Genomic DNA, 144,179 nt, shown 5'->3' with positions numbered 1-144,179 from the left:
GAATCCTTTATATGCCTTTGTCCCCAGATAGCTTGAAGGCCTGAAGAAACAGTAGCTGGTGAGTGCCATATCAAAAGTATAGGCCAAAATGTGGTCTATCCATAGGATGGAATATGATTCAGCCTTAAAAAGGCAAGAAATTCTGACCCACACTACTACATGGATTCACCTTAAGGACATTATGCTCAGTCAAATAAGTCAGGCACAAAAGGACAAATACTGTATGATTCCACCAATACGAAGTACCCAGAGTAGTCAAATTCAGACAAAGGGAAATAGATTGCAGGTTGCCAGGGGTGGGGGAGCAAGCAGGAGGAGTAAACAGGGAGTTAATATTGAATGGGTATTGGGTTTCAGTTTGGGAAGATGAAAAAGGTCCTGGTGGATGGATGGTAGTGATAGTTGCACAACAGTATGATGTATTTAATGCCACTGAACTGTATGCCTAAAATGGTTTATGTTATGTATATTTTACCAAATTTTTTAAACTTAAAAATAAAGTATAGGCCAAATGCTATGGGAGCTCAGAGGAAACTTCTGAGAGGATTCTGATGCCAGCTACTGAGATAACATACATTTTTAATCTAGTATAGTGTATTAACTGAGATCATATGGGAGGGAGGGGTCGTTTTCATGAATTTAATAACACAATTGGTAAAACTAACAAGAGAAGAAAAATGCATTTCTCAAAGTGTTTCTCCTGTATAAAGGCGTTTGGAAGCTCTTCCTCAGCAGGCTTGGGCACTGATATGATTTGGTTGTGTCCCCACCCAAATCTCATCTTGAATTCCCACTTGTTGTGGAAGGGACCCAGTAGGAGGTGACTGAATTATGGAGGCAAGTCTTTCCTGTGCTGTTCTCGTGATAGCAAATAAGTCTCATGAGATCTGATGGTTTTATACAGAGGAGTTTCCCCGCACAAGCTCTCTCTTTGCCTGTTGCTGTGCATGCAAGACATGACTTGCTCCTCCTTGCCTTTCACCATGTTTGTGAGACCTCCTCAGCCATGTGGAACTGTAAGTGCATTAAACCTGTTTCTTATGTAAATTGCCCAGTCTCGGGTATGTCTTTATCAGCAGTGTGAAAATGGACTTATACAGGCACAGTCTCTGAACAGCAGTCTCAAATTCTGACCTTGATTTTGAATCCCCGTGACTGCATGGACCACAGTTTCCATGTCAACCTGAGCACGACACCTACTATATATCCTGTGACTGTTCACTTCTAAAGAGATTTGCCAGGCAGAACAGAGCCACTCAAATTACATTTGCTGCTTCTGAATCACAGTATTTTCCCATTTTAAAAAAGTCAATTTCACATTATATTGTCAATTCCAATATGTGCTTAACCATGTGATGAGCTCAAGCATCCCAAGTGCTCCAGGAGGATGGAAAACATTCACCCTGCACATATGGATGTGGCCATGAGCCAAAAGGAAAACACCGAGCCAGCGGTGCTCAAAGGAAGGTGGAGGTTCCCTTTCATGAGAACCGTGCTTTGGTAGCGGGGGCGGTTGTTGTTATTTAAAATTATGTCCTTGGAGCTGGATAAATAATAAATGATTCTTTTGTAGTTCATAAGCATGATGATTGGGTTTTCACACGCATTTGTGAGATGTACCTCCCTCCAATCTTGTTACCACATTGGCAAATTACCCATCTGATGTGAAAATATATATTATTGTTACAAATGTTGCTCTTACCCATTGCCTCTTTTTGCCTGCCACATTCTGGTCTACTCTTTCACCCTGGCACCTGAACTGGTTATTCCCCCCAAATGAGCGCAGTACAATGGACCATGGGACTCAAAGTGCCCCGAATAAAGGAGCTCCCCGAACAGTGTGTGCGGTCAGAATAAAGGAGCTCCCCGAACAGTGTGTGCCGTCAGACGGCTGTGTGCCACAGCCCATCCTGGAATGAGTCTCGCAATGAGGGAGCAAAACACCGTGCGAGCTGACTTGTTCCATCTGGTTACATCGTGTTCCAATGGTGGAGTTCCATTTTAGCTCCTTTTATGTTAAATGGTCATAAAATGCAACAAAAACTTCTCCTCTGAGACAGTCTTTTTGAAAAACACAAAAGAAACCGTGGATTTACAACCTGATAATTCAATTTCTCTAGGCATGAAATCAATGTTATCATCTTTGCTGAACTGGAAGCTCATTTATTTTCTACCTTGATTTTAATATCTCTAGGATGAAATCCGAGTATTTACTGTGTCTCCACGACCACCTTTCACATTGGAAAAATCTTTTATCAAACTAAAAATGTTTGAAGGTTTGTCTCCCCGCAGGTGAAATTCAACTGTCTTTCTGTTGCGTTTTGTTTGGGTCACATGCATGTTTTTGGGGCAGCAACAATGAAGCACTGAGCTGAGGGAGATGGGAAGACAGCATGCTTCAAAGGGCCCAAGCTCCTGAGGCTTTGCACTCACTTGCCCGCTCTTAAATGATGCCCAAAGACTAGCTGATCTCTCAGTATTTCAAAAATTGCCAACGATCATATTTTTTTAAAGAGATGAGGTCTCATTGTGTTGCCCTAAGCTGGTCTCGAATTCCTGGCCTCAAGCCATCCTCCTGCCTCAGTTTCCTGAGTAGCTGGGATTACAGGCACAAGCCACCATGCCCAGATTACATTCATGTTTGATTTAATGACTGCTTTATCAGCCACATTTGTTACACCTCTCTTGATGGGACAGCAGACTCTCCTGGAGATTTCTTGAAAATGTGTTTTTAAAGTAGGTGATCCTGTTTCAAAGGACAGATAAATGGATAAACAAAGTGTGGTATATCCATATAATATAATATTATTCAGCCTTAAAAAAGAAGACAGATATGGATGAATCTTAAAGGCATTATGCTAAGAGAAATAACTCAGACAAAAAGGGACAAACGTAAGTCCCTAAAATAGTCAAATTCATAGCAACAGCATGTAGAATGGGGATTGTCCAGGCTGGGGGCATGAGGGAATGGGGAGTTATTGTTCAACAGGTACAGAGTTTCAGTTTAAGATACTGAAAAAGTTTGGAAGATAGATGGTGGTGATGGTTGCACAATAATGTCAACGTATACTCAATGCCAGTGAATTGTACACTTTTAAATTGTTAAAATGGTAAATGTTATGTATATTTTCCATGATTAAAAAAATGTATTTTTTTAAAAGAGCCTACTGGGACTGTGTTGCAATTGCATTGTATCTATGGTTCACCTACAGATAACTTATAACTTAACAATATCAAGGTCTAATTCGTGAACATGGTATATCTTTTATTTATTTAGGTCTTCCTTAATTTCTCTCAGCAAAATTTGTAGTTTTCAGTGTACAGGTATTACACATATTTTGTTAAATTTATCTCTAGGTGATTTATGCTTTTGTATGCTATTTCTTTTTCTTTTCTTTTCTTTTCTTTTCTTTGAAATGGAGTCTCACTCTGTCACCCATGCTGGAGTGCAGTGGCGTGATCTCGGCTCACTGTAAGCTCTACCTCCCGGGTTCACACCATTCTCCTGCCTCAGCCTCCCAAGTAGCTGGGACTACAGGTGCCCGCCACCATGCCTGGCTAATTTTTGTGTTTTTAGTAGAGACGGGGTTTCACCGTGTTAGCCAGGATGGTCTCAATCTCCTGAACTTGTTATCCGCCCACCTCCGCCTCCCAAAGTGCTGGGATTACAGGTGTGAGCCACCGCACCCAGCCTTGTATGCTATTTCTAATATTCATTCATAGCATATAAAAACATGATAGATTTTAAAATAATGACCACATATCTTATGGCCTCAATAAATTCATTTGTTAGTTCTACTCATTTTCTATTTCTTATAAATTCCTTAGGATTTTCTACATAGATCTGCCATCTGTGAATAAAGACATTATTTCATCCTTTCCAATCTGCATGTATTTTATTTCTTTTTATTGCATTATTTCCCCGACTAGGACCTCCAGCACAACATTGAATGCAAGTAGTACAAGCAGACATACTTCCTTTGCTCCCATTATAGGAGGAAATTCTTGTCTTTCATCATTAAGGACAATGTTAGCTCTAGGTTTTTTGTGGCTGCCCTTTATTGGGATGAGGTTTCCTTCAATTTCTAGTTTGTTGTAGGTCTGTTTATCGTTTTCTATTTTTTAAACAAAAATTTAAAATTTAAACAAAATTAAAAATTTTCGATTTCTGTTGAATTCATATTCAACACATGAATGTGTGTTGAATTTTATCATATGCTTTTTCTGCATCTATGGATGATCATATGATTTTTCTTCTTTAATCGGCTAATATGAGGAATTACATTGATTGAGTTTCAACATTATACCAAACTTGCATTCCTGGAGTAAAACTCACGTGATTATAATGTATTTTTCTAAAAACTATATTGCTGTATTCATTTGTTCACAAAATATTTGCCAAATTTTTATTACAGTATCTATGTTCATGAAAGATATTGGTTTTGTAGTTACTTAAAATGTCTTCGTCTGGTTTTAGATTCAGGATAACGCTGGCTGGGAAACTTTCCCTCTACTTCCATTATCTAGAAAGGATTGAGAATTGATACCATTCTTCTTAAATGTCTAGTAGTATTGACCAGTGAAGCCATCTGGGACTGGAGTTTTCTTTGTGGGGAAGTTTATAACTATGAATTCAATGCATTTAATACATATAGAACTATTTCAAGTTATCTGTTTCATCTTGAGTAAGTTTAGGTAATTTGTGTCTTTCAAGGAATTTATTTTATCTAAGTTGTTGAATATATTAGTATAATGTCATTCATAATATTTTTAATCATTTTAAAGTCCATAGAATATATAACAATGTTCCCATGTTCATCCTTGATATCAGTAATTTTTGTCTCCTTTTTTTTTTTTTTTTTTTTTCTTTTTTCTGGCTATGGTCTGGCTAGATCCATCTTAGAGGCTTATCCATTTTATTGATCTTTTCAAAAAACCAATTTTTGGTTTCACTTATTTTCTCTGTTTCTCAGTTTTTGATTTCACTTATTTCTGTTCCTTTTGTTATTGTTCCTTTCATTTTATTATTGTTTCTTTTGTTATTTGTTATTGTTTCTTTCTGTGATGGTTAATTTTATGTGTCAACTTGACTGGGCATTGGGGCGTCCAGATATTTGGTCAATCACTATTCTGGCTGAGTCTGTGAGGGTATTTTTGGATAAAATTAACATTTGAATCCACAGACTGAGTAAAGCAGATTGCCCTCTCTAATGTGGGTGGGCCCCTCCAATCAGTTGAAGGTCTGAATAGAACAAAAATGCTGACCACTCTCCGAAGTAAGAGAATGATTTCTCCCTGATGGCCTTCGAACTAGGGTGTCAGCTTTTTCTTGCCTTTGGACACCAACTGAAACATCGGCTCTTCCTGGGTCTTGAGCCTGCCAGCCTTTGGACTGCAGCTACCCCATGAGCTCTCCAGGGGCTCAGGCCGTCTGACTCAGACTGGAACTATGCTATTAGCCCTTCTGGGTCTCCAGCTTGGCAATTTGTCCTGCAGATCTTGGGAGTTGCCAGCTTCCATAATTGCATGACCCTATCCTATTGGTTCTGTTTCTCTGGAGACTTCTAATAAGACTTCCCTCTACTTGATTTGGTCTTAATTCAGTCTTCTTTTTCTAATGTCTTAGAGTGGAAATTTAAATTATTAATTTGAGAACTTTCTAACAAAAAGCATTTCATGCCATAAATTTCTCTCTAAGCACTGCTTTAGCTGTATCCCACCAATTTTTGATGTTTTCCATAAAAATATTTCCCGCTTGACCATATGATTTATTTTTGACCCATGCGTTATTTAGATGCATACTGTTTAATTTCCAAACATTTGAAGACTTTCAGTTTACTTTTGTTATGGTCAGAGTATATACTTTGTATGATTTCAGTCTTCTCAATATATGTGTGGATAATTCTCCCACCTTTTGTGCTTCCAGTTCTCAAAAGTACCTGTGGAATGTGCCAGAAATGCAACATCCTAAGATAAGATGGGGATGGCCAGAACAGCCCAGGCTCTGTTCCACTGCCCTCCCTAGAAACAGGACGTCCTTCAACACTTTAGCCCAGCATGATAAGTGATGCCTGGGGTATAAAGTCCTGAGTAGGCTGCTTTCCAGGGTCCCTCAGCTGAAGTGCAAAAGGGGTATGCACAGACAAGTGCATTTAGAAAAAATGTATTCTGCTAGTTATTGGGTGAAGTATTCATAAATGCCAGTGAGGTCAACCTGGTTGATAGTGTTGTTCAAGGCCTCTATTTATTTACTGGTTTCCCTACTTATGCTATGAATGACTGAGGGAAGAGTGTTGAAATCTTCACCTATAACTGTACATTTGCTTATTTTTCCCTTCAGTCTTACCAATATTTGTTTCATATATTTTGAATCGCTCTTCTTAGGTGCATAAAAATTTAGAATTTTGTCTTCTTGATGAATTATTTGTCATTTCAAAATGTTCCTCTTTATCCCTGATAATATTCATTGTTCTGAAGTCTACTTTGTCTGATAGTAATATAGCTTTCTTTCAATTAGTATTAGCATAGTATACCTTTTCCTATCCTTTTACTTTTAACCTATTTGTGTCCTTATACTTAAAGTGGGTTCCTTGTAGACATCATATAACTGGGTCTGCCTTTACTTTGGAGTGTTTAGAATATCTGTATTTAACATTCAATGTGGTTAAGATGGGTGGGTTTAAATCTATCTTGCCATTTGTTTTCTATTTGTCTTATCTGTTCTTCTGTTCCCCTTTTCCTTCTTTCCTGTTTTCTTTTGGATTGTTTCTAATAATCTCATTTCCTCTCCATTATAACTTATTAGCCATACCTCTCTGCTTTATTTCAATATACACTCAATTTACAATATACACTCAGCTTATCATAATCTATCTGCAAAAAACGTTACACACCATTTCATGTACAGCATGAGAATCTTACAACATGATTCCACTTCCCCCTTCCAAAATCTGTGCTACATTGTCGACAGACAGCCTTGGCTGATTCAAGTGTGTGTAACTATGTCCATGCTTAGTATCCACACAATACAGCACCTTGCACACACGGCCCACCATGTATAGGGCAAAGTGAGAAACAGAGTATGTCCCATGTCATTCATATGCATCATTATTTAGGAGAGATGCTGACTGCACTGTCATCAATCAGAACAGCCACCAATTAGCCTTATTCCTGGAATAGGGTGCTCCAAGGCCCCCAGCTGCTCCAGGCACTGGCTTTTCTTTTCTTTTATTTTTTTGTTGTTGGATCATGGTGGTGTCTAGGAGACGGTCAAGAATTTCCAGGACAAAGCACGAAAGGGAAGGTGGGGCTTTGAACAAGTTATTTACCAGCAAGTTTAGAAGTATTTCAGTATTTTAATACTGGTTGATTCATGTGTGTACCAGCTATATATATATGCGCCCTAGAGGTAGGTAACATGAAGCATCTCCTATACAGACTTCTTTTTGAAGTCTTCACTGATTTGCTAATACTATTGTGTGAGAGAATTCTCTGAGGGCACAGTAAGATATCCAGGTTGGTCCATAAGCAAAACCAGACACAGGAGCCAGAGTAGAAAGAGCTCACACCTGTGTTACAAAGCACAGTAACAGTGGGCATTCAGTACCTGCCATATGTCAGACACCACATGGGCCAGATCACATTAAGCCTGACAATCCTCTGAGGGTGTACAGTATGGAGAAGGCACGGAGAGACTAAGAGTCGGCCCAGGGTTACACAGCCTGTATTGTACCTGACTCATCTTACTGCCCTCTTTGATCAGATATTCTGTCAGTATGAGAAGAATTTATTACATTTTTTTAATTGTGTCGGCATTACCAAACAAAGCCCAGGCTCCTGCTTCATCTCTGTATTCCTGACGCTCCCTTAATGACCTTCCTCATTCTAGACTAGGAGTCACGGCTTGCAGCTGGAGGAACACGGGTTACTAAAGCTCCACTCTCACGGGAAATTAGCCTCATAAAGAGTACTCAAGTAACTCAAACCCAGATCCCTTCATTGGTGCCACAAGATGTGAAACTCCTAAGGCAGGACTCCCTGGAGCCTGCAGCCTTTCTTCATTTACCATTCTCCCAATGGAGTATGTAGCAACATTGTAAACTGGAAGTGCCCCCTGCTTTATAATACTCAAACAAAGGACTAAAAACTAGTTTAGGAATTTACATTCTATTTTAAGGCAGCCTGTTTTTTCTTAGGTGGACTTACTTGTTTTTAGAATGGGAAAGTGACTTGCTTATTCAATAACAATGAATCTAGCTCAGAGTTCCTTACATCTAGCAAATCTTATTTTTTCTTTCCTGAAGGGAGCTCTAGAAATTACTGGTCCCAGTCCAAATATACAAAAGCTATGAGCACTTTCTGTAACACCAAAACCTCCCAAATTTGTGACCACAGCAGGAAGCACAATCACTAATATAATAAAATAAGTGTGGTTTAAAAGAGGATTCGTTTATAATTAACACACCTGCAGGATCAATTATAGCAAATGAAAAAGCAAGCTACGTGTCTTGTAAACAAACTCAAGCAATATAAGTGGGTTTTATTTTTTTATACTTAGAATGCAACAAAGCTTTGCACAAGAACCCTTAGACATTCATGAGCTCACTAAAAAGAAACAGAAAATGTCCTCAGAAGACCGGGAGGAAGACCTATGAACAGGTTTATAGAATTAATATCTGTACTATAGCATACACAGGTAATTAGAAAATATTTCTCAATGCATTTAAAATATTTTATCTCAAATTTACCACTTGACAATGAATTTTCACTGAAGGGTTTGATTTGAGATTATCCAGTTAGCTGTACTAAAAAGTGGCAAATACTTTAAGATCATTGATATAATTTAAAATTGTAAGTGCTGAGTTCAGTTTCTTATTGAATATAACCAGTGCCCTGGGCTCTGCATGGCAGTTGACTTGTCAGTATTGCAATTAAAGTGACCAGGCACAGTGGCTCACACTTGTAATCCCAGCACTTTAGGAGGCTGACTGAGGCCAGGAGCTTGAGACCGGCTGGGGAACATAGTGAGATCCTGTCTCTACAAAAAAATTTAAAAATATATACTTTTTAGACAGGTGTGGTAGCTCGCGCCTGATGCCTGGTGGCTCCCAGCATTTTGGGAAGCTGAGGACAGGAGGATCATCTGAGCCCAGGAGTTCAAGACCAGCCTAGGCAACATAGCAAGACTCCATCTCTAAAAAAACCAAAAAATTAGCCAGGTTTAGTGGTGCACACCTATAGTTCCAGCTACATGGTGGGCCAGGGCAAGAGGATCGCCTGAGCCTATGAGTTTGAGGCTGCAGTGAACTATGGACTGCACCAATATACTCCAGCCAGTAGATTAGAAATGTTTGTGAGAAGGTACCTTAATGGATGGGCAAGATGGCCAGCAGCTATAGTAATTATTCATAGCAGCACTCTGGACATAAAAACTAGATTTTATGTGACAGGGCAGTGAAAATGCTTTTGTCAAAATTTGAAATTACATATTAACAACTATGAGGTTGCAGGCAAAGGGGTCATACTGATGAAGATACAAACCATGCTCTCAAGTGGCTCATATCCAGCGAAAGGTTCAAAACACAAACAGGGAAGTATGTAAGATTAATTCGTTCAAGGATCAAACAAATGCCTCTTTTCATTCAATGCCACATTTTATTAGTTTGCAGCAGTGATACTATAAAATGTGAGCTTTAAAGAACTTCGGTTACGTTTTCAATCTCTTCCTTTCTCCGTACTGTTCTATTTTCCCCCAATTTCTCCAATCCACTCCTAATTTTCACGTCTTTCTTCTACAAAAAACCTAAATATGCCAATTTTACTCTTCTGTTTCTTCCAGTTAGTAAAATGAAATCATAATTTAAAACAAAATTATAAATTTTCACATAATATGAAACAATTCCTGATGATTCAAGTAGTTTTGATCTATAAAAGCAGCAATTTCATGATTCATCAGTCACTCCCGAGTCCTTGCTTTTACAATTTTTAAAAGTGGATTTTATATATTTAGAAATTAAGTAGAATGGCAGCAATATGACTATATATTGGCAAGTAACCTGGTGATTTCCAATTTATAAATCTGAGAGCTGTTTCCCATACCTGAAGCCTAACAGCCAATCTGATCCAAATCCAGTCAATCTTTCTGTCACTGTCAGCTACTTATTAAAACAGTAAGATTTCATTTCTACTTGGAAACAAAATCTTTAACCTGAGTTTCCAATATTCAAAATATTGCTATTTAGATGTCAGATGCTTAACATTTCACGCCGAAGTCTCACCTGAATGATCTGACATACAATAGAACATACTACTCAGTAACAAAAAAAAAATGGGACAACTGACGCACAGGGATCAATCTCAAAAATCTGTAGTGTGGAAGAAGGCAGAGTACATACTGCAGTATTCCATTTACACGAATTCTACAAAGGACAAATCTAATCAATGGTAACCAAAAGCAGATCTGTGGCTGCCTAGGGCTAGGGGTAGAGGAATTGATTGGGAAAAGGGGTATGAGAATTTTGGGGGTAATGAAAATATTTGTATCTTGATTGTGATGGTGGTTGCACAGAGATATGAATCTGTCAAAACCCAATAAAATACACACTTAAAAAGGGTGCAATTAAATGTATGTAAATAGTACCTCAATTCAGTTGATTTATAAAACACAACATGACAGTATATTTTAAATTAAATGAAACATGAATACTTTTTTTTTTTTTTTTTAAATGTGTTATGGATAAAGCTAAAGTTCCTTTTGACCACCCTCCCAATCCTGATTTGCACCTCTAATCTCTCATCTATACCCCCTACTCGCTGTTAGAACTTTGGTATGGATTCTTCTGAACCTTTAAAAATAGACTTACATACATTATATAGCCATAGAAAATGCATAGTATTGTTTTGTGCATATATATAATTTGTATATAACTTTCCACAACTTGCTATTTTCACTGAGCATTATGTTTTTGAGACCAATCCAGGTTAATATGGATCTAGATTCTTTAACTCCAATTCAATAATCTATCCTCCATGACTACATCATATTTTAATTAGTCAGGCCATTTCTCTTCAATATTTACATTGTTTGTCCCTACTACAATTCACCAGCGTAGTGGTAAACAGCAGTCGCTGCTGGGGTGAGGACAGGACTGCAGATAGTGTTCTAAGGGTTAGCCTTATTTATAAGATGTAGTTTTTTTGCAATGAGAATGTATTCACATTTAATTTACATATGATAAATATTGACTTTTTTAATTAAAGAATTTTGAGATACAAATATTAGCAAAAAGAACAAAACAAGATCAGTTATAGGAAGCAAATCATCTAATAAAATATAAGGAAAACAAAGTTGTAGGGCCTAATAGTGTACTCATGGTTTGAAGCATATTTATTGGAAAATAATAAGCACTAAACAGATCATAAAAACATTCTCCTATGCAAAGCAATTCCAATTAATATATCAGCATATTGGTTACCATGGCATAAGCATAATTAATACATGTACAAGTACTTCATTTATATTTTTTGCTTTCTTCTTTTATGACTATGGTGTCTTTCTCCATCCCTGAAATAAAAGAGGTATTAAAAAAATGGTTATAAATGATGGACATTTTAATATCAGAGCTTTAAAATAATTCAACAGTAATATACTACTTTAATATTCTACTGAAATGAATTTTCTGAGTATCTATCATTTACATATACTCAAAGTTAATTTTAAAGCAGAACTTCAAAGTGTCATTAAAAAAATCATTTTGATTATTCCTATTTCAGTTTTGTCTCTTCGTTTTTTTGTTTTTGTTTTCTTGAGATGGAGTTTCACTCTTGTTGCCCAGGCTGGAGCGCAATGGCACAGTCTCGGCTCACTGCAACCTCCGTCTCCCAGATTCAAGTGATTCTCCTGTCTCAGCCTCCCTAGTAGCTGGGATTTCAGGTGTGCACCAACACGCCCGGCTATTTTTTGTATTTTTAGTAGAGACAGGGTTTCGCCATGTTGATCAGGCTGGTCCTTAACTCCTACCTTAGGTGATCTGCCGCCTCAGCCTCCCAAAGTGCTGGGATTACAGGCATGAGCCACCGTGCCCGGCCTGTCTCTTAGTTTTAATAATGCATTTTTCATACATACTCTTAAAAAAAAAAAAAAAACACTTTAATTCTAAATGAATGTTTTACTTGTTCTGGTTTATGTCAGATAAACCAAGTCCCTATAATTCAGTCCACCCCAGGGGTGGATATCAAAGATTAGCCTGTTGAGAAGTATTTCTTGCTTATATCCAGTTTATCTTCTTTAAATAAAAATTATTTAATGTTTGGATTTTGAGGACTTCTAATGTATTTAAGTCAACAGGGATTGATTAGAGATGTCAAAAATTACTTAAGTAGAAGCAGCACTATAGTTATTACAAAACAGCATATGAATCAAAAAGGATTACTAAGCAAATATTTCATTTGTACAAGAAAAGGACTAAGTAAAAAAAAAGGACTAAGTCATAGTTGGCTTTAAACCTAATTAACTGAATGATAGTAAGATGAACAAAGTTACCAAACCAATACAATAAGCTTTAATTCCTGATTACCAGTGGCCCTGGAGAGACAGGATATTATTTGAGAGCCTAATATTTGAAAGCACTTTGTATATAAAACTAAATAAGATACAGACCTTGCCTTTATGGAGCTCACAGTCTAGCAGCGATAATAACTATTAAGCTCAAGAACAAATATGAGCTAGGTAAGGTGGCGATAAAATGGAAAAGATGATCTGCTCTGCTTGAACCAGTGAGAAAAAGGCTTCAGGAAATGGCTGAGATGGGTCTTAAAGGATAAGGAGGAGTAAGGAGGCTTTGAAAACCAGGTAGGCAGCAGAACACAAAGTGGAAAGGCACAGATGTGGCACGGTGTGGATGAGGAACTCTAATTAACTCAGGCTGGCTAGAGCACAAGTTATGCATTTCATGGGGTAGTAGCAAAATACAAGAAGTAGGTAGGAGCCAGGATCCCAGAAGTCTTGAGAGCCATTCAAAAGAATGTGAATTTTGCCACTGAAGAGTTCCCACTTTTTTTGAGACAGGGTCTCACTTTGTTGCCCAGGCTGGAGTGCAGGAGTGAGAATATGGCTCACTGCAGCCTCAACCTCCCAGGCTCAAGCAATCTTCCTGCCTCAGCCCCACAAGAGGCTGGGACCGGCTAATCTTTGTATTCTTTGTAGAGATGAGGTTTTGCCAGGTTGCCCGGGCTGGCCTTGAACTCCTGAGCTCAAGTGATCCACCTGCCTCAGCCTCCCAAAGTTTAGGGGTTACAGGCATGAGCCACCATGCCAGGCCACCACTGAAGAGTTCTATGAGGTGACTATTCACTCTAAGCAGTACACAAGGGATGCAATTATATGCAGTAAGTTTAGAGAAAACTAGAAAAATCAGGAAAATGACCATCATTTCATTAGGAACTGACCAGATGGTAAGGAGTGGAAGTATCTAAAATGACTCCTTGATTTCTGACTTAAGTTAATAGATGAGAGTAATCTCTTTAACCAGGATAGTAATGCTGGGGAAAAAGGAGCAGACTGAGAAAAAGGTAAGTTTAGTTCTAGACCTGATGAAGTTGAGATCCAGGTACATTGTAAGCAGCTGGAATACAGAAATAGACCGCAAATGATTTACATTTATTAATTCGGTGTTAATTCATATCTCTCGAGCTATAAAAATTTTACTAACAAGGGCAAAACTGACTGTCAATTTTGACAATGTCAATATACCCTTATTTGAGGAATTAGCAGGAAAAAGAAAGAAAGAATAAGAGAAAGAGGAAGGAAGGAAGGAGCAAAAGAAAGGGATCTAGGAAAGCACGTGTTTAATACAGTTAACATCCTGCCTAGACAATACTTTCATATGTCCTGTTTAGGAAGCAAGCAAGTAAGAGATAAAAAAGGGAAAAAAGGCCGGGCGCGGTGGCTCAAGCTTGTAATCCCAGCACTTTGGGAGGCCGAGACGGGCGGATCACGAGGTCGGGAGATCGAGACCATCCTGGCTAACACAGTGAAACCCCGTCTCTACTAAAAAATACAAAAAAAAACTAGCCGGGCGAGGTGGCGGGCGCCTGTAGTCCCAGCTACTCCGGAGGCTGAGGCAGGAGAATGGCGTGAACCCGGGAAGCGGAGCTTGCAGTGAGCTGAGATCCGGCCACTGCACTCCAGCCTGGGCGACAGAGCGAGACTCCGTCTCAAAAAAAAAAAAAAAAAAAAAAAAAAAAGGAAAAAAATATCCAATCAATCACACACGTAGAGAACTATGTCACTAGAGTGGTGGCTATTTGAACTGAACTATAATGAATGTTAAGAATCATAATCAATTGTTTACTCTCCTTACTTTAGCTTATTCTTAAAATCTATTTTCTCAGCATGGTTTACAACAGAAGAACCTATTCTACTTTTAAAAAGTAGAGAATTCAATGTTGGATGATGCAGGGTTAGACCCACCTCTCTTTCCTTCTTCTCGACTCACAGTTTTTATCCTTATCTTTATTTCTTTTTCTTTTATGTGGGCTTCTACTCCGGTCCCTTCTATGTCGTGAACACTCAGCATCCAAATAGCTTCCACCAGACTGCCGTGAATCTACTGAAGCTGATCGCCTTTCTTCATTCCTAAAACATAGAAAAGAATGTTAATCAGTTTGTTTTACCACTGGTCTCCAGTATACATACACAGACACACCAGTCTAAAGTGTAATATTCTATATCAAACCAATGGTAGATATGGTCTCAATACGCACAATCTTATAACCCATATAAGACAACAAATAAACAGAGCTCTTAACCCTTTTATGCCTGAGGTTGCAATTTTTAAAATTTTTGCAATGAGACCTTGGTGGGCAGTAGGATATAAATAATTCCCACAGGTTTGGCGTTCCAATAATGGAACACTAGGCATAAATATTAGTATGTTTTGCTATTTAAATATTTCACTAATATGGTTGTCCCCTGAAAACTGTCAAAGGGTAATGTCAGAACAGCTCTGGTATAATAACTCTAGGCACCGATAACAAAAAACAAAAAGCATTTTCATGAGGATATTATGTGCTATCAAGGGTTTTGGAGATGCTAAAATTTAACAATTATAAGTTAATTGTTATCTGTTATCAAAGAGAGTATTTTCACCAATAAAGATAACGACGTACTTTTCAGCATCATCCTCTGCCTTCTCTTGTTCTTCTTGCCAGTGATTGCTGAGTTCTTCCATGTGCACATTTATCACATCTCGAATCACCTTGGGAGAGGTAAGCACCGAACTTCAGGTAAGGAAACTGCTCAAAAAATTAAGACTATAGCGCTAGAAAAATCAGTGCTAACAATCAAATATTTACTAAGCGCTATGACATAATGGACTGTGGGACTTGTGTAGTTTAGAGAACACAGAAAAGGCAATGGTCAAACTGGAATATGAATAGCAGATAAAAGTTTTATAGCAATATTAAATTTGAAGTTGCTAAAACTGTACTACCTTTATGTGAGAAAATATCTCTGTTCTTACGAAATACACACCGGGGATAAAGGGTTATGATGTATGTAATTTAACCCTTAAAGAATTCAGGGGAAAACAATATGTACAGATCGAGACAGAGAAAGAGAGAGTGCCAATGATAAGCTACGTGGCAAAATGCTAACAATGGGTAACCTGGGTAAAGGCAATATGGGAGTTCTTGGTACTATTTTTAGTTTTGCAATTTATCTCTCTGTTAGAGATTATTTACAAATGATTTTTTTAAAACCTTATAATTAAGTCATCTGGACTTAATCATATGACTTAAGACAAAATATGAAACATACAGCCACTTCACAGATACTTTCTGAATGACTCTACAAGGAAACTTTCCTATTTACCCATGCCACCAAGCACAGGGTTAGTCACTGCAGAAGCAAAGACAAAACTAAAATAGGAGCTTACACTTCCCTCATGATTAAACAGAAAATGTTTCCAGAAAAAAGGTATAGGGGACAAGAGGCAATCTCAGAAACACTATCATTCAGGCCTGACTGCATTTCTCCTTACCTTAAAGAAACTTTCAATGGCTCTCAAAGTAAAATGGAACAATATCCAAACTCCTTAATGAAGCCTTCAAAGCCCTCCAGGATTTTACTACATCAGATACAACCTAGCCTCATCTCTCAATGAAGCCCTAAGCTCTAGCCACCCTGCGTTACTAATGAGTTTCTGAAAAACTCCTAAACTTTTATCTGCTTTTCAGAATGCTAGTTCTTCTACCCAGAAAATCCTTATCCACCACTTCTCCTCCTCCACTATATTCTCCCATGGAAAACCTAAGATACACCAAGGTCAAACCTAGCGGAGTGACATGAGTCACACACACCTATCTCCAGTTCCAGCTCTTGCACTTCCCCAGCAGGCCTACAAGCCTCCCTGTCAGCAGCTCTACATAAGTGCCTTGAAGTCTGCTATTTGCACAGAACCCACCCAGCTCAGGTCCACCACATATGAAAGAGTCAATAAGCAGACATTCCTTTACTCCTCCTTGCTTCTCCCTTTCGCTCAAATGCTACATTCTCTATGAAGCCCTTGCCAATCTTATATTTCAATTTTTGAAGCTGGGTGATGGGTACATAAGGGTTCCTTAGACGATGCTATCCACTTTAGTATATGTTCGAATATTTCCACAATAAAATATAAACTATAAAATCGTGAAGAATGCTAGCAGCAACAATTTAAGCTTGATTACAAGGGTTATGAGACCAGAGAAGAAACAACTGATGAACCAAGTATCTTAGGGACTGTAAGAATCACCAAGGTAGTATGACAGGGACCCAGGCCTCTACTTGGGAAGGTAAGTCTAAAACACAGACTTTAATTGTAAAAAAGAACAGCATAAAATTTAGAGTTAAGCTGTGTGGTACAGAGTATAAGTACAATCAACTAGTGACAGATTAGTCAACTGGCACCTCATGGAAATGGTGGCCTTTAAACTCAACAACATTTAAAATGGCAAAAACAGAGCATTTCAGGTAAGAAAATAACAGGTAATAGGGCATGGAGGTAAGAGTAATTATAGGCAATCAGATACAGTTTAAGACACACGCTTGACTAAAGCAAAAGAAAATGCTTGGGAAAAGGAGGCCAAATTATGGAAGGTCTTTTACATCAGAGAGAAGTAAGAAAAAATATGGGAACAATTAGGGAATTGATGAGGAAATTATTTGTAGAGTCTGGGCAAGGTAATTCATACACCAAAAAAATTCATCAACTCTAATGAGCCATTAAATGGCATCTGAAAATAAGTCTAGATATACACTAAGAGACTAATGTATAAATAATGTATATCAACACGTTTCTTAAGCCCAAATATTTACTAGAGTACAGAAAAACATGCTTTCTGCCAAAAAAGATAATAGCTAATATCCATGAAGAAACTTGTGTTTGCATGCATTGTCAGTCAATTCTCATAACAACCCTGCAAAGATTATATTCTTATTACGAAAAGAAAACATTCAATCTAAAAATCTCAAATAACTTGCTCAAGTCAAAGAGCCAATGAGAAATAGCAGAATCAAAACTCAATGTGAGGTCTACCTAAAGCCCAAACTCATGCTCTTACCATGATACACTATTATTTTCTCACAAGGAGATACCTTTTAAGATTGTACCTTTTATGACTGTCTCACAAGGAGATACCTTTTAAGATTTAGAAAATTACCAAAAGGAAATTTTTGTTATCAACAGAGATTATATAAAACTTACCTCAGTATATGATTTCTTGGTTATGTGAACATTCTTAGCTCTATAGGACTGGCGTCTTCTTTTATAATCTCTTACTTCTGCCAGGATTTCAAGGTAGGATTTTGGACTTTTTCGACTATTATCTAATGAAAGGATAAAATAAAATTATTATATCCTTCAAAGCTTTTAAATTATATGAATTATCAAATAAACACATCACGATCCTATATTTTAACTCGTTTCAAAGTAGCACATAAAAACATTCTAAAAATTGTATATTATTTATATACACAGGCTAAGTTTTATATCATTCCTTTTGTCCAGCCATTAGTTGAACATAAGAGTGCTTAGGTACATGGATTAAAGTAACAGCACAGTTGTAATATTCTTACAGAAAGAACGTACATTTAATGTAAAAGTCAGAGTAAAACCTCAGGTACTGAGTAAATATCCCTCAGTATCCGTGGAGGATTTGTTCAAGAACCCCCAAGGATACCAAAATCCATGGATGCTCAAGTCTCTGATATAAAATGGTGGAGTATTTATATATAACCTACACACACCCTCCTGTACACTTGAAGTCATCTCTAAACTACTTTCAATACCTAATACAGGCCAGGTACAGTGGCTCAAGCCTGTAATCCCAGCACTTTGGGAGGCCAAGACAGGAGGATCACTTGAGGCCAGGGGTTTGAGACTAGCCTGACCAACGTAGCAAAACCTCATCTCTACTAAAAATACAAAAATTAGCCAGGCATGGTGGCACATGTCTGTAATCTCAGCTACTCAGGAGGCTGAGGCACGAGAATCGCTTGAGCTTGGGAGGCAGAGATTGCAACAAACAGAGATAGCGCTACGGCACTCCAGCCTGGGTGACAGAGTAAGACTCCGTCTCAAAAAAACAAACAAAAAAAAAGCAAACAAAAAAACCCACCAAAAACCTGATACGATGTAAATGCTGTATGAATAGTTGTTAATATATTGTTTACGGAATTATGACAAGAATAAAAAGTCTCTACATGTATAGTACAGGGGCAAACACCCATTTTTATTTTTTCCAAATATTTTCAATCCACAGTTGGTCAAATTGATGGATGTGGAACCCATAGTTACAGAGGGCCAACTTCACTTCAATATTAAATGATATAAAACCATTTTACTCTAACTCAAAGTGGCCCGACAATTAAATCATCTTAATAACACTCACAGAATAAAATGATAATGAAAAAATGTAAAGCTATGATGTGCATCTCAAACCTTGATTGATTTTGGCAGCCAAGTCTACAAAGAGATCGCTGTCATTTTCAATAATCTGAGAATCAGAGCGCTTTTTCTTTGTCTCCTCAACTACGAAATCATAGAGGGCAAGACGATCAGCTTGAGTTAGATCACAAACAAACCGTTTGTGATTCAGAGGAACTTCAACAGGCAAAGAAGAATAAATCCCTAAAGTGAAAATAAAATCACAAGAATAAACAATACATGAAGCACTGTGAACTTAAAATCTACTAATTATCTTCAAACATGTGCTTTAATAATGCAATATTAACACAAACTCTTTTTCATAATCTCTAAATATACAAAATATCAATCTAAGCAATAAATGACAAACAACAATTCTATCCTGAATGTTATATCCACAAAAAAAACCACAACGTATTATGGATGTTTGCTATTCTCTCCAACAATATAAAGACAGATCCCAAGAAGGCAGGCAGGAATAATCATAAAAGACAATTTGCTCTAAGAAAGCCTTTTGGGTAACAATTTTTATAGCCATCTACAAAAGTAGGTATCTGTTGATAGGCTTTTCCCCATCAAAGTTGGGAAGAAAATGTTTTTAATAAGTAATATGCATTATAGTCCCTTTGAAAATAAACTATGGAAATATTAAAAACTGTGTAAAAAATATCTTTTGTATGAGACATCAAGCTAGATGGTCAATATTAAAAATATATCCCACTTGTGCAAGGACTTAGAGCTAGGGGCCAAAAAATAATTAAGTAGCAGAAATCCCACACCTCCTCAGGCCAGAAAAGAACAGATTAAATTGAAACTAAACTCATTTTAATTTCCTGAGGAGGAAGCATAGTGGCTTAACCAAATTAACTGAAAAAAGTTAATAGCAGTGCCCCCCAGTAATTACAGAATTTTCTAAAATCTGCTCATTAGTGAAAAAAAGTAAATACAATACCTTGATGTGATGTATTAAACATTGAAGAAAATTTTTGTTTTGAGATTCAAATTTTCTCAAATAAAAAAATGATTGGAACTGTAAAAAAAGCAATTTAAAACAATTCTTTCTAGACTTCATTATTCACTAATGCAAACAAAGAACATGAGCTACTAAAGGAATCCTTTTATTGTTTGCTAACTTATTCTAAAGTAGTAACTGGTTCATAGAACAACATAAAATCAGTAGCTCTTTCCAGATACTTATATTTGATAAAGTCTAACCTCATTAAGTTCCTAGGTAGAGGCAAAAAGAATTCAAATGAGAGCATACTATGAACTAAGCATTACAACAAAAAGAGGTACTACTTGTCTACATATTAAGAGGAGAGCTGCAGTGAATCTGAGGCCATGGTTTAACACGGCTTTAGATAACAATACATGGCCATTTTTACTAGTCAAAGGGTTTTGAATTAATGGAAAAAAAAGGGTTCCCTTTCAAGTCAATCAATTTTATTCTAATTATAGTAAGCATTTTATAATACAAAATTATAAAAACAGCTTTGATAAGCCTAATTCCTTTGAATATAGGCTATAAAAATTTGGGAGAAAAACAAAGATTAGAAAGTAATGATGTATTACAAACAAGCTCCATATAAACCTTTGCCTGTTATTTTTAAACAAAGAAATATAATTTCCTTCTTAAATTATTTTAGCATTTTCTTCAATTTATTCATCTTAAGTTTATGATGAAGACTGACACTTAAATTCCTTGTAATTCAACCAAAATTCCAATTCAAGACTATAATATGTGACAGGTATTAAGATAAAGTTTAGAAATTTGAGTGATACTTTTAAAAGGATATCATTTGCAAAAAGGATACTGCATATCTTTAAATAAGGAGTACATTCAGGTTCCTAATTCCTCTTTATACTCACCCCAATTACTGAAAAAGAAAAAGTACAGGAAAGGTTAAGCAACAAACTGCATTCAATTCATTCGGAACATAGATATTTCTGACAACAAAAAGGATAAACATACTTAAATAAACTTACATTTACATAAAATGTAAATTTTCAAAATGCATGTTTCTAAATGATTTAAAGGTACATATGAATGCGCTGTAATTATAACTCTAAGACCCTTTGGCTGCCTGTTTTTGCAGGTTTTTTGTGGCAAAATATATAACATAAAATTTAACATTCTAACCATATTTTCAGCGTACTGTTCAGAGACATGAAGTGTATTCACATTGTTGTGCAACCTCTATCCATCTCTAGAATTTTTTCATCACCCCAAATTGAAACTCTAATCTATTGTTTTAATAATGCCAATTCTAATTCTTGTTAGTTACTTTTGTTATCAAAGGGGATCTTAAACATATAACATACAACATTAAATAGTAGTAGCAGGTGTTGTCACAAAGATACAAATTCAGAATTTTAGGGAGAATTCATTCAGAGTCAATTCCCTAACATTACAGATAAAGAAATTAAGGGTCATAGAAGTAACATGACTTGCCCAAAGTCTCACAAGTGATAGGAACAGACTGGACCTAAAGCCATTCTATCCTGTCTTTTAAAGTTTCTTTGATAGCACACTGATCATGGCCATGACTCAAACACACTTCACGATACTGAAATATACAACTTGAATATTTAATATTGAAGGAAAAAGATAAACCACTAAACATAAACTGATTGTTTATGATTGAAATATCTTGGTTAAAAAATTAGCCAAAGTAACTATATCTGAAAATAAGTATGTACATCTAATAGCTGTTCGAGCTTTCATAAAGTTTAAGATTGAGAATTCTGTACACTGAGTTTAGGCCTGACATGACAGATGAAATGAAAACATGCATATAAAACCTTGTCAAAAAACTTACATTTCAGTGTGTAACAAACAAAATATGAATTAGATGGAGAAATGTAAAATTTTTCATGTGAGTCATTCTCCCTTCAAAGTAAATACATCAATAAGATATTTAAAGAAAGTCTTGTCCTGAGGGAAAAGATCTTAAAATGTCTAAGACATAAATGAGCCACAAAAATAATCTGTTCAGAAATTGCATAACTTTCTACAGAGAACATAAAACAAAAATTTTTTTTTTTTGAGACAGAGTCTCACTCTGTCGCCCAGACTAGACTGCAGTGGCGCCATCTTGGCTCACTGCAACCTCCGCCTCCCAGGTTCAAGCGATTCTCCTGCCTCAGCCTCCCAAGTAGCTGGATTACAGGCATGCACCATAGTGTCTGGCTAATTTTTGTATTTTTAGTAGAGACAGGGTTTCACCATGTTGGCCAGGCTGGTCTCAAACTCCTGACCTCAGGTGATCTGCCTACCTCGGCCTCCCAAAGTGCTGGGATTACAGGCATGCGCCACCATGCACAGCCAAAAAAAAATTTTTAAACAAGGTTAAAGATCATATAAAAAGTTATTGTTGGCCAGGCACAGTAGCTCACGCCTGTAATCCCAACACTTTGGGAGGCCGAGGTGGGCGGATCACGAGGTCAGGAAATCGAGACCATCCTGGCTAACATGGTGAAACTCCATCTCTACTAAAAAAATACAAAAAAATTAGCCCGGTATGGTGGCGGGTGCCTGCAGTCCCTGCTACTCGGTAGCCTGAGGCAGGAGAATGGCATGAACCCAGGAGGCCGAGCTAGCAGTGAGCCGAGATTGTGCCATTAAACTCCAGCCTGGATGGCAGACTCAGCCTCAAAAAAAAAAGAAAAAAAAGTTATGGTAACAATTATATCTTAATTTAAGATAGTGTAAGAATTCAAAATCAAAGTTCCTCTTACCTATCAAAAGAACTGTTCATTCGAAGTAATTATTTGCTTTTGAAAAGAACTAAGCTCCATGTCCAAATCTCCCTTATTACCGTTATAAAAATTAAAAAGCAGAACATTTTCTAAATTACTTATATATATAAAACTCATCCATTTCATTATCTTAATATTACTTTCTGTACATTAATTTCCACTTAGACCATAGAAGCTACCAATTTTTGGAGCTAGAGCTTGTTTAGCATCCATTATCTCTGTTCCTCTCAACAACTCTATAAATAGAGTTTTATATTACAGATAAAGAAACAAAAACTCAGAGTTGTCATCATTAATACATGGCCAAGCAGCTACTTTTATTTCTCTAAAACAGGTTTACGCAAAGCAGAATTAACAATTAACAGCACCAATAGTCACAATTAGTATGTAGAGATACGAAGTTTGTGATATTCTTCCACTTAATCATGAAAGACATGATAAATAAATTTGAGCAATATCTAGAATCCTAGTCCACAAATTTTACTAAATGTAGGGTATCTAACAGAAAATCAACTCAGTTCAGAGTTTGTGTCAAAATTCAGAACTTAGTTCTGGATCCACTTTGCTATTATCTAGCAAAGGCGAGTTACTTCACTTTTTTGTGTCTGTTTCTTCACCTATCATGGAGGGGAAAATATCGTTCAGTTTATCACAAGTTTGTTGTGAAAGAGAAATGTAATTCATAAAAGAGCTTTAAAAAAATAACCTTTTAAAAAATAAAAATATGGAGGACTTTTAGAACCAACACACTAGAACTTTATCATGTCTCCATCAGATAGTTTTTCTTATCTGTAAAATGCAGACACTGGATTAGATGATCTCCAAGTTCTCTTTCAACTCTAAAATAAATTCAGTAAATCTAACCACTTAAGAGTCAAACAAAGTCCTTTAAGTATTATTAACCTCTTCAAAAACCAAAAACCTCCAACTTTTTTATGGGTACACTACCAGGGGATATGAGTAGAACCAATAGCAGAGGCCAAAAAAGGCTTGACCAGTCTAGTCACAGCTCAGTAATCTGTCCGAATAAATAAAATGAGAGTCAACTGTCTCCCTCAAAGAAAAAAATCTGGAATTTCGCTGACAGGGACAAAAGTGGGAACCTCAAAACAAAAAATACAAGAAATGTGCTTCTGGCTGTTGTAGAGAACCCATGTAATATAGACAGCTAAGGATGGTCTTCCTTCTGTAGCCACAGTGCAACTCTGAGAAATCAAGTCCAGATACTGACTTAAAACAATATTTGGTAAAGATCCTCAACTTCAACGAGGGAGAAAACCAACCATGACTACAGCCTGGTAAATATAATTCAGCTAGAAAAAAGAATGAGGAAAAAAAGGTAAGTTGTGCAGAGAAAGCTACCTACAGAAGGTTCAAAGAAGACAATGCAGAAATAGAAATCCTTATAAGAGAAGCCACTCAGGTTTTGGCTAGATGTCATATCATATCTACATTCATTAGAAATTTAAACTTTTATTAACTCATTTGTCTATGTATTTGTTTGTTGGTTTGTTTTTGAGATGGAGTTTCGCTCTGTTGCCCACGCTGGAGTGCAATGGTGCGATCTGGGCTCACTGAAACCTCCGCCTCCTGGGTTCCAGCAATTCTTCCTGCCTCGGTCTCTCAAGTAGCTGGGATTACAGGCACTTGCCACCATGCCCAGCTAATTTTTGTATTTTTTAGTGTTTCGCCATGTTGGCCAGGGTGGTCTTGAACTCCTGAAGTCAGGTGATCCACCCGCCTCAGCCTCCCAAAGTGCTGGGATGACAGGCGTGAGCCACCGTGTCTGGCCTATGTCTCTGTTTTTGATGGATTAAGTTTTCTTTCAATTTCCTAAAAGCATATGCTTAAAACTTCTAACCTATTCTCTGCTGAAGTTCCCAGGGAGAAACTCTTTAACCCAGCTCTAAAGGTGGGTATGAAAGGATCTATTAATGTGAATCCTCTGAAATTATATGTAAAACTTTTGTGTTTGTACTTTTTTTCTGAGAAGGGGATGCCAAGCATTCATCACTTCAAACCAACTCACTTACTGTGTAGCAATCTGAGGGTACCTGTGGAGACTAATCTCTTTCAGCCTAAGCCTTTTCTTTACATTGCATTTCAATACTCTAAAGAGAGGAAATCTCAGGGTAAAAGAGTCTCACTCAGTGGCATTTATAGATGTTCCTTGACTTACATGGGGTTACATCCCGATAAACCCATCATAAACTTTATACGGTTAAGTTGAAAATGCAGCCCAGAGTCTGATAAAAGAATCACTAGTACTTAAAGTCTAAAACCTTGTGATTGTGCATTGTTTTCACATCACCATAAAATTGAAAAAATCCTAAATCAAATCATCATTAAGTTGGGACCATCTGTATTTACTAAATAACAGTTTTTTATATTAGCCACAAGACAATCTCACCTATAAATCACCAGGTTATTCCAAAGGATGAACCCCTAGCTAAGACAGTGTCCTAGTGAGACTCTAGTGTATCTCAACAGGAAACATCTAACAAATGATGGTGAAATGAAGCAAACTAGCCTAATGCTAAATGTAAAACTTAACCTTTCCCATGTAACAGTTTTCACAGGTTTTTCTTGAAATTAGTAACATGTTTATGAGAAAAATAATAATTTGATTCATTAATTCACTTAAACTGTAATGCCACTTACTTTGATTATAACAATCACTGTCTTTCCCAACTGCAGTTCTAGCTTGTTTAATTATCTGGAATTGTGAGTCCTTATCTGTCAAAAAAAAAAAAAATCCATAAATACAATATGAATCATCAGTGACCACAATTAAATGATTAACTGGTTTCTGATCCAAGCCCTTTGGGCACGTGGACAAACCTTCCAGAATCTTGAGAAATATCCACATCCCTGTCTATGAAATCTGAACACAGAATCCTTTCAGATTTATCTACAGCCCAGTAAGTAATCAGACCTCAGGCAGTTCATGCCTATAATTAGGCATGCAGCAGGAGCAGCGACAAATTTTACTGACCAATAACAGCTAACATTCTCGAAGCATGTGCTGTAATGGTCACAACTCTGTGACCCTTTAGCTGACTCCAGCTAAGTGCCTGACATTATTCTAAGAATATTATATATATCACTTAATCCTCGCAAAGTGCTATTATAACCATCTCCATTTTATAAAGAAATTTAGGCAACAAACAGGTTAATTACCTCGCTGAAAGTCACATCTGTTCATGATAAAAACAGGAGTTGAATCAGGACATTCTCTTTCAAGAGCCCAAGACTTTAACCTCTATATATGCTGTGAATCCCTGGAACACATGTCCATCTTCAGTCTCATCCTTCAATCTATGTCACATGCTCAAATTTTTGTTGTAACTGAGAAGGAAGGTGTCTGCTCTACTACACAAAGCTTTGTAAGGTTTTCACTGCCTATTAATACAAGCCTGGTCTCTAAACTTCAGATTATGTGAATTAGTTGCCTTGTACATTAATTAATTCTACATTCTTTTAAGATACTAAATGTCCTCCTTAATCGTAAGCATGCTTATAAAATCCATTCTTTTGATAATGCAAAAATGAAAAATCAGTATCTACATTAAGATATTTTAAAATTATAATAACTTAATACTTACTTAAAGTAATTGAAGGTATCTTCACATTCTCATAGAAAAACTCAGGATTATACATTTCATCCTGAAAAAAAAAATCTTAGTGTTCTTAAGTATCAGATAATTGACTATTTTAAGACTTGACATAAACAATAGATTAGTATCACTTAATTATTTCTCACAATAATTTGTGAAATTAGGCAAGTACCATCCTACCCTTCAAGTAAGGGCTATTATTTCATATTGGTGAGCCTCACAATATAACTTCCAAAAATTGTGAATTAAGGCATGAAATGCATGACATATACATATATATTTTACTATAAAATAATAAATATATGGTACCTCTTCTTCTTTGGTATAGCCCATTTTCCTCAATCTACAAGATGCCATGTGCTTTGCTAAAGACGATTTAGGCATGTGATGATTGGAATCGTAAGGACATAACACAACTTCATCCTATAAAAATCAAACAGAAACAAAGAAAATCGGTACATAATATTAAAATAAATAATTATTACCATTAAATGTTTACCATTTAATTATGTACCAGTACTGTCTAGTGCATCCTCTTCTACAGGCCTCTCTCAACCCCCAAGTGGGTGTGTATTAAAGAAAAACAAAACTCCTTCAACCCCTAACTCTCTAAATGCCCCTGTCCTCTGTCCACTCCTTCAAAGCCTAACTCTCTGAAATGTGTATTTACACTCACTGTCTAAACAACCTCACCTATAACCATTCCTCACTCACTGCCACCATCACCCCACTGAAACCAGTCAATAGGTCACTAACAACCTTGCTACTAAAGCCAAAGAACATGTCACTGTCTTGTCATATCTGAACTCTTGGAAGGTTGCACTCCAATTGTTCATTTGTCATTCAGACACACCCCTCATGTTCTTTCTACCTCTCTGGCTTCTTCTATTTGGTCTCCTCTAAATATCTATCTACCTTGCTCTATTTGTCCCCCTTTAGACGTTGGTTTTCATAAATTAATATAACCACTGACCTTTTGCTATTTATATCTGCTTACTGAAAGAAAGATCTCAAGGCTGCAACTCTCACTATACAGTGAGGACTCCCAAAATTTATATCTTTAAACCTTGTTTCTGTCCAGTACCGTACACTAAAGACACTAAAAGTTCAACACAAACAAAAATAAATTCATTCTACTCATCATCTCCCAACCCTCAAACCTACTCCTCTTGTACTTCCCATTTCAGTGAAAGGTCCCACTTGCTCAAGCAAGAAACCATGTCTTCTCCCTCATCACCCATATCCAATCAATCACCTAGCCCTGCCAATTTAACTCCTGAATATTTCTGAAAATCCCTCAACATCCTCCATCCCCACTGCCACTTCCCCAATTCAGGGATCATCAACTCTCTGCTGGAATACAACAGCCATCTCCTGACTACACTCGCTTTCTCTCTCTGTTTCCAGTCTTGCTGCCCTCCCCTTCATTTTCCATCCTGTAGCTGGTCTGAATTCCAGCTCTGCCACTTACTGGCTGCATGAAATTGGGTGAGGTACTTAATCTCTCTTTGCCTCATTTTCCTTATCTATTATATAAAATGAAAATAATAGCAGGACCTCTCTCAAAAAGTGATTGTGAAGATTTTAAAAAGTATACCAAAGTTTATACACATAAAGGAATTCAAATAGGGCCTGGTACATAGCAAGCATTCAATAAATGTATGTTATTATTTTATTAAAAGGTAAATATGATTATGATATGCCCCGGCTTAAAATACTTCCATGCCTCCCCACTGCCTTCATTAAAAAAAAAAAAAATCTAGACTTTCTAATATGGCTAATAAGGACATTTAAGATCTGACCTGTACCCCCCACCATCGTTCTGCGGTAACTCTACACCCTATGCTCTAGCTATCCTTAACTACTTGCTTCCTGATACGGTTACTCTCTGAACTTCTACACATGCTGTTGATGCTTCTTCTCACTCCCCAACCCCCTAGTTAATTCAGATCACTTTTATTTATCAGCTTAGAGTTCACTTTGTCCAGGAAGCCTTTGTTGACCACCACTTTGTCCACCACAGCCTATAATAAACTGTACTATAGCAATTCCAACCCCACCCATCATAGACCCATGATAATATAATGGTTGAGTTCTCCGTATTCCCCCTCACCACCACCAGACAATAAGCTCTGTGAGGACCAGGAACTGTAACCGTTGTTCACTAAATGTTAGTACTAAAACACCGGTGGAAATCCTAATTGCCATTTACTAGCAGTGTATCCTTGGACAAATTATTACCTCTGTGTCCCTTTCCTTGTCTATAAAATGTGGTCAACAATACCTACCTCACAGGGTTATATTGAGTATTAAATGAAGCAATGTATTGTAAGTGGCACAAACAAAGTGCTATTTAAATGTTAATACAAGGAATCCAATGTTACTCCAATGCTGAGTAAACAATGTATGGAAAGGTCTGGTAAGTCCCACTCAATGGAATTCCCAGCTTCAAATACCCCTCTAAATGAACAATAAAGATCTTTTAATTTCTTCTGTGCTTTTAATACAATAAATAATGAATGGTATATACAGAAATCAAATATATTTTAAATGTCTCAGGAATCAGTAACTTCAACCCAGGAGAAATTACAGCATGGTAAACCCAGAAGTAATATTAAAGATAATGAATTACCCCACATTGGAGCACTTCCCTTCCTCTCACTCCACCAAAAAACACCCCACAAAAAACAAAAATCACCATTGTTCACTCTAAATACACTTGCCTACATTTTTAAAAAAGCAATGCTAATGTCCACGGGAGTTGCCAGTTACCATCTCTTGGTGACATCCTTTAATAATCCTAGAATCGGGGCTGTCCCAGTAAGAAGTGTCCAATTTTAAGGCATAGAAAGGCGAACTGGCAAACTCCCAGCTCTCCTGACACCGAATCTGGTGCAACTGCGGAATCCATATGACAGATGACAATGCAAACCGCCAATCCCTCTGCAGCACTCTGAGACCCATTCACTTAGTTTCTAAATAAATACCAAATCTGCCATTCCCTCCTCACTCAACACATCTTCCGGAATTTTGTTTGTTTGTGTTTTGAGACAGGGTCTTGCTCTATCGCCCAGGCTGGAATGCAGCGGAGCGATCTCGGCTCACCGCACCCTCGACCTCCTGGGCTCAAGCGATCCTCCCACTCCAGCCTCCCAAATAGCTGGGGCCACAGGCTCACACCATCACACTCGGCTAATTTTTGTATTTTTGGTAGGAAGGGGTTTCCCCATATTGCCCAGGCTAGTCTCGAACTCCTGGGCTCAAGGGATCCTCCCGCCTTGGCCTCTCAAAGTGCTGGGATTACAGGTGTAAGCCACCGCGCCCGGCCCCCCGTTTTCTTTAAGCTCGAAGTTCCGCGGGAGGAGCGCCGCACCGGAGGTCGGCGTGGAGCCTTCGGGAGGCCCTCGCGCGCCCGAGCCCAGGACTCAGGGAGGTCAGGGTTGCTCCAGGGCCCGCGGCTCCCCTCGGGTCCCGAGCGCCCATCGCGGCTCTGCACACGGACGAGGACTCCTCGCCCTTCCTCCGCGGCTGCCAGTGCGGATCTCCCTTCTTCCAGAGAAGACCGCGGGCCGATAGTCCCCGAAAGGGCCCCGCGGCCGCGCCCCTCACCTCCGCCGCCTCCTCTTCCCCGGGATCCAGACTATCCAGGTCCCAGCCCAGGGACGCCGTCACCTCCTCCAGCGTCCGGCAGCAGCTCTCCACGAACTCGCTCAGCTCCTCCTGCAGCCGCCGCCGCTCCTCCACAGGTGGAGGCTCGCCTTCCATGGCTGCAGCCCACCCGCCAAGAGGAAGCGGCCGAACTGCAGACGGCGCGCGCGGGCCTCTGGGAGCTGTGGGCGGGGCCACAGCCACCACGTGACTGGAACAGCCTGTAGGGAAGAGCCCCGGGAAGGGCGGGACTGTTATTTTGAGAGGCGTTTTCCAATCTCCTGTCAGCTTTTGGGTGCAGTTGCGCTGGCCTTTCTTGAAAGACGTTCACGCTCCTCGACTTTCTCAGAAAAAACGGTTTATAGCTACAGAAAAGTTTTAAAAATAGTACAGTGAGCTTTCGTTTAGCTGTCCTTCAGCTCGTTGTTAACATTTTGCCACGTTCGATTTCTCTCCATCTGTTCTCTCCATATTCACAGCCCCACCCAATGATTTTTGCTAAATTCTTTGAAAGTAAGTTGCAGATTCTTCACCCCCAAATATGTTAACATGCTTCTTCCAAGAATACGAACATTTTCCTGTGTAACCGCAATACATGATCAAACCTAAGAAAATTAGTAATTCCATAAAATCATTTATTATACAGTTCATATTCAAATTTCCCCATTGTCCCCAAAATTATTTCTATAGCAGTTTTATTTTTTCAACCCATAAGCTATTATTAGTTATTGTCTCTTTTAATCCAGATCAGCCTCCTTCACCCTCTTTTTAAAATTAAATCATTAAATGTTGTGATGAGCCTAGGCCAGTTGTCTTGTAGAATATCCCTCATTCTGGATTTGTCAGATATTGTTTCCCTCATGATTAGATTCAGATCAAGCACTTTAGCAAGAATACTACCTAAAAGGTGTTGCCAACTCACAGGGACACATAACTCAATTATATTAGTAATGCTAACTTTGATCACTTGGTAAAGATGGTGGCTACATCTCTTCATTCTAATAGTACATTTTCCCCATTTTCCCCTTAGGAACTGGTAAGCAATCTGTAGATTATACCTTGAGGCCATATGAATACCCTGTTCCCCAACTGCTCTATACAGTCCTTCACTGACTCTGTTGTTACAATAGGAGTTATAAATGATTCTGTAATAGTATCATGCCTTCTGTGTTTGTTAACTGGCGTTCTTTCCACACTTCCATTTTAGTGTTTTCTTCACTATGGGAATCAAGGTGTTTTTAAAGTTATTGATTTAAAGGTTTTTTTAAAATTCAATATAATATACTCCTTTAACATCGTAATTCTTGTTGATGCTCAAATTGTCCCAAATGTGGCCAGTGGAAGCCACATTAAGCCATCTGTGTCTTTGACGTATCCCTATTAGTCCTTGAATGCTTTCTTGCTTTGATAACACAAGCTTAACTTTGTATATTTCCTACCCAAGACCTGGAATTAGCCCTTGTAGTTTTCCCAAATGGTTTTAACTCCCCAAATCTAACCAATTTTATATTACTTTTTAAAATTTTTTCAAGTCCGAGTGTCAAACCTCGGTTTCCTTTTGCACTTTGTTTACCCCTGTGAAGGAACTGTGGAGGAATTTTTTGGTGAACAATTATTTCTAAAGGTAAACAGCACAGTTCTCACTTTAAAAAAAATGGTCATAACACTATAAATAGGCAGCACCATAAAATACAGAAGTGTCTAGAAGCTGGTAAGAGAGGGGAGTATGAAGTTAATGTATTCATACTCTGCCTATGGTATCCTTACCTTTTTTTTTTTTTGAGATGGAGTCTGGCTCTGTCACCCAGGATGGAATGCAGTGGCACACTCTCAGCTCACTGCAACCTCCACTTCCCAGGTTCAAGCAATTCTTCTGCCACAGCCTCATGAGTAGCTGGGACTACAGACACATGCCACCACGCCTGGCTAATTTTTGTATTTTTAGTAGAGACGGGGTTTCATCATATTGGCCAGGCTGGTCTTGAACTCCTGACCTTGTGATCCGCCCGCCTCGGCCTGCCAAAGTGCTGGGATTACAGACCTGAGCCACTGCGCCCAGCCCGGTATCCTTACTTTTTATTTGCATTTCCATAGTTAACCAGTTGGTCTGGAAAAATGTGAGACTATTTCTGATGTGACATGACTCCTGATAAAAAGTTCTAGTGTATATTTCCCTGTTTGTATACGTGAACCAAATTAAAACTTAACCCACATCAAACATATCCTCTCTTCAGGATACAGCCCCATGTCATCTCAGCACTTCATGACAACTTTGCCAGAAGCCTGGAGGGAGTAGGAAAGATTTGTCGGTTGACTCTACTCTCTAGTTACTGTTTCAGCCCGAGGAACTGCTCTACACTGACGCTGCTGACCTGTTTTGATTATCACTTTCCTGGAGTGGTGTCCAGACTCCTGGCCTCTGTTATGGATTGGATTGGGTCCCTCAAAAATGCATATGTTTAAGTACTAACCCACAGTGTGACTATATAAGGAGATAGGGCCCTAAGAGGTAATTAAGGTTAAATGAGGTCATAGAGGACGGGGTACTCTAACCAGATAAGACTGATAGCCACCCATGAGCCAAGTCTCACTAGAAACCAACCCTGCCTGCACCTTGATCATGTACTTTTAGCTTCCAGAACTGTGAGAAAATAAACTTCTGTTTAAGCCACTCAGTCTGTGGCATCTTGTTATGGTAGGGTGAGGTGACTAATACAGTCTCCCAGCTCTAGCATAAAGGATTTCCTTCATTTTTCTCAATACAACATTTACCACATTTTTCTTCTTCCTTTTGGATTATGAGGGCTATTTTTGCACCATGTATTTCTAGCACAGACTCCATGGCTTCTGGCACAATGCATGGCACACGAACTCAGTATTTAATGCATAAAATTAGTTTCAACTCCTGCAAATGGGGAAAGGGAGTAAGAGGAAGAAGAGGTGAGATAAGGAAGAGTGCTGTGGAGGAAAAATGGCCCATACAATGAGAATGGAGCTAACTTTCATTCTAAGTACCAAAAGCCCCCAATAATTTATCTAATCTTAATGATCTTTTTTGTTCCATACAATTAGCATGTTTTCCTATCTGTACTATAAAATTTGTATTAATATATGCTGCTGACATTTGAAAGTTGTCCCACTGATTGCTTTATCTGTTTCTGTCCCTACCCACATTGCAAATGCTTTGTCAAGGGGCTTGTAAATTCTACTCAGGCCAGGTGCGGTGCTCATGCCCGTAATCCCAGCACTCTGGGAGGCTGAGGTGGGCGAATTACGAGGTCAGGAGATCGAGATCATCCTGGCTAACAGGGTGAGACCCTGTCTCTACTAAAAATATAAAAACTTAGCCGGGCACGGTAGCGGGTGCCTGTAGTCCCAGCTACTCGGGAGACTGAGGCAGAATGGCGTGAACCCGGGAGGCACAGCTTGAGTGAGCTGAGATAGCGCCACTGCACTGCAGCCTGGGTGACAGAGCAAGACTCTGTCTCAAAAAAAAGTAAATTCTACTCAATCTTCATAGTAACTAAGCCAATACTAGACATGGTAGTGTTCGGTGAAGTCATGTTAATCTAATGACAAATGTGTGAATTTCAGTAGTTTCTCTTTGATCCAAAGGAACAGGCTTATATTTTCTTGTCTTTCAACAGAGAGCCAAGAACTCTTCAGAAATCATTTTCATGGCAAGTCTTTCCTCTTATGGGACAAACTGAAACACTATCTATTTTGAGGATACTCAAAAAGCATCTTAGCAACTTCATGTTTTTTCAATGCTATGATGGTGACTTTTGCCAATGCTACTTGGTACTCAATGTCCAGAATAAACTAGAACACGGTATTGACCTCCAGGCTGGCCTCTTTACATAGGCCTTCTTTCCAAGGACTCCACTGGGTACATGACAGGCATCTGAGAAGTACTGAAAGGACTAACTTCAAAAGACCATCTTCTAATAAAAATTCAGAACCAAATAGTTTTTTTAATGGTATTTCTTCACAGGTATTTAATAAATGTTTTTAGACCTATGATAAAAATATGCTCCTAAATGTTTACATATGCTTATAAACATATTAAATTAAAACACAAAAACTTCAAAAGTCTAAAAGTTTATTGCCAGAATAGCAAACTTCATAAAGACACCTTTTTAAAGTACATCGAAAATGACAAGCAAAATAAACAGAAAACTTTGACCAAAGAAAAGCAAAGATTGCTGCTGTCATGCACATATAGTCAAATTAACACCAAACCAAATAAGTACGTCAAAGACTATATCGGTTATACAATCCACACTCTAAAACTAAGGAGACTTATTCCAAAATGCTTGGTTTGGGGTTGGGGGTTTGAGAGGGGAGCTGGTGCTGGGAGGGTAATTTTCTCCTAATACAGAATATGGAAATATTTAGATGAGAAGCAGAATGACTAAAATATCAGTGATCCATTTAATTTTTTTCTCCAAGCATAGAAAACTGTATTATAGGCTTCCAAAATTAAAGAATTGATCAAAAATCCAAACACAGAAGAGAAGAAACAAATCCTAAGTTCAATTTGTGTTACAACTGATTGGCACTTCAGACGCACTGCATCCAAGTGTACTACTTATTTAAGATGAGCTAAGAAGATAAAAGCCAGAACAGCCTTTACTATTTGATTTCAATCATGGCTATATTTTCTGTAAGCACAGAACGTCCTATCACTGTACTGCAATAACTGGGATTTTCTTTTTTATTATTTAATAAATTGACAATTCATATAAATGAAGCCAAGGTATAGCAACCACTCCCAACTGACTACTAGTGCCCAATAGAACTACTGCTAAATGAGTAAGAGTAAGAGTAGGAAGAATTCCCTGTGGCGTCAAAGCTTCCTCTCCGGGACCCACTGCGGGACCCGGAGCGAGATCCGGAGCGGGATCCAGAGCGGGAGCCGGAGCGGGAGCCCGGAGCCGAAGACATGTTGTAAGGGCTGGGTAAGCCCTTGGACGACACAGAGGCGGCTTCCAGAAGGCGCAGCCCAGTGATATCTTCTACCATGGAGCGATTTATGGCATCCTTATAGGATATTTTTAATTTGGTTTTGGGGCATGTCAGGATTTTGGCATAGCTGCTGGTGTCTTGCAGCCTCTGTGCGGCACGCCCATCGATGAAACCCTTCCGGATGGCTTCTTCTGTGCTTATCCTCCCATGCACTTCCGGGTCAACAAGACCTCCCGTGAGGTACTGGAACTCCAGGAAGCGCTGGCCAGCCTCGTACGGGAGCCATTTTTCTTTCACTGCCTCTGCCGCCGACATCTTCTTCTTTCCCTTTACACCCTCGAAGCCTATGAAGGCTTTCTGAGCAGGCTTCAGCCTGGTGGCCATGTCTTGGTCAATCACACCCTGGGAGACTGCATCCTGAAGTGACAGCTTCTGGCCCGTGGTTGGGTGGATGATGCCGCCTGTGCAGGCCTGAGCCTCCAGAAGCCTCTGACCGGTGATGCTGTCGACGATGCCCCGCTCTATACCTTCTGTAATGGAGATTTTCTCTAGGTTTTCTGTGTCAAAGATGGCTGCAATGGGGCTCGATTCTTCCAGGGTGTCGGAAAAAGAGCTGCTCCTTATGGTTAAATTCCTGACGCTGGATATGGTGGAAATCTTACTTACTGAATCATGTCGGGTGCTGCTAAAAACATCATCGCTGACACCACTGCCCATGCTGCTGCTGGTGCCAACACCATTTTTCAAGGAGATCATGTCAGCAAATTGAGTGAGGCTGAGGCTGCCCGATCGGTACTGATCAAAGAACTTCCTGTCAACAAGGCCCTTGTCAATAGCATCTTGAATATCATACTGACTGCCTGTCTTTCTATCTACCAGGACCACCCTGGTGGAGCCATCTGATCCTGTGATGGTTATTTCTTCCCATTCACATTCCTGCTCACACAGTTCTTTGAAGGTTTCATAATCAATTAGGCCCTTCTTGTAGGCCTCCTGAACAGACATTTCTTTATTGGTTTCTGGGTCAACTATGACCACTCTACGCTTCCTGAGGGTATTCTTTTGTGATGTCTGCACCTGTTTCTTCTTTTCTTTCAGAGGCAGAAGACAGAGCCCTGTATCCTCATCCTTAATGCATCTTTCTTTTAGTTGCAGATAGGTAAGATTTTCTTCAGTGTTGGGGTCAAAAAATCCTTTGGTATCATCACTTGGATCTGAGAGAATCTCACTGAGTTCCTCATTGAAATAGCCCCTCTTATATGCTATGTCAACTGGTAAACGATGGCTCTCCTTTGGGTCAATGATCCCCCCGGTTGCGATCTGTGCTTCTAATAAGCGAATACCATGGCCCTTTTCGATGAGTTCCTTATTCATGGCTTGGAACAAAGAGATGATGTTTCCTGTTTCAGGATCATTATACCCAGTGACAGCTCGTTCCGCAGACAGGAGCTTCTCTTTGAACTCAATGCCCACCAGACCTCTCTTGTAGGCTTCCTCCACTGGTAACCTCAAGTTGCTAACAGGATCCACTATAAAGCCAGTAGCTGCTTGGGCTTCCAGTAACTCCAGAGCAGTACCGGGTCGGACTAAGCCAATTTTCATGGCCTCATAAATGCCAAGCTTCTGTTTTGTGGTCTCATTGTATATGCCTGCTATGCAGCTTGAACCCTGGAGGAAGTCCTTAATTCTCTCACCAACCTCGTCATAAGAAATCTGACCAGACTCCAGTTCATTGACAGTGGACGGTCTCAATATACCAGAATCTACTAGCTCAGTGACGGTCACAGGTTGTCTGATTCCTTGGAAGGACATGCTTCTCTTCTGTACTGAAAGCAAGAGCAGACCAGTATGTGGTTCGATTCTACACCGTTCCTTCAGCTGCACATAACTGACCTTCTTTTTGGTGATTGGATCCACAAAGTTTTTCTGACTATCTCGGGGATCATTCAGGGATCGATACAAATCTCTATCAATCAGCCCCCGGGCCAAGGCGACATCTTTTGGCAAAAAGACACTGTTCACAGGGTCTACTACACCCCCTGAAGCAATCTGGGCTTCCAGCAGGCGCATTCCAGTTTCTCTATCAATCAAATTTTTCTTGATGGCTTCTGAAACAGATACTGTCTTGCCTGAAAATGGATCGTCAAAACCAGTGATAGCTTTCTCTGCTGTATATATCTGCTGGCGGTCATCGAAGTCAATGAGGTCCCGAGCTATGGCACTGTCGACAGTCAGCTTCTCATTCCGATGGGGATCAATTATACCACCTGTAGCTGCCTGGGCCTCCAGAAGCATGACTGTGGATTCTGGGCTGATTAATTTCTTTCTCTTGGCCTCTACCAAAGAGTACTTTTCCTTAGGAGAAGCAGATGCTCCAGCGATAGATCCTGCACCCCGAAGGAATGGCTGGATTTCAGAAGCAACTTCTTCCACTGACTTCTTCCCCTTCAGTAGTTTGTCCAAGGTTGTTTTGTCGATGAGCTGACACTCATAGAGCTGCATTGCTGTCACCTTCTTCCTCAGCCCATCAAACACCAGCTTGGAGGTGTCAACGGTCCACTCACACTCAGTCTGGGTCTCCCGATGGGACCCATATGGGCGCTGTCTGAGTTTATCGATCTCCCTCTGATATCGGGAGCGTTCTGTTTCTAACTGTGACTGTGTCTCCCTGGTAGAATCCTCCAGCTTACGCCTGCACCTCTCTTCAATTCTCTTGATCTCTGCTTGGAGTCTTTCGATCTCACTCCTAAGACTGTTCTTCTCTCTCTCACTCTTTTCTCTTTCTGATTCTATCTTCCTAATAGCCTCCTCCTTGCGGGAATATTGAGTCTTCCACTGATTCAGGTCATTCTGAATTTGCTGTTTCTCACACTCCAGGCGCTGTTTCACCCGGGTTTCTGCCTCTAGAGTTGCTTTTGCACGATTCAGCTCATCCTCCAGCCTCTGCAGCCTTGCCTTGTCTTGCTCCAGGACTTTGATTTTCACCAGAAGGCTCTCTCTTTCCTGCACCACCTGAGTGCACTGATTCTTGGATTCCTGAATCCTATTAGATGCCTAGAATTGAAAAAGAAAGAAATGGGAAAAAAATAATGTTTTGAATCGTATCATATTACTATCACAACTTCTATTCTTGTATCTATCTTAAAAAAAAAAAAGCCTTGCTTATTTTTTCTTTCTACATTTTCCCTGGGTGCACTGTAAGCTTGCTATTTTACAAATTTATGGGAAAAATTCTGCAGATATATGTTGCCACTTCGATAAATGGCTTCATAGTTACTATTTTTTTCTATAGAAGGAACTCTTAAGTTGTAGACCTGTCTTACTCTTAACAATAATTATGCTTTGAAAAATGTGTGGAGTTTTGTTCCAGGTTATCATACCTGCTATACCTACATCTCACCTGTTACAGCTAGACGAACATACTTAATGAAGCAATACAAATATGTGAAGGTATCTATTATAGATAAATATATAAATATATATTATATAATTTTATAATTTTATATATAATATATAATACATACATATATACACACACGCATACACACACCAACCCAGCCATACACAATATTTGTCTGTAGAAGTTAAATGTATTAGAAGTTAAAGAAGTTATTTTTAAATTAAGGGTTAGGAGAAGAAAAGCCAAACAAAAGGAAACACACTAGGGCCATGATCAAAAGCGAACACCAAATAATCCATGCAAAAAAATCATCTAAGGCCGGGCGCGGTGGCTCAAGCCTGTAATCCCAGCACTTTGGGAGGCCGAGACGGGCGGATCACGAGGTCAGGAGATCGAGACCATCCTGGCTAACACGGTGAAACCCCGTCTCTATTAAGAAATACAAAAAAAAAACTAGCCGGGCAAGGTGGCGGGCGCCTGTAGTCCCAGCTACTCGGGAGGCTGAGGCCGGAGAATGGCGTGAACCCGGGAGGCGGAGCTTGCAGTGAGCTGAGATGGCCACTGCACTCCAGCCTGGGCGACAGAGCAAGACTCTGTCTCAAAAAAAAAAAAAAAAAAAAAATCATCTAAGCAGGCAAAAGAAAAAGTGTTTTAAAAATTGCATAGGGAAACACTTTAGTATGACTTCTATTTAAGAAAATTTTCATTACAAATGTATGCCATAGCTCACTAAATAAGAGCTAACTTCTAAGAAGCAGAATGGAACATTTGGAGGAAGTTATACATGTATTAGTGTTCTTAAAAGCAGGGCCAAACACAGGCTACCCAGAGATCAGCATTTGATGCAATGAAAGAACAGCAGGGCACACAGCATTGAAATTATTTTAAAGCAGTTATCTGGATTATGACGAAGTAGTAGAGCAATAAAAAGAAAAATTAGATTTTCTATAAGCATCTATTGAAGCAGCAAGAGCACAGTTCAGATTAGATAATAATGTGATGAATAATTTGAGAAACAGTGAAGCTGTGATCAAATATTTGTGAATACCTCTAAAGCCTGCTTTTGGAATTTCTCAATTTCCTGTCTCAAATTTTCCCTCTCTCTCTGTAAATCATTAATCAGCCCCTGCAGTTCCAGGGTCCGGTTGTTGCTGATCTGCAGCTGGCTCCTTAGTTCCGAGATGGTTGCATTTTTATCACTGTCCGCTTCGCTTCGTCCCCTCCTCAGGTCATCGTACTCCAGCCTCAGGTTCCGCAGTTCTTCTTCCAACATCAAGTGCTCCTTGGTGAGGTTCTCTGTGAGAGACTGCAGCCTCTCAATTTCTATTTTGCTTTCATTTAAGCTTCTGCTTTTATCTTCTATCGCCTTCTGGAAATGCTCATTCCTCAAGTGAGCTTGTTTGACACTGTCCTGTTCCTGGAGTAACTGCCGCCTCAGGGCCTCGACCTCACAGGAGAGCCTCCTCAGCTCTTCCTGGGTCCTCTGCTTTTCCCTCAGGTGGCCATCCAGCACGTCCCTCTGCTGCCGGAGGTCATCCTCGCTCCTCTTCTTAACAATGGACGCCTGCTCCAGCTGCTGGGTCAGGTTGGTGATTTTGATGGCTTGCTCCTTCAGCGACCTCCTCATGCCTTCCAGCTCTTCCTCCAGCTTCTTCCTCTTGCAGGAGTCTTCTGACGCCGTCCTCTTCAGCCGATTCAGCTCCTCTTCCACCTTCTGCTTCTGCAACTGCAGGTCTTTCAGAGAGCTCTGGAACCGCGTGATATCCTGGTCCTTCACAGTCCTCTCCTGGGAAACCCTTTCATAGTCGATTCTCAGGCGTGTCAGTTCTTGCTCCTGAACCTTCAGTTTGTTTATTGACTCCGTTGCACTACTGTTTGCTTTCTGCAGGTCATACTGGACCCTTTGTAATCTCGCGTTTTCATCTTCCAGGCATTTCCGCTCATTTGTTTCTTTGTCGATCAGTTGTTTTAACCTTTCTATCTCCTTGTTTTTATCCTGGATGGTTTTGGCAGCATCATCAAGAGATTGCTTATATCTTACGCTCTCCTCTGTTCGCATCTGAGTGACTTGTCTCAGCTCAACCTCCAGCTGCTGTTTCCTCTGAGACACCTCAGAGCCAGTGGCCTTTTGCTGTTGGACATCTTCTTCCACCCTCCTGAGATTCTCTGTGGTCTGGGTTAGAGTGTTCTTCAGCCTCTTTATTTCTTCAGATAAGCTCCTGTTTTCGCGGGTGAGATTGTCTATCTGAGCCCGGTAGCCACTGGTATCCTCTTCCTTCTGCATGGTGAGCTGGTGGATGGTGGTCTTGGTGATGTTGATCTCGGTCTCGAACTGATTTTTTAAGCTAATGATCTCCTCATCGTAATTGTTTCTTACCTTACTCAGTTCATTTTCATATTCCCAGCGGCGCTTGGCCTCCTCCTGAAACTCAGCTTTGAGTCTCTCGATCTCCTTATTTTTGTCCTGAATGGTCTTGGCAGCCTCCTCCAGGGACTGCTTGTGCCGGGCATTGTCCTCAGAGCGCTGCTGCATGACTTGCTTCAGCTCTATCTCCAGATGCTGCTTCTTCTGCATTATCTCAGAGCCACAGGCCTTTTGCTGAAGGGCATTTTCTTCAGCTCGCCTTCGCTGCTCAGTGGCCTGCAAGATGCTGTCATTGAGCCTGACAATTTCATCCTTCAGATCTCGATTTTCCCTTGAGAGTCTATCAAGCTGGTTTCTAAGATTTTTGGAATCATCCTCTTTTTGCATGGATATCTCCTTGATGGTGGTCTTCGTAATGTTAATCTCTGTTTCATACTTGTTCCTTAAATTACTCATCTCCTCATTATAGTGGTTTCTTACCTTTGCCAGCTCATTTTCATATTCTCTCTTCCGGGCGCCTTCGTCCTGGAGAAGAACCCTCAGCCTTTCGATCTCGTACTCCTTCTCCTTGATGGCTTTCTCAGACTCTAACTTCTGCCAACCAAGGTTCTCCTTTTCACATTGCCTTGCTTTCTGCAGTTGGTCATAGTCATTCTTCTGTTGGTCAAATCTGTCTTCCACAGATTTTCTTCTTCTCTTTTCATCTTCAATCTCATAAGTCAGTCGGGTGATCTTCTCATTGAGTTCTTTTATTTGGCCGTAGCACTTGTCTAGATTTTGCTTAGCCGACTTCCCGTCCAGCTCAGCCTGTCTCTTCAGCTCCTCCAGGCTCGCAAGCTTCGTTTTGAACTGGGAACACTCTGCCTGGTATTTCTGCAGGTTCTGGTCCAGGAATTTGTTCTTATTACAGTTTTCTGAGTTGGCATCTCGGGCCAGTCTGAGCTCTTCTTCCAAAACTTCGATCTTGGTATTTTTCAGCTGTGGAAGTGAAATCAGAAATTATGTCAAAGGAAAAACACCTCACATTCCAAGAAAGAAGCAGTACTTTTCCCCTCCCCGACCAATGTGCATTCTCATTTCTCTTTACACACGTGGACACACATGTGAAGAGTGACTAGGCAAAAATTCAAGAAATCTGGATTCTCATCATAATTCTTCCACCAGCTGCTCATATGATCTTAGCAAATGATATATTACCTTTGAGTCTGAGCTACCTCATCTGTAAAATGAGGTAATTTATTTCAAGATCAAAAGCTTATGATTTCATAAATTATGTTCCCTTTATTTCCAGTTTACACTAAAGTAAGTTTACATATAAACTCAATTTAAGTATCATAAATGAGGAATGAAGAGAACAATCACTCAATATAAAAAATTCAAATATACCTAGTCCAAGATGTTATCCTTAATACAAAGAAATAAGGCAAATTCCTTGACCAAACATTAAATAAAATGACTTGTTTGGCAAAGTTGTTGCAATATTATGAATATTACTTAAGTTCATTTAAAGCAGTGTATTGGAGCATGGAAATAACCCCCGACTTATTATATTAAACCTTTAGAGGAAATACAGTTTTACCAGGATGTGTCCAAATCCACGCTATAATGTGGAAGGAATAACAAGGTTCTATTCTATTTTCTTTGTTGATGCTCCAAGGAAAGATAGTAGTAAATTACCTTCAGATCTTCCAGACTCTTCAGCATCTCACTTAAGAACCTGTAATAGTCTCCAGATCTTGTAAGTAGTTCAATGTACCGAGCATGAATATCTGCAGCCTTGGAGAAAAGGAAGGAAAGAAAGAAAAAGACATTGCATTAAAAAAAAAAAAAGTCCTATGTAATTTGACCAATTTTGTTTTCTAAAATAGTGAGATTATGAAGAGTGAATTCTCTTTTTTAGTGTGTTCATTCCAAAATCAGCAAAAGAAAGTACAGCAAAACAAAGGGCCAAAAATGCATCCCATTCTCATCTCTCCAGGCTGTTTCCCCTAAACCATCTGACAGGCGATAGTCTCTGACATGTTTGAGAAGAGGCTGTCTTTTAGAAATTTCCATATTTTCCACTTTTTAGAAGTCTCTCTCATCAAACCCACAAATTTAAGCCCAATTTCTACAAAGACTCTAAATAACTGATCATTTCTGAAAATGTGTCATACATCAATGACTCACACCAGAGGGCGCATAACCTGCTATTAAACCTCTTAAAGTGGATACCCTATAATGGGATGAAATCAGCGATGGTAAGGAAGACAGGCAGGAGACCGGGGAAAGGGAAGAAGAAGGAGGGGCAGGTTTTAAGAGATACGCGATGACATATATACCTCTTGCAGAATCACCCCAGAAGGGGACTGTATCATGGTCCTCTTGATAGGTATGTTCAGCAGAGTCTCCAGTCCGGAGGTATATGAGGCCAGCTGCAGCTCATAATCCTGCAGCATAATGAAGTTTAAGAAAAGTGTTCTTCATGGACTTAAAAAGCATCACTAACAGCTACAGTTCCACAGTTTCAAATCATTGGACTGCATATCTAATTGCCAACCCCAAAGACAATGCGCCACTAGTGGCCAAGCAGCTAATACTGCATTACAAAACTGGCCAGGAGCGGTGGCTCACACCTGTAATCCCAGCACTTTGGGAGACCGAGGCAGGCAGATCCCCTGAGATCGGGAGTTCAAGACCAGCCTGACCAACACGGAGAAACCCTGTCTCTACTAAAAATACAAAATTAGCTGGGCGTGGTGGTGTGTGCCTGTAATCCCAATTACTCAGGAAGCTGAGGCAGGAGAATCACTTGAACCCAGGAGGCAGAAGTTGCGGTCAGTTGAGATCACACCGCTGCACTCCAGCCTGGGCAATAAGAGTGAAACTCCGTCAAAACAAACAAACAAACAAAAAACCATTACTAAACCAAGCAGTAGATCTTTGTATGCTAAATGGAGAATGCAGCACCTACCACCAGTCGAAGAATAGAAACCAGCCATTCAAATGGATACTACCAATGTAGAATGAATTGAAGCTAACAGATTTTTAATTTTTATGGTTTGTTCAGAAAAGAATATATACAGACCATAATTACTATCCTCAAGAAGTGTATACTCTTCACAACAAATCAGCAAGTCATGCAGTTAATAATAATCTTGGTGAAACACCAACATTCTTTATGAAACCAACATACCTTAATTGAATTTGCACAAAGTTCAGCAATTTTTTGTACTTCCTCTGATTTGTCTCGTTTGCCAGATATTTCATTGTGCAAGTTCTATACAAAAAGTAAAATATTTACCAGTGTTAACGCATACAAGTATTTTTAAATAAATGTGATTTCACTCTTTTACCACTGTTATGTGTACCTTTTTTTTCAGCTTATTACTACATATACTTCTCATATTCTTATAGTTAGAGCTTAGAAGATGAGCATTTTTTCCATTCCAAAAAGAGAAGCAAGCTCTTTAACTTACTATCTGTAAGAGTTTATTTTCTGTTCAGCCTGTTTTCTGGGCCTATCCCCTCAATTTATAAAGATAATTTATGATAACATGAAGAGAACAATATTACATTATTTCTATGTTCATAATTGCATTTCCTTATAGACATCTCAGTTGCTTTTCCTCTGGGCATTCTTTAAGCCTTCACAAAACAGATTAATAATATTAAATATTCATCATTTCAAACCTAGGCTCTGATGCAAAAGCCAGAGGAAAAGACGAATTACACCCAATTAATCTCAAAACAGCTATGGAACAAAAAGTTGGCTTATACCTTCTGCTCATTCAAAAACCGCATGACTGTGTTGGAATCTCCAAATTTCATGGATTCTAAGGAATCCTGACGGCGTTTAGCATCATAGAGCCACTTGCAGAAGGCCTGATAGTTATCACGATAATTCCTCAATTGCTTGATTTGTTTCTCCAAGTCCCATAATCTGGGGGGAAATAGACACAATAAAATGATTATCTTACTAGTTCCTAAAATATGTAACAGAGAGTCACCCAGAAATTCACTTGGTATAGACCCAAGAAAACTGATCATATTCCCACACAAAAACTTATACATGAATGTTCATAGCAGCACTTTTTATCCCAGCCAAAAACTGGAAAAAACTCAGGTATCAACTGATGAAAGGATCCACAAAATGTGGTACTGCCAAACAATGGAGTATTATTCAATCGTAAAAACACATGAAAAAAATAGAAAACGACGTACTGAAACATGCTACAACACAGATGAACTTTGAAAGCACGATACTAAGTGAAAGAAGCCAGTCACAATGGACTATATATTGTATGATTCCAGTTATATAAAATTTCCAGAATAGGCAAATTCACATTCCAGAGATTTTTTAAACTCTTATTTGCAGAAAGGCCTTTTTTTTGGTCTAAGATTTCATTCTCATAAACTTTTGGAGAATGCTAACTCAAAGCAGCTACTCCTTCCACGAGTCATAACAAGAGTTTATAGGGCACAAAAGAGCTGGCTAAAGGGCTTCTGCTGTTTCTCTAAGACCCTGGATGGCACCCGGCCTGCACAGGGTTGGCTACTGCGATGCATTCTCCTTCCATTTCTAACAAAGCTGCATACAGGCAGTCCATGAAAACAGCGTCTGTTATGCCTAACCTACACAAAAAACAAAACCTCTGTTTTCTACAATGGCTCCCCTCAAGTGACATTATCTTGTGAACAACCAAAAGAGGAGAAGATGGGGAAGGACGGGGAGGAGGCTGGCACACCTGAAGTCGATCTGTTTATCTATCCTTTGCCAGCGGTCTGTCAGCTGTGTGACTTTTTCACTGAACTTGCCCAGGTCCAGGTCATAAAGCGGATACTGCTGTGAAGTCTGAGAGTGGATCTGCTGGGCTTTCTGTAGTTCTGTCTTCATGGTGGCCAACAACGACTTCTTCAAGTTCAAGTCATTTTTTATTTTCTGCAAGATGAAAAAAAAAGATTGCAAATTAATCCCTTCTCCTATTGTATGCTACACTACCAGTCACCAAATCGGGGGGAAAAGTTTATAAAACACTTTAGAATATTCATAATTTAAAGTGTTAACAGTCAATCCAGGAAAATATATTTACTGAATTGCATTTCCCAGTATTTGTTCCAATAATCTAGTTCCTTGTGCTATCCTGTTACAATTATAATGTATATGAAGTTTCTAAGAAGTCCCACAGAAAAGAAACCAGTTTAACTCAGCATTCCCCAAAATAATCCCATCACGACTTACTTTCTCATATAGTTCCTGCTAACACACTCTGGAAAACAGAGTTATAGAGATAACAACTGATGTCAACCTATGTGGCCACAGGAACCCAATAATCCTCAAAACTCATGAAAACCTAGTGAAGCTTTATAATTGGGAGCTCAGTTCTGAATTAGTTCCTGTAAATTGGGCCACGGTTATAAGCTTTCAAGTTACCTTCAGTCCACAGCGGTAAGCTTCCACTTTATCCAGGTCCAGGCAGACAGTTTCCTCCTCAGTGAGCCTGGCTTCATAAACCTTTAACATGTCTTCTGTTTGGAGAATAGCCTGGAGCAGTGCCCTTACTGTGCATAAGCTGGAAAGAACAAAAGAAGCAGATAAAGTTGCCAGTGACAGAATCAGTCTGTGAAGATTTGGCTCTCACAGCTAGTAATGAAAGAGAACAATGTCAAAGCAGATAAAAATTTATTTTGTCTTTTTTTTGTATCTATTGTGATTCAGACCAACGTTTTGTATTCACTGAAGAATTCTCAAGTTCTCCTTAGAGCATAATTTAGTTCTAAGATAACATTATAGTTCAGAATAGTGGAATTAACATGTGAGGCTAGCAGAATTAACATGCTCTCCAAACCACAGAAGGAAGGAAGTAAATCTCTAGTAACAGAGAAACTGTAAGGCAAGCATCTAAAGCAAATGAAGTCTGACAAAAAGAAAGCTTGAGAAAAGGAAAATATGAGATTAGTAATAGCTGAGTTTACCTATTTAAGTAGCCATCTGTAACACCATTGATATTTTCCAGTTTCTGAAATAGTCCAAATACTTCATTCTGTAAATAGCAGTACTTTTCAGAACCTCTGAAGTTGGCAAGCATATCTTTAAGCTGGTTGAGAACCTCAGCAATTGCTTGTGAATCATTCTGCACACTCTGTCAAAAATGAAGGAAAGTTCTTTTGATTTAGCTGATTCTTTTTATTACTGTATATATTTAAGGTGTACAATATGCTGTTTTAATGCACATAGACACAGTGAAATGATTACATCAGGTAAGTAAGTTAACATATCAGTCACTTTCCATGGTTATCTTTTTTTGTATGTGTGGTAAGAGCACCTAATATCTACTCTCTTAGAAAAATTTCAATATACAACACACTACAAGATTACTACCTGTAGTCTTCCTGCTGAATTTAGATCTCTAGATTTATTTATTCCACACAAATGCAAGTTTGTATCCTTTACATCTGCCCATTTCCTCCTCCCTCCCCACCCCTGGTAACCACCATCCTACTCTCTGTTTCTATGCATTCAACTTTTTTCTTAGAATTTACACATAAGTTAAATCATGCAGTATTTGTGTCTGGTGTATTTCACTTAGCATAATGTCCTCCACGTTCATCCATGCTTTTGAAAATGGCAGGATCTCTATTTTGTTTTTGTTTTTGTTTTTTTTTTGAGACAGAGTCTCGCTCTGTCGCCCAGGCTGGAATGCAATGGTGCGATCTTGGCTCACTGCAACCTCTGCCTCCTGGGTTCAAGCAATTCTCCTGCCTCAGCCTCCTGAGTAGCTGTGATTACAGGTGCACGCCACCACACCCGGCTAATTTTTGTACGTTTTAGTAGAGATGGGGTTTCACCATGTTAGTCATGCTGGTCTTGAACTTCTGACCTCGTGATCCACCCACCTGGGCCTCCCAAAGTGCTGGGATTACAGGTGTGAGCCACCACACCTGGCCCCAGGATCTCTTTCTTTTTTAAAGGTAAATAGTACTCCACTGTGTGTGTAGAGTCATGTGTCCAATAATGATGTTTTGGTCAATGATGAATTGCATACACAATGGTGGTCCCATAAGATACACACACACACATATACATACACACATACATATAAACACATACACACACACACACACACACACACACATCTTTTTTAAAGAGAAGGGTCTTGCTCTGTTGCCCAGACTGGAGTATAGTGGTACAATCACAGCTCCCTACAGCCTCTAACTCCTGAGCTCAAGCAAGTAGCTGGGATTATAGGCATGTGCCACTGCATCCAGCCCCCATAAGATTACAATACTATATTTTTATTGTATCTTTTCAACATTTAGATATATTTAGATACACAAATACTTACCATTGTGTCACAATTGCCTACAGTACTTAGTACAGTAACATGCCCTACAGGTTTGTAGCATAGGTGTATAGTAGGCTACACCTTCTAGGTTTGTGTAAGTATGCTCTATGACGCCTGCATGACCAAATCGCCTAACCATGCATTGCTTAGAATGTACCCCTGTCACTAAGCAACACAACTGCATACCGCAGTGTCGGCATACTGATCCCACAGAGGTGAGTACTCTGCATTGGAGCTGTGTGATTCTGATGACCGTTTTTGCCCTTAAAAAGTCCACTAAAAGTAAAGGATTCAAGAAAGAGAGAGGAGTTGACCTTCTATTTCTTTCTTGAGTATGGCCTCATTAGCACTGTAAATGTGATCCTCTTACTTAGAATATCTGTATTTTGGCCTTCCAGTGCAGTGTGCCCAGGCTTGGTTGAGGAGAAAACATCACTGAGTTAGGAGCTGACACACGTGGGCCGTAGTCACACTCTGTCTATGGCTTTGAGATTGTATCTCACCAACCAAATCTCTTCATGTCAGTGTCATGTCTACAAATAAAGATCATTCCCCCTGTCTAACTCATATTATAGGTTGTTCATGTCAGTGTCATGTCTACAGATAAAGATCATTCCCCCTGTCTAACCCATATCACAGGTTGTTCTCTGCAAGAAGCCAATTTAATGCTTGTGAAAACTTTTGAGTTGGACTGTGGCCTGATTCAACAACCCAAAAACTATGAAAACTTGAGATAGGCCATAAAATGCTTGTGAAAACTTTTGAGATGAACTGTAGCCTGATTCAACAACACACAAATGAACAGTTTAACTAACCCCCAGTCTGATAACCATCTACATATTTGGAAACATAAGACATAAGGAAATCCTGCCAGAAGCCTGTTTTATTGAAAATTAATATTTTTGCCTAAAAACATTTAAACTAGGATTTTTTTTATTCATTTGCAGGTAAATAAAAATATACAGGGAAATCAGGCAAATACTAGCAGACACCTACCTTAAGCTCATTAATTTTCACTGTGATGTGGTGTGAAGACCCCTGGTCTGCTAGAGGGAGGTTTTTGAGAGTCATCCTGCCCTCGCAGTGCTCTATCTGCCTGCGAATCTTCTGCAGCTCCATCAGCATCCATGTTTCTTGCTTGTCATTTTCTCTGTTGGTTTCAATTACTTTATTATGATTGACATCTTGGCAGGTTCCATGATGAGTGATTTCAGTTTTGGTCACTGTAAAAAGAAGTTAGGGCCACAAAAATCAGAGAATACCTAACTATCAAGGTGCTAGGCCTCAGAAAACATCCACACTACCTAAAAGTATACCTTCTTCCTTTGAATTTCAGAATCAATTCTGAACATTTAGTGCATGAAGAACACTGGCTATATAGCATTCAGAGAAATGGTTCTGAAACTAGTTTTATGCAAACTCCTTTCTTTTTAAAATGGTATGGATGGTTGATACAAAGAGAAAGATGTCCCAAGCTGACCTGTCTGGTGCTGGGGGTGGCCAGGGAGCTGAATGACCAGAGTCTGGTAATGCTTCTGGGCATCGGTGAACTGAGACTGTATTTTCCGCTTGTCGTCATCTCCAAACATCTCGGAGCCTTGGCTATTTCTGATGAACTCTTGGTAATGTAACTCAAGGTCAGCTATTGTCTTCGTGTAATCTTCCTGCCGCATTGTTTTCAGCTGAAAGGAAACAGGCAGAAGTGATCTGGGATTTATGACTGCCCCACAGTGCAATCGAGAAGAGTTGGCCAAAAAATGCCACCCGCTAGATGGGACTCAGAGCAACACTCATCACAGGCTCATGAAGATATAAAAGGTCTTTTAGGGCTTAGACATTGCTCCCAAGAACCACAGGAATGGGCTGCTAATTTTTTTTTCTTTTTGCGAAATATTATGCAGAAGCCCTAAATGTAAAGCAGAGCCCAGCAAAGCTGCTCCAACTAAAATGAGAAAAAGGGCTCGGGGGACCCCAAAAGGTACTTTCTGTGCCCCTCTCCTCACTTCCATCCTTGTCACTCCTAAAGGATCTCCCTTCCCTGCTAGGACTCTTCAGACCACGATCTGAAAACAACTGATTTAGAGTAACTAACACTTAGGGTGCTCTTCCAAGAATTCCATCCCACCTTTTACTTCTGTGATACCCAGTTAATCCTTTATGACCTAACTTTCCATTACATCGAAGGAGCATAGGGTTCAGAATCTTACAGGAGCGCATGGCTTTTCCACAGGCACTTCGGGCTTGCTTGTCAGGCCACCTGAATTAGTATTACCTCTTTCTCTCATAATCAGCCATATGCTAATCCCTCCCGTTCTCTATTGGACAGACTAGAACCTCTAAGGAGGGCTGAGCTGACTTGCTTGATGAGACACAAAAGCACTGCTACACAGCAAGAAGGTCGAACTGTTGGACACAAGCACTGCGGAGGGCAGCACGGCCCTACCTCCAGGCAGCTTAAGTGGCCCTGAGGACATACCTTGGCGATCGTCATGGCCCTGATCTTCTCTATGTCAATCATGCAGTAGTGCCAGGACACCAGGCTCTTCATGTTGATGTAGAGTTGGTTCCACAGAGCCAAGATGGCTTCGTAGTACTGCTCAATCCTAACAGGCACAAAGGGAAAACATGCTAGAGCCAGGCTTTCACACTTCATCCCAAATGGGAAACCTGGACATGCTCACACCACTGCACAAAAACCTACGACAGTCACTCATAAAGTAACAGGTGGAGGTATAACTTTGAAAACAGTTCATAGATTTGGATTCATCTACTCCCCAAAAGTACATTCTGAATTATCTACATTATTGGCTGACATATATACTACAACTTTTTGTGGTTGTCTTGTTTTTCGGCAACTTTGTGATTGACAGAGGTCTAAGGCAGGATGGTAGGTGCATTAGATGCCAATGACCCAAAGCTTGGTCATGAGCGCACAGCAGCTTACTACACTACTCTCCCTATTCTGTGTGTGGTTGAAGATTTCCATACTAAATGGTTTAAAGGAATCTGCCATGGACAATCTGTTAAATGAATGTTCTTCCTACAGTGAGTGAATGTTGATATTAAAGGCATTTTATATTTGTGACTACATGTAAAATAATTGATTTTCTAAGAAGAAAAGGAGAACCTTAAAATGATGTCTTTGAAGTATATGACAAGTATTATTCACTCTGAACCCCCTACAGTCAGACATTCCTTTTTTTTTTTTTTTGGAGACGGAGTTTTGCTCTTGTTGCCCAGGCTGCAGTGCAATGGCACGATCTTAGCTCACCACAACCTCCAACTCCCGGGTTCAAGTGATTCTCCTGCCTCAACCTCCCGAGTAGCTGGGATTACAGACATGTGCCACCACACCTAGCTAATATTGTATTTTTAGTAGAGACGGGGTTTCTCCATGTTGGTCAGACTGGTCGCAAACTCCTGACCTCAGGTGATCCACCTGCCATGGTCTCCCACAGTGCTGGGATTACAGGCATGAGTCACCACGCCCAGCCAGACATTCACTTTTATCCTTCAATAACTATTGTCTCTTCAACAATTTGCAAGACAAAGTGAAGGTGACCTTCACAAGGTTCCTTTTTTTTAGAAGATGGTTATTATAACAAGGCACCGTGTATCCAAGCTTCAGGTGTAAGCACCTGCCCTCTTCCTCCACCCTCGTGTTCATGCGTGCATGCGTGGCTTTGGGAACCTGGATGACTTACTTGCCAGAGAGGTCCACGGCCAGGGGGTTTGGAGGAGGGATGATCAGCCCCACGGAGGGAACGAGCATGTCAACGCCTCCCGGGCCCGTCACGTACCACTTGCTGCGCTCATTGTTGTCCTTCAGGATACACTCATCCCCCTTATGCACGATTTTCTGTAAGGCAAGCAGCCCCGGGGTTTGGCTTTATTCATAAGTATGTGTTTTTATTTTTTTTCTCAAAGATAGAAACAGAGATGAACACATGCAAATTATTAAAGCTTTTACCTTACTTGTTCCCCTCAAATGAAACTGATCATCATACAACTCAACAATATTGATGCTTTAAATGATATATGTGAGCCTAAAAGGTATACACGAAGTAAGCTACATTTTATTTATATGCAACATAAAAGTATCATTTCTCATTTATCAGAAATTTAAAGATGAGAGTGATCACAGACAAGTTTTACATACTAGAAGAAAAGTATTAAGCCTTATGAATTTTTAAAAGTTCTAAAATTAACTATTGTCCTTATTATTGACAACTACCATATGATTCACAACAGAGCTGCTGCTTTTGTTCCATAGCTGCTGCTTTCATAGATCAAAGACATTGACTATGGTGATTTTTGAACTCTAGATTAAGTGTTGCTTTCTTGATGGACCAAAATTTGCATGTAAAGACAGGGAAAACTTTTGTATCATTCTAAATGAGTACATACCTGGTCTTGTTTGTAGTCACAGAGAGCCCTGAGAATAATGGGTTTATTGCTTCTGTAGTCTGGGTTACGAGGCTTCAGCTGTACAATCTTCTTAGACTTGTTTACCAAGTTCTGCACCTGACGCTTGTATTCAAGGATTTTCTCTCGTTCTTTCTGCAATTGTGAAAAAGATCATACTTTAACATAGGAACCCTGTGAGTTTAAGAGGAGATTTTCAAACTGCATTAATGTAGCCACACGACACACTATCACTGCAGTTGCATTAACTGTAAAAAGTCACAAATTCGTCAGCAGGAAACAGGAGAACCTTTCATGATAACACTCTCCAGAAGCTACACAGGCAGGAATTAAGTGGGCAGGGAAGAACATCCTTGTGTGAAACGCCTATGTTGATAAAATTTGAAGTATGCTTTCCCAAAGGAATTGTCATGTGAAGTAATGTTCTCTCTGTTCTTATTTTCAACAAATTGCCCAGACTGAAGCAAAAGTAACTGTCAAGAGTAGTTGGGCATGTAAAGAAGTTCATTTTGAGAAAAGCCACCGGAAGCTGAAGAAGGCGCTGGCTTGGCTCTGGGCGTGAGTTGTACAATAATACTAATCAGAGCCAGCTGCATCCAAGGCATGTGTTTTAGCTCCCTGACCAGGCACAGCTGCTGAGGTTCTGGGTCTGAGACGATACCTCCAGCTCCTTGATCTGTTCCAGCAGGTGCTGCAGGGGCATGTTCTTGTCGCAGGGGTACTTCTTCCTGATGGAGTCCTGAAGCCCCTTCAGGTATGCTTCAGTCGACTGGGCCTCTTCAAAAAACTGTGAAGGATGAGAGTGATCAGTGAATGAACAGCAGCTCAATAAGCAATTTCATCTAGTAGTTCTGTTTCAAGGACTGTTATCCCTAAGCCTCTCTTTGACAGGCGGCTAAAGGAAAAAATTCGTGCAGAAAGTATTTAGGTATGTGACAGCGGGAAACTATCTGTGGGACTGATGGCAAGGTTACCAATCTATGCTCCTCTGCACTCAAAACCAATGAAGAGGATTTATGCAACATTTTGAAGATTATTTTCAGTGTTTTATAAAACACACTCAAAAGATTAGGTATTAAGACCTAAAGAGCAATGAAATTATTACTAAATATAAAAACCTGAAAGTAGGCAGCATTTTCTTTCAGATGAACATCAATGCACTTGGTGATCTGAAGAATCCAGCTCCACTGCGTCTGCAGAGTGTCCATATAGGCCTGAAACAAGAAAATGTCAGCTGTCTTAGCCTAGCTCAGTTGTACAGATGCGTACGCACCAAGAGATAGGTGAGCCTGCATGAAAGCTAGTAAGCCGTTTTTATCCCATTCTAAGTCGAGCAGATATTTTTCTAAAAGTTGGAAAGAGAATTTCTCACCATATAACTCTTGGTAAGGTCAAAACTGGATTTTACAATCAGCTTTCACAAATAGACACCATGAGGAGTTTTAGTCAAAATATGTATCACCCGAATAGCAGAGATACTGACCAATCAGAACCATCACTGGGGCTAGCACCAGAGTGGCGTCCCTTTGCCACACCAAGCCCTGTTCCTGGAGGGTTGCTGAATCATGGGGAGGTTTAAGACATCCAAGCAAAGGGCTTAGGGGGCTCAAGACAGTGATTCTTACCAACTGATATGAAAGTTTCTGGTTTATTTATTTATTTATTTATTTTTGAGACGGAGTCTCGCTCTGTAGCCCAGGCTGGAGTGCAGTGGCGCGATCTCGGCTCACTGCAAGCTCCACCTCCCGGGTTCACACCATTCTCCTGCCTCAGCCTCCGGAGTAGCTGGGACTACAGGCGCCCGCCACCACGCCCAGCTAATTTTTTGTATTTTTAGTAGAGACGGGGTTTCATCGTGTTAGCGAGGATGGTCTTGATCTCCTGACCTCGTGATCCGCCCGCCTCGGCCTCCCAAAGTGCTGGGATTACAGGCATGAGCCACCGTGCCCAGCCAGGAAGTTTCTGGTTTTTTTAAACAAGCAGTAAGGCCACACTAGTGCTACCAGCTAATGTCAGCCTTGAGCGTGGCCCACAGATGGCAGTCTAGGGCAGCGGTCAGCAAACTATAGCTCAAGGGCCACATCTGGCCCACTTCCTGTATTTTTAAATAAAGTTTTATTGGAATACAACCACACTTATTCATTTACACAGTGTCTATGTCTCCTTCTGCACTTTAATAGCAGAGTTAAGTAATTGTAACAGAGATCAAATGGCCTGAAAGGCTAAAATACTGATTGGTCCTTTCCTGAAAGAGTTTGCCAACCCCTGGCGTAGGGTATTGATCCCAGAATAAAAAATAAAGTTGGCATGGCTTTAAGTCTTATAAGAATTACTCATTTGGATAGTCTTACTTTATGAAAAGTTTCCTTTTTGTTTCCTAACAAAAATATAAACCTCATGAAGCCTACCTCAATTTTGTCTGAAGCTGGATGCTGATTGAGGACAAGTTGGTCACTTTCTTGTTTCAGCTTATTGAGCTCTTTTTCTTTAACTTCCAGTTGACTCATGCGTATCTGTGAATGAAGAAATAAGAAATCCTTTGGAGCAAGTCATCATTAAACTTCCATCACTCCCACAGCACTTTTTAAAAGTGAAATACAAAACTGCATTTTGGAAAGGAACAATGCCAAAGAACCATGCTGTTTTCCCCAAGAATCACAGCATTTCTAAGGCTGAAAAGGATGTTTGCTCCAGGTGAGGATGTGGCTGAGGCTTACTCAAAATGACACAGGAGGAAAGAAGAGCTACAACCATCCTGAGGTTTTCTAATCCCAGGCTTCCACCCACCCTCCTGCAGTGCCACACACACCCTGGGTTATCTGAACGTACCAGTTCTTACCCTCTCTAAACAAACTATGTTCTTCTGGCATATTAAACAATGTATTGCCCCTCTTTTTCTTTTTAACATTATTTTAAGTTCAGGGATACATGTGCAGGCCTGTTACACAGGTAAACTTGTGTCATAGGGATTTGTTGTACGGTTTATTTCATCACCCACGGATTAAGCCTAGTACCCATTAGTGATCTCTCCTGATCCTCTCCCTCCTTCCACCTCCACCCTCTGCCCTCCGAAAGGCCCCAGTGTGTGTTGTTCCCCTCGATGTATCCATGTGTTCTCATCATTTAGTTCCCACTCTTAAGTGAGAACATGTGGAACTTGGTTTTCTGTTCCTGCATAAGTTTGCTAAGGATAATGGCCTCCACATGGAGAAGTTTTCAGGAAGGAAGCGTTTTTCATGACCATTTCAAAGAAGGTTGAATTGCAAGGGGCTGATTAAACTATTCATAGGCCATTCATTCCCCGAGCTCCCAGCTCTTCAAGGCAACAGGCTCAAGGCAAGCGTCTACAGCCACGTGGGGTGAACTTACGGAGAAGGCCTCCTGTTTCTGAGCAATGTTGGTGTTCTTGTCACTCCAGTCGTACAGCAGCTCCTCCTCCTCGCAGTCATTGATCCACATGATCTCCCGGGACGTGGCCTGGATGATGTTCTGCAGCTGTCGCAGGTGATCCATCCTCTCAAAGGACGCTTTCTACACAGGAAGTTCAAAGGCAGCATTAAAATAACAATATGTGGATGACTGGTGTTCTCTACAGGTTTATAGATTAACCCTGTAGTCCCTTTTAAAAAAAAAAAAAAATCACACCGATAGGAAAAAATGTTAACCTTGTGCATTCACTGACCACCTGGTATGGGAAAAGACCTATCCAAACTTGCAGTCAATAAGAAGGCAGCAACTCTTTTTTTTTTTTGAGACAGAGTGTCGCTCTGTCGCCCAGGCTGGAGTGCAGTGGTGCAATCTCGGCTCACTGCAACCTCCGCCTCCCAGGTTTAAGCGATTCTCCTGCCTCAGCTTCCTGAGTAGCTGGGATTACAGACATGCACCACCACGTCCCGCTAATTTTTGTATTTTTAGTAGAGATGGGGTTTCACCAGTTGGCCAGGCTGGTCTCGAGCTCCCAACCTCAGATGATCCTCCTGCCTCGGCCTCCCAAAGTGCTGGAATTATGGGCATCAGCTACCAAGTCTGGCCTTAAATTTTTTTATTCTTCTACATAAGGTCTTTTTTTGGTATTTTTTACTGATATAGTTGCACATATTTGGGGGTACACATGATACCTGGACACATGCATACAATGTATAATGATCAAATCAGGATAACTGGGATATCCATCACCTCGAACATTTATCTTTTCTGTGTGTTGGGAACATTACAAATATTTTCTTCCAGCTATTTTGAAATATACAATAAATTATCATTAACTATAATATCCCTATTGTACTATCAACTATTAGAACTTATTCCTTCTAACTGTATTTTTGTACCCACCAATAATTAGTTTTGGACTATAAGGGGGAAAATGGACTCAGAGAAATCAAGCTTTTCCTACCTTCTCCCCAAAAATTCAAAGTGCTATAACTCACACCCCAGCCCAATAGGAAAATCACTGTGTCACCACCAGTGACGTTATTTAAAATTATCATTGCCAACAAGGAAACATTAAAAAGTAAAGATTCGGTGACACAAACAGGCAGAAGAATGGAAATCTCTCCTCTTATGAATCAAGTAACTGCTATGACAGAGTCTGTCATAAAATTGTGGTGATGATCTGGTAGACCTCTATCTTGAGAAAAATAACTTTTATTTTTGCTTAGACTTCATAAAAAAGACCGCAGTTCACAAGTGGCAACATTTTCTTGCTTCAACTGCAAGTATTTAACAAGTGCCATTTATGTGACACAACTTGAAAACAGAACAGCAGTAGGGACTGTCTCCTGAAAACAACTTTTAGGCCAGGTGCGGTGGCTCACGCCTGTCATCCCAGCACTTTGGGAGGCCGAGGCGGGCGGATCACTTGAGGTCAGGAGTTTGAGACCACCTAGGCTAACACGGTGAACCTGGTGAAACCCTGTCTCTACTTAAAAGAAAAAAAGAAAAAAAGAAAAAACAACTTTTAAAATTCACTTCTAAAGGAAACTCAGCAGCAGCAGCAACATTAGCATCGATGAACAGGCGCCTCCCCGCCAGGATGTGCTTGGTAGTTCTCGAACTGAATTGAATTGGAAACAACAGAAAGTCTGTGCACTTGCGAAATAAATCAGCTTACCAGCAGGTTTTCATACTCCTCCTCCAACTGGTAGATGGCAGATTTCTCACGCTAGAACACAACAAAAAGCAGGCAGATATAAATCCCCCTGTGGACTGTATAGAAAACAGTGGCCCTTCTCAACCTCCTTTCCATCAGATACTGGCCTCAGATCCCTCCGTACAAAGACATATGAAATATTTGCTCTGTGAAATATTTCACCCATGGGGACTTTTTCCTAGGCGGTTGGAAAGCAAACCCTTGCTGGCCTGGCAGCACCGTCTCCACAAAGGAAAGCCCAGATCAGGGTCACTTACAGGCTCACTTGTTAGAAAATTGTCTCAAAGTTTAAAGACACGATTTAGGATTCCCTAGGTCTTAGCGAAATGGAGAAAGTTGGTCAGGTGCTCAGGTGGACAAAAGTAAGCCCCCCAAAAAGCCAGAAGAAGTGAGGATGAGAAGCTTTGGTCTAAGATTGAAAAAAAAAAAAAAAAAAAAGTTTAGTGATTTACAAGTGTAGAGACCTGGGGGAAACGAACCACTTAAGATCAGTTATGATTTTATGCTGTAATTCTCAACTCAGTTTCAAGTCTGACTTTTTCAGCACGGGAGCCGGTGTCGGGATGAGACAGGGCTTTGCTCAGTAGAAATAATGTTTTAATTACCACCTAGGAAAGGATTCACCAATGACACAAACTACTGCATATGATTGTTGCATTTCCTGTTCAAAAAGATGTTCTGCTACTGCAGAAACAACCTGCCACCTCCAGAGATACTTATTCACACACTGCAAATGAGTGTTTGCACACCCTCAGCCTCTCGTTTAACTCCTCTTCCAGTGTTAACATAATCTCTAACCGGGCTACTAATTCCACTTCCCCATTTAAGAAATGGGATTTCTAAACCTTTCCAGTCTTTTGGGAAAGAAATAATAGCAGTGTTTCAGAAGAAACTCCCTGGGATTAAGTAATTACATGATCCTTCGGTAGATCATTTGAATTAAGACTCTAAAATGAAACACTGAAAAGTACCAGGTCGGCTTTAATTTTGTCCAGCTGCCAGCGATAGTCGCCGATGGCATTGTGGATGCTCCGGTGGCTGTTGATGTGCTGCTCCACTGAGGCCAGGTCCACGCCCCAGGCCACCAAGTCCATCTCCGCCTGGGAAGGAAAGACAAACAGAGGCACCCTTTGTTTTTGCACCTTTGCACCTGATTCACTTACGTACAGCATCACGGCTTTACTTCGGGTAGAACCCAAGATGTAAATATGGAGTATTTTTTTTTTTTTGATATGGAATCTCGCTGTGTTGCCCAGGCTGGGGTGCAGTGGCACGATCTTGGCTCACTGCAAGCTCCACCTCGCGGGTTCACGCCATTCTCCTGCCTCAGCCTCCTGAGTAGCTGGGACTACAGGTGCCCGTCACCACGCCCGGCTAATTTTTTTGTATTTTTAGTAGACACGGGGTTTCACTGTGTTAGCCGGATGGTCTCCATCTCCTGATCCGCCCGCCTCGGCCTCCCAGAGTGCTGGGATCACAGGCGTGAGCCACCACACCCGGCCTGTAAATATGGAGTATTTTTGAAGCCAGAATATTTTTTAAAGATTCAGGGTTCCCAAATGGCTAATGCAGGGTTGCCAAATACTTCCCTCAACTTGTCTGACCCCAGCTCAAGATGGGCAGAGGAGGAAATTTGGAAATGGGAACCTTAAAACCAAGATCATGTCTTCTGAAAAAAACAAATCTACCTGTGCACAGGCAAGCAAGCATGTGCACAGAACATATGTGTGCATATGTATGTATGCTATGTTATAAAATACTCATTTAATCATTCTTAAATGTGCATCAAAAATCACTGAGTAAATGCAATCATACACTATTCCCCAAACTAAATAGTTGACCTAAAAGTATCTTTCATTGTTTATTTCTTTATATTGTCTTGATGGATGTAATTATTGGCTTTTTAAAATCCAGCATACACCATTCCCTTTCAGGATGTAAAACTCCCTATGGCCCATTTCAAAGGGAAGTTACTATATCTACTCAAAGATTCACTTTCCATAAGTGTTGGCAATATTAGGATTGTGGGCTTAAGTTACCTTTTTAAAAAAATTAAATCTGACTAAATTTATTATTTGAGCCTCGAATTTAAGAATGTTTCACAATAAGAATCACACACATTGTTCCACCAGTTTCACACTAGGGCAAATCCATTATCTCACCCTTCTTTTGCATGAGTACATATAAATTTCCAAATCACCTGTGTCATCTCTTGGACATGCCAAGGGCAAACATTCCAATTGGGGATTGCAGTAAGAACATAAAACACATTGTTCTAAGCCACATCCATGTTCTAATACACTTGGCAAGGCTTCAGAAAAGGGAGCCATTTCAGAGTCAGACAACAGAAGGTTACCCAGGACTTTGACCCTTCTCTCCCACAGCTGTCTCGGCTTTAAACCAGAGACAGCCAGGTGCATGCAGTGGGACATTAGTAACGAGACCAGGCTCCGGCTCACGCCTCTCATTACCAGCCAGGTGTATAGTATCTGACCTGTCCATCGGCAAACACGAATTGGGGAAACAAAACAAAGGCTCAGGAGTGCCTGCCTCCTGATTGGCTGCTGGGGCAACAGTTCCCTTATCAGCTGGGCTCTGCAGCTCAGTCTCCTGGGAACAAGGTAAAGCATGCAGGGGAACAAGGGATAAGAGAAACGGAGCCAGAGCAAATCCCAGAGCAAACCTGCAGTAAGCAATCAAACAACTGTGAGTTTGTTTGCAACCATGAGGGCTGCCTGCCTAATCTGGAAAGCATCGCTTATCAATTGCTTCTGTTAGAAAATGACATAAAACTGGCCAGGCACAGTGGCTCACACCTGTAATCCCAATACTTTAGGAGGCCAAGGTGGGCCGATCACAAGGTCAGGAGTTCGAGATCAGCCTGACCAACATGGCGAAACCCCGTCTCTACTAAAAATACAAAATATTAGCCAGGCATGGTGGCAGGTGCCTGTAGTCCCAGCTACTCGGGAGGCTGAGGCAGGAGAATCGCTTCAACCCGGGAGGCGGAGGTTGCAGTGAGCCAAGATCATGCCACTGCACTCCAGCCTAGGCAACAGAGTGAGACTCCGTCTCAAAAAAAAAAAAAAAGAAAATGACATAAAACTGAATTCATGTGATAATACTTTTCCAAAATTTAAAACCATTGAGTATTTACTGTATTCTTAAAAAGCTACACTCAACATAAATACAAAAAAAAAAAAATGACAAATTACAGGCTGTCATCTTCTTATAACTGTCATACTAAGACAACTTTAGGGGATACAATGTTTCATTAACTAATTTGATTGGAAGGCTGTGTTGCCCATCATTGCAGATCCTTAAGACGTAGTTAAGCCCCATCACCTCCGCCATGTCTTCCTGTGACTGCTCCACTCCACAGGAGCAGGCCACCCTCCCCTCTACTCCCAACTAAGCAAGAATGTATTATAACTGATCTAGACAGAAATTTGGCATTTGGTATGCATCTTGTTTTCTTCAATAATATTCATTTTCAGGACTAGGGACCATCATCTTTGAACCCTCGGGTGCCAAGACATATAAAATCCTCAAGAAACGTGCTCAAAGATTAGAAGGAAATTTGAAAAATATACAAATAGGTTTGTATTTAGGTTTCTGATATTTTAACTGACTTTTGTTCTCTCTAAGCCCTACCTTCTGTAATAGCTTATATTCTTTATAATAAATGGGAGAAAAAGTTAACTGAATGAATGAATGAATGTTTAGTCACTGAAGTCCTCACTACTTAGGAAAGAATACACAAAAATTTTAAAGTTGAGACATTTTAGAACCACTGCTGAATTAGTCTAACAACTAAACAAACCAGCTTTCTTACGACCACATCTACATTGCGTAACAGTCTCTCCACAACTTATCACTCTAACACATCCACATTCTCAAGGGAAGGGTTAGGAGTAGGTTTTCATTATAAAATTCCCATCTACATGATTGTGGCATATTTCTACCACCACCTGTTCATTATAGGACATAATGATTACATGAAACAACACAACAATCATTAGTCTTGACAAATACTTTGCAGAAACTCCAGTTCTAGGGAAAGGATCAGCAGATCCTTCCAACATTATTTTACTTCACTCCCACACCGGTGACGTGATGGTTGCACAATGAGACAACTGAGACTTCAAAAGTATAAGGTAAGCAACCAGTGAGCCCAAACCAGAACGGCTAGTTTCACTGTTCCCAGCTCCTGCAATCTGTGAACATTTTAAATGAACCGCCACAATGGGCTGGTTTTCAAGTACCTATGAGTAAAACAGATGAGGTCAGTTGCCACTCACATAGAACAATGAAGTTATTTAGCACATAAACTCCCACAACAGATTTTCCCGGGGGTCAATATAAGAACTGGATATTCAAAGTCTACTAACTAAATTACACATGTTAAATATGACCTGTGTGATAAAGGATGACTATAAAGCAATGAGGTTGAGTCCCCAAGCCACACTGAGATCTCATTCATTCCAAAATAGAAGACCACTTTTCAAATTGTGTAGGAGGAAAATCCTGCAAACAGCAAGCTGCTGCTGCCACCTGAGGTCTAGAAGACTCTTCATCACAGAAACACATGGGCTGACCCCATCGTGCTGGAAGGCCTGGCCTGCACAGGTTTGGGCTGTTCAAGAAGCTGCTTACCCTTTGCTGCCTCATCCACCCCAAACATTCACTGGTGACGTGCTTGGTGAACTCATCCCAGCCAGAGCCGCTCTGACAAGTGTAGCCTCCACCACCCTTGGAGCTGGCCCTGCGGACTCGAGGGACACTGATGGCTTTATAAAGGGCTCGCATTTGCTCTTGGAGCTGAAGAAGTCTGAAAAGAAAAAAAAAACCTTTAAACCACTGCAGGAAAACAGCCTATGAAAACCCATTTTGGGCCAATTTCCCCTTTTCTGAGTCTTTTGTGTCAATAGAGAAGCTATAAATGTTTTATGGTATTTGAAGATTTTTTTTCTTTACCCCAGGACTTAAGTCTTAATCACATACAACAAGTTAAATCTTAGGAAGAGGTTCAAAGCGTGAAATAGCATAGAAAGCATCACTGCCTTTGCCTAATCTGAGAGTAACTTTCTTTTTTTTTTTGAGACGGAGTCTGGCTCTGTCACCCAGGCTGGAGTGCAGTGGCACGATCTCGGCTTACTGCAAGCTCTGCCTCCCGGGTTCACACCATTCTCCTGCCTCAGCCTCCCGAGTAGCAGGGACTACAGGTGCCCGCCACCACGCCCGGCTACTTTTTTGTATTTTTAGTAGAGATGGAGTTTCACCGTGTTAGCCAGGATAGTCTCGATCTCCTGACCTCCTGATCCGTCTGCCTCGGCCTCCCAAAGTGCTGGGATTACAGGCCTGAGCCACCGCGCCCGGCCGCAACTTTCATTTTCTCATGAGTTTTGTCCTGGGAGTTTTCCTAGTACCCTGGACCCCAGGCAGTAGTAGAACAAATTTAGACTACATTTTTCTGCCTTATAGTCTCTGCTTCCAGCTCTAAGGGTCTCATTTTTGTATTTATTCAACTAAGCTTGACTTGATATTTTTGACCCTTAAGTGACTCACACCTGTAATCCCAGCACTTTGGGAAGCCCAAGACGGAGGATTGCTTGAGCCTAGGAGTTCCAGATCAGCCTGAGCAACATGGCAAAACCCTGTCTCTACAAAAAAAATTTTTTTAATTTGCCAGGTGTGGCACATGCCGATAGCCCAGCTACTTGAGAGGCTGAAGTGCGAGGATTGCTTGAGCCCAGGAGGTCGAGGCTGCGGTGAGCCACATTTGTGCCACTGCACTCCCGCTTGGGTGACAGAGAGACCCTGTCTCAAAAAAAAAAAAAAGGCCTTTCTGTCCTCTGAAGGGAGGTCCAGTTAACATCTATAATGAACCGATCACTTTATTGTATTAGAGATACATAATAAAGCTGCAAAATACCAACTAAGCAAGCCTTTCCTTGGGAACATTTGTGTTGCCTTCAAAGGACGACCTAGGTCATGGAATTGAGTGTAACTGGGTATGTGGTGTTCTTTTTCATGGGGACTGCCCGATCCATGCTCTGTGGACAATACCTTTTCTGGTAAGCATCACAGGGCTGGCCCATCTGCCGCATCTCTCTGATCAAGCCGTCGAGGATTTCCATCTGGTCATTGGCCTGGGCAAAACACTCATCCAAGTCTCGACTCCGAGTCAGCTGCATTCCATCTCCATACTTCAATTCCTGAAAGAAAGCATTCACATCAAGGAAAAGCTTCCTGTGCATTAACGGAAGCAAGAGCTTCCACTGTAAGCCTGACAAAAACTGTAAGTTTCCTCACTGAAAATGATCTTATTGAGTTAAGAAGGTAAACAGAGGGAGATTCATGAACCAAAGTTTGTGGACTATCTTTTAAATTTGCTTGGCTTTTAAAGGCACATTTACCGAATGCTAACCTTCCCCTTGCTTCAATATGTTACATGCTGATCTTTCATATTTACACACAACTCTCATCTAATGGGAATTTCACTGTGATAGGGACACCGTACGGTTATGCCAGATCGGGGCCTCTTACGCACAAACTGAGTTTTTCCTGTACCTTATGGGAACATAACGTTTTAGTTCTTTTTTTTTTTTTTTGAGACAAAGCCTTGCTCTGTTGCCTAGGCTGGAATGCAGTGGTGCGATCTCGGCTCACTGCAACCTCTGCCTCCAGGGTTCAAGCGATTCTTCTGCCTCAGGCTCCTGAGTAGCTGGGACTACAGGCATGTGCCACCACGCCAGGCTAATTTTTGTATTTTTAGTAGAGACGGGTTTTCACCATGTTGGCCAGCCTGGTTTCGAACTCCTGACCTCAAGTGATCCACCCACCTCGGCCTCCCAAAGTGCTGGGATTATAAACGTAAGCCACCATGCCTAGCCAATGTTTTAGTTCTTAAAAAGAAGGCTTCTGCCTGGTTAACTGTATTGGGCCAATCAATGTCCTGGTTTTGATGATGACTATAATCATATAAGATGTCACCACTGGGAGAAGCTGGGTACTGAGTAGAGACCCCTCTGTACTATTTTTGCAACTTCTTATGAGTCTATAACTATTTCAAAATTTAGAAAGGGTTTTGTATTTAGAAAAATAAAAACAAAAACAGAAAGCCTCCTCCTCTGCTTCAGTGCCACCTGAAGCAAAATTCTCCGGAATTTTCTATCTGCTGCCTTTACTTGGCTTTAGCCAAATGAACCTCATTTCTCTAAACAGAAATGTTAGCAAATATGACACTATTTCCCTAACCTGTTTTTATTGCATGTTGATGCATATAAGTAAAAATAAACTGAGAACATGAGGCCGTGCAAATTTTCAGAGCTACATGTAAAACGTATCCATAGTCACTACAAATGACTGGTGTGTGTGTGTTCATTATTAAGTCACTGGTTCTACTATTTTGTTTTGTGTAAAGGAATTGGGCCACTGTGAGGAACATTTCAAGGAGTATGTTTCAAATCAGACACTCGAAACAACGAGAACTGGAGCCAAGCTAGTTTGCTGAGCCCCAAATATCTCTAAACATGGACTAAAGTGACATTATTTTTTTAATTGGATAAAGAAACTCAGAACTAGAACCCACACAGTATCTAAATTAAGAAATTAGAACATTAAAACATTATCTAAACAGAACCAGTAAATTCATTTGGTTAAAATCTGTTTCAAATGTAGGTTATTTAAAGGGGTACTTTGTAATGAGGCAGATTCCAGATGTAACCTTGATACCCATGTCAGCATTAGGGAGACTTCGCTGAAAAGATTCAGTAACTCAGGAAAGGGATAGAAAAGATGGCTACGGCCCCACCATTCTCTATTCTGTTTTTAACACACTCGGAGCAAAGGTGAATGCTAGTGTTTTAAAATGAAGACTTTACACAGCAAATACCACGAACTCCATGATTTCTAATCTGGATTAGATGAGATCCTAGGATGTCTCAGTTATCTCAAGAAACATCTCAAGGTTCTCGCAAATGTTACCATTTCTCCTCAATTTTCAACTGCCTATTTTTCCACATTTTTCTGTTTCCTGGATAGAACTGTTATCTCAATATAGTCATTTTCCCTGAAAAAAAAAAATCATACTAAATTGATGGTGCACATGAAGATCCATCCCAGCCCAGGCACAGAAACATGCCAGGCTGCATTTCTCAGAATGGAAAGTATCAAAAAGTCACGTAAATCATAAATTGCTTTATTTCCAAAAAGGTGGCAATCTGTAATGTAAACGTTTGTTGGGGGACGACGGAGAAGTGTTTGAAAGCTGGTTCCCATTGTTAAACCAACATTACAAATAGGTTAAGAAGACACACATCTCTCTGTAGTCTGGTCTGAAAAACAGCATCTCTAAACACTCTGTGACAGAGGTCAGTGAATAGGGTGGCCCTGGGCAGCAGAGGCTAACCAGAGCACAGTTGGGTGTGGCCGAGGCTTTGGGAGAAGCGATGGGAACAGAGAAAGCTTACAGGCTGCACGATGAGCTCTGCTCGCATCAAGCAGTCGGAGCAGCTCTGCAGCAGCTCCTGGATGGTGTTCTGGTTCTGGTGCCTGGACATCGTGCCGGTTTGACTAAGGAGGCAAACACAAATAAACCAGACATAAAATAACTTAATTCAATTCTGAAAGAATTTCAAACTTGCAAAAGTTGCAAAAATGGGACAAAACCACTCCTGTGAGACCCTTTACCCGGAATCCCAATTGTTAACATTTTCTTATGTTTCCTTCATCCCCCTTCTCCACTCTCCATAGATGTGTGTGTATTTATCTATGTGTATATATTATTGTTTTCGGAACCATTTGAGAATAACCATGCCCTTCTACCGCCAAATATTTCAGCATGTATGTATCTCTGTATACATATTATTTTTTTCTGAATCATTTGAGAATAAACATGCCTTTTTAACCCCCAAATATCTCAGCATATCATTCCTAAGGATAAAAACATTCACTTATATATAACCACAAAACAATGATCAAAATCAGAAAATTCACAATTGACACGAACAATTTTCCAATTAATAGAACTTGTTCAGATTTCACCAATTAGCCCAATAATGTCCTTCACAGCAAGTTTTCCCCTCCCAGGTCCAGGATCCAATCCAGACATATATCTCTTTGAGTTATAAAAACACACTTCCGGCAATGACAATGACACAGAGCTATTTCAGCTTCACTCCTGCTTCATCCCACAGCGGTCCCTAATGACAGTCCCTAACACCACAAGTCCCTCTGCAGGAAGACCTCACGGTGTCAGACACAGAGCATGAAGATTTCACTGGCAAGTCTGGCTGAAGGAAAGGTAGGAGAGGAGAAAAAAGCTTACACTACAAAAGTATTGACCAGACACAGTGGTTCACGCCTGTAATCCCAGTGCTTTGGGAAGCCAAGGCAGGAGGACTGATTAAGTCCAGAAGTTGGAGACCAGCCTGAGCAACATAGCAAGACCATGTCTTACAAAAAAAAAAAAAAAAAAAGATTGTTTTTAAATTAGCCAAACATGGTGATGCGTGCCTGTAGCTCTAGCTATTCAGGAAGCTGAGGTGGGAGGATCACTTGAGCCCACGAGTTGGAGGCTGCGATGAGTTATGATCACACCACTGTACTCTTGCCTAGGTGACAGAGTGAGACCCTGTCTGTAAAAAAAAAAAAATATATATATATATATATACACACACACACACACACATATATATATTCTGTAATTCCTGTAAAAGACAATAATGGTTTTTTAAAAATCATGGTGTGAAGAAAGTGATGGAAAATTTAAATACATTATCTTTATTGCAAAACAAACCCATTCTCCTTTCAAGATGTTCCTAGAATACCTATTTTTCTCTACAATGAAGCTCATTCAATGTACCTTCCAAATGAGACACTTTTCTGGAAGACTCCTAGAAGAAACCTTAAAACAACAGTGGTGTTGACGAAAAATGTTGCAGACTGTCTGTATCTTAAAGAAAGAGATGACAGAGTTTCATTTGCTCTTCAAGCAAGGCATAACCGAAATCTGGCTTTTAAATCTACCAAGATGTACTATGCCACAGCACAGCCCACTGTAGTTTGGTTTCAGAGAAGTTTAAAGCAGACCAAGTGATTATTTAACATCTGTGAAAAGTCCTCACGGATGTGCTACAAGAAATTGGCTCTTCCTACCCAGTCCTTCAGTCAGGGCCAGCCTGAGCCTGCTTTTATCTGATGCCTGTCTAACCAACTGGATATTGTGTGTGTGTGTGTGTGTGTGTGTGTGTGTGTGTGTGTGTTTTAAAGAAAGAATTTCACCGTTTAAAAAAAAAAGTTTGACAAACAATGGCTGCATTATGCATAGATGGGATAAGACCACAGTAATGTGGGAGTTCTTCGCAGCACCTGCCTGCACTGTCTCACCATAGGAAAGCACTTTCTTTTTTGGCCACCCATTTGGGGTTCCTCCCTGCAGGCAAGACTCCCCAACAAGCCAGGACTAGATGAATGTGGGTGAGGAGCCCAGACCTCCCTGGGAACTACTCCCCAAAGAAGACACAGGCTCCTCCAGGCAGGTAAAAGTGAGGTGGTGCCAGAGTCATCCACCTCTCAAAACCAGGACTGCCCCCACCCATCACCAACGCAACCAGTCTCTCTGTCTTCCACTCCAGATTACACAGGAAATGAGGTCCATTTCTCATACTGCTGAGATATAAGCAAGATCACATGTGTTGTCCTAACTTGTACAGAATTCCAACTGACTTAGAACACCGTCCAAAACATATCTGTTATAAAACAGAGCAAAGAAATTCGAGAGACAAAGGAAAACATTAAGAAACCCGGCAACCTCACTTAGAACCCTAGGATGAATTAAAAAATTAGGAAGGTCCTGTGTAATTATTTTTATTTTCTTTATTGAAGGGACATAGGAATACCTTTATTCTGAAACATTAAGAAATTCTGTTCAGCAATTTGGCTCCAAGGGTGATTCCCACAAAGAATGCCAGTTCCAACCAGATAAATGAAAGAGCTGTCTCTTAGCACAATGGAAAGTCAGAGTTTCCTAAATGATTTAATAATGTGTGCTGCTGTAAAAAGGATCACAAACTGAGCTATAAGATGAGGGTGGGGCACGCCTGTAATCCCAGCACTTTGGGAGGCCAAGGTAAACGGATCGCTTGAGCTCAGCAGTTCAAGACTAGCCTGGGCAACACAGCATAAACCCCAGCTGTTAAGAAAACAAAATGATGGAGGCAGGGGAAACTGGGTGAGGGTACACACAAACTTTGTACTATTCTGTAACTTTTCTACAAATCTAAAACTATTGTAGAATTAAAATGTATTAAAAAACAGAGACAGGGAGGACAAACACAATTGTTCATTCACAATTATGAATGACGCACTGAATTGTGTGAATGTTTTTATTCACACAATTGTGAATGAATGCACCGAAGTGTACATACACCTTTTTAAAAGTGAATTTATGAGACCAAATTCATTTGACCACAAAATACAAAACTCACCAGCTTCTTTTTACCCAAGAACTTAGACTAGTTAGTTATACAACAGTTAGAAATGAATTACATCCAGGATAAAGGAGGTAAGGCAACCAAACATTGGCTTAAAACATTGGTGGGTTTTCTCTATGTTTTAATTCCCTCCCCCTAGTTTTAGAAGACATTCCTATTTCTCTAGAGATCAGTTGGCATCCTATAAAGAGAAGACACCTTACCTGCCTCCCCTTGCCTACCCATATTTGAACTTAAAAAAAACAAACAAAAAAAAACAGGTAACTTCATATGCTGCTAATAATACCAAATAAATTCTTCGTGCTTTTCTAAAGGATTTCCATATGTTCTTCTCCCCCCCCCCCACCCCGAGATGGAGTCTTGCTCTCTCACCCAGGCTGGAGTGCAGTGGTGCGATCTCGGCTCACTTCAACCTCCGCTTCCCAGGTTCAAGTGATTATCCTGCCTCAGCTTCCCGAGTAGCTGGGACTACAAGCATGCACCACCACACCCAGCTATTTTTTTTGTATTTTTAGTAGAGATGGGGTTTCACCATGTTGGTCAGGCTGGTCTCAAACTCCTGACCTCAAATGATCTGCCCGCCTCGGCCGCCCAAAGTGTTAGGATTACAGGTGTGAGCCACTGCGCCCTGTCTCATATGTTCCTGATATCCACTAAAACATTTAAATGTTTTGCATGGCATGTTAGTAAATAATTTAACAACTGCATAGGAATGGGGAATGCACAAAAATCTAATCCTTTAAAGGGTTGAAAAAATAAAAAGCTAAAGTGTTGGAACAATGAAATAAAGAATCTTTGATATCACTATTTGTCTATTGGGAAGTGTGATCTGCTTAACCAAATTTCATCATATACACAACTTTTCAAGACTGCATCTGATCCTTAAAACAAGGTCTACTTCTATCTTTCATCTGTAAGAATCCAACTTCAGTCTTAGGTGTGGCCAAGAATTCCCTTAGGAAACAGACTGAGGCGAGAAAGGGAACTAGGTATACACCTCGTGAATGACTCAGCCCATCAAAACAAGACAGAGGGAGACTCAGGCCAACTAAGGTATAGGGAATCCACCTTGACAGGTCAGTTTGCTTGTCTTAGCCCAGTGAAGAATCCACACAGAACTCGCTGTACTTAATCAGGGAAGAAGTTTGGGGAAAGGATTTCGACCCATCAAGTCAGGCTGATGTCAGACAGACACCAGCTGTATGTGTAGCACTGGATTCTTCAGCACAAGAGCCAGGAGAGCTTGCTTCAGGAAACATGCCTATTTTTTTTTTTTTTTTTTTTTTTTTTTGAGGAGTCTCACTCTGTCGCCCAGGTTGGAGTGCCGTGGGACAATCTCAGTTCATTGCAACCTCCACCTCCTGGGTTCAAGTGATTCTTCTGCCTCAGTGTCCCACATATCTAGGATTACAGGCACACTGCCACCGCGCAAAGCTAATTTTTGTATTTTTAGTAGAGACAAGGTTTCACCAAATTTTGGCCAGACTGGTCTCAAACTCCTGACCTCAAGTGATCTGCCCACCTTGGCCTCCCAAAGTGCTGGGATTACAAATGTGAGCCACCGCACCCAGCCAGGAAAAGCATGTTTTTAAAAGCTGTAATTCAAACTTTTCTAAGTCAGATTATATATATTTTTTTTTTTTTTTAATTGACCACATAATTTTAGATTTTTTTTAATCTCAGAAATTTCTATCTCCATCTGTTGGGCTAAATGGTATGTAAGATTTCTTTACCTCATTCATTCTGTAACTCAATTTTAGGAAACCACCAAAGTCATTCTTCCTTACTGAAAATAATACAAATGTCTATGTTAAGTTCATGGTAAATAAATATATTCATGGCAATTGAATTAAATTTAATTCATATAGTACAGTTTGGGAAAAGGCAAAATTCTATTATGTATAAATAAATAATTTTAAAATGATGTACTTACTAACAAGTGTATAAACATTTTTTTAAACCCCTAGCCTCAAAGAAATTTTTAATACTGCTACACATGGGTGTTAGGGGTTGAGAGATTTTCAAATCATGTTACGAATTAAAGTAACAAGCCATGAAGTTCAATTTTTAAATCCCATTTCGGTGGCCCAGAAGATGGCAGATGTCATGTACTTTCCTTTAAAAGAAAAGAAAAAGAAAATAACTCATTTGGGTCAAATTTATCAAAAGAATATTGACTTCTTTAAACCAAAGTAATAGGTGCCCTTTAAAAAAATAACTCATCCTTAAAAGTTTTTAACTCTTCTGAGAGATAAATGAGTCAGACTACAAAGAACCTACCTGTACATATTTTTTTTAAAGTTCATGCTAAAACTTGTTTAAACAAGATAGGGTTCCAAATATTTGCACAGAGAGCCCTTCACCGGCGGTTAAAAAGAAAACAAGTTCTGCATTCTAATCCAAAGACGGGCCACATGAATGTGTGAACAGTATTACCAAGGTTTTATTTTACTACCTTCGAAAAAAGTTTTTCTTTAAAAATAGGAGTCCAAAACTAGCTGTCCTAAGGCATTAGCTTTACATGTGTTCCCAAAAATATTATTTTTAAAAATACAAGATAAGGTTGGGCGCCGCGGCTCATGCCTGTAATCCCAGCACTTTGGGAGGCAGAGGCGGCCTGATTGCTTGAACCCAGGAGTTTAAGATCAGCCTGGGCAACATGGCAAAACCCCATCTCTACAAAAAAAAAATATAAAACTTAGCTGGGTGTGATGACACACGCCTGTAAGTCCCAGCTACTTGGGAGGCTGAGATGGGAGGTCGAGAGGAGATGGTTGAACCTGGGAGACAAAGGTTGCAGTGGGGCCGGGCGCGGTGGCTCAAGCCTGTAATCCCAGCACTTTGGGAGGCCGAGACGGGCGGATCACGAGGTCAGGAGATCGAGACCATCCTGGTGAACACAGTGAAACCCCGTCTCTACTAAAACTACAAAAAACAAGCCGGGCGAGGTGGCGGGCGCCAGTAGTCCCAGCTACTCGGGAGGCTGAGGCAGGAGAATGGCGTGAACCCGGGAGGCGGAGCTTGCAGTGAGCTGAGATCCGGCCACTGCACTCCAGCCTGGGCAACAGAGCAAGACTCCGTCTCAAAAAAAAAAAAAAAAAAGGTTGCAGTGAGCCAAGGCTGCACCACTACACTCCAGCCTGGGCAACAAGAGCGAAACTCCGTCTCAAGAAAAAAAAATTCATTAAACACCCTATATATACATCAGCTGAAATGCCGTGTTAGCCATCCTTCAAAAGTTCAAAACTTCAAAAGTTACAGCCTTCTGCATGGAGCTTTCCATATCACACCTATGCATCCTCTCCTCTCTTGCATTAGTTTATACACACCTGGCTACGTGCTCCTGGAGAGCAAAGTCCCACATCTTAGTCATCTTGGACTCCTGCAAACACTTAACCTAACAACATAAGGTTCTGCACACAAAAGGTACTTAATGCATGTTTGTTTGGCTTAGTAAAGTGGAAGAGAAACAAGGCAAACAAAAGACCGATCTGAAGATATTTTGGCTCATCGCATTACCCTGATTTCAAAGCTCAACCAGAGAGCACAGCTGTCCCCTCCCCACTCCCACTCCAGCAGTGAACAAACATGGTGGATGTTTTTCTCTATAGATTTTAGAAAGGCAGCTTCCTTTGATCCTGCATTTTGTCTTCGCCCAGGAGCTACAGAAACAGTTCTCTAATAAAAGTTCTGCTTCTTTTCCAAGCGGTTTTCTTGATTTTCACACTGAGTGTTTGGCAGATTGTGTTTGCGGGGTAGTGGAAAACTGATCACATATCATTAACTTCAGAAGGGCTTTGAAGTAGGGCACAGTTGGAGTCCACGCCCAGCTCAGCCACTTCCAGTTATACAGCCTGTGACCTTGAGCAACTTAAAGTGACATCCACTGGCAGTGCCTGGAGCTTCTGCCTCTAGGACAGGTAGAACGCCCCCATCCTGGGGCTGAGGTGAGGCTCAGGGGGGCACTGCAGAGGCAGAGATAGCTTTTACTTGCGGAGGCTGCTGCTGTTGTTATGGTTCTGAAATTTCTTTCTTTTTTTTTTTTTTTCATGGAGTCTCACTCTGTCACCAGGCTGGAGTGCAGTGGCACGATCTCAGCTCACTGCAACCTCCGCCTCCCGGGTTCAAGCGATTCTCCTGCCTCAGACTCCTGAGCAGTTGGGACTACAGGAGCACACCACCATGCCCGGCTAATTTTTGTATTTTTAGTAGAGACAGGGTTTCACCATATTGGCCAGGCTGGTCTGGAACTCCTAACCTTGTGATCCACCTGCCTCGGCCTCCCAAAGCGTTGGATTACAGGCATGAGCCACCACACCCAGCTGAAATTTCATTTTTGTGTTTTGTCTTTGCCCCAGTCCACAACTTTAAGGATGTCCCACAGCAAAATGGGGGTGGGGTGAAAAGAAAAAAAAGAGAAAGAGGAGAAGGAAGTAATGGATTGGGTATTAAGTGTGAGGTATTTTCAGGAGTTCCTAAGGTTCCTTACAAGACTCAAATATAACTGAGACAATTCATAGAGAGTGATACACTTTAACAGCACGAAAGAAACTTATTGAGGGTAAGAAAATTCAAAGGCCAGGTGCACTGGCTCTTGCCTGTAATTCCAGTACTTTAGGAGGCCAAGGTGGGAGGATTGCTTGAGCCCAGGAGTTTAAGACCAGCCTGGGCAAGATAGTGAGATCTTGTCTCTACAAAAAAAAAATTTTTTTTAATTAGTTGGGTATGGTGGCGCATGCCTGTGGTCCTAGCTACTCGAGAGGCTGAGGTGGGAGAGTCACTTGAACCTGAGTGGTCAAGACTGCAGTGAGCTATGATCATGCCACTGCACTATAGCCTGAGCCACAGAGCAAGACCCCATCTCAAAACAAACAAACAAAATGTAATTCCAAGCAGAACCTTAGATCTGTTTGCTGCAGCTTCTCACTAAACTGTCTTCATTTTCATGAAATGTGGATTTCACATTCATGAGCCCTTCCAGCCCAAGGTGTCGGTGGCGAGGCATACATTATTGGACTGCACTAGTATTTTACAAGATGTCACCCCAAATGAGCAGCTCATGTCTGAGTCTTGGGATCTGTGGGGCCATGGCTTCAAATTCAGAACCACACCTGAACGTTTTCAAGTGGCAGTGCCACTGGGACCAGCCCAGCAGGAGGGAGATGGAGAAAATCAAGGGGTGTGGCACTGCTCCCAGCTGCAGCAACAAGGCCTCCAGACTGAAACCACTCCTTCTAGAACCTCCTGGTCTGGAAAGACTGGTTAGCTGAGAGTCAAGACACACTCCCCAAGTCTCACACCCAAGCCCTCCTTTGCTCCACCCTGAGAAGTCAGCATGAGGCATCAGGGGCATCAGCAGTTTTCCCCTTTCCAAGACATTTCCATTACCTGAACAATGAAATTATGCCCATATTTAGAGAAAAAAAATGACTGTTGGAAGCTGTATTGTCCCATTAAATAGATCTGACTAACAATTAGTTGGCTTAATGTAGAATCAACTTGAGTTTCTTTTTTCCTAAGCAGATAGAAACTCTACAAGAGTATTAATGAAAGAATACAATGATTATGAAATATTTCACAGGAATGCAGGCTGAGGAATTCAACAGATCCAAATAAGTAATAACTCAGATCGAAAAGGGTTTGCAAGTAGAAAAGGTAAATTCTCACACTGCAGGTTTAATCTTCTCTTGGGTCCTTGTGGTATACTGGATTCAAATCTAGCTTAACCACTTAACTAGTTGTGTGACCTTAGGCAAGTCATTTAAATATTTTAACCTCAGTTTCCCATCTGTAAACTGGGAAGTTTGTTATGAGGCTTGAGATAACAAACATACTATACCAGGCACATCACCGTGTGTTTGCCGGGTAATGGTAACTATTATTAACCACAGACCTGATATTTTTATAAAATATACAAGTTAAATTTAATAATCATGTAAATGTTACCTGCCATATACTAAGCTAAACTAGATCTTGCTTTGCAATCGTTTCCCAGAAAAGCGTTTAGACTATCTATGCTATGAGTCACTCGAGCTCTGGGCCTGTTTTCTCAGACTCTCCCTTGCCTGTCGCATCCAATTCTTAGCTGAAGCTGTCACTCCACCTTGGCAATACCTACTTTCCCATCCACCGCCCTCACCCTGGTTCAGACTTTCATTCCCTCCCTCCTTCACTGGTGCAATGGCTTCCTTAAGCCAATGCCTAAACAGTCCAGAAGCTCAGTTATGATCGTCTAACTTCCCTGCTCCTCCAATGGAAGAGACTTTCAATGGCTTCAGTGAAAACCTGCACCAGCTTCCCTCTGCCTATCCAAATCCCTCTCCAGGGCATTCAAGGTTTCGAATGCCTTGGTCAAAGAGGATGCTTCCTCCTTTCACCTTACTGCCTCCCTGCTCAGAGCGAATGCTCAAAAAGGAGATCACTCCACAGGCTTTGCAGACTTTTCTCAAGCTCTTCTCTCCCCCGGAAGGCTCTCTGCCCACCCATCTTGACGCAGCTGAAATCCTCCAAAGTCCAGTTCGACATCACTTCCCTTATAAAGTCTTCCCAGTGCCCCCACGACAGATGTTCTCTCACCTCCTTGTGATGTCTCTGAAGTCATGTACACCCCTCCTGGGCATTCCGCTTTTGTGTGCTAGTCTTCGTGTACTTATCCTTGGAAGGGCCTACGCTCCTTTCAAGACTATAGATTTCCATCTCAATCTCCCCTGACACAACACAGAGTGCAGCCGATGCTCAGTAAACACTTGCTGAATGAAGGACTTAATGGAATGTGAGATACTTTCATGGTGTAATTACAGGCCTGTCCATTCTAAAAGTCAGGCTGTGAAGGCACAGGGAAAACCAAGGTGAGGATCCTTGGGTCCTCAGGCCAACCCAGCCATAAGTGGATTCTGGGATCTTGGGCACGTCCTCAGCTTCCTGTCTCTAAAGTGTGCATGTGGGGTTTCTGCCTAGGCTAAGTGATCCTTAGGGGCCCCCTGCTCTAAAATTCAGGCAAATGGACCTGTTTGTCTCATGGTAAGAAATAAGCTTCTCTTAAAACCTAATTTAAGACTAACTTTAAAATGTTTATGAAATAATGATCACATGTATCTCAGTTTTGAAATAATGAGATCTGAAGAAAAATAAGCATTAATATTATAACCACATATTTCTGAAGCTTAATGACTATTTTCTGCTTTTAATCCTCCCACAAATCCACCCTTTGATGGGTGAAAGATCTAACTGTGAGGCTTTGTTACTTTGATAACAAATTTCACTACAGATTTGTAATTTGTTTTAATGACAGGAATAAGACTAGAGTAATTCTGCTGTAATTGAAAACAGTATTAATATAACATCCTATCCAAGAAGAATCCAAAATTTACATTTCAAGACATGTACATGTCTATTATTTCATTATCAAGGTTGTAACATTTACCAAATGTTAACAAAATTAAGTAGCTGCAGATTCAATTCAATCTAAAATAAAGACACAAAGAACAGGCGGGTGGTAGGGGAAAAAAAGGAGATTACGATACAGTGAGATCTAATACTGTCCTAAAAATGGGTAAGTGCTGTTCGTGGAAAGGACAGAGAGAGGGAGAGAGCTGTTTTAAAGTCATTTTCAAAGGAAAACTAAGAGTTGGGCCCTCTACACATTCAAATTACTTTATTTAGGGAAGGGCTAAATACAAAACACTCAGCTCGAAAATCACCAATCTATTAATACTTCAGCCATAAATAGCAGTTTTTGAAATAAATGAGTTTAAAGTCAACCAATAGTTTTTATACTAGTTTTGGAGCTTAAAAAAAAAGAAAGAAAGAAAAGAAGAAAACCACAAAAACCTTTATTTAGAAAATCTTCGGGTCAGAAAAATACTTATGAAATTTAATCATTATTCACTTAGCAGAGGGCAGTGGCTCCCTTGGGCATAGAGGGCACCCTGCTTCTACAAAGTGCATGCCACGGCCAAACATATCCCTCCACACAAAACCAGAATGCCACCAGAAAAACTGCGACATGCCCTGTCTTCAGCCAGTCGCTATTATTTGAAAACGCAGCAGTCAGCATTTGTGGGCGATTTTGTAGTCAGTAGCACCATTGCAGGCTGGGACAGGCTTGGGAGGAAACTCCATTGCCAGGATCCCCAGAAAGAATGACCGCCTCCCAACTCAAGCCCTGAGCCTGACGCCCTGCTGCCAGGCAGAGCAACATTAATGAGGAGAGAAAACATCCTTCCTCAAAGTCAGGTAATTTTTCACTTGGGTCTCTTTCCCCTTCCCAGAGATGGGAGACTTGATAAGTTTTATAAGTAGGCTTTAAGTTGGAAAAACAGAACACAAGAAATGATACTACACGATGAGAAAACATGGAGCCTGCCCAAAATTAAATGTTTCAGTGAGGAATCCTAACAAAACATGTATCTTGATGCAGTTCATTAACCAATTAATTTATTAAAGTTTTACTTCTCTACAAAAGGTATAAGAAACCAAGGGAGTGAAATATTCGATTAATAATACTGATTATTGTCTATTTAAAAGATAAGATCCAGGCTAGCAAAAGCATAGTTACAAATAATAATCAAAATAAATACTTGGTTCATAAAAATGCCAAAAAGAGCTGCTAAAGAATCCTTCACATTCCATTCTGACTTGGATTTAAACTATGTGTAACCCGCACATTTAAAGGATAGATGTGCGTCTCAAATCCTGGAGGACTGCGAGAGAAAATTTAAATTTCAGATTTAAATGGCTGGCAAAATTTTAAAACAAATGTAATGAAAACCCAACTTTTCATTCCTCCTATTGCTTGGCACATTTTCCCTGGAAATCCCCAGACACATTTTGTTCAGGAAACAAAGAACTCCCAAGATTGAGACAATTCTTTGCTAACTCAAAAAAATAAAAATAAAAATAAATTTAAAAAAAAACAGGTGAAATAGATTTTCAGGATGCTCCAGAAATAAATGAATCCAAGCAGCAAACAGGTTGCAACTCGAGTAGTCCCTGCCTTCAAAACTGCTTGCAAAACAAAACTGCCCTGGAGCGCATTGAGGTTGCTCCTCCCAGGCCTAGGGCCACAACGCCTGGTAAATAACGTCCCGACGCTCAGCCTCTTTCCCAAAAGCCCAACGTGGGAAGAACTAGCAGGGGGCGGGGAGGTGGTGCGGGCTGCAAAACGCGCATCGCTCACGTGGGCATCTAGAGTCCAGCTCCCGAGACCTGGGACAGGGTCTCTCCCCACCCACCCAAACGACGCCCTCGGTCTGTTTCCGCGAGGATCCGGAGAAGCTGACCCTCTCAGCGGGGGGTCTTCCCGGGGCACCTGGGCCAGGGCGGGCCCCCAGCGTCGTCCTCCCCCCTACACTCCCCTGCCCACACATTCTGGATCAAAGCAGACGCGCGGCTGGCGCTCTGCGATCTAAGGCACACTGGGGTCTTTCATCCGGTGTTTTTAAAAAGGAGGAAACAAAAGGCTCAGAGGCAGGGCCACAGGTGCGCTCGCCCGCCGGGCTGCGGCGCGGACGACCGAGGGGAACAGGCAAGTCCCCGCCGAACTTTGAGCGCCGGGCCCGGCAGCCACCCCGGCGGGCAAGTTTCGTTTGCGGGACAGGGGAAGCCGAAGCGGGGCCTCCTCGGGACAGGACCCCGCGCCGCCCGGACGTGCAGCCTTCATACAAACGTCCTCGGGTGGCCGAGGAGTCCAAGAACCGCCGCAGTCGTGGTCTCGGGGTTACCGGGGATTGGGGGTGAGCGGGTAAAGACCGCGGAGCCCCGAGCACCACTCGGCCACCAGATAGTGCCGGGGCCCCGCTCCTTTCCTCTTTTACATTGATTACGGTTGGAGAGGTTGGGTTTTGTGGTCGCAGGCCCACCTCCCCTGACCTCCCATTCGCCGGCTGGGACAAAGGCGACTGCAGCCGAGTCCGGCAGGCAGGGGACAGCCCCGCGCTGGCCCGACGCCCCCTCTGACCACCCGCCCGGGCTCGCGGGAGGGGAGAAAGGTAGGACCGAGTCCCCGCTCTCAGGACAGGGCCAACCTGTCCCTGCACGCGTCAGGACACCCGGGTCCTGCTCCCAGCGCGGCCGGGAAGCTCTTTCGGGACCTGGGGCAAAAAACCTTTCCACCTTCGGGACTCGAGTCTCCCCGTCGCCCAGAGGAGGAAGGTCCCTCCTCGTCCCGCGCGCCCCGCAGCCCGCGCTCTCCGGGCAGGTACCCACCAGTAGCCGTCCGAGTTCTGGTCGGTGATCACGCCGCGCCGCGAGTAGTAGATCCTGCTGGTGCCCCCGCCGCCGCTGGTCATCTCGTAGCGCAGGTCCGGGCCAGATTCGGCGCGGGTCATGCGGCCCAGAGTGTTGATCCGCGGGTGGGAGCCTCCGTTGCAGCTCATGTCGGCGGGCAATCGGGAGAGCGGCTCAGCGCCGAGGCATAAGCGAGGCGGGCCGGCGCGGAGAAGGCAGAGGGGGCCAAGGACAGGCGGACGGCCGGGGAACCGGGCGGGAGTGCGGGGGGCTAGCGAGGTCGCCGCTCGCTACCTGGGCCCTCCCGAGGCCGCTGCGAGCGCGGAGACGGCGACGGGCCGGGGGCAGGAGCGGGAGGAAGAGCTGTGGCTCGAAGGGCTGCAAGGGCGCAGAGGAGCTGCGTCGGGGCTGGGTGTTGGTGTTGGTCGGCGGCGGCGCGAGTCTCCTCCCCGCTGGCACCGGGCGCCGAGGCCACACCTGGCCGGTTTCTTCCCAGGGCGGGGTGCGGCCGCCGCGCCTTCCCCGCCCCCCCGCGGGTGTCACCGACGCGCTCCGACCGCCCCTCCCCACCTGCGCCCGCCGCCCGCCGCCCGCCGCCCGCGGCTCCGCCCTGCGCCACCGAGGCCTGAGTAACGCCGGGCGGGGCGGGGTCCCCGCGACCCGAGCGCCCTGGGCGCGGCCACCGCGAGGAGGACTTGCGCTTGCGGGGGCCGCTGCGCTCTGCGCTGGGGCCGCTCGGGCGGGGAATGCTTGGCCCGGCTTTTGAGGATTTCCTTGGTCCCCGGGCGCAGATAGCTGGAATGGAGGGGCCTCTCGATTGGAGAGTTACTGGTCAAATATTTACTTTTGTTCATCACTGGAAACGCTACCTACCACGCATTGACTAGAACCACAGTGAGGAGGGAACGTTTTAGATGATAGAGTTTTGTTTGGGGGCTTGTTCTGTTTTGTTTTATTCCAGGAATTCAGGAAATTGCCTCAGAAGTCCGATTTCTGATGTGTAAAACCTTTTTTTACAGAAAACCACGACTTCCTGGAAAAGTCTTCCCCGTAAATATTAATTTCTTTGGCATAAAGAGGAAAACACTACAGCTATTTTTTCATGGGATAACATAAAAATATAGGTTCCAATTTATTTTATCTTTTCCCTTTTGATGCTCTTTTTAAACGAGGAGTAAAGATTTCAACTCCAGGTCCAGTTTCCAAATTTTGTACCAGAACCTTGCGGATGCTTGTCTCTCGCTCCCTTCTCCGCAGACCCAACCCTCTCCGGAACTCAGAGCTGTTCACCCAAGTCAGCGGCGGAGGCCTCCTGGGACTTGAGCCTGAGGGTGGCAAAGAACCCTAGACAGAGATCAGCTTGGTACCGATGAGTGACGCGGAGCTTGAACATTCCAGCGACTTGCTCCAGAGCCACTCCCAGTTAAGAGGCTGAGTGTTATCTACACCGTAGGCTCCACGAACCGAACCGGGTTTGGATACAGACACAGTCACACCATCCATGAAAAGCTGTTTCTATAATATGGAAAACTGTTAAATGACGCTTTAGTAAAAGCCATTTAAAGATCTTTCTAATAAATTTTTCATCTTTCCAAACAATGCCGCTAATTACCTTCTGATAAAATGCGTTTCCAAAATGTTTATGAACTGAAAACAAAAATAAAAAACTACATTTTCCTTTTTTTTTTTTGAGACAGAGTCTCGCTCTGCCGCCCAGGCTGGAGTGCAGTGGCTGATCTCAGCTCACTGCAAGCTCCGCCTCCCGGGTTCACGCCATTCTCCTGCCTCAGCCTCCCGAGTAGCTGGGACTACAGGCGCCCGCCACCTCGCCCGGCTAGTTTTTTGTATTTTTTAGTAGAGACGGAGTTTCACCGTGTTAGCCAGGATGGTCTTGATCTCCTGACCTCGTGATCCGCCCGTCTCGGCCTCCCAAAGTGCTGGGATTACAGGCTTGAGCCACCGCGCCCGGCCAAAAAAACTACATTTTCATGTTGTAAAGAGAGTGGGGGGGACTTTCTAAAATGTGTCATATTATAGCATTTCTCATGACACCTTGACCCTTTAAGGCATAATTTTTGACAAAATGTCTTGTTCTTTTTCTTTTTACAGCTGAACGTCTTAAATTCAAGGAGTAAACACATATAATGAGATGAAAGTTTATCACTGTTAGCACAACCAATAATTTGCATCGTAGTCTCAATTTCCTCGAATCTTTAATAAAAGCAAAGTGGGCAAGTGTTTAAATGATTATGCAGATTGAGTACCCCTTATCCAAAATGCTTGGGACCAGAAATATTTTGGATTCTGGATTTTCTCGGATTTTTGGTATATTTGCATAGACGTAATGAAAGATCTTTGGGGATAGAACTCAAGCCTAAAAAGGAAAGTTATTAATGTTTTCTATATACCTTATACACATAGCCTGAAGGGAATTTTATACAATATTTTAGATCATTTTGTGCATGAAACAAAGTTTTGTCTGCATTTTGACTACAAGGCATCACATGAGGTCAGGTGTGGAATTCACCACTTGTGGTCATCATGTCAGTGCTCAGAAAGTTTGGATTTGGGAGCATTTTGGATTTCAGATTTTCAGATTAGGGATGCTCAACCTGTGCAAACACTGATGTATAGACAAGACAGTGGTTTTTCTCAAACAGAATCAATGGCTGGAAGTCAGCCTCTGCACAAACAGCCCATGATATCCATTGGTGGAGGAGAGAAGTACATGCATGGAGGGAAGTGCATAAGGTACAAAATTTCATTTAGGATGCTTTCCCTCTGTGCATCTCATTTATTCAGCAAATAATTATAACCTAGGATATGGAAATACTCTACAACATACAAAGATAAATAGGGTCCAGTCACTGCCCTTAAACATGTTATAGTAAAACTTTGATTTAAGAAATTCAGGGGCCCATGCAGTGGCTCACACCTGTAATCCCAGGACTTTGGGAGGCCAAGGCGGGCAGATCACCTGAGGTCAGGAGTTCGAGACCAGCCTGGCCAACATGATGAAACCCCATCTCTACTAAAAATACAAAAATTAGCTGGATGTGGCGGCAGGCGCCTGTAATCCTAGCTACTTGGGAGGCTGAGACACGAGTATCGCTTGAATCCGGGAGGTGGAGATTGTATTGAGCAGAGATCGTGTCATTGTACTCCAGCCCGGGTGACAGATCAAGACTCCATCTCAAAAAAAAAAAAAAAAAAAAGTAGTTTAATATGTCATAAAGTATCAATTACATACTCAAGGCAAAAAATAATAAAAAAGGAAGGATAATTTCATGATAACTTCTACACTTTGTAAAATTGTTTTATTTGTTTCATGACTGCTTGAAAACCTGAAAATTTAATACTTGTTTTTGTTTCTTCCAACAAAAATACGTTTGCTTTATTCAATGCGTACACTTTTTTTTGGCACTACTTGGTACAGATCTTGATTATTAATGCCATACAACTTTATATCATTTGTTTATGGGAGACAAGCAATATGCATAGTTTTGCTAAAAGTGTAAATTATCTTTGAAACAATAAAATATATGTAAGTAAAAAAAAAAAAAATCCGGGATTATTCTTCTCTAATGTGTAATAAAAAGGCCACACAATTGCACGGTAGAATTATCCTTTAAAAAAAATCTATAAACCACCCCCCAGTGGTAACAAAAGCTCTTCTTAGCCAAGGGGCCCCTTTGGGTCATAGGAACCAGGATCCACACAGACCCAAACACCACCCAGACTCATAAAACTGTTCAATTTGCAGGCAAAACAGAGGAGGAGGTGAATAGCCCACATCACCAATCACACCTCTGGCTGCGTTGCTTCCTTGCCCATCTTACTGCTTCCTGGGCTTCTCCAGGCATCCCGAAGAACACGAATGGCTTCCAGTTACCAAACTTGCCTGCTCTCATTTATCTTTCTCTAAGGGTGATAAAGAAAGATAAGAGGATAAAATAAATAGATTGACATGCCCGACAGATGGAAACCCCCCACCTCAACACACACACATGCACATGCACGCACACACATCAGTTATATAGGCTGGCTCATCACACAATGAAGAGCTAGGGTAACTTGCCCATAGTTATCATCTTAGTGCTACAATTTACTTGGACAAGAGCTCAGTTTCTTCATGCGTTATAATGGAAATAACACTTGTTCTGCCAACCTTCCAAATCCACAGTGAGGTCAAATGAGATAAAATACTTGCACATTCTTGAACACTGTGAAACATATAAAGCTCCATAAGGTACTACCTGTTAAGCCAAAAGTTCTTTGCTGGATGTGAAATTTTAACTGTTAATGTTCCTGTCTTTATCCCATGTGTAAATCAGTAAACCTCCCTCTTGGAGACATTTAACATGCATTCATTGAAAAAGCAGCTATTGAACATCTACGACGTTACACAACAGATTCAATGCTAGACACGTGAAGATGAATAAGGCATGACTCTTTTTCTGCAGGATATCAAAGTCTGCAGTAGTAAAACAAATAACTACAACACGACATTAAGTATGCTGTAATGAAGGTACATTTATAGACTCTTGGAAGCACAGCAAAGAGGTTTAAAAGTAGCTTGTTTTCCTACAACTTGTTTAAAAAATCGGAATTCAAAGTCTGGCAGAGTCTTCCCTGGCTGACCTAAGGTCAGCTATTTTTTGCCTGCCACTCATAGATAGCTCCCCTTGTGCTGATAGAAACAGATCACTGACAGGCAACTTTCTCTCCGGCTGACCTTAGAAATGACCTTGCAGTTAGGAAAGAGGAATCAGTCATATTCAGAGCAGATTTTTAAAAGAAAACAGACACTTTGATTTCAGTGAGATTAAGAAGAATCGTTTACTTGCTCAAAATCCCATGGGAACTCTCTATACCTTTGTGTTAGTAAATGATATCTCTTTGTCACAAGAAGATTTATAGCCCATGAGTTAAAATAACTGTTCTGCCTTACAGAGGAGTAGTTTTGGGGTTTTTATTTTGTTTTGTTTTGTTTGAGACAGTCTCACTCTGTCACCCAGGCTGGAGTGCAGTGACACGATCTTGGCTCACTACAACCTCTGCCTTCTGAGCTCAAGTGATCCTCCTGCCTCAGCCTCCCCAGTAGCTGAGACTATAGGTGCACACCACCACACTGGACTAATTTTTGTATTTTTTGTAGATACAGGGTTTCACCATGTTGCCCAAGCTGGTCTGGAACTCCTGGGCCGAGCAATCCACCAACCTTGGCCTCCCAAAGTGCTGGGATTACAGGCATGAGCCACAGTGTCCAGCCAAGGAGTAGTATTTTAATAAAAACTAGATAATTAATAAATCAAAATTACAGGTAGAAGCTAGGATTGGAACCATAATGTGAAGGAAAAGAAAATGCCTATTAAAATGGCAGACAATTAAAATCTTAATAATAAAATGTATATGTATATTTCACTCCTTCTTTTCTCTTCCATTTGTCTGGATAAATTAGAATCCTCCAGAAATAATGAATCTAGGATCTGAATTATCACAAAAATAAGATTAATCTCTCCTAATTAAAATTGTTGAAATGATTTAAAGCTGTCATTGAAGAAAGCTGTTTGACAAAGCCCATTTCAAAAACAGGAAAATGTTTGTAAAATATGTACACCAACCCCAAACTATCTTTGGTTTACTTGGTTTAAGTGTCCTTCAGGAACGGGGGAGTTTCTCTGTTTGCAGTGATTTTTTGTTTTTGCTGGGGGAAGGTACTTAACTTTGTGGAAATTTAAATAGAGCAGGAGCTGGGGGAAATCATCTTTAGTTTCAACTGACTCTTATCTAGGGTCCAAAAAAGTTTGGGGATTTTTTGGTTTGTTTTGTTTTTGTTAGTTTTGTTTTTTTTTGTTTGGTTTTGTTTTTTGTCAGAAGCTTGGTAAGATCACAGATCACAGGGAAGAAACCCTATTCAAACTCCTCATCTTATCCTATACCGGCCAAGAAAAGTCAGGCCATGAGAAAGAACCTGCATTACTTGCCAAGGCCCAAGTCTGTAAAGGGAAATCCCAGATTGGAGCTGAGAGCTCACTCAGCAAATCAATTAACAGGCTTGTTTTGAAGGATGTACCCAGAGTTAGGATTTTTTTTTCCTCCTGCTTATAAAAGTGTGTGTATTTGCTGTAAAATACTCAGAAAACGCAGAAGGGAATGGAGAGAAGCAATGAAAATTGCCAACCAGACAAGGTGATCGTGCTAGATATTTTTGGAAGATTCCTTCCAGTTTTTTCCCCTAATGAACTTTTTACCAAACCAACAAATGTCAGGTTATATACAAGTATACAAGTTTCTATTCAGCTTTTTTTTTTTTTTTTTTTTTTTTTTTTTAGACAGAGTATCGCATTGTCACCATGGCTGGAGTGCAGTGGTGTGATCTCGGCTCACTGCAACCTCCGCCTCCCAGGTTCCAGCGATTCTTCTGCCTCAGCCTCCCTAGTGGCTGGGACTATAGGCTCCCGCCACCACTCCCAGCTAATTTTTGTATTTTTAGTAGAGACGGGGTTTCACTATGTTGGCCAGGCTGCTCTCAAACTCCTGACCTCAGGTGATCCACCTGCCTCAGCCTCCCAAAGTGCTAGGATTACAGGTGTGAGCCACCATGCCCAGCCTCACCTTCTTAATTGAACATAATATCATGAGCATTTTCCAACCTTGTGTAAATGTCTTGTTAGCATTGCTCTTAAAGGTGCATAATATTTTCTGGTGGCGTTTGATTTTTTAAAAAGGCTCTGAAAGTGACAAGGTACAGATCCTGGAGCTTTTTTTTTTTTTTCCTTTTTTGAGACAGGGTTTTGCCATGTTGTCCCGACTGGTCTCAAACTCCTGAGCTCAGGCGATGCCACCTACGTGCTGGAACTACAGGCATGAGCCACCACACCCAGCCGGTCCTGGAGCTTTCCATGCGAGTGACCCACCCTTCTCCTAGAACTTTTCACATCAATGGCAAATAGCATTCACTATAGATGGGAAACAGGAAAGGGTGAGGCAGTGGCGATCACTCAGTGGCGGGAGTTACAACCACCACCAAATGGTATTGAGGAAAACAATCCAGTCCTGTGGGATGCAGACAATTCCTTGTAGAATCTTCTCAGCAATCCTTTCTTAGCCCTCAATGAAGGGCGGGCTGCAAATGTCAGAAACAGGAGAGTTTCCCCCTGAAACTTTGAGAAATTCACAGCCATTCATACTTAGGAAGCTCTAAGAAAACTGGGATACTTCTACTTTCTTTAACCAGCTCCTCGCAATTTAATAAATTGACCTCCAAATGAGAAAGCTTCCCTTCAGCAAGAGCTGGATTCAGGAAAAAGTCACGCAAATCAGAACAGCCCCAGAGATTGTTTCTTCTCCAATAATAAGTTAATATACGTGACAGCAGATTTAACCTGATTCAATTGGTGCATTTTTTACTAATTTGCAGAATTTTAATCTGAAACATTTAAACCACGCTGTCTTGAGACAGAAGCATTTCCAATATAGGAAAAAAGTTATAGCACAGTTCCACAGCAGTTTCAACAAACCTGTGAAGCAGTTCTGTCTTGCAAAGGTGGGTGTGGAGCTGCACACTTCACTCTCGTTAAACCTGTCTGACGGCTCCTTGAGTTTTAACTGCTTAGCAGTTTGGCTTCAGGTGGAAATGAACAAAGCAACTCCGAGTCCTTTTCCACCAAGGCACACAGGAGAAATGTCACCGTCATCTCTAAACAAGTTTTTATTTTGCTTTACTGAGTAAGGAAAAAATAATCTCATGACCCAAAATTGGAATTTCTGTGTTCTTAAAACAAAAATCAGTATTTCATATGTCTCTGAGACAACAGAAAATATACAAAGGAGGCTTTTGAAAACCTCTAACTACAGACGGACTTGTCCTTAGAAGAGGAACTTACATTAATATAAAATATATCTTGATCCCAGAATTATTAAAAATGTTACAAAAATGAATATGTTTATATAAACATAGATGTGGAAAGAAGGTGAAATATATTGTAAAGTTATTTAAAAAGCAATTTTTAAACCATATATGTAGTATGGTCAGACGTTTTTTACACTGAAAATTATATGTTAGAAGAGACAGATAAAGTGATATTGAGGCATAGGGGTTATCACTGGAAGATGGAGATACAGGATTATTTGTTAGGGTATACCTTTCTAATCACAGATTTTAAAAATAAAGACATGTGATTTTGTTGGGAAAAGGTAATTTCTTTTTCCTTACCAAATTGAGGTATTGGGATCTCACTAATATCTCGGTCTTTAAAATCTGATATCACTATGAGAAAAATAATAGTAATTCAATTCATTTGAACAGCACTTTACAGGGTGTTTTAGGGTTTTCGTCACAGATATTTTATTGTAGTAAAATATAAATAACATACAATTTATCTTTTTAATCATTTGTAAGTGTACAGTTCAGTGATCTTAAGGACATTCACGTTGTTGTGCAATCATCACCACGATCCACTTCTAGAACTTTTTTTCATCTCGAATAGAAGCTGTCCCCATTAAACACTAACTCCCAGCTAGACGCGATGGCACACACCTGTAATCTCAGCACTTTGGGAGGCTGAGGCGGGTGGATCACTTGAGCTCAGGAGTTCGAGACCAGCCTGGATGACACGGCAAAACCCTGTCTCTACAGAAATACAGGTGTGCACCTGTAGTCCCAGCTACTTGGGAGGCTGAGGTGGGAGGACCACTTGAGCCCCGGAGGCGGCGGTTGCAGTGAGCCGTGACTACACTCCAGCCTGGGTAACAGAGTGAGACCCTGTCTCAAAAACAAAAAAACAGAAACAAAAATCACGAACTCCCCATTCTCCAACCGCCCCTGGTAACCGCCATTCTACTTTCTGTTTCTATAATACATTTGACTACTCCAGGGACCTCATATGAATGTGGAATCACATAGTATTTGTGCTTTTGTGTCTGGCTTGTTTCACTTAGCATAACGTCCTCAAGGTTGATCCTTGTTATATCACGCGTCAGAATTTTTCTCCTTTTTAAGGCTAACATTTCACTGTATGAATACACCACATTTTGTTTACCAGTCATCAGTTGATGGACATTTGGATTGCTTCCACTTTTTAGCTTTTATAAATAACACTGCTATGTTGTTTTTAAGTAGTAAAATTACTATAAATTTTCCTTTTTTTTTTTCTTTTTTTTTGAGACAGAATCTCACTCTTGTTGCCCAGGCTGGAGTGCAATGGCACAACCTCAGCTCACTGCAACCTCCACCTCCCAGGTTCAAGCGACTCTCCTGCCTCAGCCTCCCGAGTATCTGGGATTACAGGAACATGCCAACATGCCAAGCTAATTTTTTTTTTTTTTTTTTTTTTTTTTTTGGTATTTTTAGTAGAGACGGGGTTTTACTGTGTGGGCCAGGCTGGTCTTGAACTCCTAACCTCAGGTGATCCACCCACCTTGGCCTCCCAAAGTGCTGGGATTACAGGTGTGAACGACTGTGCCCGGCCTTAATGTTCCCTTTCATTACAATTTCCCTATTACCCAGTGTTAAGAACTGGTTTTTTTTCCCCTTTTGCTTAGTAGTCTGTTACCATTATTAATTTATCCCTACACTCTCCCCTAGCTGAGTAAAGATTTTCTCAATATATTCATATCAGTTATTCTACTAATTTCATTGCTTGAAGTAATCTTTCCTGGCACCTTCTGGCTGGCTCCAATCTGAACCAGTTGCTCTCCAGACCTGACCTGCTTCTCAGCTGCTGAGGTGGGGTCTCCTTCACCATCATCCCCTCTGCCTGCTGCGTGTTGGTTGGATCCTCTCTTTTCTGGGTGCAGTGTCTCTTGCTTTCTTGGTTTACTCCTTCACTGGGGTGGCACGCAACTTCCACTGACATGGGAGGTAAAGTTTTTGAGAACCTGTGTGTTTGAAAGTGTCCTTATTCCACTACGAACTTCACTGATCATCTGGCCAGATGTCAAATTTAGGTTTGGAAAGAATGGCCCCTTAGACTATTGGAAGCATTGCTCCATTATCTGCTGTTTGCAGAGGTGCTGTTGAGAAGCCCAAAGCCGCTCTGGTCCTTTGTACCTTTTATAAAACCTTCAGTAGTGAGGATGATCCATCACTTTTAGAATGTAAATTTGGAGGCGTTCAACCTAGATACTCCTGTTGTTCAGTGCCCACTGCAGGAGAAATAGAGTATATTATTATTCTCAGAGAGTTGCTGTGGCCAAGACAAAGGCTCAAAAGATGATACTGCTTGTCCCCATCATTTCCTCCACTGCCCCTTCCTCTTCTCATGTTGAAGGTATTTTTTTTCTCACTGGAGGAGGATAAATAAACTTTCTATTATGCTGAAAGAGCAGGATTAAGCTTATCTTCTGAGCTCTCAAATCCTCTGAGACAGCCTTCATTCTTCACATATTGGAAGTCACCCATCAGGTTGTCTTCAAATCAAACAAAACATAGCCCTTTCCACCTTCACAACCCTAGAATCCCTTCTGCTGTTTGGGTGTTTTTTGGAGTTCCCCATCTTTTAACTAAATGAACCTCACTGCCCCAAGCCAGGCACATCATCTTAATAATAAATCACAACTCTCATTGAAGGTTGACTGTGTGCCAGACACTGTAAATGCTAATTGCACCACGTTTCATCTTGGTTAATCCTCAAACCCCACTAGTGCCATGACCCAGCTGGGGTTCAGGGAAGGCTATTGACTTGCCATGAGCTGGTTAGTGCAAAGCTGGGATTCAAATTCAGTTCTTCTCACTCCAAAGAACCAAGCTCTGAACAGTTTTGCTAGGTTGCCTTGGTCAGAAAATATACAATGGGTGGGTAGTTAGTGGTTCTTATCTAATCCCAGTCCACAGGAGGCAAACGCACCAAAAGATTGACAGTGATGATCTCTGGGTATTGGAATAATATTTTCTTTTTTATCCTTTTCTTTATTTTCCAAATTTTCATCTCTGCCGTAACTTTCTTGATAGAAAAAATAAAGACATTTGAGTTACAATAACTTTATCGTTAGAAAAATAAAAACAATAGACTCCATGGCTGTAATGTTTAACTCAGACTCAGTGTCTCCATTGTTGTTTTGTCTGGAATAAGCTGAAAATTCCTCCAGGCAGGAGTGCTGTCCTTCATGACACTGATTATCCTGCCAGGCCCTGGATGACAAACTCTAATAATATATCTACTCCATTCCTCTGCCTACTCAGCCTGCAATTCTATCTGAAAAGTCATCAGATCTGTCTGTGTCCCACAAGACCTGCGATGGTTTCCCACAACCCCTCCTCCACTCAGATGTGCAGAACTGGATTAATCATACGTCACGGCTCATGACACATTCCTCATGGTCCCTGCATTCCCCATCACCCTATTTGTAAAACAAGATAAAGAACATCCACCAGCTCACCACCCAAAAATGAGTGTAATTTACATCCATCTGCTCAGCTGAGCGAACTCTCCGGGATATTGAGTTTTCAGCTTACTATTCAATTCCTGTTAAGTATATGTGTGTTTTCTAGTTTTATCATAAATATATGTATTCTGGAAAACTTTATTGTTTTGTTTTAGTTGTTTTAAACATTGTCAACAGAGCTTAATGTGTGTAATTCTTGGACTTAACTTGCTTTTTTTGTTTGTTTGTTGTTTTTGAAATAGGGTCTTGCTCTGTCACTCAAGCTGGAGTGCAGTGGTGCGATCTCAGCTCACTGCAACCTCTACCTCCTGAGTTCAAGTGATTCTCATGCCTCAACCTCCTGAGTAGCTGGGATTACAGGTGCCCGCCACCACATTCAGCTAATTTCTGTATTTTTAGTAGAGTCAGGTTTAATTATGTTGGCCAGGCTGGTCTCAAACTCCTGACCTCAAGTGATCTGCCTGCCTCGGCCTCCCAAAGTGGATTACAGGCATGAGCCACTGTGCCCGGCTTTAACTTTCTCACTATTGTATTTTTCAGATTCATCCACTTTGTTGCATGTCGCTATAAGACCATCTGCTGTTTAATGATTTAATAACTTTCCATTGTATGAATGTATTACATTGGATTTATCTTTTCTGCTGTTGATGGACAGTTGGTTGATTTATACATTTTTGCTATTCTGAACATCTTTATATATGTCTCCTGGTTTTTCTTGTTGGTATACCCAAGGATGGAAGGTTAGACCATAGAATATATGAATTTTCACATAGAGTATGTCAATTTTCACACACAAAAAGGTCAAAGTATCATCTGAGATGGTGGCACCACTTTATGTCTGCACCAGATGTGTATAAGAAATCTAGAAAGCTGCCTGCTTTTCAGATCCACATACAGATTCCCCAGTATAAACTGTTACATCCTTAACCAAGGTTTCAGACCAGATTTATGCTAAAGTTCTAGTTTCAGGCTAGAGCATCTTAACCTTTGTAAAGTTCTTTGGGGAAACACTACATGTGATTTTTCTCAGTCTTCTTGGATTTATCTAATTCTCCAAAGAGTTTTTAAGAACCCCAGAGAATACCTAGCCCTAACAGCATCTTCCTGTGTCACAGAAAAGCAGTAGAGTTGGGTGTTCTTACCTCTTCCCTGGTGCTCCACAAACTCACAGACAGAGGATGTCATGTGGTTAACAGAAGACAACATCAAGTAGTCACTGGCAATAGTAGTTATTGGAAGAAGAAAGGGACTATTTTTCAATTCAGTTAAATGTGGTAATGAATGAGTGAATTCCCCCCAAGGGTAGGAGAAAGGAGGTCCTTATTTTTCTTCATTCTTTATTTCTTTTTTTGGAATCACTTTTTCCCCCAGAGATAGTCCCTTTATCTAAGAAAAAATAACTTCTTCCAGAGAGACAGACTGCTTTCCCAAAAACATAAAAGAAGCAGGCCACCTGCGCTAGCTCCACCGTGTCTTCCTAGCCAAGTGAAATTGAAGGCGGCAGGGGAGGTCTCCATGGGATGCGGAGGGGAAGGGAAGTATCCATGGGACGTGGAGGAGAGAGGGGAGATCTCCATGGAGTGTGGAGGGGGAAGGGAGGTGACCATAGCTCTGTTTCCTCCACAGGGAGGGGGAGTGGCCCAGTCTGGCTCCATCCAGCAGGCTTCACCTGTGCCCTCGGCCCCACCACAGGCAGAGCCGTCGGGCTCTGCCCGTGTTACTAGACTTCCAGTTCACTTTTGTTCAGGCAAGTGAGTCTCTGTCATTGGCAGTTTAGCCCCGAGTTCAATTCCACGCTTATAGATTATTCCCTCTCCATTGCCCATTCTAATACTCACCACTGTTGATCTTCCCATCTCTCTAAAAAAAAAAAAAAAAAACCCTACCACTCAAATCACCTTTCCTTGACTCAGTTCATGCGGCAGGCTCTGCACTCCTTGTCAATCCATCCCTCCATTGTCTCTTCTCTAACTCAGTACTCACCCACAGTGATTTTCAAAAATGTGGTCCTTCCTTCGTTCCTTCCTTCTCTTTCTTTCTCCTTCCTTCCTTCCTTCCTCCCTCCCTCCCTCCTTTCTTTCCTTCTGTCTTTCTTTCTTTCTTTCTTTCTTTTCTTGCTTGCTTGCTTGCTTTCGTTCTTTCTTTCTTTCTTTCTGAAACAGAGTTTTGCTCTTGTTGCCCAGGCTGGAGTGCAATGACATGATCTTGGCTCACGGCAACTCCGACTCCCAGGTTCAAGCGATTCTCCTGACTCAGCCTCCCAACTACATCCTCCTGGGATTACAGGCATGTGCCACCATGCCCAGCTAATTTTTGTATTTTTAGTAGAGACAAGTTTTCACCATGTTGGCCGGGCTGGTCTCGAACTCCTGAGATCAAGATCTGCCCGCCTTGGCCTCCCAAAGTGCTGGGATTACAGGCCTAAGCCACCACGCCCAGCGAAAAATGTGCCCTTTCAAGAGTCAGCATGTGTGTTGGTAGATGGCTTAAGTGACCACCTTACCAATTCCGAAAGAATTGAGATGTGGGACCTCTGTCCTCTCCTCAATCAGTCCTTTGTCTCTATTTCCATAGTTGTCACTCTGGTTAGGGACTTAACCACTTCTTGCTTAGCATGGATTGCCCCTTTCCTTTCCACACCAGCACCAGGCTAACCCTCTGGAAACTTCCCTCCTCATGCCATTCTCCCCCTCACAAATCTTCATGGGCTCCCACTGCTCACAGGTAAGATACATACTCCCCAGCCTGGCAGGCCACTCCCTCCACAGCCGAATCCCAGTACCCAATCCCAGGTGCCTTCTTGCCTCTGTGCTTTGGTTCCTGCCCTCTCCCACTGCAGTGCCCTCCTCTCGTCTCCATGCACGGTTAGATTCACCTTTTGCTCTCCGTGACACCCTTTCATGTCACCAAAGCCCATAGTTCATTTAAAAAAAAAATTCAACCCACCATTTATCCATTTATCCTTCCCTTCATTACATTCAAAACATTCAGCAAATGTTTTCCTTTTATTGAGTGCTTATGAGTCAAGCATTGTGCTAGATTCTATGGAAGCAAAAATAAGTTAGTCATACTTCCCATCCTGGAGGGATTTACAGTCTAATAGAATAAATACCAGCTGCCATTTAGTTTGCACATATTATACACTAGCTATAGTACAAAGCATTTAATATATTTTGTCATAAATTATCTTCACAATAACACAATATGAGAGGTATTATTACTATAATCTTGATTTTATTGATGATAAAACAGAGGCTTAGTGGGGTCAGGTTGTCTATCCATGGTTACTTGGGTGGCAATCAGCAGAGTCAGGAATGAGAGTCTATAAAAACCTGCTCTGATGTGCGCCCTGGGAACACACTTCCTCTCACCATACCACTCACCTTCCTCTCCCTCTCTCTCTCTACCTTTCCCTCTCTGCTGTCTCTGAGTTCACAGCATTCGGCAATTGTTCGTGTACTGTATGTTTTCTCCTTGCATTTCTTAACTTGTTATGTAACTTTTGTGTGCACTTATTTCATATTTCTTCAGTTAGATTTGTAAATGCTGGGCCGGGCGTGGTGGCTCACACCTATAATCCCACCACTTTGGGAGGCCAAGGCGGGCGGATCACAAGGTCAAGAGATCAAGACCATCCTGGCCAACATGGTGAAACCCCATCTCTACTAAAAATACAAAAAAATTAGCTGGGCATGGTGGTGTGCACCTGTAGTCCCAGCTACTTGGGAGGCTGAGGGAGGAGAATCGTTGGAACCCAGGAAGCAGAGGTTGCAGTGAGCCGAGATCACACCACTGCACTCCAGCCTGGTGATAAGAGTAAGACTCCATCTCAAACAAGAAAAAGAAAAAAGATTTGTAAATGCCATGAGACAAAGGGAGTTAGGAAAATATGAAATCAAGAATATTGTGCCTTGTGCAGAGTAGGATTCATATGTATGTTCCAGTTATAACAAGTTTGGGATGTCAACACCTCAATATTTTATAGAGCTAGGAGGAAGTCATCCATGAGTTAAACATAAATCACCAGCACTCTCAAACAGTGACCCCCAAACTTCTAAATTACGAGGACCATCTTGTTACCCAAAACTGCTAATTTTCTTCTAAGCAAAGAAAATCTTCTGACAATAACCATGGAGGAAACACTGTGTATTAGTATTATTTTAAAAACTGTCATGAATTTAGCGATGCCTTTGAGCAAATTTGTATTTTATCAATTGCAATTACACATCCCCATGTTTTTGAATAGTACGTGTAGGTGTAAAATATTGTGTATGCAGTCTATAGATAATGCTTGCAATGCAATCCCACGATTTTAAATGCCTCATCAGGCATCCATGCCCTACAGACTAGGAATCACTGATCTATGAGTTTGCGATCCCTGAGCTAAGAGTGGACAAGGTGAGCTCACTTGTAAAGGATCATGCTTCCCTTCTGAGTCCAGAATTCTTTTGTAGGAAGTAATCTTAGTTTAGGGCAGAGCTCTGACATTTATCTGTCTTCTCTATTCAATAAGAATACAAAAGGGGGAGGGTTTCCCCTCACTGATTATGCAATATAATTACTACAGCTGTGAATGGGCTTAACAGTCATGGGTTCAGTGTGACGAATTTAAACACAACTCAGAGAGCTCATTTTTAATGTCTCTTTCCTCTTCCCAGTTCAGATCTCAGAGAAATTTACACTAACAGGGATGAGTTCAGTCAAACCTGGCTATGTGCGAACTATCAACTGGAAACAGAATGCTGGCCATGAAAAGGAGGACTTTCTCCTCGCTGTGCCCTTTGTTAAAACTTTTTTGGTAACTCATCTTTGGTTTTTTTTTAAACAGGGTCTCACTTTGTCACCCATGCACCACCCTGGAGTGGCCTTGGCTCACTGCAACCTCTGCTTCCTGGGTCCAAGTGATTCTTGTGCCTCACCCACCCAAGTGGCTGAGATTACAGGCATGTGCCACCACACCCAGCTAATTTTTGTATTTTTAGTAGAGACGGGGTTTCACCGTGTTGGCCAGGCTGGTCTCAAACTCCTGGCCTCAGGTGATTCTCCCACCTCAGCCTCCCAAAGTGCTGGGATTACAGACGTGAGCCACCACACCTGGCCTCATATTTGTTTTTTATTGAAAGTCAAGGCTATATAGTCTGGGTAGAGAATGTTGCTGAGTGAACCTGGAAGAAATCATCTGAAGCAAGCACTATATGATTTATTGCATAACACAAAATGGATATGTAGTATTTTGTTCATACATCTACCTAATGCTTCCTTAAGGATGCCTCAGATCTTTCTGCCATAAGCCTTTAAAATGAAAGGCAATATACAAAGGTAGAATATGATGCTCACCATCATAGTAGAACTAACAGGAAAGGTGGCAGCTTAAAAAGGAGTGAGTATTATTCCAAGAAAGAAACAGGCCCATACACAAACAACTGCAAATATGTTGTGGTGACTTAACTAAGAAATTAGACTTAATTTAAAAAGTAATAATGATCTGTATTCATTTCAATCTAAACAATCCAAAGTTTTACCAGTTTATTTCAGAAAAACATGTACAATACTATTGCCCTCATCCCAAAATATATACAGAGCTCTTATCATGTGCATGGCATAATGAAAAGCAACAATATTCTATTTTAAGGAATTAGGTGCCTCTTGTAGTCTAAAGGTCAGATCTATAAATACTGTCCTCTATTTGGGCTTCCCAATTTCCCTCTGGTCTGAAGAACAGATCTCTCCCTCGAGAAGTTCAGCCTCTCAAACAATGTCAGGCACATTATAGGACTGAGGAAAGATGTGTTGAATGAATGAATTAATGAATGAGTGAGTGAAAGAATGAATGAATGAGCTCATAAACAGGGTGCCTGTCACTTCAACAAACAAATGTCTCAACGTAGAACCACAAGCAGTGGTGTCTGCCTGTAGGCCCAGCTACTCGGGAGGCTGAAGTGGGAGGATTGCCTGAGCCCAGTAGTTTGAGGCTATAGTGCACTATGACTGCACTTGTGAATAGCCACTGCACTCCAGCCTGAGACATATTTTAAAAAGAAAAAAATGTATAAACACAGACATTCCATCCTCATTCAGGAAAAACTCAGAATGGAACTTCAGGCAGATAATGAAAAGCCACACATTCTACCAGTTGCTTTAACTACACGGTTTCCCCTTCCAAACCTGGATTTCTTATGGTCTTTACATCAAAAGTAGAAGTGAAAGGGGATTCTCCATGGTTGTGTGTGCCTTTTGAATGATAAATAGTCAATCGTTTTAAGGCAGTGTGTACAGGGGTGACTGATTCTGGAGAGCGGGATTTGTTGAGGAAGGTTTGTACGAGGAGCCCAAGGCAAGGATAGCGTGGGGTAGAGAAGGATGTCTACTGAGGGTAGAAATAGGAAAGGAGAAATCAATGCAGGAAAAACAGGAGCTCTGTGTGTGTGTATGTGCACATTTCACACATGCATGAAAGTAAAATATGCAAATATATATGGCTTGAATCGGATTCACAAATAAGCACTAAAATGCACCAGCTACCAAAGAGATGTTCACAGCGCCTCTCGGTCAAACGATTAAACAAATAGACTGACAGCATCTGTGGGAAAGACGTTTTAGCCTTTGAGCTCTACAGCTTTATATCAAGCTGGTCCAACCACTCTAAGGCACTAAGGGAAAAGATGAAAAAAAAAAAGCATTCTTTAGCCTTATAATTGATGAGATAAAAATACTAATAGGAAGTCTTTCTGTCCACAGGAACAAACTTAAACTGGTTAACTTGAAAAGGAAACATGCAAAAATAGATAATATTAATATATGGTGTTAGAATTAGGGTAGTGGTGGCCAGGCACAATGGCTTACACCTGTAATCCCAGCATTTTGGGAGGCCGAAGCAGGCGGATTACTTGAGGCCAGGAGTTTGAGACCAGCCTGCCCAACATGGTGAAACCCCGTCTCTACTAAAAATACAAAAATTAGCCAGGTGTGGTGGTATGCACCTGTAATTCCAGCTACTCAAGAGACTGAGGCACAAGAATCACTTGAACCTGGGAGGCGGAGGTTGCAGTGAGCCAAGATCGAACCACTGCACTCCAGTCTGGTGACAGAGTGAGACTCTGCCTCAAAAAAAAAAAAAAAAGAAGAAGAAGAAGAAGAAGAATTAGGATAATGGTTACATTGGGTGGGGGTGACCAAAAGGGTCCAAAGAGGGGACTTCTGGTATGACAGTAATGTTTTGTTTCTTGACCTGGGGACATGGTATGTTGATGAGTGAGAAACTTCATCCCACTCTGTACTTAATGATCTGTATATATTTCTATATGAATATCGCACTTTAGTTCACTCAAAATGCCTACATAGACATTTGTTTTGTTTTATTTTGTTTTGTTTTGAGATAGGGTCTCACTCTGTCACCCAAAGGAGTGCAGTGGCACAATCACAGCTCACTGAAGCCTCAACTTTTCTGGGCTCAGGTGATCCCTCCTACCTCAGCCTCCCAAGGAGCTGGGACTACAGGGGCCTGCCAGCACATCTGGCTAATTTTTGTATTATTTGTAGAGATAGGCTTTTGCCATATTGCCCATGCTGGTCTCAAACTCCTGGACTCAAGTGATCCTCCCACCTCAGCCTCCCAAAGTGCTTGGATTACAGGCGTGAGCCACCATGCCCAGTGCTATCTAGAAATTTCAAGATTATTTCACTGGCAATTGAATCTCTATAAAAACATAAGCAATTTCAAAACTTATATATATATATATATATTTTCTTTAACAAGGGTGGTGATGGATAGAATTATAGCAATGAAGAGAAAGAGAGCCTATTCATAAGTCAAGTGTTTGGAGCTACCAAGGGAGATGAGACGTTAGTCCTACATAATTATTAAAGGAAATATTGGGCTACACTTACTATAGAGCCCAAACTGATGGGCCAGATAAAAGTCTAGGCTCTCTGCAGGTCATACAGTCATCTAGCCTGTACTTTCCTAATTGTTTTCTTCTCTGGTATTACTAAAGGCTTATTAACCTGCTAGTAAACAATGAACACAGATTAGTGGTCATTAATCAAAGTCACGGGTCACCTAATAGGGATGGCTCAGCGAGTAGTTTCTGTTGGTCTTATGTAGTACCTGATGGACCATCAGGGATGACCAGGTCCAATATGGCTGTGTCACAACCCTATTCTCTCAGGAGGAAATGAGAGATATATGGTGTTAGAATTCCTTTCACTTTCCACCTCACCCTTTATGGATAAAGGACGCCAATACAATGTGGGCCCACCGGGGTCCTGTATTCTTACCCCGTCAGATTTTGACTCCTGCCTCTCATGTGAGGTATTCCACCAAGGATCCCCTCCCTCATTGACAGGAGCAGACAGGAACATGAGGGCTATTGGTTCCCAAGCTCCTCACCATCAACGTCGCCTTTTTCCCCTGTTTTCTCCAACTTTGAGAATTGGGAGCTCAGGCATGATGGCTCATTTCTGTAATCTCAGCACTTTGGGAGGTCAAGGTGGGAGGATTCCTTGAGCTCAGGAGTTTGAGGCCAGCCTGGGCAACGCAGTAAGACTCCATCTCTGTAAAATTAATAAAAATAAAAAATAAAAAGAATTGGGAGAAGTGACTGGTAATTTATCTTTATGCAAAGAAAATCCCCCAAAGTATTCTTAATCATTTTTCATATTCAAAGGTAAAAAATCTGTCAGCATCACGATGACGGGTGGAATTTTCAGGTCGAGGGTATGAGCATTCCACAGAAATGTACTTACTCCCACTTCAACAGGGACAGTTACAGCTCTATCCCTATGAAATATCAGGATTCTGTGCAAGATTGCACAAGCAAAAAGGAGTTTTGATGCTTTTAAGAAGTTTTAAGGGTCCCAGCAGCTTAGGGGTGGTAAGAATTGCAGCCAGTGCAGCTCTGCAGAGGCCCTCGCAGTGCCATCCTGCAACACTGCCTCCGCCAGGAAGCCGGGGAAAAGGAGCGGTTCAGTTCAAGAGACAGTCACGGAGAGATCAGCAGGATGGTATCCAAACCTGCTCCTGCAGATGCTGGAACTGATTTTAAAATATGCAAATAATAAAAGTGAGAAAGTGTAAACAAAAGGGAAAGGAGGAGCAAAACTATGAAATCAGACTCACCTGCAGAAAATGAAGATGCTAAAACCAGAAGAGGCCAGTCTCTGGTGAAGCAGGAGAGAAAGCAGCCAAATCTGGTGAGTATCCTCAACCGAGTACCCTCGATTATCTCAGCATTGCCTTCTTGCAGACACTAGAAGAGCCATTTTACCAACTATTTTGTAAATGCAAGTTTTTAGTAGTTCTAGAAACACACTTGTAAGAAGCAGGAAACCTACCCCATCCCTTAAAAAAAAATTGTTTTTGATAAGTGTAAATACTTTTTTAAAGAAATAAGCTCATGGCCTGGCGTTAGATTTCTTTTTCTTTTATTTAATGCCCCTTCCCCACCCTGGTTGTATATTTTTCTATATACATCATACATTTTTCAATTTAGCTATTCATAGATAAGTGGAAATCAAATTAAGGGAGACATTGACTATAGTCTGTGGATGGGGGAGGGGAGGTGGTGGAAACTGTGCTGGTAGTTTCCAACATCCCATAACCAGAAGCACAATCAGGCCGGGTGTGGTGGTGCATGTCTCTAATCCCAGACCTTTGGGAGGCCGAGGCTGGTGGATCACTTGAGCCCAGGGGTTTGGGACCAGCCTGGGCAGCAAAGAGAAACCCTGTCTCTACTAAAAATAGAAAAATTAGCTGGGCGTGGTGGTGCACACCTATAGTCCCAGCTACTTGAGAGAATCACCCAAGCCGGGGATGCAGAGGTTGCAGTGAGCTGAGATGCACCAGGTCGCTGCATTCCAGCCTGGGCCACAGAGGAAAACCCTGTCTCAAAAAAAAAAAAAAGTAGCACAATCAAATGGCAATTTAAAGTCGTGATCATGCAATTAACTTGTAAACATTTTATACTGCTTAGCTTTGTTCCCTTGTCTTTTACTAAAATTATTTGTAAAACTATTCCCTGATCTGGGTTCCCCGACGGACTTCGGTGTCCTCCATGACACCTTCATTCCTGGTAATCCAATTTTTCCTAATAATTTTATCAATGTGTTGTGAAAGATTGGACAGGTTTGAGCATGTAATATCTATATTAAATCGTGAATTAGTCAAACTTTAGACCAAACAAATTTTCAATGTTTTAAGATAATGGCATTTGAAAACCTCTTTCTAAAAAAAATAATTTGTCTCCAAATTGTAAGCTAAAAAGTCAATAGAATAACTGTTTGGAAAAGAATTACAGTTGCATAGCTTTTTATATTTTCAGTACTCACCGTTAAGAACTATATACAGGGTTTCTGCAAAGGCCGTGACAGAAACCAAGGCAGCGGGAGTCCGGTTTGGGATTGCCAGCCTGTGTGTGTGAGTCTGAGTATGTGAGCAGCTGTGGCGCTCCAGGTCCTCGTCAGCATATCATCCCGGCAGGAGATAAACTACATTCAGTTAAGTCTGCAAGACTGGAAGGAATTGGGGTGATAAGAAATTGATTCACTGTTGGCCGGGCGTGGTGGCTCTTACCTGTAATTCCAGCACTTTGGAAGGCTGAGGCGGGCAGACCACCTGAGGTCAGGAGTTTGAGACCAGCCTGACCAACATGGAGAAACCTTGTCTCTACTAAAAATGCAAAATTAGCCAGGCATGGTGGCGCATGCCTGTAATCCCTTGGGAGGCTGAGGAGGAGAATACTTGGGAGGCTGAGGCAGGAGAATCACTTGAACCCCTGGAGGTGGAGGTTTGCAGTGAGCCGAGATCATGCCATTGCACTCCAGCCTGGGCAACAAGAGCAAAACCCCGTCTCAAAAAAAATAAAAAATGATTTAAAAAAAATTGATACACTTTCAAGGTTTATTAAAGTCAAAATATCTAAAAAAAAAAATTAGTGGCAGTTCTGTGGTAGAGACGCAAGGAGATGAAATGACACAAATCATTTGGGAATTGATTCAAGAGAAACTCATTTTTCCCTATGTGGAGTTGGATCTACATAGCTATGATTTAGGCATAGAGAATCATGATACCACCAACCACCAGGTCACCATGGATGCTGCAGAAGCTATAAAAAAGTATAACATTGGTGTCAACTGTGCCACTATCATCCCTGATGAGAAAAGGGTTGAGGAGTTCAAGTTGAAACAAATGTGGAAATCGCCAAATGGCACCATCCAAAATATTATTCTAGGTGGCACAGTCTTCAGAGAAGCCATTATCTGCAAAAATATCCCTCAGCTTGTGAGTGGATGGGTAAAACCCACCATTGTAGGTCATCCTGCTTATGGGGATCAATACAGAGCAACTTATTTTGTTGTTCCTGGACCTGGAAAAGTAGAGCTAACCTACACACTAAGTGACAGTACCCAAAAGGTGACATACCTGGTACATAACTTGGAAGAGGATGATAGTGTTGCCATGGGGATGTATAATCAAGATAAGTCAATTAAAGATTTTGCACACAGTTCCTTCCAAATGGCTCTAAGGGTTGGCCTTTGTATCTGAGCACTAAAACACTATTTTGAAGAAATATGATGGACGTTTTAAAGACATCTTTTTGGAGATATATGACAAGCAGTACAAGTCCCAATCTGAAGCCCAAAAGATCTTGTATGAGCATAGGCTCATCTATGACACGGTGGTCCAAGCTATGAAATCAGAAGGAGGCTTCATCTGGGCCTGTAAAAACTATGATGGTGACATGCAGTCAGACTCTGTGGCTCAAGGGTATGTTACTCTTGGCATGATGACCAGTGTGCTGGTGTGTCCACATGGCAAGACAGTAGAAGCAGTGGCTGCCCACTGGACTGTAACCCGTCACTACCACATGTCCCAGAAAGGCCAGGAGACGTCCACCAATCCCATTGCTTCCATTTTTGCCTGGACCAGAGGGTTGGCCCTCAGAGCAAAGACTGATAGCAATAAAGAGCTTGCCTTCTTTGCAAATGCTTTGGAAGAAGTCTGTATTGAGACAATTGAGGCTGGTTTCATGACCGAGGACTTGGCTGCTTGCATTAAAGGTTTACCCAGTGTGCAATGTTCTGACTACTTGAATATGTTTGAGCTCATGGACAAACTTGGAGAAAACTTGAAGATCAAACTGGCTCAGGCCAAACTTGAAATTCATACCTGGGCTGAGGAGGATAAGTATCTTTTGGCAACTAGGTCTACAGGTTTACATTTTTCTGTGTCACACTCAAGGCTAAAGGCAAAATCTATTTTGTAATTTGTTTAGAAGCCAGAGTTTATCTTTTCTATAAGTTTATAGTCTTTTTCTTGTATATAGTTATTGCCGCCTTTGTGAATGTGGCAAGGGACTTTAAATTTTATTTTCTGGTAGCAGCCTAGGAATTCGGTTAGTACTCATTTGTATTCACTGTCACTGTTTCTCATGTTCTATTATAAATGACCAAAATCAAGAGTGCTCAAAAGGGTCAATGATAGCCACAGTATTTTTCCCTAGAATATGCATAAAGTAGAAATGTACACCCTTCTTCTCCTGTCCATGACCTTGGGCACGGGGAGGTTTTGTTGTTAAAGATGTCCCATTATGTGATGTAGAGCTGTACATTAAACTTGCACATGACTGGAACAAACTATGAATACAATTAAAATGTGTTGAAGATACTGCAGTCATTTTTGTAAAGAGCTTGCTGAATGTTTCCAATAGACTAAGTATTTTTCAGGCCACAGGAGAGTTTGGAATCTGGGATAAATACTACCTGGAGGTGTGGAAAAAAAATAAAACAACTATATACATTATATGTATATAGTTGCATATGTATATGAATCATTAGGTCTATGTACTGATCACTAAGACAAACAAACAAACAAACAGTAAAATATCAATTAAGGTAGAAAAAATGTCTAAAAACAGTAGGTATGGTAGAAAGAGCACTGGATTTTTAGGCAGGTAGACAGGACTCCCAACCCAGAGAAGTTCTGTGATTTGTGCGACATTGCAGAGCAAATGTTACATGGCAAAGCCAAGACTTGACCCACGCCTTCAGGTTCTCAGCCCTGCTGTTACCATTACCCAACACAGACGCTCAGAGGTAACTCTTCATCATACAGCTATGCGTGGCTTGCAAAGCCAAAGAGCCAGAAATGGGTTCAACTTCAGATTTTCTCATTCACTAGATTGCCTGTGGCAATGATTCTCAATACTTGCCATGTACCGGATTATATGAAGGAGCTGTGGAAAACATACAGTTGCCCAGATCCCTCTTCCAAAGATTCTGACTCATTTGTTCTGGGGTGGGGCCCAGGTAGTTTAATTTATTTTAAAAATGTCCCTGGATGATTCTCATATGCAGTCAATTTGATGAGAATCATTGTTTTCTGGCACTGGTTCTCAACCCTGGCTGCACATTAAAATCACCCAGGGAATTTTGAAAACTACAGGCCTAAGTCCCATCCTCAGAAACAGTCAATCACCTGGTCTGGGTGTATCCTGGGCCCCGGCCTTTGCAAAAGCTTTCCAGGTGATGCTAATGTGTGGCAGGTATGAGAACCATTGCTCACAGGCTCCCCAAACCATGCATCCTTAGTCTAAAATCATCTCTCAGGGAAGGGCCTGACCATCAGCATCCTGAAAAGTCTAGCACTGTCAGTGTTCAGTAAGTGCTTGTTGAAAGAATTGCCTCATGAGAATCAATGTCTATTGACAGGTGAGAAGAAAAGGGCAAGTTTAAGAAATAATGAGCATTTAATATGAAAATGTCCTGAGGGGGGATTATGTAGTTAGTTAAGCAAATATTATGACAATACGCAGATTATCTTACGAACACAAAGGTGGCCTTCTTAAGTAATTGAGGCTGCTATCCTAAACCTGGGATAGTCTCATGTAGGGTAAACACACCTGGTAGCAATTATTTAAGCATACTCTTGAGAATGACCCTGGATGGCAGATGCATCTAAATGTGTGTTCCAATCTAGGGAACCCAAGTAGCTAACCCGGAAGTTCGTTCCTTTTCTATGATAAACATCTGAACCCCTGGCACGTTCCATGGAACACAGGCTGTACATCGAGGACCTGAGTTTTGGGTTAAACGAAGGTTGCCAAGTGGAGGTCGTCACAGGGAGGGTGTTAAGTGGAAATGCTATAAAAACTTCATGCTGTTTGCAGGCAGCTGCAGTTTTCCTGCCCAACCCACTGCCACTGGGATACGTGGTTGTGTTGTCCAGCCTGCCACTGCCGGACTCTCTCCCCTGTATGTAACCCCCTAATAAAACCCCGTGTCTCATTTGTCAGCTCTTGGTCTCTTCTTTGGCCTCTTGAACCTGGTACCTTCCCTACTGAGATTAATAGGAGTTTGGCACAACACCTTATCCCCAAGAATATTGTGAGAGTGAGAATCAGCAAATTCTACCTACCTTAACTAATCCCTACCTCGGACAGAGCCATTCTTTACTGAATCCAACAGCAGTCTCAGCACATGGCATCTGGAACACCAGATAATTCTCTTACCAAACGCTGTTTCCAGTATATAATGAAGGCCATGACCCACTAGTGGGAATTGACACTATGGAAGAGCTATTTGCCTTCACGGATATGAGCAGACTAGGAAAAGAAAAATGATTCCCCCTTTCAACTTATTTAACAAGAATGTTAACTGACAAAGTAGAATAGCAAAGCGCCTCTGCTGCGTAATCCCGCATTTGTAATAAACGTGACCTGGAAGAAATTTACCAAAATATGAACAGAGCTCATGTTTATCTTTGGATAGAGAGATTATGGTGATTTTTATGTTTTCCTTTACACTTTTCTGTTTTCTGAATGTTTTGCCTAGTACAGATATTACTTTTAATAAGAAAAAAAAAACTACCCTTTAAAAATTGTGGGTGTGTGTGTATGTGTATGTGTGTGTGTACAGAAGGTGGGTTAAAAAAAATTTAAGGTGCTCAAGTCTGGGGAATGACTCTCAGAGGCATTTCTAAATCTGCTGGCACTTAGACAAGGAGGAGCAGGTTTGTCCGACAGCTTGAAAGCTCAGCAGATCCATTAGCGCTTTCGTCAGCAGGTGGAGATTTTGCAAGCCTGGTGTGGAGCTTGCCAGCCTCAGCAAAGTTGGTATCAGCCAGGTGACCAATAAAGATGAAGTTCCAGCAACCTCTGTCCACTTGGTGCCCAGCCTGATGCAAATGAATGGATCTGAACACTCTTGATGTCAGACTGCTGTTGATTGATAATGTTAAATACATGGAGAAGACACCAGGAGAAACTATTCAGAAAGATTCATGGTATAAACCACCAGGTTCCAATACTTGACTAAAGCTGCTCTCAATGTTTATAAATCTATTTGGTTTGGAAGTCAGATGCAAATGGCATATGGACAAATCTTTTAGAGAAAATTTAGCTGAACTTATGTGCTTGGCTTATGTGAGAAGCCCAGTGAGTATCATAGACCAGTAGGAGCTCCCAGATAAAACCTCAAATCCAGTAGCAATGTCCTCTTACCTTCAGAAACAAGGCTCTCTTTCCTCAGAAACTTCCAACTCTTCATAACCATCTATAAGACTACTTCTTTCAAACTTTCATGGTCTGGTGCAGTGGCTCATGCCTGTGATCCCAGCATTTTGGGAGGCCGAGGTGGGAGGATTGCTTGCATCCAGGAGTTCAAGACTAGCCTGGGCGGCATTAGCCAAACCCTGTCTCTACAAAAAATACAAAAATTAGCCAGGTGTGCTGGTGAATGCCTGCAGTCCCAGCTACTCAGAAGGCTGAGACGGGAGGATTGCTTGAGCCTGGGAGGTCAAGGATGCAGTGAGCTATGATTGCAGCACTACACTCAGCCTGGGCAACAGGGTGAGACCCTGTCTCAAAAAAACAAACCCAAACCCTGATCCTCAATCTCTTTTTGCTATGAACTTCTTCCACCTCTTTCCTGAATTTTCCACTTTTCCTCTGTTGCGTGACACAGATATTCTTCCTTCATTACTTTCCTGAAGCAAAAGTTTCCCTTAATATCCTCAACCTCAATACCCATCAATACCCCTCCAGTGTCCTCGAACACCCATCCCATCTCACCACCATCAGAAAGCCTTACAATCAGGAAGTTTTATTTTCTGCTTAACTTAAATGTCATCTATTATAAATTGAATTGTAAATAACTTGAGGGAAGTCATCTATTTATCAATCTTTGTATCCCTCCAAAAGCACGTAGGCTCCTATAAATTTGTAGAACAAATGAGTTTCCTCTGAAAGAACAGTAGTAGCACTTTATAATGATATCATACATTTGTTTATATAGAGCCATTTTCAAAGCATATGAGCCTTGCAGCTGCAAATGGAATCCATAGAACTGCAAAATTAATATCTTCTTGGAGTTACTTAGGAAACAGATATCTTGACCTCCTGCTCCCTTCTGCTCCCCGCTTCCCTTATACACACCGATGGAACTGGAATCTGAGTTTTAATAAAATCCCAGGCCATTCCTTTGGCATTCAAGGTTGAGAACCATTGGTGTAGACTAGAGCCTTGGCTCTCAACCTTGGCTGCGCATTGGAATAATATAAAAAACTCTAAAAATACAGATGCCTGAGCTCCAGCCCTCTTCTGCCCATCCTGATTTAATCAATCCCCCCTGAGCAATAGGATTCTTCTTTTTTTGAGACAGGGTCTCGCTCTGTTGCCCAGGCTGGCGTGCAGTGGCGTTGCAGCCTCGGTCTCCCCAGGCTCAGGCCATCCTCCTACCTCATCCTCCCAAGTAGCTGGGACTACAGATACACACCACCACGCCCAGCTAATTTTTATATTTTTTGTCGCCCACGCTGGTCTTGAACTCCTGGGCTCAAGCGATCCGCCCACCTCAGTCTCCCAAACTACTGAGATTACAGGTGTGAGCCACCACACCCTGGCCAACAATAGGATTCTTAGAGCCCCAGTGAGCTGCCAGGGAAGAGAAGCACTGTGAGTGTCTTCATGGGAACTCCCCACATCTCCTACAATATTTTGTGAGCCCAGTGTGTCGCCTCTATAGTGATTTCCTTTTTTTTTCCCCACGCAACTTTTCCTTAAGATTGTATTACTTCTCATCTTCCATAAAAATATCACTCAGTTTTATTTCTCAGTAGACATTCATTGAGCACCTAGGATTTGCACAAACACAAAACCCGTTCTTAAGCTTCCTTTCACAGTAAATTATCTAAATTACCTTTCTTGGGCTCTTTCTCCACTAACGCTGTTTTCTAATTTTATAAGCATTCTTTGGTACCGGTATAATTTTGGCTTGTCAGTTCCAGAGTAGAGGAAAAGAAAATTAAATTTATTTTGTCTAGTTTTAAAACAACCTACAGATTATTTTAAGCCACAGAGATACAAAAGTTGATTATATTTAAAAGCAAACAGACCTAGTTCTTTAACTTTGATCAATATACTATGTTTCAGTTTCTCATCCAGACTGTAACAGCTAAGACTTCCAGAGGGCTTGCAATGCCCTGACAGGTGCTAAGTGTTTTCCCTGTATTATCTCACTTATTCGACCCGACATTGCTATGAGGTACATTCTATTGTTATCTCTATTTTTTCGATGAAAAAACAGCAGCACAAAGAAGTTCAGTAACTGGCCTAAGGCCACACAGCTTGTCTTCCTGAAGATGGGATCCAAACCCAGGCAGTCATAGAACATGCTGATCACTATTGGGCCACTTGTTCTAGGGGGACGGTGCTCCAGGAACACAGAGATGTGGATTAGGATTCCAGGACCTGGGGGAGCTGCTGCTTCTTTCTTAGTTCTCAACAGATCATTGAGTACAGTTTTCTAAACCTTTTCCCCACTTTAATCTGCGGTCCGTAAAACCGTTCCCACAGGTATAACCCACTGTGAAGTTTACAATGATTTCATGTTTGGACACATTCCTACTGAATGTTAAGCTACATAGGAAACAAGTTCTGACTAATACAGATGAAGGTCTGAATGAAGAAGTCTTATTTTTTTAAAGGAATTTTCCCCTCCTCGCCAGATCCAGTTTTAAATGTTGATATCTCTGTTGCAAAAAGATGATAAATAAATGTATCCTTTGCTCAGTAGTGGATGTATGAGTGTGAATATAAAGGTAAGAAAGTTAAGAAATGTCCAATAGTATACAAAGGGCATTCTTGGGCTGGGCATGGTGGCTCACACCTGTAATCCCAGCACTTTGAGAGGCTGAGGTGGGAGGATTCCTTGGGCCCAGGAGTTCAAGGCCAGCCCTGGGCAAAATAGCAAGACCCTATCTCTTAAAAAAAAAAAAGAAAAGAAAAGAAAAGAAAGAAAGAAAGGAAATAAATTTAAAAAGGCAAAGGGCATTTTTAAAATTATTGCTTTTTTTTTTTTTTTTTTTTTTTTTTTTTTTGAGACAGAGCCTCGCTCTGTTGCCCAGGCCGGAATGCAGTGGTGCAATCTCGGCTCACTGCAACCTCTGCCTCCCGAGTGATTCTCCTGCCTCAGCCTCCCAAGTAGCTGAGATTACAGGCATGTGCCACCACATTCGATTGATTTTTGTATTTTTAGTAGAGATGGGTTTTCACCATGTTGGCCAGACTGGTCTTGAACTCCTGACCTCAGGTGATCCATGCACCTCGGCCTCCCAAAGTGCTGGGATTACAGGTGTGAACCACCACACCTGGCAGGGCAGTCTTTTTCTTTAGATTCTTTTTCTTTAGGCCTCGTCTGTAACCATCCATGGTAATAGCTCTTTTCTTTCATCCTTCCCTCACTGAGGAGGAAATAATTTCCTTTCATCCCTTCTGGTTGTTCTAGAGCAGAACTGCTCTACCTGAGTGCTACTGACATTTTGGATGGGATAATTCTTTGTTATGGAGGGCTGTCCTGTAAACTGTAGGATTTTCTGCAGGATCCCTGGCCTCTACCCAGTAGACACAGCAGCACCTCATTTCAGTGTGACAACCAAAAATGTCTTGCCTCATGTCCCCTGTGGCGTAGAGAGGGAGGGGCAAATCACCCCAGGCTGAGAACCACTGTTCTGGAAATATTCAGTGGCATTGCAACCCCACACGTTCACATTTTGCCATATTGCATCCTCAACTATTTTCTCAAAGACTTCAAGGCCACGTATTAGGTGTTCCAGGTATTGTTTCTCTGTTTTTCTCCCTGTCCTTGCCTTTTGAGCCCTCATTGGATGAGCTCTCCAGGAAATATCCTGAAGGTGACACGCTGGCTGCTGCAGCTGGGAGCACGGAGATGGCTTTGGAGGATCCATGTATCCCAGGGTGAGACCCTGGGGGATGCAGGCATGCTCTACCATCACCACTGCCTCATCTGCAGAGCTGGCTTGCTCCTGCGGGCCTTCCTCTTAAGTTTATGTGGACACCATAGCACCACAGACATTATTCTGGTAGTTTCTTATAGAAAACAAATGTCTCCTCTTTGATGGTGTTGATAAACATAAGACACCTGTGCTCTAAGTGCAGTTTGCTTAAGGACAAAGGCAGGACTCTGATATACAGAATAAGCAACGAAGACGGGTTAAGAGTGCTGACTAGAGAGAGTAGCTTGTTTTTGCTCCACTTACATGTAGGTCTCAATGATGCATGTATTGATGGATGTGAATATGTGGCAGAAAATTGTTTGCATTTTTTGGATCCAGTTTAAAACGATAAATTAGATAAGACTGCCCATGGACAGCTTCTAATTGACTTTCAACCATGATGTCCGATGATTCAATAACAGCAATGGCTAACACCTTTTTGTTTTTAAGAGATGAGATCTTGCTATATTGTCCAGGCTGGTGTTGAACTCCTGGGCTCAAGCGATCCTCCCTCCTCAGCCTCCCAAAGTACTGGGATTATAGGTGTAAGCCACCACGCCCAGCCACTAACACTTATTGAACACATACTATGTGCCAAAACGGTACCAAGGGCTTTACTTGACTGTCTCGCTTTAACCTGACGGCAGGTTTAAGAAGTACATGTCATTATCATCTCCATTTTACAGATAACCAAACACGCTCATATTGATCAAGTTACTTGTCTGAGCTTATGTTTCTGTTTTTTTTTTCTTTTTCTTTCTCTTTTCTTTTCTTTTCTTTTGTTTTTTTGAGACAGAGTCTTGCTTTATTGCCCAGGCTGGAGTGCAATAGCATGATCTTGGCTCACTGCAACCTCTGCCTCCCAGGTTCAAACAATTCTTGTGTCTCAGCCTCCTGAGTAGCTGGGATCACAGGCATGTACCACCATGCCCAACTAATTTTTGTATTTTTAATAAAGAGGGGGTTTCACCATGTTGGCCAGGCTGGTCTTGAACTCCCGGCCTCAAGCAATCCACCTGCCTTGGCCTTCCAAAGTGCTGGGATTATAGATGTGAGCCACCACGTCTGTAACCACATCTATAACCACACGAGCCTGGCCCGAGCTCGTATTTCTTATAAAGACACAAAATAGAGATTCAAGGCCCAGCGCGGAGGTTCACGCCTGTAATTCCAGTGCTTTCAGAGGCTGAGGCAGGAGAATTGCCTGAGGCCAGGAGTTCGAGACCAGCCTGGGCAACATAACGAAACTCTGTCTCTATAAAAAAAATTTTAAAAATTAGCTGGGTGCGGTGGCATGTGCCTATACTCCTAGCGACTTGGGAGGCTGAGGTGGGAGGATCCCTTGAGCCCAGGAGGTTGAGGCCACAGTGAGCCCTGATCATGCCAGTGCACAACAGCCTGGGTGACACAGTGAGACCTTGTCTCAAAAAAAAGAAGAGAATCGTTTTTCCAGGGAGTTTGTCTCCAACGTTTTTGGTTGTTGTCATGCTTATGTGTATGTGTAGAATCTTCCAGATTGTGGTAAAATACATGTTACAGAAATCTGAACTGTTTTTAAGTGTACAGTTCACTGACATTAAGCACATTCACACGCTGTGCACCGTCACCACCACCCATCTCCAGAACATTTTCATCTTTCCAAACTGAAGCTCTGTACCCATTAAACAATAACTCCCATCCCCTCTCGCTCTATGAATCTGACTCCTCTAGGTATCTCAAATAAATGGAACTATCCAGTATTTATTTTTCTGTGTCTGGCTTATTTTTACTAAGTGTGATGTCCTCGAGGTTCATCCTTGTTGTCCCATGTGCCAGCATTTCCTGCCTATATAAGGCTGAATAATATTCCATTGTATGGATAGGCCACATTGTGTTTATCCATTCATCCATCATCAGTGGTTACTCAGCTGCTTCCACCTTTTGGTTACCACGAATAATATTGCCATGAACGCTGGTGTACAAATATACCTTCAAGATCCTCTTTTCTTTCCTTTTCTTTTCTTTTCTTTCCTTTCCTTTCCTTTCCTTTCCTTTCCTTTCCTTTCCTTTTCTTTTCTTTTTTATGAGACAGAGTCCTGCTCTGTCACCCAGGCTGGAGTACAGTGGCACGATCTCAGCTCACTGCAAACTCCCCGTCCTGGGTTCATGTGATTCTCCTGCCTCAGCCTCCTGAGTAGCTGGGATTACAAGTGCCTGCCACCACGCCTGGCTAATTTTTGTATTTTTAGTAAAGACTGGGTTTCACCATTTAGCCAGGCTGGTCTTGAACTCTTGACCTCAGGTGATCCGCCTGCCTCAGCCTCAGCCTCAGCCTCCCAAAGTACTGGGATTACAGGCACGTGCCACCACGCTAATTTATTTTTGAGACAGAGTTTCACTCTTGTTGCCCAGGCTGGAGTGCAATGGCACGATCTGGGCTCACTGCAACCTCCACCTCCCGGGTTCAAGCAATTCTTCTGCCTCAGCCTCCCTAGTAGCTGGGATTATGGGCATGCGCCACCACATCCAGCTAATTTTGTATTTTTAGTAGAGATGGGGTTTCACCATGTTGGCCAGGCTAGTCTCAAACTCCTGACCTCAAGTGATTCACTCACCTCGGCCTCCCAAAGTGCTGGGATTACAGGCATGAGCCACTTCACCTGGCCACCCGGCTCATTTTTGTATTTTTAGTAGAGACCCTTGAACCCCTGACCTCAAGTGATCTGCCCGCCTTGGCCTCCCAAAGTGCTGGAGTTACAAGCGTGAGCCATTGTGCCCAGCCAAGACTCTGTTTTCAATTCTTCTGGAGATATACCCAGTGGTGAGATTGCTGGATCATATGGTAATTGTCTGTAGTTTCTTTGAGGGACTGCCATACTGCTTTCCACACTGGCGGCACCATTTTACATTCCACCAACAGTGCACAAGGGTTCCAATTTCTCCACACCCTCACCCACCATTGTTATTTTCTGTTTGTTTCTGTTTTCTTTTTTTTTTTTTAAGTACAATTTCCATCTACTTTTATTCCAGATAATAGTTCGTCTTCAGTCTATAAGGACTCAGCTCTTTACATGGGCTTTGCTGGCGGTTGCGGGGCAGCACCCACAGGTCTAAACGGGGTGGGGGTTTTCGGTCCTTGCGGGCTTCATGAGATAGATTCCTGACTACTTTGCTGTGAATTGCACAACTCATACAGTAATGTGGCTTCACATACAGCTTGGGAAGCACATAGACATCGAAGACACTCGCTTCAGAAATGTCCCGGACTGCTGCGGTCTCCACTAGGCTTCAAAAGACTAATTTCCTAATGGGTTTGTCGCTGGGCGCACACTGGGCACAGTTCGTTTGTCGCTGGGCGCACACTGGGCACACTGGGCACACTGGGCACAATAGGCTGTACGTGGCCACGGCCCTTTTTTGGCACGACTATTGTTCCTTCTTTTCTTTGTCACCTTGAAGACACGGACCGGAGAGAGAAGCTGTTTCTGTTTTCAATAGTAGCCATCCTTATGGTTGTGAAGTGTGTCCCTAAGACTTTGAAATTAGTTATATGCCAAGTCTTTCCCTTCTAGACCTTTTCTTCCTAATTCAATAGCAACACATACACTCAATGGAAAGATCTTGATCATAACACGGCAGCCCATGAGAATTCATGCTCATTACGCCCCTCACTGCCCTCACTGGTCAGTTCTTTGGCAAGCTGGTAAGGTGGTTGGTTGGGAGGGCAGGAATGGATAATACAAAACCACTTTCTCTCTCTAGTCCCGAGCCCTGGGGATGTGAAAGCCCATTTCTTCCTCTTTTCTCCCTCTTCTATACTTTTTGGGCTCTCTCTAAGCATTTAGGAAACACGTTGAAAAGAAACACGTTGTGTTACAGAAAAGATCAGCCTATTCTGATTCCATTAATTTTAATGGGAATGAGCTTTCAGGTAACCTGTTCTGACTTGATCAAGGGCGCTTGGTCTAGGCAGATTCTCCACCTGGCATTCAGAACTTGACAAAAGGTGTGGCTGCTGAAGCAGAGAGGAATGACTCACACCTGCTCACGACTCAGCAGGGGCCCTACCCAAGGCGGATCCCTTTCTCCTCCTCCTCCCTGTTTTCCTCTGTCTGCTTCAAGCTCTCAGGCCTTCCCTGCTTCCAGGCACCCTGGGAAACAGTGGCTGAAATAACACAGGGATGAATCATCCCATCTGACCAAAAGAAGGGAAGGCAGGAGCAGCTCTTGATTGACTGAGTTTCAAGGCCTGAGTTCCCCAACTCACAGCCAGGACAGCATCAGAGCAGCTTCTGCTTCCACGGCGTCTGGCTCCGGATCTGGACCAGAGCCAGCTTTCATCAGGATGCCGGTGCACTGACGCAGCAAGCGAGTGCTGTTAATTAGGTCTGGGGTGTATCCTGGCAATTTAAAGAATCACTCAGTGTTGCAATCATAGAATTGTGGCGTTTTAGGGCTGAAACGGATTTTACATATACAATGTCATAGAACTTCAGAATTTAAATAACTGGCTCACCAGAGCCAATGGCTTTTCAGGATATTTTCAAGCCGGTTTACTTCAAATTGGTAGTTTGAAATGGGCCTTTAGTGGGATTATTTACACCACAGAAACTGACAAACACTACAAATCAGGCTTCTGTCTCCTCCCACTCCACTAAGAGCTGATTGCTAAAAAAAAATGTACTAGCCCATCATTGACCTTGTGCAAATCCTTCACTTATAGATGAGAAAACCTCGGCCTAGAGACAGGAAACGACTTACCCAGGGTCACGCTATTAATTAGCAGCGAATTTAGAATCCAAATCTTTCGTGTTCTATTTTTTTCTTTTTTTTTTTTTTTTGAGGCACAGTCTCACTCTGTTGCCCAGGCTGGAGTGCAGTGGCACAATCTCAGCTCACTGCAACCTCTACCTCTTGGGTTCAAGTGATTCTCCTGCCTCAGCCTCCTGAGTAGCTGAGATTACAGGCACTCGCCACCACACCCGGCTAATTTTTGTATTTTTTGTAAAGACAGGGTTTCACCATGTTGGCCAGGCTACTCTTGAACTCCTGACCTCAAGTGATCCACCTGCCTCGGCCTCCTAAAGTCCTAGACGTGAGCCACCGTGCCTGGCCTTTTGCATTTTATTTCAATGAGTGGATACCGAAAGCATAGTCCTGTCACCCCAACCCAGAATCCTGCCAAAAAATAGAAGCAGGAGGATGTTACTGCACTATCAATAGGGAGTGAAGGATAAATAATTCCTCTGAAAATAGCTTCTCAGGGGAAAGAGACTGACTACTATTAAACCCTTCTGGAATTCCCTGTCATAGTTTAAGCTGAATATGGGGCAATGTTCTTATTACACTTACATGGAATGCAACAGGGAGATGCAGACACAATCGTGTATTTGTAATATCCTCAACAATGAGAGGCTTCGTTGCCCTTGAGGGGGAAAGTGGCATGCCCTGTAGGCTGGGGTCAACAGCATGACCACAAGTAAGAAGAAACAAACTAGACTGGAAATATGTCATTTAGGATGGTTTCTTGGAATTGCTCTATTGTCTTTGTGATAAATGTGACCCCAACACAAAAGCAAATTAACTTTGAGGTTTGCATTTTTTCCCCACAGTGTGATTTTTCTGTACTTGCACAGCTGAGCTCAAAGTTCTGGTTAGGACTTTTATAGGAGGATAAAAGTCAAGAAAGCATGGACACTTATAAACCAGAGCAGCAGGCACGGCGGCTCACGCCTGGAATCCCAGCACTTTGGGAGGCCAAGGCAGGAGAATCACTTAAGGTCAGGAGTTTGAGGGCCAGCCTGGGCACCATAGTAAGAGCCCATCTCTACAAAAAACTTGAAAGCTAGCCAGGTATGGTGGCTCAAGCCTGTAGTCTCAGCTACTCGGGAGGCTGAGGTGGGAGGATCACTGGAGCCCTGATTGAGCCATAGCACTCCAGCCTGGGCAACAGAGCAAGACTGTCACCAAAAGAAAAAAAATAAATAAAGTATAAGACAGGCAAGGCAAGGAAAGGATGGATGGAAGAGATGGAAACTGTAGTTAGAGGGTGCATTCCACCTTCTTAGGGTGACTCTGGGGAGCCAGGATGAACCAGTTACGGGACAACACCAGACAGGATCAATACCACATGTTACTTAAATTCTGAAGTTCTATGACATTGTATATGTGAAATCCGTTTCAGCCCTAAAATGCCACAATTCTATGACTGCAACACTGGGTGATTCTTTAAATTGCCAGGATATGCCCCAAACCTAAGTTAGAGGGTGCAGCCTCAAGAGCTGACTCTCAGAAAGGTAAAGGGACAACCCCACCCCACAGAGGGCAGTGAGCCTGCGGGGAATGATGGGGCCTCTGCTTCTGTGTGGTTGAACCACCCGGACCAGTGAGACCTGAACAGGAACTGGAGCGGCTAGGTTGCATGGGATGCAGGAGAAGGGAGGAATTGGCCAGATTCCTCCAGCAGGGCTGTCCACACCACAGCCTCCACACTCACGCTGTAGCCGTCTGCAGTTTGTCTGGTCCGACCTGTCCCACAGTGAGTGAGCTCTGCCAAAAGCCACCAGCATCCTTCTTGTCCTTTCCTAGAGGCTCATCTCAGTCCCAGCCTCCTCCACCACGGCAGTGTTTGCTACACCTGGTTCCGAGGGAGAGCGCTGCCTCCTTTCCCACCCGCCCCAGCGGCACCCCATGACCCTGTACTTTACACACTGCAGTGCTGGTAGCTCTTAGCCTATCACTGTGCTCTTGGCCCTGCTTATAGTCACTGTCTCTGGGGAAGGGTGACAGGATTCCTGGTATCCCTGACCAGGACAAGGGGTCACTCATGCTGGGCAAAGGAAGAGGGAGGTCAGGCCTGGACAGGCTGCCATCTTGCCCAGATGCAAATGCCAGTTGTCAGAGCAGGGGCCCCTATGTGGGGGGAGCAGAAAGAGGCCAGGGAGTGGCAACCACCCACTGAAGCAGGGGGCCCAGGCAAGAACTCCAAGGGGCCTTACCAACTTCGGGCTGGGGTGTGAGGAACTCCGCTCCTCTTTGGAGGGAGACCCACGAGCCCCTTAGGGCACCATGGCTGTGCTGGCATGAGAACCGTATACCCTGCAGATCTGATGTTTACTTACTCCGTTCTCTTCCGCTCTCTGTTGGCAATACTTAGAAAAGTCTTTGAAAGTCCCAGCATCCAACAGTAAGAGGGGAAAAAGAAGGAAAGGGTTGTATCTACTCTTGGCCAAAATACTAAAGCAGCAGTAGCTTGCTAGTTATGGGTTTTGGTGGTGGTGGTTGTTGTTGCTTTTTTTTTTTTTTTTTTTTTTTTTTGAGACGGAGTTTCACTCTTTTTGCCCAGGCTGGAGTGTGAAATGGCATGATCTGGGCTCACTGCAACCTCCGCCTCCCAGGTTCAAGTGATTTTCCTGCCTCAGCCTCCTGAGTAGCTGGGATTACAGGCATGTGCCACCACACCCAGCTAATTTTGTATTTTTAGTAGAAACAGGGTTTCTCCATGTTGGTCAGGCTGGTCTCGAACTCCTAACTTCAGGTGATCTGCCTGCGTCGGCCTCCCAAAGTGCTGGGATGACAGGCGTGAGCCACTGCACCCGGCTGTTTTGTTTTGTCTTTTTGAGTTGGAGTTTCACTGTGTCACCCAGGCTGGAGTGCAGTGGCGCGATCTCAGCTCACTGCAACCTCCGCCTCCCAGGTTCAAGCAATTCTCCTGCCTCAGCCTCCTGAATAGCTGGAATTACAGGAACGTGCCACCACACCCAGCTAATTTTTGTATTTTTAGTAGAGATGGGGTTTCACCATGTTGGCCAGCGTGGTCTTGAACTCCTGACCTCAGGTGATCCACCCACCTCAGCCTCCCAAAGTGCTGGGATTACAGGCTTGAGCCACCGCGCCCTGCCGGGTCCTGGGTTTTGAGGTGATTTTTGATTTATGCCACCTCCTCTTTGTAATCCCTCTCCAGACTTCTGAATCTCGGCACTGCCCTCATTCTCCTCCCACATCGCCTCAGTCACCTTTGATGCCTCCTTCTTCTCCTGCCCCATAAACGGGCTATTTGGCGAGGCTGCGTCCTCTGCTGCCTTCCTGTCTCTTTACTCTTTTCTCCACAGTATCATCTGCTGTTCAAGACTTCAGTTGTAACCTTGGGAGGACAATCCCAAATCTAGCACTGACTTTCTCCAGACGCATTGTCAACCTTCTGGGCTGCGCTGCCTGGATAGGCAATGGTCGTCTTACCACAGTATTCCCCAAAAGGAATTTATTTCTTTCACCCCAAGCTCAACAATTTCAGGATGGCCTTGGACTACCTCCCTACCCACTTAGCCCTACTTCTAGTTATCAAAGCCTGTTGACTCTATGTCCCTGGTCCCTTTACACCCACCTCTTTCCAATACTGGCATCCTCACCCAATCCAAGGGTGCCTTACCACTTCCCTGCATCATTGCAAAACCCTGCAAACTGGTCTCCCCACTTGCAATATCTCCCCATTCTAAATCAACCTAGATCCACCCTGACAGCCTTCCGTCAGGAAGCCCAGCCCAGGATTTCCATGCCGCCACCTGAAACACCTTTCCGGCCACAGATGGAGTGCCTTGACCGAAATGTACAGTCACTACTCCCGACACACAATCTCACGCTTCCCTACCTGTTTCTTCTCTACAGAACACTCTCCATTGCAACCTCACCTGCGGAAAGACCTTTGAACCTAATCCAAGGCCCTTGGTTTCGTTTTTTTTGTTTGTTTGTTTGGTTTTTTTTTTTTTTTGAGATGGAGTCTGGCTCTGTTGCCTAGGCTGGAGTACAGTGGTGCAATCTCGGCTCACTGCAACCTCTGCCTCCTGAGTTCAAGCGATTCTCCTGCCTCAGACCCCTGCCACAGCCCTCCTCCCGCATCCCCGCCCCCCCGAATAGCTGGCATGACAGGTGCACACCACCAAGCCTGGCTAAATTTTGTATTTCAGTAGAGACAGGGTTTCACCATGTTGGCCAGGCTGGTCTCGAACTCCTGACCTCAGGTGATCCACATGCCTCGGCCTCCCAAAGTGCTGGGATTACAGGTGTAAGCCACTGCGCCCGGCTGCAAGGCCCATTTTAAAACACACGGCACCCTCGGGGCCTTTCCTGGTACCCGCTCATGGCACCATGCTCCTGGTCTGGGGCATGCATCCTCTTCTGCCGTGTCCCACGGCAATGCCTGGGCTTGTTTTCTTTCACCTGCACCTTCTTCCTTTCCCCCCGCCCACCTCCGGGAATGCCATGATCTCTCAGTTGTCCACACCAGAAACTCAGAAATTGTTCTAGATTCCTTCCTCTCCCTTCCCCTGTACTTCAGTGCTCCCAAGTCTGCCCCTGAAACCTCCCTCCTTTTACCCCCTTCTGTTCAGCCTTCCTTTCCCTCCCTTGGCTCAGGCCACACTCATCTAGGGAGCTGGGGCAGGACTTTCTATATGTCCCTGAGGTAGGCAGCCCCCCACCTCCTCCCTGCTCGCTCACGACCTGTGTGTCCTCAGCCTTTCCTCAGTTGCCTCACCTGCAAAAGGGGATTTTAAAAAACCACACACACTTGGGGAGCTGAGAAGGGAGGATCACTTGATGCCAGAAGTTCAAGATCAACCTTGGCAACACAGAGAGTCCTAGTCTTTAGAAAAAATAAAATAAATTAGCCAGGCATGGTGGTATACGCCACCTACTTGGGAGTCCTACCTACTTGGGAGGCTGAGGTAGGAGGGAGGATTCCTTGAGTCGGAGTTCAAGGCAGCAGTGAACTAGGATCGTGTTACTGATCTCCTTGTCTTTACAAAATAAAAATAAACAGCACCCTCAAAATTCATACACACACAGATTGAGTATCCCTTATCTGAAATGCCTGGGACTTGATATGTTTTGAACTTTGGATTTTTTCAGATTTTGGAATATTTGTATATATACAGGCATACCTCATTTTATTGCAGTTTGCTTCATTATGCTTCGCAGATATTGCATGTCTTACAAATTGACGGTTTGTGGCCAGCTCTGTGTCAAGCAAGTCTCTCAGCGCCATGTTTCCAACAGCGTATGCTCACTTCATTCCTGTGTCACATGTTAGTAATTTTTGCAATATTTCAAAGTTTTTCATTATTATTATATCTGCTATGGTGAGCTGAGACCGGTGATCTTTGATGTCACTATTGTGATTGTTTCGGGGCACCATAAGCCACGCCCATATAAGACAGTGAACTTCATTGATAAATGTTGCATGGGTTCTGTGCTCCACCACTTGGCCTTTCCCACATCTTTCTCCCTCTCCTCAGGCCTCCCTATTCCCTGAGACACAACAATATTGAAATTAGGCCAGTTAATAACCTACAATGGCCTCTAAGTGTTCAAGGGAAAGGAAGTGCTGCAAGTCTGTCACCTTAAAGCAGAGGCTGGGAATGGTGCAGCTTGGTGAGGAAGGCATGTCAAAAGCTAAGGTGGGCTCTTGCACCAGAGAGTTAGCCAAGTTGTGAATGCAAAGGAAAAGTTCTTGAAGAAAATTAAAAGTGCTACTCCAGTGAGCACATGAATGATAAGAAAGCAGAACAGCCTTTTGCTGATACGGAGAAAGTCTGAGTGGTGTGGATAGAAGATCAAACCAGCCACAACATTCCCTTAAGCCAAAACTAATCCAGAGAAGGCTCTAACTGTCTTCAATTCTATGAAGGCTGAGAAAGATGAGGAAGCTGCAGAAGATAAGTTTGAAGCTAGGAGAGGTTGGTTCATGAGGCTTAAGGAGCACAGTCATTTCCATAACATAGAAATGCAAGGTGAAGCAGCAAGTGCTGATGGAGAAGCTGCAGCAAGTTATCCAGAAGATCCAGCTATAACAGCATTGATGAAGGTGGTTGCACTAAATAATGGATTTTCAATTTAGACAAAACAGGCTTCTGGGGAAGAAGACGCCATCTAGGACTTTCATCCTAGAAGAGAGGAAGTCAATGCCTGGTTTCAAAGTGTCAAAGAACAGCCTGCCTCTCTTGTTAGGGACTAACGCACCTGGTGACTTTAAGTTGAAGCCAGTGCTGACTTACCATTTCAATAATCCTAGGGCTGTTAAGAATGGTGCTAAATCTACTCTGCCTGTGCTCTATAAATGGAACAACAAAGCCTAGGTGACAGCACATCCGTTTACAGCATAGCATGGTTTACTAAATATATTAAGCCCACTGTTGAGACCCATTGTTCGGAACAAAAGATTCTTTTCAAAATATGACTGCTCAATGACAATGCACCTAGTCACCCAGTAACCCTGACGGAGATGTACAAGGAGATGAATGTAGTTTTCACGCCTGCTAACACAACATTCATTCTGCAGCTCATGGATCAAGGAGTAATTTCAACTTTCAAGTCTTAATATTTAAGAAATACATTTCATAAAGCTATAGTTTCCATAGACAATGATTCCTTGGTTAGATGAGGGCATAGCAAATTAAAAACCTTCTGGAAAGGATTCACTGTTCTAGATGCCATTAAGAACATTTGTAATTCATGGGAGGAGGTCAAAATATAACATTAACAGCAGTTTGGAAGAAATTGATTCCAACCCTCATGGATGACTTTGAGGGGTTCAAGACTTCAGTGGAGAAAGTCACTGCAGATGTAGTGGAAATAGCAAGAAAGCTAGAATTAGAAGTGGAACCTGAAGGTGTGATTGAATTGCTGCAATTTCATGAGAAAACTTGAACAGATGAGGAGCTGCTTTTTAAAGATGAGCAAAGAAAGTGGTTTCTTGAGATGGAATCTGCTTCTGGTGAAGATACCATGAACGCTGTAGAGATGACAACACAGGATTTAGACCATTACATAAACTTAGTTGATAAAGCAGTGGCAGGGTTTAAGAGGCTTGACTCCAATTTTGAAAGGAGTTCTACTGTGGGTAAAATGCTATCGAACAGCATCACCTGCTACAGAAATCTTTTGTTTTTCCAGAGCAAGGCTCCAACTCTCTTCAATTCTGTGAAGGCTGAGAAAGATGAGGAAGCTGCAAAAGATAAGTTTGAAGTTAGGAGAGGTTAAAAAGAAGAGTCCATTGGTGTGGCAAATTTCATTGTTGTCTCATTTTAAGAAATTGCCACAGTCACCACAACCTCCAGTAGCCACCGCCCTGATCAGTCAGCAGCCACCAACATTCACAAAAGACTCTGCACCAGCAAAAAGATTATGACTCCCTGAAGGCTCAGATGATTTTTAGCATTTTTAGCAATAAACAGTTTTAAAATTAAGGCATATACCTTTTTTAGACATAATGCTATTGCACACTTAATAGATGACAATATAGTATAGACATAACTTCTATATGAACTGGGAAACCAAAACATTTGTATCTCACTTTAATTGCTACATTTACTTTATTGTGGGGTGGTCTGGAACTAAACCCACAATGTCTTCGAGGTATGCCTGCATATAATAAGATAATGTTGGGAATCAGACCCAAGCCAAAACAGGAAATTCATTTATGTTTCATACACACCTTATATACATAGCCTGAAGGCAACTTTGTACAATATTTTTAATTTTGTGCATGAAACAAAGTTTTGAGTATGACCTGTTTCATAAGGTTTGTTGTGGAATTTTCTACCTGTGATGTCTTGGGTGCTCAATACGTTTTGAATTTTGGAGCATTTAAGGTTTCAGATTTTTGGATCAGTGATTATTATATATATATATTATTATGTGATTATTATATATATATACACACACACATAATAATCAGTGATTATTATATACACACACACACACACACACACATATATATATCCTGATCCAGAGAGGGAGAGAGAGAGAGAGAAATTACCATGTAAAATAAGTACTAATAAAATTATCAATTTATGACTCTTTTTGCTTGAGTTAATAAAGTAACTTCCTAACTAGCCCCTGGCTGCCACAACACACAAATAAAATCCCGTGCCCACTACACTACCAATGAACTCTATAAAAGACATAAAATTCTATACATAACTTTTCTTTTAATGCTAATCAAATAAAATAGAATGTGTTTAGAATAAAAGTGCAGTGGGGATGGTTTTTTAGCTCAGCCTGTAAGGCTGTTCACGCAGCAGCCCAGCTGCCCCGGTTGCTCCGCCCACTACTCTGACATGCCCCCTTTACCAAGACAGAAGTATGAACAGTTCTCCCGTGCAGCACGCCCTTCCACATGTCCTTCCACGCACTCGAGTCTCACACAGGCAGTTCTCACTGCCTCCCCTCCTCCCCGGCCCACCTCCACCTTACTCCCTACTTCCCACATTTACTAACTCCCTGTCATTCCAAGACACAACTCAACTGTCACCTCCTCTGAGAGGTCCCCCGACCCTCCTAGGCTGAGGAGAGAGCCCTCTTCACTGTTCCAATCATTCCCAGCACTCAGTGCATGCTGTTCTTATGAGTGATGTGCCAGGCTGTCCTCCCTGCTGGACTCCGGGCTCTTGCCTTGCTGGGTTTTGTGTCCACTGTGCTTAGCTCTGGACTTAGAACATATAGACAGATAATAATTTTGTATTAAGGAATTGAAGGAAAGAGTGAACCCCAGCCCATTCTATCTTTCTATCTGTCTATCCACCTAGAGAAATACATATAAAGCTAATTTAAGACCAGGGTTTGCTGGGCATAGTGGCTCTCACACCTGTAATCCCAGCACTTTGGGAGGCCAAGGAAGGAGGATCACTTGAGCCCAGGAGTTTGAGACCAGCCTGGACAACAAAGTGAGACCCCGTCTCTACTACAATTTTTTTTAATTAAGCATTTTTTAAAATAAAAATATTTAAAAAGACCAGGGTTAAATCTGACTCGTATTTCCTCTAATATCTGCCAGTGGGTCTTACATGAAATAGCTTCTCAATAAATATTTTGTGGTTTAAAGAACAGCAAGGAGGACAGTATGAAAAAGTGTGGTGGGCAGAAGAGACAACAGGCTGAGCTTCGGGGCCCAGATCAGGCCTGGAGCCTGGAGGAGTATGTGCTTCATTGTAAGTGTAACAGGCAACTCTTGGAGGGACTGAAATCTAAAATGAACAAAATCAGATTTAAGTTATTTTAAAAGCCAGACTCGTATTGTATGATTTCAGTTATAGGAAATATTGATCAACCTCTGAACCCTCCCTAGGGAACTCCGGTCCTCAGTGTTCTTATTTATAAGATGAGGGTAGACCAGCTGACTCTAGGGTCACGTGTAATTCTCTGGGTTTTTTTGTTCCATGTTAATAAAAAACAATGGTTAAATGGGCTAAGGAATAGAACCTGGCATAGCAATCCCAGGAAAGGGACTCATGGTCTCTCCATCTCAGTGGCACTGTGATACAGTGGGAATAACCTTGGAGGTGCGACCTCTTCCCCTGGATTCAGTATTTACCATTGAAATGACCTTGAGAAAGTAATGAAATTATTTGGCCCTTTGTCTTTGCATCTCTAAAATACGGGAGTTCTAGAAGGGGGCGTCTATGATCCTTTTCATAGAAAGTTGGCATTCTAATCCAGCTTCACATTCTGAAGGCAACATAGAGCTTTGAATCAAAAAGATTCACTCATGCTATATAGGTTCTAGGAGTTTTAATAAAATTGATGTCATGGGAATTTTGCTATTAAAAAGACTTAGGGGGCCAGGCACGGTGGCTCATGCCTATAATCCCAGCACCTTGGGAGGCTGAGGCAGGTGGATCACTTGAGGTCAGGAGTTCGAGACCAGCCTGGCTAACATGGTAAAACACTGTCTCTACTAAAAATACAAAAACTAGCCGGGCATGGTGGTGTGTGCCTGTAATCCCAGCTACTCAGGAGGTTGAGGCAGGAGAATCGTTTGAACCTGGGAGGTGGAGGCTGCAGTGAGCCAGGATCATGCCATTGCACTCTGGCCTAGGTGACAGAGGAAGACTCTGTCTCAAAAAAAAAAAAAAAAAAGACCGAGGGAAGAACATGGAATACTGTGCACATACTAAAAAGAATGCAGATTTATAAGTACCGACATGGAAGATGCTTATGAATATTGCTACACTGAAAAATTTAGTTGCAGAATATGTACAGTATCATCTCATTTTTTTCTGTAAGGAAATGGCGTGTGCACTGCACATAAATGCTGCTATTGAGGTGGCCTGGCAAAGTGATCTGTCTTCGTCAGCCAGAGCTGCCATAGCAAAGTACCAGAGCCTGGCTTAAACAACAGAGGTTATTTCCTTATAGTTCTGGAGGCTGGAAGTCCAAGAGCAAGGTGTCAGAAGGGTTGGTTTCTCTTGAGGCCTCCGTCCTTGGCTTGTAGACATTGTTTCCTCCCTCTGTCTTCACGTAGTCTTCTCTGTGTGTCTGTGTCTGTGTCCTCATCTCCTCCTCTTAGAAGGACACCAGTCATATTGGATTAGGGCCCACCCATGTGACCTCATTTTTAACTTAATAACCTCTTTAAAGACTCTGTCTGCAAATATAGTCACATTCTGAGATACTAGGGGTTACGACTTCAACATACGAATTAAAGGGAGACACCGTTCAGCCCACAACAGTTCCTATGCCTGAGACGCAGTAGATAGCCAGGAAATAGTTGAAAAGCTGAATGAATGAAGTAAATGGGATTACTTTGTTTGCAGGTGCAGTGGGAGGTTGGTGGGACACTAAAAGCAGACAAGATCATGGAGAGCCTTGAGCTCCAGAGAGAGAAGTCCAGATCCTAGCTGTAGGATGCTCTTGAGCAAAGGAATAACATGGCATTGACATTGTTGCAGGCACCTTTAACTGGTGTTCATTTGTCCCGGGGTTTGGAGACAGTTGAGCCTGAGGGCAGGGAGATCAGATGAGAGACTAGTCAGTCATTCCAAGTTATGAAGTGACAAGGGCCTTGACCAGGGTGGTGGCCTGGATAAAAGCTGGATACAGATGGGTGTGCCTGGCAGTTGTTCCAAACTCTGCACCTGCTGATGTGTCCGTGAGAGCCACATTTCACGTTCACCTTGAAAACAATGAGTCCTATAGAAACTGGAAAGGCAGTGGCTGCCAGAGCTGCATAGGATGAGCTCCTCCTAAGTCCCAGAACACCACAATTCCAGACAACTCCTCTTGACTCAAGGACTTCTCAATTTAGCTCCACCCTGGCTCTGCAAGTGGGTCCTTTCTCTTCTTCCATATGAGTAGGTTACACTCAAACTGAGGTTCTTACTGGTTCACAGAGGCATCAAATCCCCACTACGTCTTGGATTTTGTTGTCATCTCCTCTCATCACACTTCTTGCACCTATTAGAATGTCCTCTGTTCCTTACCTCTGGAAATACATCCCTGTTTGTATACTGCCTTCTCCATGCAGCCCTCTGATGACTGCAGCTCACATGGCACTCTCCCTTAGTTGAACCTTAATCACATGCATTGTCTATACCAGAAAATGCATCATGATATTGAATAATGCATCACGCACATGCTTTAGATATTTGGAACACTCATATTTCTAGAAAAATCCCACAGGAGATGGTAAACTCCTTGAGATTATGAATTTAGGGTTTCTTGTGTACTGATGGTTACACTGCCCAACCAAGTACATATTAGAGGCTCAACAAATTCATGCTAAGATGATAGCGAACACCCCATAAGTCCATGTAGGATTCTTCCCTTGGCTCAGGGAATGGGGTAGGTTGGCAAAAAGGTCAGAGATAGAATGCAATCATATTTATTCCTCTCCATAGAAATAGTCCTTAAGTCCCAACCCAACTCTCCCCTTATTCTCTTAATGCAGCTCAAAAAACCATTAGCCCCATATCAGAAAGTGTTCTTAGGCCTCCAAAAGGAGCTTGTTGATAAAGGAGTTGAGCAGGTCAGGCTTTTGGAAGTCTGCAGCCAAGGAGATGATTACTCTGTCCTGGGAGGCAGATAGGACCAACACCAGTGACAAGAATCACACAGACAGCCTGAGGAGCTGGCACCAGAGTGGCCTTTGGGGAAGTAGGCAGTTGTTTGAATGCTCTTTATGGGAAGAGGACAAAGAACAACTGGAGGTATTTTTTGCAGAAATGTAAATGATGGTCCTCAAATTCATATGGAATTGCAAGAGTACCCAAAGGGCCAGAAGAATCTTGAGACAGAAGAACAAAGTTGGGAGACTCACACATCCCAATTCCAAAACTTGCTACAAAGATATAATAATCAAAACAGTGTGGCACTGGCCTAAGGATAAACTTATGGACCAATGGAATAGAATTGAGAGTATAGAAATAAACCTGTGTGTCTCTGGTCAAATGATTTTCAGTGAGGGTGCCAAGTCCATTCAATGGGGAAAGAAAAGTCTTTTCAACAAATGGTGCCAGGAAAATTGGACTTTCATATGCAAAAGAATGAAGTTGAATCCCTATCTTACACCATAAGCAAAAATTAATTCAAATGGATCAATGACCTAAAAATAAGAGCTAAATCCATAAAACTCTTAGAAGAAAACACTAATCAATCATTACCTTGGATTTATTAGCAATGAATTCTTAGATATGACACCAAACCATAAGCAATAAAAGAAAACATAAATTGCACTTAAGAAATTAAAAACTTTCGTGCACCAAAGGACACTGTCAAAGTGAAAAGACAACCAATGGAATAGAAAATATTTGCAGACCATATATGTGATAAAGGTTTAACATCCAGAATGTATAAAGAACTCCTAACAACAATAAGACAAACAACCCAATTTAAGAAATTGGCAAAAGAATGGAGTAGACATTTCCCCAGAGAAGATAGACAAATGGCACCAAGCACATAAAAAGATGTTCAACATCAGTAGCCATTAAGCAAATGCAAACCAAAATCACAATGAGATACCACTTCACATCTATTAGGATGTTTATATCATATATATATAAACACACAGAGAATTACAAGTGTTGGTGATGATATGGAGAAATTGGAATGTGGTACATTGCTAGTGGGAACGTAAAATGATGCAACCACTGTGGAAAACAGTTTGACATTTTTCCAAACATCTAACACTGAATTACCATATGACCCAGCAATTCCACTCCTAAAGAATTGAAAACAGGGACTGAAACAGATATGTCTATGTCAATGTTCATTATGGCATTAATCACAATAGCCAAAAGCTGGAAACAACAGATGTCTATCAGCACATGAATGAATTAACAAAATGTGGTATATCCATACAATGAAATATTATTCAGCCATACAAAGGAACGAAGTTCTGATCCATGCTACAATGTGGATGAAACTTAAAAACATTATACCAACTAAAATAAGCTCAACACAAAAAGACAAATATTGTGTGGTTCCATTTATATGAAATATCTATAATAGGAAAGTTTATAGACACAGAAAGTGTAATATAGAGTATCAGGGGCTGGGGAAAGGGGAGAATGGGGAGTTATTGCTTAATGCTTACAGAGTTTCTGTTCTGGGTAGTGAAAAACTTTTAGAAATAGTGTTGATAGTTGTACAACATTGTGAATGTACTTAGTAGCACTTAATTGTATGCTTTGGTTAAAATGGAAATTTTTATTGTATATATGTATTTTACTACAATAAAAAAATTCCAAAAGATAAAATAAAAGGACAGTTGACAGATACGAGGAAGAGATGATTGCAAGGTGCAACATGGTTATGGTACTCTTTGGAATGGGATACTTATTCAGAAAGTGAATGGTAATGACAAGCCTTGTATTCAGAGGATGTTTTGTGTTAGACATCAAAATATATCTAAATACACACAAATCAAAGGTGGGAGAGATTCGCTCCAGTGAATACAGGAGTCGCAAGATTCACCCGTGGAATGAGGAAGCTAACCCCGAGGCTCTCTGGGCCACCTCAAGATGCCGAGCTAATGCTCTCCAATGTCACTTTCTATGCCAAAGTTTTAAAATCCTGGTGGCACTTACTTGCTTTGCCATGTTGAAGTCTTATATCAAATATGGGAATATAAAGAATGATCTCAGCTGACAAATGTCTGAAGCTTGCTTGGCTAGAAAATTGTCAATCTTCCAGCCTCTCTTCTGCAGAAAAAAAAGGCGGGTAGGGGGAAGACATTATGCCTTGCATAGATAGCCCTTTTAATTTACTTTTTTGGATAAAATATGTCTGTTTCCTAGTTTGTGGCATTATGAATTATGTTACCTTAAGAGAAGGCTCCAGACAGTCATATTATCTGCACACAAAGATTCAACTTAAAACTCTCCTCCTGGAATGTTCAGGCATTTATAGCTGTACCAGAATCCTGCAGCCTTTGCACCCCCAGGGCACTGGCTCCAGAGTGCTACAGGATTTAGGACCCAGAATGGCATGAGCATTGAGATCCTATGCCTCTTAGTGCTTGGCACACAGTAGATATTCAAACTATGCTTGTTGAACTATAGAAAATCTCACTTCTCTATGAGATGGATAAAGGAGCATAAGCAGGTAACTTAAGGAGGAAAAAAATTACATCCATGGAATACTAATGAAGCTTAAGTTGAAGCTTTAGACAGGTACATGTTTAAAAGAGAGAGCATATGGTCATTATTCATTTCCAGCCTCTTCAAGTATCTCTGTAACTTTGTTGTTCTTTTTCTTATATTTATTTAGAGAGGGTCTCACTCTGTCGTCCTGGCTGGAGTGCAGTGGCACGATCATGGCTCACTGCAACCTCAGCCTTCCGAGCTTAAGCGATCCTGCCCCTGTGAGCTTCCTGAATAGCTGGGACTACAGGCACGCACCATCACGCCCAGCTGATCCTTTTTATTTTATTTTATTTTATATATTTATTTATTTATTTTTTGAGACAGAGTCTCGCTCTGTCGCCCAGGCTGGAGTGCAGTGGCGCGATCTCGGCTCACTGCAAGCTCCGCCTCCTGAGTTCCCGCCATTCTTCTGCCTCAGCCTCCCGAGTAGCTGGGACTACAGGCGCCCACCACCATGCCTGGCTAATTTTTTTGTATTTTTAGTAGAGATGGGGCTTCACCATGTTCGGCAGGATGGTCTCAAACTCCTGACCTTGTGATCTGCCCGCCTCAGCCTCCCAAAGTGCTGAGATTACAGGCGTGAGCCACCACGCCCGGCCCCCTTTCTATTTTTAGTAGAGATGAGGTCTCAGTATGTTGGCCCGGCTGGTCTCAAACTCCTGGGCTCAAGTGATCCTCCCACCTTTGCCTCCCAAAGTGTTGGGATTAGAGGCAAGAGCCACTGGCACCCAGCCTGCAATTTCATTTGGATGATGTTAAACCTTCAGTTTGATCAGGAATTGATTTTCAGAGATATTCACTATTAAACTGAAGGGTGAGCTGCCTCCAAATCAAATGTGTCCTCAAATCCTTTAGCGTCCTACATGAAATGGGCCTCCTGAGAAGCACAAACCAAAAGGCATAACTAATACATCATACTGGTTAAAATGTGAAAGAAGACCTTAAAATAGATATGTACTGGATGGATTTGATATAACAGCTAGTTTGCTTGGTTTTGCTCTGGTTGCTTTATTCTGTTTAAATTGTGTTAATCAAACATACCACAGAGCTGGCCCTAAATACTAATTGTTTAGAGACAGCCCTTGCAGAGAAGTGGGTTCAATTAGCATCACATCTGTAATTACACAGTATATTATATACTTCACATGTATAATTACTTATTTTATGGCTTCATGCCATCTTATAGACAAACAAAGACTTGAGAAAATTTACAAGCTTTTCTGGGAGTGTCCCCATAAGGGTGTAATTTTCATTCTAACCAATAACTAAGATGGGGATAATTCTACAAGTAGATTGCCAACCTGTTGGCATACAATAAGTTCAGAAATTCCCTTCATGAATTTTTTTTTTATGTAAAATTGCAGAAACATTCATTATAGCCACACATAAAAGGGATAGTCATAGTGTTGGAAATACAAATATAAAGAATATAGAGATTTTGTATGAAGGAACTCACAGTGTAGTAAGGGAGACTGATATGTAAAAATGAAAATAGAGTCTAAAAAAGACACAAAAAAAAATGAGTAGGGGTTTGAGGGTGGAAGACCTCCCCCAGGAAGACTTCATGGGGAAAGCTAAAGTCTAAGGTAGATATTGAAGAATTAATAGACATTTTCAAGGCATACAAAAGTTGGGAAGACATTCGAAGAAGAGTGAACCGCACGTGCAAAGGTACAGCATGGTGGGTTTGGGACAACGCCTTATATATCTATATCACTGTGACTGGAGAGTAAGTTAGTAGGAAGTGACAGTGAAAATGTAGGAGCTGAACATGGAATAAGGCATGAAATCTCTATATTTATCTTCCTCAGTAAATAATAAAGGAAACAGGAACAGTGGCTCACACCTGTAATCCCAGTGCTTTGGAAGGCTGATATGGGGGGATGGCTTGAGGCTAGGAGTCCGAGACCAGCCTGGACAACATAGCAAGACTCTGTATCTAAAAAAAAAAAAAAAGCCAAACGTGCTGGCACACACCTGTAGTCCCAGCTACTCAGGAGGCTGAGACAGGAGGATTACTTGAGCCTAGGATGTCACAGTTGCAGTGAGCTATGATCATGATGCTGCATTCTAGCCTGGGTGACAGAGCAAGACCCTGTCTCTCAAAAAAATTTAATGTTAATAAAGGAAACCATTGCACAGTTCATTAATCTTCACCTTAAAATGCACAACCTAAATTGCGTTATTGAATTATAAAATAGGACTGAGATAGAAGGAGAAGGAGTGGTCCTAGGAACACCAAACCAGTAATCTTTTTTTTTTTTTTTGAGACAGAGTCTCACTTTGTCACCCGGGCTGGAGTGTAGTGGTGCCATCTCAGCTCACTGCAACCTCAACCTTCTGGGCTCAAACTATTCTTCCTCCTCAGCCTCCCAAGTAGCTGGGACTACAGGTGTGCACCACCATGCCCAGTTAATTTTTTGGTAATTTTGGTAGAGATAGGGTTTCACCATGTTGCCCAGGCTGGTCTTGAACTCCTGACCTCAAGTGATTCTCCCCATCTCGGCCTCCCAAAGTGCTGGGATTACAGGCATGAGCCACCAGGCCCATCCCTGAACCAAGACTCTCAAAGTTCAACTCTAGACTCCAGAAAATCAGTAGCACGAGAGTCTCCTTTGCCACCAGCCATCCTCAATTTTTTTTTTTTTTTGAGATGAAGTCTCACTCTGTTGCCCAAACTGGAGTGCAGTGGCGCGATCTCGGCTCACTGCAACCTCCACCTCCTGGGTTCAAGTGCTTCTCCTGCCTCAGCCTCCTAAGTACCTGGGATTATAGGTGTGTACCACCACACCCAGCTAATTTTGCATTTTTTAAGTAGCGATGGGATTTCAACATGTGGGCAAGGCTAGTCTTGAACTCCTGACCTCGTGATCCGCCTGCCTCGGCCTCCCAAAGTGCTGAGATTACAGGAATAAGCCACTGTGCCAGGTTCTCATTTTTTAAAAAATTGTCATTTTGCCAGACACGGTGGCTCGCGCCTGTAATCCCAGCACTTTGGGAGACCAAGGCGACTGGATCACCTGAGGTCAGGAGTCTGAGACCAGCCTGTCCAACATGGTGAAACCCTGTCTCTACTAAAAATACAAAAATTAGATGGGCATGGTAGTGGGCGCTGTAGTCCCAGCTACTCTGGAGGCTGAGGCAGGAGAATCGCTTGAACCCAGGAATGAACCAGGTCGCAGTGAGCCAAGATCACACCACTGCATTCCAGCCTGGGTGACAGAGCAAGACTCTGTCTCAAAGGGAAAAAAAAAAGTAGATACTATAGGGACCATTCCCTGATGGGCTTTGGGTGTCACCAGGGCCTTGCTGTTGGTATCCTGGGTCCAGACTGAAAAGCGCAGAGGCAGAGGAAGGGCTACAGCGGTTGGATATGATGCACAAGGAAGAAGTTGTCTGGAGAGCTGACAGTTTTTGAGGCCATAGAGTCAAGCCCCCTGCAGAGGGGAGAGTTCACCTCTTCTCTAAGGATGGCTGCTGCCGGCAATTCTCATTCCACACCTGTCTCCTTCTGTGGCCCATGGATCGTTCTCTTCTAATGTCTTCCAGCATCGTGTTTCTGCTACTCAAGCCCTCAAGTGACGATTCCACACAAAGCTGCCTGGTGTTTATCATGGGCTGCATGGGGAGCTCAGCCTCTCATTTCTTACTCCCCCTTCCCACCTCCCCCAAAAAGATTAGAAACTCCCTTGGATCAAAACATGACAAAGTTCATTTGCACATTTGACAAATTATGTCTTTGTGTAAAGTAAATACAATTTTAGTACGTAGTCTAAATTGTATTTGCATCTAATTGCTAATTAGATGTATTGTAATTAGATGTATTAGCATCTAATTGAGGAAGGAGACGAGGAGGAAAGATAATATTGACAAACTCACCAAGTGCTAGACTCTGGGGTGAGTGCTCTGAATATATCATCTCACCTCATTCCCTCAACAGGCCTGTGAGGTAGGTACCGTTAACCCATTTTACAGATGCGGATATCATCACCAAGTCCATGGCACTGAGATCTCCAGCAGACATCCTTGCCCTGCCCAATTTGAGCACAATCGTCTGGGCAAACATGTAGCACTGCAGGTATTTGATAAATGATGAATGGGGTTGACTGGATCCTTGTCCTAATCAATTTGATAATGGTTTACCTAGTTTTTTCTGACCTCCCGCCCTCAGCCAGTTATTCCTTTTTAGCACTCAAAACATATTTTATGGAGAGCAGGAAGTTCCGTGCACAACATTAGGCTCTTGAAAGGGAAAGTCAAGCCTTAAAAGTTTTTATTTACACCCCACTTTCTCCTGCAAGGGATTTGGAGTGATTTATCACAAAGACACCTATAATAACATGACTAGGCTCCGCGTGGTGGCTCACGCCTGTAATACCTGCACTTTGGGAGGCTGACACAAGTGGATCACTTGAGGTCAAGAGTCCAAGACCAGCCTGGCCAACGTGGTGAAACCCTGTCTCTACTAAAAGTAAAAACGAATACAAAAATTAGCTGGGCATGGTGGCGTGTGCCTGTAGTCCCAGCTATTCAGGAGGCTGAGGCAAAAGAAGTGCTTGAACTCAGGAGGTGGAGGTTGCAGTGAGCAAAGGTCGCACCACTGCACTCCAGCCTGGGCAACAAAGTGAGACTCCATTAAAAAAAAAGAAAAAAAAAAGATTAAATATAAAAAAGAATAAAACAGGCCAGGTGCGGTGGCTCACGCCTGTAATCCCAGCACTTTGGGAGGCCAAGGCAGGCGGATCACCTGAGGTCAGGAGTTCGAAACCAGCCTGGTCCAACATGGTGAAACCCCATCTCTATTAAAAATACAAAAATGAGCCAGGTGTGGTGGTGTGTGCCTGTAATTCCAAGACAGAAGAATCGCTTGAACCCAGGAGCCAGAGGTTGCAGTGAGCCAAGATCATACCTCTGCACTCCAGCCTGGGCAACAGAGTGAGACTCTGTCTCAAAAAAAAAGAGAATAATAGCACCATGGATGCCATAAACATAAGCAGTTAAAGTAAAATAAAAGCTAATAATAGAAGAGGGGAAAAATACAATAAACGTTCAGGCTATAAGAATTTATATAGGCCAGGCACAGTGGCTTATCCCTGTAGTCTCAGTGCTTTGGGAGGCTGAGGCAGGCAGATCACTTGAGGTCAGGAGTTCAAGACCAGCCTGGTCAACATGGTAAAACCCTGCCTCTACTAAAAATACAAAAATTAGTCAAGCATGGTGGCACATGCCTGTAGTCCCAACTACTCGGGAGGCTGAGGCAGGAGAATCGCTTGAACCTGGGAGGCAGAGGTTGCAGTGAGCTGAGCTCATGCCATTGCACTTCAGCCTGGGCGACAGAGTCAGACTTGGTCTCCAAAAATAAAAATAAAAGATAGAAATCCCCCCAGGTAATTCTTATGTACTGCCAAATTAAGAAGCGTTGCTGTAGTATATAATCTTCAGCCACAACTCAGTGAAGGCAATTCTTCCCAGATGAGGTAAAGTTAAAAAGGACTCTAAGAAATACGAGACCCAAATTCACCGAAATAGTCTCGAAAAAGAACAAAGTTGAAGGACTCATACTTCCTGATTTCAAAATTTACTACAGTTATGACAGTAAGCAAGACAGTGTGGTACAGCATAGGGAAGATCCAAAGATCAATGGAACAGAACTGAAGTTCCAGAAATAAGCCCTTACGTTTATAGTCAATTGATTTTCAACAAGAGTGCCAAGATCATTCAGTGGGGAAAGAACAGGCTTTTCAACAAATGGGATAACTGGGTATCCGTATGCAAAGGAATGATTTTAGACCGCTTCTTTACATAATATACAAAAGATAACTCAAAATCAATCATAGACCTAAATGTAAGAGCTATTATAAAGCTATATAACTCTGAGAAAAAAGCATAGGATTATGCACCATGACGGAGTGGGACTCACGCCAGGAATGCAAGATTGGTTTAACAGTTAATATTTGATTAATGTAATTATACTCTATAGTTACAATAAAAGACAAAAACCACATGGTCATCTCAATAGCTGCTGAAAAACCATTTCTCAAAATCCCATTTACATTCAGGATATAATCTCTCAATAAACTAGGAATAAAAGAAAAGTTCCTCAATTTGATGAAAGACATTTATGAAAACCCCACAGCTAACATTATACTTAAAAGAATAAATATATAATGAAATATCATTCAGCCTTAAGAAGAAAGAAAATTCCAAGACGTGCTACAACATGAATGAACCTTGAAGACACTGTGCTAAGTGAAACCAGACAGACACAAAAGGATAAATATTGTCATTCCACTAATATGAGGTACCTGGGATAACGGAATCCATAGAGACAGAAAGTAGAATGGTGTTTGCGGGGGGCTGGGGGAATGGGGAGTTCGTGTTTAATAAGTACGGAGTTTCAGTTTGGGGAGATGAAAAAGTTCTAGAAATGGATGCTGCTGATGATTACACAATGTAAATGGGCATAATGCCGAGAACTGTACACTTTAAAATAGTTGAAAGAGTACATTTTGTTATGTATATTTTACTACAATTTTTTAAATAATAAGATAGCAAAAGATCAAATGGTTTTCCTCTAAGATTAGGAACAAGGCAAGGGTATCTGCTCTCAGCGCTTTTATTCAACATTGTACGGTAAGTCCTCATGTAATGTCAATAGGTTCTTGAAAACTGTGACTTTAAGCAAAATGACTTATAACGTAACCAATTTTTTTTCTCGTCAATGTTATAAATAAATTACATTGAGGCCGGGCACGGTGGCTCATGCCTGTAATCCAGGCACTTTGAGAGGTAGCGGGCGGGAGGATCACTTGAGCCTAGAAGTTCAAGACCAGACTGGGCAACATAGCAAGACCCTGTCACTACAAAAAATAAAAATAGCTAGTCATGGTGGCATGCACATATAGACCCAGCTACATAGAAAGAAAAAAAAAGACTTTGATTAAACAAAATGTCTTTTTGCTTAAAGTCACAGTTTCTAAGAACCTATCAATGGTCTTAAGGGAGGACTTACTGTACTTGGGGCTCTGGCCAATGAAATAATGCAAGAAAAACAAATAAAATATATATAGATTGGGAAGGAGGTATAAAGGTTGGCATATTTATTCAAAGGCAACATGATTCTGTATGTAGACAACCCCAAGGAATCTACAAAAAAAATTACTGGCATTAATCAACGAGATCAGCAAGGTCACAGGACTCAAGCTCAGTACACGCAAATTAATTGTATTTCAATATAGTAAGATGAAATTTAAAAATAATTTTATTCACAACAGTATCAAAGAGAATAAAATACTTGAGAATAAATTTAGCAAAGAAAGTGCAATAGCTATACACTGAAAACACAAAACATTGCTAAGATATTTATTTGAAGACCTGAGTAAATGGAGAGACATACCATGTACATTGATCAGAAGACTCAATATTATAGAGGGCAATTTTTCCTAAATTGATCTATAGATTCTATGTATCCCTATCAAATCTCATCAGGCTTTAAAAATAGAATTTGACAAGGTGATCCTAAAAGTTATATAGAAATGCAAAAAAGCTTAAGTCAAACAATTTTGAAAAATAATGTTGGACTTAAACTACCTGATTTTAAAACTTACTATATGAGTAAAGCTACTGTAATCAAGACAATTTTGTATTGGCCTAAGCATAGACTTATGGACCAGTGGAATAGAATAGAACATCCAGAAATAAGCCCTTCCATTGATGATCAATCGATATTCAACAAAGACACCACGCCAAAAAAAAAAAAAAAAAAGGGGGGGTCCTTACCTTACACTTCACACAAAAGGGTATGTACAATAATGCTAAAAATCTTTTTTTTTAAATCCTGAATAATTAGCTATTTGCTTTAACTCCTAAAAGTGGGTCAAATACCTTGAATGACCTTGTCAGCTCTTTTGGACAACTTTACCAATGTTTTTCTCACTGTCACCAGATTTGTCAAGCTCTGAGTCGCTTGGAAGAAACTCCACCATATTACCCTGATAGACACCTGCAGTCGGACTTTTTTTTTTTTTTGAGTCGAAGTCATGCTCTGTTGCCCACGCTGGAGTGTAGTGGCATGATCTCAGCTCACTGCAACCTCCATCTCCCGGGTTCAAGCAATTCTCCTGCCTCAGCCTCCCTAGAAACTGGGATTACAGGCACGCGCCACTGCGTCTGGCTAATTGTATTTTTCAGCAGAGACGGGTTTTGCCGTGGCTGGCCAAAGCCTATTGGCCAGGCTGGTCTTGAACTCCTGACCTCAGGTGATCTGCCCGCCTTGTCCCCCAAAGTGCTGGGATTACAGGCATGAGCCACCGCGCCTGGCCTGCCATGGGATTTTTAAATTGACTCCAAAAGGTACTGAAAAATCTCAGATAGTCTCTCAACTCAGATTTTATTTTATAAAAGAAAAATGTGTCTCCCGCCCTGTCTCGTGGGAGGTTGAGGGAGCGGAACGGATGGGCAGCGGCCTTGTCCTCTAGAGTGGGGAATTCCATTCGATGTAAGCTTAATCTCTAAGGAGAACTGTTATGACCCACACAAAACCCCTGCCTCCCCAGTTGTCCACATCAGGGGCCTAATTGGCGGTGTAGTGGAAGCTGACCTTGTGGAGGCCTTGCAGGAATTTGGACCCATCAGCTATGTGATGGTAATGCTTAAAAAGAGACAAGCACTGGTGGAATTTGAAGATGTGCTAGGGGCTTGCAACACAGGGAACTACACAGCCGACAACCAAATATACATTGCCGGTCACCCAGCTTTTGTCAACTACTCTACCCGCCAGAAGATCTCCCCTCGCCCGGAACTCGATGACTCCCGGAGCGTGAACCGTGTGCTTCTTTCTCTTTACCATCCTAAACCCCAGATCACCACGGATGTTCTTTACACTATCTGTAATCCTTGTGGCCCTGTCCAGAGAATTGTCATTTTCCGGAAGAATGGAGTTCAGGCCATGGTGGAATCTGACTGTGTTCAAAGTGCCCGGTGGGCCAAGGCCTCGCTCCGTGGGGCTGAAATCTATTCTGACGGCTGCACGCTGAAGATCGAATACGCGAAGCCTACACGCTTGAATGTGTTCAAGAATGATCAGGATACTTGGGACTACACAAACTGCAATCTCAGTGGCAAGGTGACCCTGGCAGCAACTCAAACAAACGCCAGAGGCAGCCCCCTCTCCTGGGAGATCACCCCGCAGAATATGGAGGTCCCTACGGTGAGTATCACAGTCATTACCATGATGAGGGCTACGGCCCCCCAGCCCCCCACCTCACTAAGAAGGGAGAGGGATGGGTCCACCAGTGGGGGGAGTCACCGTCGGGGCCCAAGTCGCTACGGCCCCCAGTATGGGCACCCCCACCCTTCCCCCACCACCCCAGCATGGCCCTCACGCCGACAGCCCTGTGCTCACCGCCTATGGCTTGGATCAATCTAAGATGAACTGTGACCAAGTGTTCAGCGTTTTCTGCTTGTATAGCAATGCAGAGAAGGTGAAATTCATGAAAAGCAAGCCGGGGGCCGCCGTGGTGGAGATGCCTACACTGTGGACCGAGCCACTACCTACCTCAACAACAATTCCATGTTTGGGCAGAAGCCGAATGTCTGTCTCCAAGCAGCCAGGCATCATGCCCGGTCAGTCATGCGGGTTGGAAGTCAGGTCTTGCAGTTACAGAGACTTCAGTGAATCCCGAACAATCGGTTCCCCACCCCGGAGCGGGCACAAGAACCGCATCCAGCACCCCAGCAACGTGCTGCAGTTCTTCAACGCCCCGCGGGAGGTGGCTGAGATGTGCGATGTGCTGGGCGTGAAGTGGCCATCCTCTGGGAAAGCATTCTCAGGCAAAAGTGAGCGCCGCGGCTCTGGGCTGCCGGAACAGGAATCCAAGAGCGATGCCCTGGCGACTCCGGGCACCACTGCCAGATGAAAAACCCAGATGGTCCATACCCTCACACTCTGAAGCTGTGTTTCTCCACTGTTCAGCATGCCTCCTAATTAGGTGCCTAGGAAGAGTCCCATCTGAGCGGGATGACATTTCTCTTTCCTTTATGCCTTTTTTTTTTTTTTTTTTTGGAATGCTAGGTTTGTAGAGGCTTAACCTTAATGGAAACACTGGAACACTGGAAGTCTGCAAGGGGAGCCAGAGGGGACCTGATATCTCCCAAGATTAACCTTCACTTCTTCACTTTTAAAAAATTATTGTGCAAGGCCAGGCGCGGTGGCTCACGCCTGTAAGCCCAGCATTTTGGGAGGCCAAGGTGGGCGGATCACCTGAGGCCAGGAGTTCGAGACCAGCCATGGCGAAACCCCGTCTCTACTAAAAGTACAAAAATTAGCCGGACGTGGTGGCGGGCGCCTGTAGTCCCAGCTACTTGGGAGGCTGAGACAGGAGAATCACTTGAACCCGGGAGACAGAGGTTGCAGTGAGCCGAGATCGTGCCATTGCACTCCAGCCTGGGTGACAGAGCAAGACTCTGTCTCAAAAAAAAAAAAAAAAAAATTATTGTATATGTGATTTTTTCTTTTTTCCTGTTCATACATTTGTGCTGCCCATGTACTCTTGGCACATTTCAATAAAATTGTATGGAAAATAAACACAGCAAAAAAAAAAGAAAGAAAGAAAGAAAGAAAAATGTGTTTCTATCTGGAGGATTTAATTGACGGCTGTGCCAATAATTTCTCAAATTTAGCTGTGCTCATTCTCCCTAATTTATTTGAAAGACATGACAAGGAAAACAAGACCTTCCTTGGGCTTTTCACTGCTGGGGCTCTCTGGCCCTAAAGAGGGGAGAGGGTCTACAAAATCCTGGGTCAGCAGCTGTGGTTTTGGGATTTCACACACAGAGTGCCTAAGTGTGTGTCTGTCCTGACAGCCTAAAACATTGCTGATCAGGACACAGCCTGCCCAGGTGAAATGCCTCCGAGGCAGGCAAACCCTCAATTAATCTTCTCAAGGCTTCAGTAGACCTAAGAAATGAGTGGACACGCCTTTCTATCAAGGAAGAAGCTGTGGGTTTGCTCATGTTTTCTGGATTCCTTCCAGCTTCTAGGTAAGTTTCCTTTCTCACAATTCAGGAATGGGTGTGGAAAGCTGCAAGCTTGTCTTCCCCACCAGCGGCAGCAGATTCCCTGACCTGCCTGCACTAGCAGCAACTTGCAGGACGGACACTTTATTCTTTTGTCTAGAGATTTAATACAAGGGAAAGCAGGCCCCCTTCCCATGAGGTTAATAAAAGGGAATCGTATTGAAAACGAGAATACATTCCCAAAACACATTTCCATCTATCTCCCTTCCCACAAATACTCATTATAATTGAATTTAAGAATAGCCAGCCATATCTTTTAGAGATTACTTCCCTCCTACCAAACAAATTAAACTTTAAAAACTCTTTTTCAGTTAGTAATGAGTCTTTATTTTAGAATATATCACTCTCTTATCAGAGGCATCAAATCATTTTCTTTTCATCAATAAAAATGTCACCATTAAGAATTGTAACTTGGCTGGGCACAGTGGCTCAGGCCTGTAATCCCGGCACTTTGGGAGGCCAAGGCTGGCAAATCACCTGAGGTCGGGAGTTCGAGACCAGCCTGGCCAACATGGTGAAACACTGTCTCTATTAAAAATACAAAATTAGCTGGGCAGAGTTGCGGGTGCCTGTAGTCCCAGCAACTTGGGAGGCTGAGGCAGGAGACTCGCTTGAACCTGGGAGGTGGAGGTTCCAGTGAGCTGAGGTCGCATCACTGCACTCCAGCCAACCTGGGCAAAAAGAGTGAAACTTTGTCTCAAATAAAAAAGAAAAAAGAAGAAGAATTATAACTTAATTTTTTGGAGCTCCAACAGCCAGAACTCAATATTCATTTGTTCTCATAGTGCACTTTCTACCTCATAATTTCAAGACTTTCAAGATAAAATTAATATCACATGATCAGAAAAATGTAGATAATAACTGTACAAACCTGGACAAGTCATCTTCCTCTTCTAGAGGCAATGTGTGCAGGGCTGACACACAATCACACCATTTCTTTCAGATCAATTATTTCTAGATTTTATATATTAACAAATACATTAAAGAAAATGCCTAGGACCACCCCTAGTTTGTGACAAGGTTAATCATGGCATGTGGTTTTTAGGTCTTCAGTGTCATTTCTGAATATTGCTCCTACCAATGCAATCTTCTACATTTTTTGTTTTTGATGAAGAGATGTTATCATTCAGTATCTTTTTTTGTTTCTTTGTTTTCATTTTGGTCACTGCACTGGAACACAAACCTGCCTCTCTCTCTGTCTCTCTTTTTCAGTCGTCTGTTGCCCAGGCTGGAGTGCAATGACTCAAACACAGCTCCCTATAACCTCAAACTCCTGGGCTCAAGTGATCTTCCCACCTCAGTCTCCCGAGTAGCTGGGACCACGGGTGCATGCCACCATGCCCCCATGCCCAGCTACTTTTTTTTGCATTTTGTAGAGACAAGATCTTGCTATGTTGCCCAGGCTGGTCTGTAACTCCTGGGCTCAGGCACTCCTCCTGCCTTGTCTTCCCAAAGTTCTGGGATTACAGGCATGAGCCACCACTCCCGGTATTGTGCCTCTTTTTGATATTTTCTTTTGCATTCGAAAAATAGCATCTTTTCTCAAATTATAAAATTGGTATTATTCATCACAAATATTTAAAATATGAAAAGTTATGAGGAAAGTGAAATCACTCCTAATCACTCCACCAAAAGGTAATCACTGTTAACACTTATGGTTTATTTCCTTCTAGTATTTTCTTTTTTTTTTTTTTTTTGAGACAGAGTCTCGCTCTGTCACCAGGCTAATGGCACAGTGGCATGATCTCGGCGCTCTGCACCCTCCGCCTACTGGGTTCAAGTGATTCTCCTCCCTCAGCAACCAGAGTAGCTGGGACTACAGGAGCGCGCCATCACGCCCAGCTAATTTTTGTATTTTAAGTACAGACTGGCTTTCACCATGTTGGCCAGAATGGTCTCCATCTCTTGGCCTCATTATCTGACCGCCTCGGCCTCCCAAAGTGCTGGGATTACAGGCATCCACGCCCGGCCCTTTTAGTATTTTCATGTAGAATCACTTTTTTCCCCAAAAGGTATACAACAAATAAACCAAAAGCCGTTTTCCCATTTGTAATCCATATCCATCTGGCATAAGACCATGTAAACTTGATCTTGAGCTTGTCCCAACAGCCTTACCAGCCCGAGTTTCCCATCCCTGCCTCGTGGTCTATTTCTCCATCCACCCTGATCCAAATCCCACTCTCATGGAACTCTAGATTTGAGTTCACCTTCATTTCCGTTTGACCCCTCAGACCTTGGGAATGTGAATTGTAGAGGCAAAACTTCATGAGATTCGTTTTTCTCTGAACCCAATATAAAAAAACACAAGTGAGATTTTATTAAAATCTACATTCCTTACTGTTTTTTATGCTTTGGAAATCAATCCAGTTTTACTCTGCCTTTTTCAGTGCAGGTATTTCAAAGGATATGAGATACTCAAGAGTAGGCACCTATTTATATATGTAACTCCAGCACATGGCCCATAGTAAGTGCTCAATAATTCCTGTTCACCGGTCACTTAAATAACACTTAGAGAACTCTTGCTTCCTGTCTGGGTGAATATAATCAATGCTTAAGATTAATAAGGGCAACAGAAATGAATGTGCTTGGTGGTTCAGGATCCTTTACCAGCCAGAAGCACTCGTCTGTAACCCCTAAACATTTCTGTTCCCCTCACTGGGAACCTTTTTAACTACTAGCATCCTCCTCCTCCTGCAGCCATGGACTCAGTCTGTCTTTCCATCTACCCACCCCTGGCTGGCTTCGACACTTCTCTACCATCAAGGATGGCTTTGGCCTCCTCACTTCATTGACTTGAAGTCTTTTCTCCACCTCCCATGGCTGCACCTACTGCAGTCGGCCCACTGCCACCCTCATCTCTCTGCTGAAACTATCCTTGCCAAACTCTGTGGCCACTTCTCAATCCTTATCCCGCCGAACCTCTCCAAGGCATTTGACACACTTGACCTTACCCTCTTCTTTGGAGATCTTTAGAGTGCATGATTTCTTGCTCTGAGTCTTCCTCGTACCTCTAACTGCCCCTTCCCAGCCTCTTTTACAGAGTCCTCTTCCTCTGCCTGAACCTTAAATGTTGGAATCCCCTGAGTTTCTATCCACAGATCTCTTCTCACCCTGCAAACTCGCCTACACGATCTCATCCACTCGCATGATTTCTGCACTGTGTAGGTCCCACACGCCAATAACTCTATTCCATCTCCAGGTGGAATGTATATGCAAGCGCCTACTGAATAGCTCCGCTTGAATGTCCCTCAAAATCAACAAGTCCAAAATAAAATTTAGATTTTCCTTCCCAACCTCCCTTCCTCTTGTTTTATGGTACCCAAGTCAGGCACCTGGGAGTCTCCGTGCCCTTCTGTAACCCCAAATCTAGCTAATGGTTCACCAAGTCCTTTCTAGTCTGTTTTGTTACTATTGATCCAGACTGTGATCTTCTCAAGATGTCCATCTGATCCTTTCTCTTATATGACCCCATGCCTCTTATAAGGTCCAGCCTCCTTCATGTCATTTAGAGGCCCTTTTGGGATCAGGTCCCTGCTTCCCTCATTAGCCTCATACCTTCATAATCCCTGTGGTCGTCATACTGAGCTTATTTTGATTCATTCAGATGCTCTGATGTCTCTCATCTCTGGAAAGCTGCCTCTACTATTCCAACTACCTGGAACCCCCGCTATCTCTCCTTCACCCAGCCAT

General features: G+C 42.0%; 3 protein-coding genes, 1 non-coding gene and 2 pseudogenes across 7 annotated transcripts; 3 read left to right on the top strand and 3 right to left on the bottom strand.

Annotated features, from left to right (window-relative positions):
* The first annotated feature begins 1,561 nt into the window (after window positions 1–1,561).
* On the top strand, window positions 1,562–1,665 carry LOC112623996. The gene has a single exon (XR_003119327.1). It is a non-coding gene; the product is annotated as a small nucleolar RNA U13 (small nucleolar RNA).
* Window positions 1,666–11,201: 9,536 nt separating this feature from the next.
* SNRNP48 (small nuclear ribonucleoprotein U11/U12 subunit 48) lies at window positions 11,202–30,145 on the bottom strand. The gene is made up of 9 exons (XM_025382903.1): window positions 29,948–30,145; window positions 26,648–26,761; window positions 26,327–26,387; window positions 25,383–25,457; window positions 18,978–19,166; window positions 17,742–17,863; window positions 15,169–15,257; window positions 14,471–14,635; window positions 11,202–11,563 (listed from the first exon to the last, which is right to left on the bottom strand). Exons 1-9 carry the CDS (start codon window positions 30,101–30,103, stop codon window positions 11,515–11,517), a joined length of 1,020 nt encoding a protein of 339 aa, XP_025238688.1. The 5' UTR covers window positions 30,104–30,145; the 3' UTR covers window positions 11,202–11,514.
* A 3,926-nt stretch (window positions 30,146–34,071) lies between these two features.
* DSP (desmoplakin) lies at window positions 34,072–79,978 on the bottom strand. 3 transcript variants are annotated; one of them, XM_025381671.1, is made up of 24 exons: window positions 79,320–79,978; window positions 66,090–66,192; window positions 63,685–63,833; window positions 62,272–62,446; window positions 58,587–58,715; window positions 57,577–57,627; window positions 55,839–56,000; window positions 54,878–54,982; window positions 53,588–53,683; window positions 53,131–53,256; window positions 52,452–52,604; window positions 51,749–51,903; window positions 50,521–50,647; window positions 49,525–49,726; window positions 49,041–49,267; window positions 46,675–46,841; window positions 46,133–46,271; window positions 45,447–45,640; window positions 44,479–44,641; window positions 43,895–43,978; window positions 43,041–43,148; window positions 42,397–42,495; window positions 39,403–41,697; window positions 34,072–38,008 (listed from the first exon to the last, which is right to left on the bottom strand). In XM_025381671.1, exons 1-24 carry the CDS (start codon window positions 79,487–79,489, stop codon window positions 34,772–34,774), a joined length of 8,616 nt encoding a protein of 2,871 aa, XP_025237456.1. In that variant the 5' UTR covers window positions 79,490–79,978; the 3' UTR covers window positions 34,072–34,771. The 3 variants fall into 3 exon arrangements, with proteins under 3 accessions (XP_025237456.1, XP_025237457.1, XP_025237458.1); XM_025381672.1 differs by having other exon boundaries at window positions 40,732–41,697; window positions 79,320–79,831; XM_025381673.1 differs by having other exon boundaries at window positions 41,200–41,697; window positions 79,320–79,831.
* Window positions 79,979–92,243: 12,265 nt separating this feature from the next.
* Window positions 92,244–105,346, top strand: LOC112622516 (isocitrate dehydrogenase [NADP] cytoplasmic-like). Its single transcript, XM_025382308.1, is given in 6 exon segments — window positions 92,244–92,475; window positions 95,387–95,526; window positions 101,635–102,241; window positions 102,244–102,273; window positions 102,276–102,938; window positions 105,252–105,346. Coding segments are annotated over 6 exon segments (1,767 nt in total).
* Window positions 105,347–113,062: 7,716 nt separating this feature from the next.
* Window positions 113,063–133,437, bottom strand: LOC112622515 (annotated as a pseudogene).
* Window positions 133,438–137,929: 4,492 nt separating this feature from the next.
* On the top strand, window positions 137,930–139,398 carry LOC112623176 (annotated as a pseudogene). The gene has a single exon (XR_003119100.1). The product of XR_003119100.1 is annotated as a heterogeneous nuclear ribonucleoprotein L pseudogene (transcript).
* Window positions 139,399–144,179: the final 4,781 nt, after the last annotated feature.

This window comes from Theropithecus gelada, chromosome 4 (assembly GCF_003255815.1).
Source record: "Theropithecus gelada isolate Dixy chromosome 4, Tgel_1.0, whole genome shotgun sequence".
Lineage (NCBI taxonomy): Eukaryota > Metazoa > Chordata > Mammalia > Primates > Cercopithecidae > Theropithecus > Theropithecus gelada.
This window is presented reverse-complemented; position numbering and strand designations above follow the sequence as displayed.

Bases quoted from the DNA above. Each gene is read 5' to 3' on its own strand.
- SNRNP48 (XM_025382903.1), bottom strand. From the start codon at position 30,103: ATGGAAGGCGAGCCTCCACCTGTGGAGGAGCGGCGGCGGCTGCAGGAG. The intron at 14,636-15,168 runs GTACGTCGTTAT...TCTATGTTTTAG, and splicing joins GCAGAGGATGATGCTGAAAA to GAATGAAGAAAGGCGATCAG. The intron at 11,564-14,470 runs GTGGGTCTAACC...CTTTTATTTCAG, and splicing joins TCGAGAAGAAGGAAAGAGAG to GGATGGAGAAAGACACCATA.
- DSP (XM_025381671.1), bottom strand. From the start codon at position 79,489: ATGAGCTGCAACGGAGGCTCCCACCCGCGGATCAACACTCTGGGCCGC. The intron at 46,272-46,674 runs GTAAACTCAGCT...TGTTCTTTCCAG, and splicing joins ACAGATGGCTACTTAAATAG to CTTATGCACAGTAAGGGCAC. The intron at 45,641-46,132 runs GTAACTTGAAAG...TTCATCTTGCAG, and splicing joins CTTACCGCTGTGGACTGAAG to AAAATAAAAAATGACTTGAA.